Source organism: Leuciscus leuciscus (assembly GCF_965113295.1).
Source record: "Leuciscus leuciscus genome assembly, chromosome: 8".
Taxonomy (NCBI): domain Eukaryota; kingdom Metazoa; phylum Chordata; class Actinopteri; order Cypriniformes; family Leuciscidae; genus Leuciscus; species Leuciscus leuciscus.
The window spans coordinates 15,883,683-16,003,396 of record NC_138732.1 but is presented as its reverse complement, the minus strand read 5'-3'; the positions used below and the strand labels follow the sequence as shown (position 1 = coordinate 16,003,396).

The window sequence follows — 119,714 nt, the reverse complement described above, 5'->3', positions numbered from 1 at the left end:
TTTTAGCATCTCCACACTGGCTCCCGGTAAAATTCAGGGTTTGTTTTAAACTGCATTATTTGGCATTATTTGGTCTTGCATCCCAATATATTAGTGACCTTTTTACACCCTTACTTTCCAACCAGAGCGCTCAGGTCATCTGACTAACTGCTACTGAAGGTTCCTCATTGCCATTATAGATCTAAGGGTGACCGTGCCTTTTCTGTCCTTTTTCTTCCTTAAAAACATATATTTTTATGTGGCTTTTGAATAGATTATGGATTAGGTTTTGAAGCGGATAAAATATATGTTGCATTTAAATGTTTTAATTTATTGTATTATATTTTATTTATCTTTTATTGTATATAAATATTATTTTAAATATATAATTTTTTATAAATTTTTTTTGCTCTGTCTGTAAAGCACTTTGTGTCAACTTCTGTTGTTTTTAAATGTGCTATATAGAAATAAAGGCTAATTTGACTTGATCTCTTCTGATAAAAGGATGCTTTTTAACAAACACGATGGAGTTTCTTGCCACAGAAATTTGTCTATTAGTCTGTGCTACAATACTAGCACATTGTTAGTTGGTTACTAAAGTGTTGCTAGGTGGTTGCTTATTGGCCCAGCTCAAAAAAGCCTGTCTCTCTATGATATTTATATGGTCCATAAATATAGTTCAGGTCCCTTATTAAAATTTAGTCTTGGGAGTTTTGAGATCAGTAAGATTTTTTTTAAATAAGTCTCTCAGTAAAAAAAAAAAGTAATACATTTTTAAAAGTAATTTATTCCAGTGATGACAACGCTAAATTTTTAGCAGCAAATACTTCAGTCTTTAGAGTCACATGATCCTTCAGAAATCATTCTAATATGCTGATTTGCTGCTCAAGAAACATTTCTTATTATCGATATTGAAAACAGGTGTGCTGCTCAGTATTTTTGTGGAAACCGTGCGCTGATTATTTTCAGGATTCTTTGATGAATAGAAAGTTCCAAAGAACAGTGTTTATTTGAAATAAATTATCTTTTGTGACGTTATAAATGTCTTTACTGTCACTTCACTTTTGATCAATGTAATGCATCCTTGCTGAGTAAAGGTATTAAAGGATTAGTTCACTTCAGAATTAAAATTCTGTCATCATTTACTCACCCTAAACTTTTTCAAACCTGTATGAATTTCTTTCTTCTGCTGAACACAAAAGAAGATATTTTGTAAATGTCAGTAACCAGACAGTTGATGAACCCCATTGACTTCCATAGTTGAAAAAAAAAAAAAAAACTATGGAAGTCAATGAGAACAACTTGAGGGAGAATTTGTTTAAATTCTTTAAAAACAAAAGTCTTTTGAATATTTAATTCACTCATTCAAAAAATTTTTGCTCACCAGGCAAACAATTTCAGTTCACTCATGAAATAATAATGTGTATGACAAACAGTTCGGGATGAGTCACATGCTAAGGTTCTACTAAACAAACCTCTTGCCTTAGCAAGGTCCACTAATTAAAGACACCACCAGAACATATTTTTCATGGAAATGGACTGTAAAATTAGTCTCAGAATTTGCAATCATTTCAAGATGTTACCTGTATTGTTTATTCTTAAAAGTTCAGAATCAGTCCATTACAGTTTAACCCAAGCAAGTCCCCCCCCCCCCCCCCCCCCAAAAAAACACATTAATGTAAACAGTCTTGCAGATTGTATTCATCTTTGTATATTTGAGCTGTGTACGAGTCTCAGCGAGTCATCTATCACTAGAACTAAACACGTTGTTCTGTTCTGTTCTGTTTGGGGTCAAAGTCTGTGTCAGAAAACAGCTTCAAAATAGAAACATATCTCAAACTTTCTAATGTTTATTGGAGTTAATAATTATACAAAAAAATGTAAATACTCCAAAAAAATATTTAATTGCAAAAAAAACAACAATGATCTCTTTCTTCTCTGAAGAAAAAATGACAAGATTTTATATTTTAGAATGTACTTTTGTATTTTTTGCCATAAATAGTAATATATATATTTTTAAAAAGCTATTGGAAAAAACAGTAATTGCTGCCAAAAAAGTTTACAATTTCTTCTGTTTAATGTATGCTGTTTTTGCAATAAAAAAAAAAACACTTTGCTTTTGCAATACCCATATATGCACCCAGGGTCATTATTCAAATATCATAAAATAAAGAAATCTAGAAAGGAGGGGAATTACACTGCTACGCTCCACTTGTATGACACTCTCTATTTGGAGAAAAAGAACTCATCAGCCGGGCCATTAGCGCTCAAGGCTGCCAAGCCACGAGGCACTGGTTGGCTGCTGTTTTTAAGCCCCCGTTTCTCCAGATGTAAACAGAGAATCTTCCCCAAACATTGCCTTTTTAAGACTTCTCAGCAAGAGCTAGGGGGCGACCTATTCTGCCACTCGCTGAAGCTAATGAAGGGCTCCGCGAACAATGCCTCACACCGACACCGCGTTGTCACGCTTCTCCACTTCAGTCCCCCCACTCTCGTCTAAATTTAGCCTTTCCAGAGCATGGGTCTGGAGGAGACAGCCGCTCTAAACATTAGTCTCTGCAGACTCCTTTATGGATGAGGGCGAGAAGGGGATCTAACCCTGATGGACATTTCACAGACAAGATCTCACCACCCCCTTGCTCTCTCTTTAGCCATATCCAATCTGCCTCTTTGACCTCCATGGCTCGATGTGTCCAGGAGGAAAATTCATCTGGCGGAGAGCACGGCACAAGGTCAAGGCTTTGTCTTGCTTTCCTTTATAATCGCTCTTATCTCTCCTCTCAGCAGATGTCTTGTTCCATTTATGCCGAAACGTGTTGTGAATGAATGTCTGGTTTGTGAAGGTCTGCTGCTTATATACGTACATTCTCACAATTAGAAAGGGGTCAGCATATGTAAGACAACACGTTGAGTATTGCATTACAATTAAATAAATATAAAAACACACTTGAAAAAAAGAAATCAAATCTGGCCATCTGAAGACCTCCACAGAAAAACACTGTACTTGGCTAATAGATTAATCATTAACACGCAGATTCCAGTTTATCCATGTGGGGGGGGTGATTTCATTAGGAACTGTTTGTGTTGCCAGTGGTCAGTGTAATGATGATCTCCAGAGCCATATTATATTATTAGATAACAGATTTCTCTAGGACTGTTACACACACAATGTCCATCATCATGAAGATGACCATTTCACTCCCATTAATCTTTGTGTCATGAAAGCAAACATACTCAGGCTTAATTTAAATATTTTTTTCAGATGTATAGTTGTCACACAAGAAAGCTGTCACAAATATTACGTCCCATTAGGTTTTGTGTCAAAAGTTTAAATATGTGTTGTTTTGTATATTGGTTTCAAACCATCTACTTCAAAACTAGGATATTTAGGATTAAAAACAAAAAGTGAATTCTGTCCTCCAAACTAATATTACAATATCAGAATCGCTTTTTTTTTGTAATAGTTATTTGGTAAAAAGTGAAAAAAATAAATTTTATTTTTATGTAATATTACATTACATGTTTCAATTAAATGTACTGTATTTTTATAACCGTTTTTGTACTTTGGGATATGTGCTAATTCACAGAAATTCACTTTGTAAATTAAGAATCTGTAGAGTAACAGGTGTGGCAACCTCATTCTCTTGTACGTTGTGATATAATGTTTAGATTATTATTTTTTTGGCTTGACATTCTGATTCAAATCTCGTGACATGTTATGTGGTTAGACCGAATAAAACAGGCACCAACAGGGAACGTCTTCATGTGGAGACCCAGTTTTTAACCCAACTGTCAAGAAAATAAACAAACCTCTCTCTCTTTTCTTGCCCCCTCTCTACCTCTTTTCTCCTTGTGACTTGTATATGATTCCCAGCATTCTGTAAGCAAATGCTTTCCCATATGGGGAAGCGCAGTGCTTTTGAGAGGAAGTTAATTATTTGAAATAACTGTGTCTGCGCAGAGCCCGTGTGTTCCCAAGCAAGAATGGCAAGGAGCCCTCTGTTGTTAATGGTTTCCACATGGACTCTCAGTGAGGCCGGCCAAGACTCCAGCACGGGCAGAAATCTCCAAATTTAGAAGAAATATGAAAATTGTCAAACGTGCCTTCCTTAGGCTGAGACGGCGGGCCCGGCCCCCTAGCCTGAGCCCTCCCCATCCCTTCTCATCCTCACACATCGCGGGTCACAGCTCGGGTCACGGGGGCTCTTACACCAGCCAATCAGGCAGCTTGAGAGGCATTCCCTGATGTGCCGCTCTGATGGTGGACCAGCCCCTTGCCTCATATAAGGTAAAAGAAAAGTCTTTGCTCCCTAAGCCGGCCATGCTTCAAAAAGGAGCCCCGACCCAGGAACACCCTTCAGACGGTGGAGCGCATGGCGTCCATAGGAACAGAGCAGGGACCCCCTCTCTGCATCTCTACCCATCCCGACACCCAATACCCAGCACCCTCCCAACCAACCAAAGTGGCCAGGACCAGTGTAAACTATCCTTCTTCTTCAATACGCAGACTGCGGTAAGTCTATCTCAACTTATTCTAAACATCCAACTGGATTTGTGTAGGTAACTATACCTTAATTTGTTGGTTAGTCATTGCTCATGTAGGTTCTGAGATACTGAGACATACCAGGCATGTCAAGCTGTCATTGAGAGCAGTGTGACACTGAGCTGATCCAGCTGGTTAAAAACACTCCGCTGATACAGTGAGCGCGTCCCGTTCAGGTATTGAGAACGATAGGGTGCCAGGAAACAATTGCAAAATGTGGCTTTCCTGTAGGAGTGCGCTTAAGAATCAAAGCTCAATCAAAATCCTCTGATTAAGACAGGGTGGAATTACTTATGAGAACCCGGTTTTATGTTTTCAAACAGTACTGAATTGCAGACGACTGGCTTTGTGCTTGCGTGCTGCAGGTTGAGTGTGTGCTAGAGAGCGTAACAGGAGAGTTCACCTGGGGATAGTGGGGAGAAATGTGAAATGACCTCACAGAGCACAGTCCCGAAAGCCTCAGCGGGGAATGTGATCCGGCCGCTGTGTAACTGGCCTTTGAACTTGACTTTGAACTTGAATTCTGCAAAATCAAACGATAAATTGATAAATTGGGAAACTGTTATCAAACATCTCTCATTTGATATTCTATCACCATAATTTTCATGCATTGAGCAATTATTGCATACATTTTCAGAAAACCTACTTAAATTTACTGCTTTTTGAATACAATACCTGACTAAGCTATTAGACTACACTGACTTTCCACCATGTGCAATACCTCATGTCAATAAGCACATTAGGAAGTTAACTAAATAGCTCAGCAGCAGTGTCTAATAAAATTGTTAGAGCAAAAGAAATGAGGTGCAGACTTCCATCCCCCACATTCTCTCCTCCATTCTTCCCGTTCTTTGTTTCTGGAAAGACCTTTTTGCAAATATCAGATGCAGGAGGGAGCGGAGGAGGAGGAGGAGGGGAGCCAGCAGATGTGGCCAGCTGTTGGTAGGCTCAGATCAGCGTTTAACTTTTCTAGTCCAGGGATGCCACTCTGGTGACCTACTGAAAAACACACTGTCTTTCACACGCACACACACATTCCAACATATTCCAGTTGAATCTTAGCATGCCCAAATAAAGTAAAAGAAATGTTAACCCACCGCTTGAACATCACAGATAGACAAAGTTTGTATCAAGACCTTCCAAAGAACAATTATGGCACATATGCATCCTGATGTAAATGTTATACTTTTGGATGACACTGACAGACTTTGAGCAAACTCAATCAACACTTATATTTGCTACAATGTTTACAATTGTTGTGTGATTTCAAACCATTAACTCTATTAGCCATCTATTACCTAGATGACCCATTTGACCAAAAATGTTTGTGTGATGTTTCATATTGCCAAAAGTGAATTCTTTAATATTGACACATGCAGTACTTTATAGTGTATATGTTGTGTTGTTTATTAAGATATAAGTATTATATACACATAATCCAGCTTTGGCAATATGAAACAACACACAAACATATACCGTATATATATATATATATATATATATATATATATATATATATATATATATATATATACACATACCCTAGCCCTACATTGCTAAAAATAAATATATTTAGTCTGAATGAGCACCAACAATCCCTTGTTAGCTTTGAAACATTTTCTTTGTGTGCACATTTATTCACCTTATTGTTACCAGTCTCAAAATCTTGTAAAGTCTAATACGCAGATCATTATACTGTAAGTCTTATGCTGGATGATGGATGAACATATGTGTGTTGATGGACAGATTAGATAGAAGGATGGAGGGGTTATTGAGTTGGAGACAGTGAGGGAGGGAAAGGAAGTGCATTATTTATTTTCTGAGGAGTCAAAAGTCTGGCAGCCATCGGAGCAGAGTGCTTTCACATGACCCTGTGGTGGCCTTGGTGCTTTGGCCTGTCCCCCGCATCACTTGCTCCCCTCCCCAAGCCCCTTGGGACCCCAGTTCTCAGGGTCACTTTCACATGAACAGTGGGAAGGGAAATAAGGGGGGTTAGCTGCTCACCAGGGACTACCCAAAGCCTGTGTCCACCCACTCATAAAGGTCCACAAAGCCTCAGGCCCCCTAAACACTAACATGAGGGCTCACCCCAGGTTAGGCTCTCAGGTGCTGACAGAGAGCGCTGTCCTGTCTGTCTGGGCGTGTTTTTCTCCACATCAACACTCCACATTCCAATTACTTGTGTTTAAGGAATGCTTTAGGGGTTTGTCAGTTCCTTTTTGGGCTATAAAGCGCTCCTGCTGGGCCTTTGCCTTGTAAAAGGGAAATGTTAGTTTTATGATGTTTAGATGTACCTGAGAAATGTTAATGATCTCATATCTCTTGTCAAATGCATTATGTTTTCTCTTCATTTTACCCTTGTCAAATCTGTTGAAGAAATATGTGGAATATGAGAATGGCATATCTTAGCAAAAGATAGTTTGTCCTTGAAGGCATCAGGCAAAACACTGACGGAAATTTAACATGCTTGTTCGAGCAGTTTTATCGTCACAAACACAAAACAACGCATAAATCAGCCTCTCTAGCGTTCTTCTTTTTGCCAGACTAAACGGCACCACATAGAACCGGTTTTGAATCTGGCTTTAACGTATTTGTAATTTAAACAGAAAAAAGAAAGATTTTAATGGGTTAAGTAAAAAATACCTTATCATTTACGGTAAAAACATATTAGATTTAACATGTTCTACTGTAAAATAATATAACATTTTCATGATTTTTCAGTATCACATTGTATGATGTTTAGTTTATACACTGTTAAACAAATATATAAAAAACAATTGCTGCCTTAAATTTTTAAGTACAATCTACTTGGATGTTTAAGTCATTTCGACTTCAATTACATTAAACTGACTTTAAAAATTAGCTGAATCTTGTAAAAACAAAAAAGTTGCTTAACTTATTTTGATGAGTTAAATCAATTTAAAAACATATGTTGTTATAACTTATTGATCATATATTTTTTTACAGTGTATTTAATACATTATTTGAATGTTGTGTGAGCTACCCTTCAGGTGGTGAAATACTCCTTTAATTCATAATTTGAGTGGTTATCAAATGTATTTTTTTACAGTGAATTTCTGGGAACCACAGCTGCAAGTTTTCACCATCAACTTAACAGGAATTTTTTGCAGTGTATGTTTACTAAAATCCTCTTATAGACAGAATAATAGTGTCAAGCAGAAGATCACAAGAAAACGAGCCCCACAGTATTGTTCCAATTACACTAAACCTCCTCAGTAAAACGCTACAAGGTGTGCGCTAACAATGCGTCCTCACGAATTACAATTTCCCCAAAGAATCTGAGTGTAGATAACGGCTATTACGTTGAACCTCTATTGGAATAGATGAATGTTTGCATTTGTAGTTCATGCATAAGCCTGAGCTTCAGAAGGGAGATTAGCTTCTAGAGCTAGACTGAGCAGAGAGAGGTAACAGGCGGCCGAGGCGGGTGCCCTCCTCCTCCCTCCCCCTCCTTCACGTTTCCTGTCGTGATGATTTAAGGAGATGGGGAGAAATGAGAGGGAACCTTAAAAGGCAATGTTTAGGCATGCTCGCGCTCTCCATTATCAAGCCACAGTCTGTGTCTGTGTAAACACAGCATCTGCCTCTTCTGTGGAGGTGAGCGCTTTGGCACCAGTCTGGCCTGTCACTGCAATAACTCTCTCTTTCGCTCCTTCACCGTATCCCTCCCTCTCTCTCCTGATCACATACACACGTTTACACTAGATCACATGCCATTTCCACCAGCCACATGATTCACTCTGCTCTCACTGGTGGTTTCACAGTGTAGTTACCTTGACATTGTGTATCATTTCACGAGGAGAGAACAAAGTATAGTCTAACTTTGAATTTATTTTTTGTTAGATTTCATTTCAGCTTCTAATGTCAGTGCAAGTTGCTTTTAGTTAAAACAGCTCAAACACGCATTTTAGTCTTGGACTAGGCTTAAGCCTTGTCTGTAAAAACCAGGGGTTTAGTTTTCTTTTTTTAAGTTAACTATATTAAAATGTGTACACACATAAGTGAGTTTCAAAATCGACTAAAATCATAGTCTTTCCACATTCCCTGTTTGTTTTTGATTGTCTCTAAAATGGTCTGTTTCTTGAACCACAACAAAAAAACAAACAAAAAAACAGCTGGCATGCTGCAAAGCGTGAAAAGCTGGTAACAGTTAGACAATCTTCAGATCAGGACTGTAGACTTCCTCCTAAATGGCCAGACTCTGTGTGCGTGAGTGCGTACGTGTGTGTGTGTGTGTGTGTGTGTGTGTGTGTGTGTGTGTGTGTGTGTGTGTGTGTGTGTGTGTGTGTGTGTGTGTGTGTGTGTGGTCCTGTTAAAACCTATGTTATGGGGTTAAAATGTCCCCACAAAGATGGCAATCTGAAATCCTTGTCCTTGTGGGGAAATGTTTTGGTCCTCGTGAGGAAAACAGCTCATAAATCATATTAAGTGATGTTTTTTAGTTTTTTTTTTATCTTTCTGTGAGGGGTAGGTTTCATTTTAAGGGATAGAATATACAGTTTGTACAGTATTACAATCATTATGTCTATGGAGTGACCCCATAAAACATGGAAACCCAGTTTGTGTGCATGCATCCAAACCACCACCAAAATGGTCTTAACACTATTCATACAACACAACATGCCAAGAAATATGAGACATTCTTTGTATGTCATGCTTGAAATAACCATTAACATACTTTTTTTCAGATTTTGAGAAATTATCTTTGCAAAAAATAGGACATGTATAGAAATAACTATTGATTCGCATATGCAGTCTATTCTCACGCTGAGACAAATTTATCTCTTGCCTTCCAAGTAGGACAGAGCCTGGGAACTAGGGTTTAGCCAACAGGATGTGATGTTTATTATTGGGGCTCACTTATTAGGCAGTAGTTCAGTATCAGTTTCTCTGTAAGTGTAGAGCCTGGATGTGTTTGTTGAGTTTTCCTCACATGGAATAATAACTGATACATCCGGCTCGATAATATCTCACAGAAAGAATATTTACATCTTTGTCAGTCGGCATGTCAAAACTAAGGCCCAAGGCCTCTGCTATACATACTTGGGCAGATTTTTCAAAAATGTGCTGGTTGTCACTAAGTTTCCTGGTTTCTTCTTCACCTTCAGCGCTCATTTGCCTTTTACGTCAGTCTCCCGCCGACTGTGACTAGAAAAGGGAATGTATGCAGGCAGTGTGGCGGAGAGTGACGGGGGGAGGGGAGGGCACGTGGAGCAGTGACAAACTATCTAACTATCTGCTTCCACAATCACGGGCCGTAAGAGGCTGAAAGAGTGAATGTTTATCGAAAGCACAGCTACATTTTCCATTATCCCAAAATAAAATCCCTTCAGAATTCCTTATATGGGCTGAGGGAGATTCCAGAAGGGGGATACGAGACAACCTAAAGCTCTCACTTGTTGGAAAAGACTCAACAAAAAAAAGGGCTTAGGAATTTTCATGTTGTTTCTCCTCCATCACCCCCTAACCCCCCCCCCCCCCCTTTTTTTGGAAGAGCCTTCCTGCTTTGTAATTTAATACTGTACAAATTAAATTAAGTGGGATTTGTTGGGATTCTTATTCTCCTTATCAACACTGCCTGGGGCATTATGAAACCTTACAAGGAAAATTGTTCATAAAGTCTTTTCACACATAGTCAACTGAGAATGTGTGGAAAGTCACTGATATTTGTACCTCATGGCCAAGCTATTCTTCAGAGTTGTTGCACATGACACTGGAATGATGGACTTAGCAGCCTGACATGTGCTTGAATTGCTGTTTTTGAAAGCCCATCTTTATCTCTCATTACAGAGTCTACAAGGGGGAAACTCAACATGGACAATTTACACACAAGATGCTGCAAGTAAGAACATATACCCTTGAGATTTGTTTTAATGTTATTTCCACCTCAGATTAAAATAATAATGATAACGGTAATTGCAACTTTGTATCTCATGATGTGACTTTATATTTCACAGTGTGATTACATCTTGAAAAGTACATTTTATATCTTGTAAACAAATATCTAACAATTGTGACTTTATTTATTTCTAATTACATGCAACTAACCCTCAACCAAACCATAACCCTATAGTAAGCACATCTAGTTAATTAAATATTACTCAGTACATCAATATATTATTACACTGTAACAATAACACCTTCAAATAAAGTGTAACCAATTTTACTTTTAATCTTTCTATTGTGACTATCTACGAATATAATCTCGAAATCTCACAATTGCATCTTTATATCTCACATTTGTGACTTAATATCTTACAGTTTGACCTTGAAATCTTGTACATGTGAATATATCACAGTTGTTACTTTATATATCACATGGTGAATATTTCTTATATTCTTTAACTTCACCTCACAATTAACCTGGACTCTGAGGCGGACACAGACTAGAATATACTTGAAAGGAGCACTAAGTGGAAGTTTTTCCTTTATTGTTCCCAGAATTAGGTCACTGTGCTTCATTTCAGTCTATAAACAGCAACAAATTGGAGCCAGACGTGCTTGTCAACCGAGCCCTTGATTCCTTCTCCAAAGGATTGCACTGTAAACTGTGAACGGTACCTTGTGGATAGGCTGCATATCTGTCTGTTAATGCCTGCTTCCCTCATCTCTTTCCATTAACCACAGCACTGATGGAAAAGCCATTAGAGAGCTGTGTCGGAGTGAGCGAATGATCCTGCATAATCGTACCCGCTTCCTGGTTGGAGAAGTGAAAACGGTCCACAAAATATATAGAGTTGCCTGTCTGTAAGAATGAGCTCAGCTCTGGGTGATACAGTAGCATTTTGTGGTTTCCACACACCACCGTATATTCAGAAAGCTCACTGCACTGAAGCTAGGATTTTTCTGCTATGCTGCTGCCAGTGTGGTGTTATCAGATGACTGGGAAGGGTTCAGACTCTTTTACAAATATTCGAAACATGTCGTCTGCTTCGTTGAGAAGATAAAACTCACATGGGCCGGATTCTGACAGGTTTATGAGCCATTTCAGACTTCCTGCCTTTTTTCACAAAGTTGAAGTATGTGTCAAATCAGCCTGTTTAACCACCCACAAAAGCTTCTCCGGCCTACTCGGGTGGGATTTTATTAGATGAGAAAGGACGTCCCCTTGAACCCGGCTTCCATGCGGACCGGTCTGATTGAGACAGAGGAAGTGGTTGTGTATAAAGGGGCGTGGCCTTGCATTCTGCGGTACACTGAGCGCAGTGACTCAGGGGCATTACTGCAAATGGCTGCATTGATGTTGCCTTTTGAACATGAGTACAGATGTCCACTGCAGGAATAAACATCCTGTTCTGTAACCACCGATCTGTGCCGTACCGCTGGGGGCAGAGCAGCGCTGGAAGCCGAAGCAAGCGTGCTGTTGTTTATTCAGCGGATTGGAGTCCTGCAGCTCCAAGGTTTTCTTGGGCGACGGCCACTTTCAGAGGCAAGAGCTCATGCTAAATATCCCGCTGTCAGGCTGGCAAGCTTGTGTCTGAATCACTACGTAAAGGCTTTCCGTTATCCTGGGTGGCATTCCGAAGCATAGTGAGCGGATCAAGATTGGAATAGAAGTGTGAGAGAACTAGGAAGGAAAAGGAGCTGAGATGTTTATAGGGAGATCAGGGCATAGGTCAAAGCCATTTCCTGTACACACATAACACTTCCCCCACACACAGCCATCAATTTTAAAAGCAATGCGCCTAACAAATGCATCCATCATCATACAATGAGAAAAATGTTGTGTTTCACTCAGAAATTGCTGCTAAATTTCACCAACAATTCCAAAGAAACGCATTGAATTGAACGTGAAATCTGAAATAGTATTTCATTGCAAAACATACTCTAATAATGTGTTTTATTTACAACTTTGAATTATTTATTATTTTTTTTACAGAGTATGCATTTCGGGAATAGTTTTAATTTTTTTATTTAAAAGGGGATAAAACACTAAATAAACAGCATCTATCCATGTGTAATTGAGTATTCATCTTCTGCTCCTGATCTTTAGGTTTCATAGCTGCAGGTCAGACCGGCTGGCTGAGGAATTCATCAAACCTCTGGTTCTTTATATGAGAATCATGAGTCATGAGTATAAGTCATGAGTATAAGACAGAACGTAAGAGGGCACTGATCAAAGACGGTAAGATGGCAAGCACAAAAGGAGTCCTGCATGATTAATTCCCGCTATACAGTCCTCAGGCCCAAGGTGCAGTGCTGCATCTCTGGTCAACTGGGAGTCTGAGATGAAGCACTGTAGCTCGGGAGGAAGGACACAGCCTGCTAATACAATGAACATGAGATACCTTGATTTTACATGACTGATTTCTATTGAATAAAAAGCTCATTTATAATTAGTAGTTGCCTAACCATTATTGTTTAACATTACGTTGATTTGGTAGACCAGGTGTTGGTAGTTCTAAGATTAAATGTGCTTCTATTTTTGCCAGTCTTTCGTCACAATGCGTTCCATCATTTCCCCATCCCCGGGGTCCAGTTTTCCCAGGAATCCCTTGGGCAATCACAAGGGGGATTCCTGGAAATACTGTTCTTGGGGGTGGGGCTAGACAACTGAATATATCAAATGATATTTTAGCTGTACCTCTTTTATATTATCATGTATTACTATTATCACAGTTACTGTATACTATCACTAATTTAACATGTACTGCCACATCTAGTAAATATATAAATATAAACATTATTGTTCAAAAGTTTGTGGTCGTTGTGTGTGTGTGTGTGTGTGTGTGTGTGTGTGTGTGTGTGTGTGTGTGTGTGTGTGTGTGTGTGTGTGTGTGTGTGTGTGTGTGTGTGTGTGTGTGTGTGTGTGTGTGTGTGTGTGTGTGTGTGTGTGTGTGTGTGTGTGTGTGTGTGTGAGTTTATTATGCTCACCAGGGCAGTATTTATTTGACCAAAAACACAGTAAAAGCAGTAATATTGTGAAATATTATTACAATTTAAAAGAACTGTTTTATATTGGAATATATTTTCAATTTACTCCTGTGATAGAAAAGCTGAATTTTCAGCAGACATTACTCCAGTCTTTACTGTCAAATTTCTTATTATTATCAATGTTGAAAACCTATTATTGAACTTTTTCAGGATTCTTTGAATAGAAAGTTCAAAAGAACAGCATTTATTTGAAATAAAAAAAGATTTGAGATAATTTCATTATTGCAAAAAAAAATTTGTATTGACCAAAAAATAATACATTTCTTAAAAAAAATTTAAAAAAATAATACATTACTGACCGCAAACTTTTTAATGTGTATATTTCAAATGTAAGGTAAAGATAAATATATATAATGTTTTAATGCATTGCAGATTGATGGATAGTCATACATGTTCTAATGTTGACTTCCTTTACAATAGCCCTGTTTCGATAAAGCTATTGTTTATTCATCTAACTGTGTTGGATACTGAATCTTTTTATATATAGCTCTGCTTAAACAATTGTGTTTAAACTGCTTTGCAAGTCTTTATACAGTATTTACTTTAATTTAACATATGATATGAAGAAACGGCGCCACCTATTAGTTGAAATCATAGTTTGAAATGTACAGAACATAATGTCCACAAGGGGGCGCAGCTAAATTTAGTTCAAATGAAAGCCGCAGCCCGACACGTGGTGGCTCGGGTTACATGAATTTTACAGAAGTGTGACTGGAGAAATTTACTTTTTTATTCTGTGGGATAGTTTTAATAACAGTCCTATAGAAGACAATATAAGGTACCCCTCTAACTGTGTTTAAATGTGAAGAGACCATTCATTAAGAAATGTATATTTTTTTATATAGGCATATTGGTTTAATACTTCTTGCAGATTTCAGCGAGCGCTTGTATACAGATGCTCCAACACCTATGTATCTGCAGTGAGTCATTGAGGATTAAGTGGGCGGTAGATGCTCATACATTTATGTGAGATATACTGTTCACTGTTCATCAATGCTGCCACTGAAAGTGGGAGACTGTGTGGGAGGAAAAGATCCACACATTTGCCCCTCTGAAAAATTATAATTTTTATAACTAATAAATATATAAAATATATATAAAATAGTAAACAAGAAACTGTAACGTAAAATATACTGTCATTCAAAACAACTTTCACTCCTATGGGTCCTATCAAGATCTCCACAGAGACATCAGTTGCATAAATGTCGATGGTTTGCTTACGAGGGGGAGGGAAAGGCCCGAGGATGATGATCTGTGTTGGGTTGCACCGTCACGTTCAGCTCAGCAGCCGCCTGGTGGAATCCAGCTCTGTTGATTCTGAGCCCCTGAATCCACAGTGGCAGAGTCGCTGACACAAATACAGCTTCAGGAGACTGAGACAAGACGGTAAATAAGTGACAGCATAACCACAGCTTCCAGGCGGAATCAAACTTTTGTCACACAATTGTCTTCGTGACGTCCGTGTGTGTGTTTTAAAATATTATACATGATCACAGCACAGTATGGTTTTCTTGTTCATGTTTGTTATTTGTCTTTTTTGTTGAATATGTTTTGTTACAAAAGAACAACTGTATAAAAAAATAAAATAAACTTTTAAACATGCTGCTCGGGTCTCTTAAAGGCATAGTTAGTTACCCCAAAAATGAAAATAGAGTGGTCAGTGGTGCAGCAGATATGACATCACTTTGTAGGCCAAAACGCGGCTATTTTAGCCCTTCCGGTTCCAACGTCCCGAAGTTAATGAGTTTTTTTTATGGGATTTTGGTTAAATGGCTGAAATAGGGTCTGTGGTAAACACACGCTCAAGACACTTTCACATTTTATTCTACGACATAAAATACATCGGTTTTACGCCACTCGTGATTTTTTTAAGCTGTTACGTGTCTTGAAAAAGGCAGTTGCTAACAATTGGCTAAATGGGATAACTGTCGGGGACATTAAACGTCATCACGGCTAAAAGGTAAGCTCAGTCTGCTTTTATAAACTATTCTAACTCAAATGTTCTGGGAAATTGTTTTTAGATTGTTGGAAGCTTAGTGATGGTGACGTTGAAGTCTTGGGACAATGGTGTAGTTCGTTTAAAGTCTAACTTTAGCTTTTTACTTATGGCGACTGCATTTAGGCTTCAAAATTCATAAAAGTTGGGTTCATCTGTGAAAATTATCTGGACTAAACGTGTAAGTGTCATAAACTTGTGTTGATCACAGAGCTTGTTTTTTGCGATAATCCAAAAGCCTATGGAAAGTCCTATTTGGTTTTTGTCAAGAGAACCAGCGTGATGCTAACTGCCGATTGGCCTACAAAGTGACGTCCTTCCTGCACCACTCTATTCTGTCATCATTTACTCACCCTCAAGTTGTTCCAAACCTGTATGAATTTCTCGGTTATGTTTCATTCTATGGAAGTCAATAGTGCCCCACAATTGTTTTGTTACTGACGTTCTTCAAAATATCTTCCATTGTGTTCAGCAGAAGAAAGAAAGTCATACAGGTTTGGAACAACTTGATGGTGAGTAAACGATGACAGAATTAAAATTTTTGGTTGAACTATCCCTATAATGGAGCATAATCATGATAAGTTTGAGAAGGAAAGTAATCAGTTCTTATTTTTCAGACTAGTCACTACCTGTTTGTGCTGTGGTTAAAGGAAATGTTAAACGGTAAGCGTTACTTGCAAGATTTGTCATGCCTTTGTTTGCAGATTGCAGTTTAGCAATAAAAAGTCTGTGAGTCATGACTTTCTGCTCAAACAACATGAACAGTATGAAAGGCTATAGTACACTATAATAATAAAATGCTGTTTCAGGAATGATTATTGTGATCAGCAAGTATAGAGTAAACCGGATGTTTAGGACAGGATCTAGACTTCAGAATTTAATCAAACGTTTAATCAAATTAATGAGTTTGATTACTTCTAAATGGCCTGTTGTTGTATAAAACATAATTGTGATTAAATAAAGTTGGCTGAAAATGCTAGTACAAACTCTGACCTACTACATGTTACACAAAGCTCTCTGTTCTGGCTCATACATGCACATATGACGCAGAGGAACAGCTCTACAGGGTGGAGACTTGTATGGATGTTAATGACACACACACTTAACTGATTCATCTGATCAAGGCGCACCTGGCATGCCAAGGTGTGTTCTTCCTCTTCCCTCCATTTTTCTCATTCAAATGCCAACATTCCCAAGGCCAAACGTCTTTAGCCATCTGTTAAACCAGGACCACACACTGCCACTACATTTGGAGTGAGAATTCCCGTGATCTACCACACTGTCCACCGTGTGTTTGGTAAGACGAGCAGTATTGAGTGTTTCGTGTGTGTATCTAGTAACACATTACGGGAAAACCACCATTAGGTTAAGCAGCAATGCATTTAGCAGCCAATGGCCCAGCGAACAAATATTTGATCAAACGTTTTTCAAACATTTTATTTTGGTTGTAGAAACTTGAAAAAACATGTCCTGTTTTCTTAATGTCAGTGGAACACTGGTTTCATAATGTTCCTGCAATGTTCTTTCACCTTTATTTTAACAAACCAACATTCCTTCACCTTTATTTTAACAAACCAACATTCCTTCACCTCTTTTTTAACAAATCAACATTCCAAGAACATTCAAATGTAAATTTTCCATGTTGGTAATAGACGAACAATATGCTAAACTTTAAATAGCTACCTCTCTTTTGCTCGATTTTATTAACTACTCAACCTTCTAGGAATGTTGATTTGTATCATTCCAAGAACGTAAACATTTCCAGTTTCCATAAGGTTAATAGAACTCTAAAATATTTTTATTTTTTTATTAAATGGCAAGTCAGTCTTTTATAATCATAAAATACTCAAAAAGTACATGTACATTTTTTGTTTACATGTACGTCTGCTTGGAACGCTAGCCGAACGCGCCGGCGCCAGCATGGAAGTTTAAACTCCCGCAAAACTAATGCGCAACCAGGGCTGTCATGTGTAACGCCGGTTTCACACAGCTCGCGCAGAGCGTTAGCAGCGCGTTTTTTTTCCGGCGCCCATGTTAACAGATTAGAGCGTTAACAGATTAGAGCATTCACACCGTACACAGGGGCGGCTGAATTAAAGTGACAATGCATTGATCGTGGCCAAAATACACAGCAGTTTTACCCAAAAAGCGTATTGATGATATTGTGTTTTAAACATTCAATCAAATGACCTTCAGCAATAAAAAATAAAAATAAACTTTTTGCCCGACCTACAAAAACAAGTTTAAACAATTTATACTGCCAGTTTAGCTTAAGTTACAGATTAATTTAATTATGTTTGTATATTTGTATATAGGCTATTGGTCGTGAGATAGCGTTGTTTCAGCCATTTAACCGCTGACTTCGGGAGGATGGAACCGGAAGTGCTAAAATGCTAACTGGCTTCAGCATTTTGGCCTACAAAGTGATGTCATACCTGCCCCACTCTATTCGTTCCATGGGTTGTCTGACAGACGAGATGGCACAAGGTAACACTGTTTTTGATGTAACTTTTCAAATATGTAGGCTATAAGATTTAAATTTTAATTGGATCAGCTGATAGGCCTACCAGTTTTCTTTCTACTGATCTTGCTGCTCCTGTCACATCCTAAAACGTTTACTAAATGCTTTGTATTTAATGATTGTAAAAGACTTACTTGCCATTGAATAAAAAATTCTGTAGCCTATATGAACTGTTCTTATTCTGTATATAACAGATTTTAAAGTGCATTTTCGTTATTTATTTTGAAAAACCTTCAACAGGTTGACTAACCCATTTGCTGGGTAATTTTTTACAAAGTGCTGGGTCAATATATAAAACCCAACAAGCTGGGTTAAAATAACCCAGCGTTCAATGTAAAATGTTTCCATTATCCTAATGAAACATTATTTAAAGTTTAGTATAGTTCCTGACATTTTTTCAACAGAATTTTCATGAACAAATCTACATTCTATGAACGTCATCTAGCCTATAACATTCTAAAGACAATTAAATAAAGTTCTAAACTCCATTAGCCATAATTTCCTAATGTAGGTTAGTTGGTTCATTTTTTTCTCAACAGGTCATACATCTCACCCACTTAAGACATTCGACTATCAACACCAGTGCTCTACAAGCTGTTGTTTAACTGGTTTCATACCATTTAGTTATTTTTACATCTCAGTCATACTCACGCTAGTCACTTTGTGGATAATCTGGCACTCAAATAGTCTTTAGTTATATGAAAACGACACTGATTAACGATTTATAATCATTCAAAATGAACTAAAAATTTACAAACTTGATAGTTAAGGCCCTTAAGCAAACCTATAGACTATATGGGCCTTTCATTCTATGAATGAGGAGTGGCTAATCCTTTAGCATGAATAATTCACACGAACTCAGACGATCACTCAGCATTGTGCTCTGATGGAATTAATGCAACTGCTATTGCGAAACGTCAAAGCAAATGCCAGTTTAAGATAGGGTGTGTCGGAAATGTGTGAACCGGTGAATGACACCACATGCTGGGGGCATTTCCAGAGCTGGGTGTGTCGGAATGTGTAAAGGTGCCTTGTACTTTTCAGTTTCATGAGAAGCTAATTAGACATTTGGACACCTTATTCCTTACCTTACTTCATTATAAAATTAGCATTTTGTCTGCCAAAACTGCAGTTTCTTGTTTAATTTGTGTGCGAGGAATTAACTAAATAACTGTATAGCCTGAAGTAGCTAAAAGAAGGACATTACACTGTTTGCTTTGGTATTCTGAATTCTTTCTTTTGCCACAGCACGTCTTTTTACTAATTATAGGCCATACTGTGAAAGTCCTGCAATGCAATCCCCTCAGTTGGATAGATGTTACAAGACGTTGATATATCAAATGAATTGGCTTTCGTTCACTCATCACAGTAAGCATACAATTACTGAACCCAGCCCACCAGCTGACGCTCAAACAACAGAAAGAAATGTGATCTTTTCCTGTGTGTCACAAAGGATCATCGAAACCAATGCAGTGTCTTATTAATTCCACAAGGAGGCGCTTGTGTTTGACTAGGGAGGAACCTGTGTCATGTGGTTGCCTGAAGCATTTATGGGATAAGCACATTAAAAAAAGTATTCTGAACTGTCGCAGTTGGGTGTTTGTATGAGCCCAAATTATACATTGTGTTTAAAATGTATTGAAACGTTATCCTGTAATTTGTCTCTCATGAACGTGTGTAAACAACGAGAGAATTTTTTTTATTATTAAATCAGCAATCCAGGATAAATAAAATTAATGTTTTATTGATTTAGTTTGTGTAATTAATGGAAGAGATCAGACATTAAAGTAATCATCCTCGATCCGGGTTGTTTATTATTAGGGTGTGATCTTCTCTGTATATGGACTGACCACTCCCGATTTATCCAGTAGTTCACAGAGATAATCTGCTGCTTGGATGAGATTAAGTCTGATGCAGTTCATCTATGTTCAGACATTATATTTAAATTTCTTCTTCGAATCTTGTATCTCAAACAGATGAATGAGCTGATCCGAATGTAGCAGGGAATTTTGTGTTGTCCTAAGGCTAAATACAGAATATGGCTACAAGCATTGAGGCAGCAATAAAATTGTTAATAAAGAGAAATGACTTGAAATAAACCAATACAATGATTTTCTTGGCCAAACTAAATTATAATGGCTATTTTAATAGCTGTTCTGTACCCCATTGCAATGTCATATATTTGATTTTCACACTTCGTGAAATAAAAATCGTGAAATTATGTGTCGTGTAATATCTGTTTAGTGCAATAAAAGTGTTACATTTTCAGTATTCATTGTTAAACATTTTATCATTGGCAAAATGTATGGATGGACAAATCTAAATATTAATAAAAAAAAATTTGCGACAGAGGAATTATAGCATGGAGATTAAGTGGTAGCGTGTAGTATGGATTACATTACACAGCTCCAGCAGTACGGTTTGCGGTCACGTGACTCTGTCAGGACTCCACCTCCATAAACGGACCAGAGGCCCTGGGCAGAGCCTTTAGTGGGCAACGTCACTCATACTTTATGATTGATGGGAAGGCCATCTTTAAATAATACACTAAAGGATATACAAAGAAAGTGTTATTTGCAGTAGAAAAGTTAATACTTTATCATATAAGGTAATAACATTAAAGTAAAAAATAAAAACACATGCTTTTTGTTTAACAGGTTTGTTCGAAGGGCCTTCCTCCTCCCCCTCCCCCTGTGAGCAGCAGCTGTTTGGTGCATGTGTTGATCTGAACCCCCGTCCCTTCCCCCCCTCTTTTTCCTCAAGTGCCCCATTCGAGTCTAGACTTATTCTCAGCACATTTTAAACCACTTTACAGAATTTAATAACAGGCAAGTTAAGACTACAGTTTGATTTGAAACACCTAGAGATGACTAAGAAACAAGTCAGGTAATGCTGCTGCCCTGCTGAGATTTAACACAAATAAACACCTTCTCTATAATTAGTACCACATTAAAGAATAACCCAGTGCTGAATATTAAAAATGCTGGCATGTGATTCAGAAAAAAAAATAAAAATAAAAAAAATAACCGAAGCGGTTGTTTCTGTTTTGTTGAGAAGCACATTAACCAATTTCCACACCTGCCATTTGAAGCCATTTTAATATTTACAGATATAAATCCTGGATATTTAAAACACCACGGGCACCTGGAACTACCCGTCACCCCCAACAAGAACTGCTTTCCTGGAATACAGCAACACCTTGAGACCATTTCCATAAAGGTGTCTGTTTCAATACTTGAGACAAAATCATTCAACGCTTTACATTTTTTTTGAGAACAAAGCATTGTGACCTCTTCATTTTTAAACAATTTCATTTTAATTTGCACTTTCAGAAAAAAAAAGAAAAAAAAAAGTTTGATGCCTGTTTGTGTGGTACTTCAACAATAATTGTGCAGACTTAGAGACAGATACCTGAACAAATGGAATGGGATGGGGAAAATCTATCAGTAATCCGAGTTATGTGCATTCTAGTAAAAGTACAGAGACTGGGACAGCAGTTCTGAGAAGTCATTTTAATTTATTCTGACATGCTAAAAGGGAATAAATTACACTTTTATAGAATGTCCAGCAGTAAAGTTCTTAAAGCTGGTTCTGAGGGACAGTTTGGAGGTAAGGAAAACAACAAAAAGAAAAAGCCAAGTTACTGGTGTGCATTTGTCGTGGCTAAAGGCTGAGGAAAACGAAATGAAAAATCAAACTGCTCTTGCCTCACAAGACCCAAAATTATATAGAAAAGAAACCCTCCAACATTTTCTTTGCAATAAAAAAGAAAAGAAAATAAGCAAAAGACAGCTACCAAACAGCAGCGAAAAATTGTTGCAGAGAAAGTCCCAGAGATATTTTACAAGAGGATTTGCTTCACCACGGGAAGCAGCAAAAAAAAAAAAAAAAAAATTCCCCAAAATGATCAATTCAATACAGGGAAAGACAACTATAAAACTGAAAAAGCATGTTTTTTCTGATAAAAAAAAAAAAAAAAAGATATATGCATATAAAAATGGTAATGGGAAGGGTGGAGTGAGCACATTTTTCTCTCAAAAACAGAACATTGAGCCTACCATAGCAATTAATTGTACGAATGGTCACTTTCTCAATCAACATTAACATTTTCCAAAGAGAAAAAAAATAAACCCAGATCATCAATGCATACAATTTTCATCTAAGCAATTAACATACAGGTTTAGTTCAGAGTGATGCCTAATTTGTAATGAATATGATTCTGTGGAGTTTATCCTTTTATTTTTTTAGACTTCAGAATACCAAGTACAATATAGTTAATGCAGTGCTCTAAAGAGAAACCTAGTAGTCACTAGAATGTTTTTTAATCTTCATATTAGAAGCTCTCTAGCACATATCAGCAGGCAGAATCGTAATTACCTTTTTAGAAAAGAAACACAAAACCCAATGTTTGCCTTTTTAATTATTTGGATACATTTGAAACAAAAACAAAAAAACAGATTTAATCTCAGATGTTTCACTTTGCTTAAAAAAAAAAAAAAAAATTGAAGGACGAAAATGTCTCGGTGTCTCCATTCTGACAGAAGTGTCTGGGTTCGTGCCACACTCTGGTGACAAGAGGACGACGAGAAAGGAAAGGGGGCCAAAACAGCTCTGATGGGCAACCAAGAATTCAGGAAGGACCCCCAAACAGCTTTCCTGAAGGAGAAAACTCGGGAAAATATTGGCATGTGCACAATGATATCCCCATTTTCTACAGTTTTCCATTTCAAAGAAGGAGGGGGTGAAAAGTCTTAAGGGACAGGACAATAGAAAAGGCTACAGCTTCCAACTCCAAGCCTGCTCTGTGTGGATATAGTATATACATACCAATATATAGATATATGCGGAGCATCTTATCTATATATACCGATTACATATATAGTATATGGAACAAAAGTTCTTTAACAGGAAAAAGGTTGCCCACAGTGCCTGGCAGGTTCAGGTGAATTTGATCCTAGATGCCGGGGTGTGATTGGAAGGCAAATCCTGCTACGACCGCTCTGCTCCGCTTCATTACATTGTCTTAATGCTTAGAAACCTGCAAGACAGGGAGACAGATAGATATAGAGGAGAGGGTTAAGAGTTAGCAGATCAGAGCTCAATGGGGTTGAGCTATTGTAATCAATGCGGCCAAACCAGTCAAAGCATTATTCAGTCCTGGAAGAGAGAAAGTGCAAAGTCATCAGTCCCTCTCTGCAGTGAAGTCGAGACTTGCTGCAGAGCATCTCAGAAAAACACAGGGGCTCAAAGGGGATAAACTCTTTCACTACAACAGTCCAGGACTTAATATTTACTCACTGTTAAGTCTGAAGGACTGCGTAAGAGTAGTCAGGTAGGGGTGTAACGATTCAAATTACTCACAGTTCAGTTTGTATCATAGTTTAGGGTCACGGTTTTGATACGGTTCAGAATGCAAAATACAAATAAAATAAACAGTGCTTTCTAGGTAGGTCTAACAATTGAATAAAGCAATCAAATGTAAAATAACATTGCATATTTCACAACATAAATGAAAGAATAATCCTTAGTTATAAAAGCCATTCAAGTCCAGAGCAGTGAGTGATTTCCTTGTCTTTTGTTGTTTGATTAACATTAAAAATAGACAGCAGGAATATTAGGCTGCTGTCACTTTTACAATATACTTATACTGTACACGTGTTGTCTCTCGACCATTCACTTAAGACATAAATGACTATGCTTGCTAGGATACTCAAGACGGGCATGTTGACAATTTTTGTTCATTCAAGCGCAAGACTTTAAAAATAACTTATTGCGGACCAGTTCTCATTTTGCACCTTTTGCTCTTGAATGTTTACATTGGCAAGGTTTTAAAACACACGCGAAGGAGTTTGCTTTAAACACAGATTGCAACGAGTGCTGTTCAGGTCTTACCAGCGCTCATGCACTATCAACACCAGGGAGATGACGACGTGAATGACTTGTCATATTAGGACATACGGCACTCGCATTGAACAGTTTACAAAGAGTGACTGTCTTGTCCACACTTTTTTGATCAGCACTGTTGTAACATATTGGGAAGCCAGAATGTGTATCCATCTACAGAAACATTAGCGGAACACTTTGTTTTACGCGTTTTCAACAAACCATATTATATATATGTCGTCAAATATGATATTAACCACGGTGCAAGTGCGTGGGTGGAGAACAGTGCGGTCCGATTTTTTTTTTTTTACGAGAACCATTACACCCCTAGTGCTGAGTGTAATTTTGGGGCAGTTAGGACTTTCACTAATGATACGGCTGTTACACATTCATATGCTACTACAGCAGACTGACAACTCAACCATGTCAGCTGCTCCACCGATCAGCCACCCCCACAGTTAAATAAAACCAGCTCGGAGCAAAGCAGCTGTCCTTTCAAGAATCCTTCATGTCAAGAGCTAAATGTAAGGAGGAGGGCATGACAATATTCCTAAAAAACATGCTAGAGGCCTTAAGCAGTACAAAAAGAGAGATAACATTTAAAGGGATAGTCCATCAAAAATAATTTAATTTATGTGCTTCCAAACCTGTAGGAATTTCTTCTGCAAAACAAAATTATTTTGAAAAATGTTGGGAACAAAAAACATTGAAGCAGGGTTGGCCATCACTTTTATATTAGCTATTTGGATTCTTATCGATTCCAAAAAATGAAGATGGCAAACATTTTTATTCTGCATTTTTGCAAAACATACTGTTGCAGCTGAATAACTAATGAAATGAAAATAATGAAATGTTTATAACGCATAAATAATGTGCATGTGATTGAAAAGACTGTTTGTGAAGCTGTATCATGCTATAGCATACTGTACATTTACATGGCAGCTGCTCTCTCTGGATCAGTGGCAGCGCGAACACCGATTTGAATGTTGCATCGTACTTTGAAAGGTTAACTCAAGTTCCTTAAGTCTTTGGTTTAAACAAGTCTCATATTGCAAGCATCAGCAGAGCGCGAGTAGCACGTGTTTTGTCACTACACATATCAATGAATGAGACCGTTCACATCGAAAGTGTGATGGCTGACCCTCTCATTCATTACCATGGGCAGCGACACAATATGCGCTGTTCACGCTCTGCTGACGCTTGCGATGTGAAACAGGCATAATAGACATAGCGGAATCGCTGTCATTTCGGAATAAGACTAATGTTTTTTTGAATCGAGATTGCAATATTTTAACGTTTAATCGTGCAGCTCTGATATCTATATGAGTGTAATATTTAGCTATGTCTTTTAATATATCGTAATTTACAGATATTTAGAAAAATGTCCCACTTTGTGTTTAACAGAAGAAAGTAAGTCATACAGGTTTTGAACTACAAGAGCGAGTAAATAATTTTCAATTTAGGGTGAACTATCCCTTTAAGTTAATGTTCATTTAACTGCCTGAGAAAATAATTTGAAAGTGTGATTGCTCACCTCACAGTGATAACCTCACAAGGAGTTTCAAATCTTGTACATACACAACACCAAACAAAAAACAGACCTTTGACGTATACTGAAATGTTTCCAGCGCAGCACTCTCAAATGTGGTCTGCTTCTAAAAATCAATGTGCTTTCTCCTCAGGCAAACAGAGCACAAAATCAAACAGGATAATACAGACAGAGTAAAATCTAAATGGTAATTTTAACACTACAGCTGCAACAGTATAAATATATATATTATATTTATCTCCTTCGGATGAGACGTAAAACCGAGGTCCTGACTCTCTGTGGTCATTAAAAAAAATCCCATGGCATTTCTCGTAAAGAGTAGGGGTGTAACCCCGGTGTCCTGGCCACATTCCACCCATTGGCCCTTACCAATCATGGCCTCCTAATAATCCCCTTACATTGAATTGGCTCTATCACTCTCTCTCCACCTATAGCTGGTGTGTGGTGAGCGCACTGGCGCCGTTGTACTGTGGCTGCCGTCGCATCATCCAAGTGGATGCTGCACACTGGAGGTGGTTGAGGAGAGATCCCCTGATATGATTGTAAAGCGCTTTGGGTGTACAGTAGTACATATGAAAGCGCTATATAAAAAATAAAAAATTAAAATTATATATTATATATATATATATATATATATATATATATATATATATGACAACTAATAAGATTCAAAAGCAGTCATCACCCATTTAGGTCAATGCTTGTCATTTATAACTAATCCACAATGGAAAAATGATCCAAACCAGTTGCCAAGTAACCTGAATGTTAGGTTTGAGCTGCTACAACTTGCCGAGTATGGTTACATTTAGCTACCACAGCCTTAACATTTCTATGGACACTAATGGAACATTTGAGGAGTGGAAAAAAGGGGAAGACAGAAAAGAAAATTAAATGCTTGACAAGTTTGCATTCATCAACAGCGAGGAAGTACGCTGACAGAGCACTCTCAGGACAAATCGCACAATAACATCAGCGCAAGGTCCGAGTCTCCATTGTTGCAGAACTAACAAAGTTGCAGCGGTAACCAAGAAACCAACAATCCCCTGCAAATAAAGTTCTTTCAAGCACAAACACTCATGAGCACCACCACTTAAATTCTTGGCTGTGGCTATTCAGTGAATGGATCTAAAGGGACAGTATACTCTAAGCACTCTTCTGAGCCTCTAAGAAGTATAAATCTTTGAATGGATGGAGTTGCCGCAACCCAAATGTCACAGTCATACTTCTAAGCAGTGTACATTGTGCATCCTGGCTTTTGAAAGGGGGTTCCAATCAAACTAAAACAGCGTGCACAAAGGATTAGGCCAATGCCACCTCATCAGCAAATGCTATTCTTAGACCAGCCATTTTTAACAGCAGTTGTTCTCCGTCTTAATTCAGGATGAACCTCGAGTGTAAAACAGTCTTCCTGCTTTTCACTGTGCATTCATGAACAAAGAACACCACGTGAAACGTTCTAAAAGCCATGTATAACGTCAGAGGAAATAGATCACAAAGCTCAACTGGGAAAAGCTGCCTGCATGGGTTGACGGCACACAGTTGCTATATTAAACCCACCATCCTCTGTGGCCGTTTAGGCCTAAAAAAAACAACAAAAAACAAATTTACATCCCATACACTGTTATATAGACGATTACAAGATCAGGCTTTAAATATCACAACTGCCAGATAGAACATTTCTGATGTATTTTGGAACATATTCCCACAACCTACAGCATATTTGCAAGGTTACATGATAAACCTAGCGGACATCACAAAGTAGTTTAATCAGGTCTGCAGATGTGAAATTTAGTAGGGATGCAAGATATATCCGCCACCATATTGGCATCGACCGATGTATGTTCATCGTTATTGGCCCGATAAGAAAATTTGGCGCATATATTAAAGTCTAATTATGCTTTTTCACTTTAACTTTAGTTAAGAGTGTAATGTTGCTGTTTGAGAATAAAAAGTCCACTCCAAAGGGAGATATTTTATTTAACAATACACTTTCCAATAGCTACAATGAACGGCTCATTTGGACTACAACGTGATTTTTCCAGGCTTTATGAAGTCATAATGTTCCTCATTTAAATAATCATAATAAACATAAATGTTTCAGAACGTTGTTAGAGCACATCCAGAACAGAAGTTACACATTCTGGCTAGCACGTAATTTAGCTTAAGTTCACTCGTGCATTTACATTTTTTTTGTGCAGATAAAAGTTGTAATATGTTTGTGTTGTATAAAATGTGATTAATCTCATATAGGATGTAATCAATTTCGTTAATTAACCCGCTAACAAAGCTTAATAGTTTACAAGCATTGGTTTAGCTCTTCAGCTACAGCACACGCAGGTCAATCTGAATGCATTATTAATAGTAACTAGCAGTTTTATTTCTCATATTTTCATCAACAATATGGTTTAACATTTCATTATTGTCTGTGCAGAGGCTATTCCAATTTATTTATCCATGGCACATGCATTGAGTTTTTGTAGGCAAGTAATGTTGTCCAATGACTTGTTTGCATTATTTAGCCATTATTTTATTTTTTGTAAGGCAATAGATTTTGTTTTATTAAGAAATTTAGCCATATGAGTGTCAAAGTAATTAAAAAATGTACACTGTTATACACTAGGCTACTGTTACTGTATTACATTGAATTACATTGAAGTGCTTGTGCCATTTTAAGCGCCTAAGGAAACTCCTAGGTAGAATGATGTAGATGTTTAAAACCACTGAGATGTACCATTAAGAAACACCCTAACGCACGATGCAGCCCAGACCGAATACCGCTGTAGTCCGACTTTAACAGGGCACTAAAGGACACCGCAGTGGAAGAGGAGTGAAAGCAGCTTTTCCACTTAACTGTGCCCTTCTAAGTGTCAAGCCTACTCTGCATTAGATGCACAACAGATTTAGACTACATTAAAGCCTACACCATCTGACCAGGAGTACTTATTAATGTAGTGCAAAACATACTCTATATGCTCATTAACATCCCTCATCAACAGTTCTGCCTTAGGAAACATAAAATTATGGATGGCCTCCAGGTCTATATGCCTAGAAAAGGCTATGCATTTTGCTGGAAAGTAGATCCACAACTAGAAATCACAAAAACATCATTGTCGATTCATCATAAGAACATTTAACAGCACACCATTACAGTTCCCTTAACACCAAACATATAGAATAGTACAGTAAGAGTCGATGAAGAGATGTGGAAATGACATGGTCTTGGTTAGTCTGTGGTTAGAAATCACTCCCACATATACATGTTTGTACTGAAGAGACCATTATAAATCAAGACTAACAAGTGTTAGATCCAGGAACAATGATTGGGAGAAATGTGTCAAATAGAGCATCCCATTTGGAAAGGGGTTAATTCAAGGGATGGTTATCTGACATTCACAGAAAAGATTATGAAGCCAACCCTTCGTCCCAGAGAAGAATAGACATTTTTTGGTACAAAGTTAGTAGTCAAATTTCCCAAGGACGTCTTTGCTTTTGCAAAACATACCAATTGAATTTTTTTTTCCTCTCGAGTGGGGTGCATCCTTGAACTAACACCGTTTCTTGGCATTTCGTGTTTCATGAATCTTTTGGGGAGCGAATGTTCCAAATCCACTTTTTCTTTTCTTTTCTTTTTTACACAAATATAAGCAATTGGTGTCTCTGTTTTTGCACTGAAAACGTCGCTTGGCTGTTTGCTACTAACCTTTCATGTTACTCTTGGGTTTGTCAGTTTGCTTGCCTGTGGGGGTTTGTGCCTGTTGCCCCTGTCCCCCTGAGGAGGCCGCTTGCTGTGCTGCTTTCTGCTTCAGCATGGTCCAGTCAAATGTGTAGTCATACTGGTGGTTCAGAGTCCTGGAAGAAATTAAGCAGGAGTGAGTACACCCATTCAAACCATTCACTTAACTTCCGATGTTGCAAAAAAAATGCTGAAAACAAGTTGTGACTAGGATGCGTCTTGGTGTTTCTGGCCCAGTTGGGAATGTTGAAGTAATGCAGGAAATTGTCAAGCACCTGAAAAGAATGCGGAAAAGCTGACGCAGGTACATGTAGTCAGGCGCCTCTTCAAACCGCAACCCACGACAGTAGTTCAGGTACATGGCAAATTCTGCTGGGAACCCCTGGAGAAAGAGCCAACTCATGTTACAATAGCACAAAATTACAAAACTAGCCAAAGACCATAAATGTCATGTCAATCTAACCTGCTCCTTTATAAGATAGGGAAATTAACAAAAATGAAAAAGTGACTTTTTATATCCTAGTATTATGATAAATAGCTGGAACTGTTAACAGGATACGAGCTGTCTGAGTTTACAATCATGTAGAACAGAACAGAAAAGCCTGGGGAGTAATGATCAGAGCTTCAAATAAACAACTAGATGTTTGATTTGAAAATGTAATCCAAACATAAATTGAAAACATTTATTTATATTCCCCCCCAAAAAAAGAAGAAAAAAAAGAAAAAAAAAACTATCCATCATCTAAAAAGCTATCCAAAATGGTATCATACTCGTTAACAGTATTCAATGTTCTGGATGTAACTAATTTGTATATTTATGGATTTCAGAATTAAATCACCACCTTGCAACTGAGCAGATGTTTGTAGCACGTATCCAGCAAGAACAGTATGAGAGTAAACCTTTGAAAAGCCTTGCTGTGTGGATGTAGAATTTCACATACCTTACACAACACCTCAACAGGGGTCGACATCTTTTTCTCACTAATCTTCTCATACTTCTGTTTCTTTGTGGCAGCCTGTGGGCAAAAAATTAAACCATTGCACACTATGATCCAGTATCAACTGTTCATCAGTGTGCAATCCCAGTGCTGGAGGCCATAAATAACCCAGCTGTAAGATTTACAGCACTTTTTTAGGCACCACCTGTTGGCCTGTTTCATACTGTCTAGCAAAAATTAGTTCAATGCTTTTCCCTGCACAGTAAAAACGAAAGATGAAACAGCAATATTCTGTCACATTAAGGACAATTCACCTGCTCCAATTACATATAGACAGCATTTCTAAAGGTTCATATTTAACATGACCTATATTCAAACCATAAACAGCAGAAAGGTTACTGACATGCTTTTCAAAAATAAATCCATATAAAAGACAAGCTGTGTGCATTTGGTCCTGCTTACCTTCAGTCCCTGCCATGGCAGGCTGGTTCTGTTGAAGTACATCAGCACGTATCCTAGAGACTCCATGTCATCTCGACGACTGTTAAGCCGAAATAAGATTAAGTCAAGCCAAAGGGCTTTTAAGCATGTCTGAGTGCAGATCATTTAAAAAATAAACTTAATGTTTAAAATGCAAAATTAGTGCATAGAATATAAGCAGGGGGTGATTGAGTAAAGCACCCCCTAAATTAACTTGCTGACCACTGACATGCCACTCCTCCAGTAAAGGGCAAGCAAGCAAAGCCTATCAATCAAAATGTCACGATTATGAATTAAAGGTGCTGTGACTTTTTGTAAAAGACTTCAGAGTTGAGGGCTTAGTAAGCTTTTTTCAAAGAAATTAACACTTATTCAGCAAGTATGCAAATATAAATGCTGTTCTTTTGAATGTTATATTCATTAAAAAAAGTAACTACGTATCAGAACGGTGTTCAACATTAAAAATAAATGTTTCTTGAGCACAAAATCATCACATTAGAATGATTTCTGAAAGATCATGTGAGAGTGAAGACTGGAGCAATGACTGCTGAAAGTTCAGCTTTGCCATCAAAAGAATAAAATTACACTTAATGCGTTAAAATAGAAAATTCAATAAAATTGTACGAATATTTTCAATATTACAGTTTATTGTATTTGATTAATGCAGCCTTGGTGTGTACAAGGTTCAAAAGTTTTGAAGATTTCAAATTTGTCAAATTTAATAGATTTTATCCATTACTAATATTATCAGAATAATTTGACAGAAATAACAAATTTAAGCACATTGAGCAAAATTAATAAATTGACAATTATAAATGGAGATGCACCGATTGCAATTTTCTTGGTCATTCAGATTTGTAAGTGTGACCTGCAGATACAGATTTTTACAGAATCCGATTTTCTTTCTACGAACTATAGCTGACAACATATGCAAACAAATATCTTCTTTTCTTCAATGCAAAATTTTATTTTCATTAAAAAATATATATATAAAGTAATAAAATAAATAAATAGCAAACAACAGCACAAATAAATGCAATAGAATAAAGAGATATGAAAAACACAGATTTAAGTTTTTCAGGTGGGTCCAACAGTAGGTTGGTGTTCAGATAAGAAATACTACAGAAATTATAGTAATTAGTAATCAAAATGTAAAACACTGGATAGTCTTCATTGTAAAAATTAAATAGAGATTAATGCTTACAATTAAAGTTACAATAGTTATTCAGGCAAGAGCAGAGAGTTATTTTCTTGTATTAACATGATAGACAGCAGCAGGAATTATAGGCTGCTGTTACTTTAAGAGTTTACGCACGGATCTAATATACTGTTACACAACATGCATTATCTTTCTCAACTACTTGAATCCCACAACTGACTGCGTTTAACTGAATACTCGCCAAGACGGGCATTTTGATAATTTGTGTATTTGACCGTTTAAGCGCAGTAAGCCATTAATTGTGGTACTTTAAGCTGCCTCTCAAACAGCTTGAGAGTCGCTACAAGTTAATGCGTGGCACTTTTATAGATCAGGGGAGCGTGCTTTTGGTTTGAGCATGAAACCTGCGGGAATTAGTACAATTATGCGCAATACAAGCACTATTTAACAGGGCGAATGAGACAAGTGAGTGAGAGGAGTCACTTCAAGTGTGTGTCATTTCTCCCGTTGGAAAGAAGAGCGAGAATGCTCAGCTGACGTTATTGCCTTTGCCGATGGCAACAAAACAGACTGGGTCGGAATCGGAAAGACGTGAGACTGACCGGTCGTTCACCGATCCAGGACAAGAATGCGGAAAATCGGCTGATTCCGGTCTCTGGACGGTCGACCGGTGCATCTCTACATATAAAGGATGTTTAGGCAAGATTGCTCACCTCTGCTCGATGCCCAAGTGTGCGTTGATACTGGCATAGCGAGCTGTGCCTGTGAGATTTTTGTCTTCTCTGTAGGGTATGTGCTGTCGTGTCCTGTTGTCTCGGTATTTTTTGGCCAGACCAAAGTCGATGAGGAACAACTAAATAAATAAAGTAAAAAGAAGCACAAACACTGACATTTAATTTTTAGAACTGACTGTAAACAAGAAAAATCACTTGGTTCCGTAAAATCTTAAATTTTCTTCCAACTTCCTTCAGTGTGCTCTCTGCCCTATTACCTGGAGCTCAGAACAAAAACATGACATCCACCGGCTGTAGTCAATGAAGCAATGGGGTCAGAGTCTACAACGCAAATTAAGCTGACTGGGAAAGGAAACACACCCTTTATCCAAGCAGCGATGTAAGAGTCAGCTCTAAGAGCCTGTCATTGACTAAAAAAAAATCAAATAAATCATTCTCATTAGTGGAAAGCCAGTCAGATCCAGTGTCCAACACACACCTACAGGCCGCAGTCCCTGCAAGAGTGCCTCACCCAACTGGTTTTTCACTGAGGTAGCAGCCATATTGTAATGCATCCACTCAGCCGTGCCACTGTTTGCTTGGCTCAACTAGGGATTTGAAAAGTATTTCCTCGTCAAGGCAATTAGTTACGCCAACCATGCAATTCCACTTAGACCTTTCTATTAGGTCAAGTCAGAAGAAAAGAGGTACACACAACCAAGGCTTACTATAGATCAAAACAATTTTTTTTTTTTTATGTGTAAAAACAATACCCTGAAAACAAGTGTAGCAAAGACACCTAAAAGAGTACCCCCAGCAATGGAAAACAAATTTGACTTAATGTATCAGCAACCCATGATGCTAAACAATAAAGAGGAAGCATTAAATAAGTGTTTTTGGCAAAAATGATTTAAACATTTTCAAATTATGTAAGATTCCGTCTCCTCTGAAATAGTCCAAAGTACAAGTACTTAACTATCACTGTGAAAACCCACGCAAACATTTAATATTTTGCTATTTTAACTGCCTGTCAGTGCTCTGTAGAGGACTACAAATAGCTGTTATGCCCAAAGACAATCTATGACTTCAGGCGCTGAGAACTTTTATTCTATTTTATTTATCTGAATTCAACATTTAAATAAGCATCAGCACATAACTCAGGACATGAACACATGCAACAATTTAAGCAACAGTTTAAAAAGCAAGTGTTTAAAAGGTCAACCCTGTCAATTCCAGGACAGTTTTCATGTGGCTTGTTGTGCAAATGGTTGCAAGCTAGGCAACATTCTGACAGCATAGTCCAATGTTAGATGGCTGGATCAGGAAACAAAAGCACTGCTAATAAACTGAAAGATGTGTTCTCCAACAAGAACAAGCACCCAATGCAGTGAAACTAGGCCAATCAAATTATTCTGTCAAAAAGACTTTGATTACAAATCACAATAAGAGCACTGGGCATTGTCTACCTCCAACTAATTTAAAAGGAAAAAAGTAAATTCTCCTAGACCAAATACATCATTAGCACTGATAAAGTAAGGGAATAGGATAAAGTAAAGGAATATTATGATATGATAGAATTTTATAACTGACTAGGAATGAGAACAATCATCCTATTTTCGCTCGAAGTGACAAGTCCTTCACCTGCCTGTACAGAGATCTGGATTAGGAGTTTAATCTCTAGTTCTGTTTAGCATGTGTGTCTGGTTTAATGCCAACAAACGTTAATGGTTATTGTTGAAAATCAAAATTAAATGGGATAAAGAACTCCAAAAGGAAAAAAATAAATAAAATCAAAACAATTTTGGGCGATTAGGTGGTTGTGGTTTCAGACCTGGTTTAATCCTGAGAAAGATGGATCCTGAGAAGAACTAACAGCCAAGCTTCTTTTCCTCTTCCCCACTGGAGATTCTAAACACTGAACAGACAATAGAGGGTGCAGTGCATCAAACAGTATTGCTGACAACCGCACACGGCCAGCGCAGACAGGCAACACCAAGGCTCAGAAAAAGAACGCGAGGAGGAGCAGAGGGAGGGGAAGAGAAAGCCTAAGGCAATCTTCAACCACCAGCAAGCTTCCTAGCTCAAACTCAGGAGGCTCTGCTAATGGCAGACGTCTTCCCATAAGCACAGGCTCAGATAATACTGATAGTTGTTTTTATTTCAGACCATATAATGCAGGGCCGGCTTGCCTCATCGGTTCTTGAGCCAGAGAGGCAAACTTGTACATGGCACCTCTGGCCACCCAACCCAGTGTTCTTCATGTCATCTATACCAATTGTCCCCAAGCCTGATTCTCTTTTTTGACTTTGCCAAGGCTTTATCCATAAACATTCGGCAGCATTTAACGCTAGCTGTGCCATACAGTACTTAACAGCTAAGCCCACCTTAACATGAGGCGAACAAGATAAATGGCACAACTAGGGTTAAGAAGGGCAAACTCTAAAGGCCATTCACTACAATGGGCACTTGTTTTAAAATTAGGCATGAGAAGCTTTGAGAACAAATGCAACCAAAACCGCCCCACGCCTTTAAACTCCTGTGAATGATAAATATTGCATTTTGTGTTTAACAGATCATTGGACCACCTACAGTAAGGAAGAGGCTAGAATACTTTGGCATGTGGAGAGGCCAAATCAGGTAGGGATCATTAAATAATGCATGCAGTTTAAGAGGTGAATGACTTAACCTGCATGTTACTGCAAAAAAATAAAATAATGTTTTAGTATAGTTACAAAAGACAAGATGGGACAGCTTCGGTGGAAGTGACATTGAAGAGTTCAATAGAGCAGCCCAAGGTAAAGCAACAAAACAAGCCATTAGTTTACAATGGTGCCAAGCTGAGTACGGTTATCCACAATGTGACAGGAGAGTGGGGGAGTGTGCGAGGAGACTATTTCAAACTTTCTGCAAAGCATAGTGCTTTTAAACGCGGGAATATTTGGATCTGAACCTTCTAAGTAAATCTAGGAAATTATCACTGCATGAAACATTAACAAATCTCTTGAACACTTCCATTTTTAGACTGTTGAACTGTCGTCACATGTTGACCTGCACCATTCTTGGTCAAGACATGTCCAAATGCTTTACCTTTTCCCCAAGTTAACTGTTATTCTTGAAAAAAAAGTTTTACTAGAGGCTGGATCAAGAGTGGTATTGATCATATGAGGGATGTAAGCAGAGAGCAGTGGATAATGCTAGCTGATAGGCCTTTTGATTCCTCACCAAAGAACAGTGGGGTTTGCAAAGCAATAGCTAAATCAGATCTTCACGTCGGCTGAGTACACTGCACTTCTTAACTATGATTGTTTTCCAGGGTGGATGTCGACAGCTACACATCCAAAAGCAGAGCGTGTGCATCCAGTTTTAGTGAAAAAGGTGACGATTTCATGTGTATGTATAAAAATAAAAGCTTGAGGCTGGCATTCACACAGACACACAATGGTAAACATTTATTCCAGACAGCACTGCCAAAAATGGTAATACAGGCTTCACTGAAGTACCAAAATGTACCAGAATTTGTAGTGGAAACTGATCTGAACTGTTAGACGACCATCAGAGCTGGAAGGTCATTGTTTTATTTAGCAGATGATGCTTTAACTTTGCCAAATGTTGCCTGTCTGCAAGGGCTCAAAAATTACGAGTTATCTGAAACAAAATACAAATCAGGCAACTTCTGTACATTTGAATAGAGAAAAATAAAACTGTGCAAAGCACTTCAAAGGCTCTAAGTCGGAGGGAGAAAAATAACACAACCACAACAAGTCACATATCATGCACAAGTTCCATTTGAGGAGTGAAAGACACAATCCATGTCCACAGATGTCCACAGCCCAACCGTCAGGTGATTCTCAAACCATCAATAAGTTAAGCTGTAAACATTGTGTCTAAGGACTCACTGCGGTTTTATTAATCTGATCCTAAGAATTTCCCACTAAATATTCTTTGTACAACCCAGCCATCCCGAATCAGCAGAGCGACATCAAACGTAACTATCACAGGCTCTCAAGCCAGTGTTCGTCCATGAGAAAGTCTCAATGTAACAGGAAACCTTAGTGATCTGCAGTTTTATTTGCAGTCAATCCTCCATGTCACTTTTAAATCAGACTGTCTTTCTCTAAATAAGGAAATGTTGAAAGTTTACCTTATTACAGTGACGGCCAATACCCATTAAAAAGTTGTCTGGCTTGATATCTCTGTGGATGAAATTTTTCGTGTGCACATATTCGATTCTGCTGATCATCTGTGAAAGCAAAACAACCAGGTTAAGATCATGCCATAGGACCATTCAATGTTTGTTATTATGACCCCTTATTTACACTGCACACGTCTGCGGCACATTACGGCTCCGACACGGCCACTGGAGCTGAGCGGCTACTCTAATAAATGCTTGTTAATACCAGCCGTGCCACTGCACGTCCCAGAAGTCTATGTTGGACGACACCGCATCCAATCCGCACAGGCACTGTATGTGAAATATAGATACAAGATAATTGAGGACGTACTTTAAACGACTAAAACACAGCAACAAATCTTTTATCTTAAATCTTTACTTTTATGTGTATTAAATTTGTCTGGAGGCCACAGCTCAACAAAGTAGGGTATAGCAATAAACAATAACACCAGACAAAACCACCATTTCGCCAACTAACCCATGGTACACCACCAAAAATCAAGAAAAACAACGTTGGACAGGCAAATCTCGTCATCTCGCGAATCCACTTCGCTTTTGAAATGCTCCTGGTGTGAGTTGGCACTGCGTGGAGGACGGAACAAAACCTTGTCGGATTCGTAATGCGCCGCAGATGTGTGCAGTATAAATGAGAGGTATGCCAGGTAGCCAGTTAACCAATCATTACCTGATCTGCAAGCATTAGGACAGTTTTCATTGTGAATCTGCGGGAACAGAAGTTAAAGAGATCCTCCAGACTTGGCCCCAGCAGGTCCATCACTAGGACATTATAGTCCTTTTCTTGGCCATACCACCTGAAAAACAGCATCACATATCAATAAACACCAGCAGATGACACTCAAGACTGCATTACAATCATTACAAAAGCAATAAAATTATGAAAAGCTGTGCGTCTCTCAAAAAGAGCTGATCCTTCAAGTCCATTCAGTGATGCATGAAACTTTGCTCAAGTTTACAAGATGAGATTTAAGCACAAGAAAATTACAATTAAATTAGGGCTGGGGGAATTAACACGTTAATCTTTGCGATTAATTTGAGATGTTTAACACATTAAAAAAAATAACCAATAGCAGCACTTTTTTTTGCCTCGTTTTAATGACTTCCTGTTGCGGCTGCTATTGTGAGTGTGCCGAACCAAGTCACCCTGTCATGATGGAGAAGGACAAGAATGGAGTTTTAGGTGGAATGTTTACATTTAAAAAGTTGCCTGATGGCACGTTTGCCAAAACAAAGATGGTGTGTACAATTAGCAAAGCTGAATTCAAATACCATGAAGCAATTCATCTTTAATATACCATTTAAAAGCAAAGCACCAAGGTGCAAGCAACATAACTAGCGAGGCTACAGGAGCGCCTTGCCAATCCACGTTACTGCAGTATATATTTATAATGTTGCACGCATTTTATTTGATGGGAACAACTACTCTGTTTCTGAGGAGAGTCTGTTCACAGTTCACAAGATGTCATTAAAATATTATTTAAAATATACTTCCTTTGTGTTGTTTAATTTAATGATTCTACGTTTAAATATTGATGATTACAAGCTTGGGAGAAAATGCGATTAATCACAGCAAATTTAGTGATTAATTAGTTAATTTCTTTTAATCGATACCAGGCCCTAAATTAAATTAAAACAGTTAAAATTGAACATAGCTGACAAAGTTATATTCAGACAATAAAGCATGAATCTTATCAGTTAAGGAAGTGCCAGAGTTATATGGCACACCCTGTGGACAATGGCATCTAATATATCCAGCTTGGTGACATGACTGTGTAGCTTCCACAGTAACAACTATATAACACGTTACACTAGTCCTTAACCAACCACTTTAGACACTTCTAACATGGATGGGCCCCTCATGGAAAAAAAAGTAGAGTATTAGGGCAATGCTTAAATAGTTCATGGCAAAAGCCTGCACAGAATCAACCAAGTGCCTCTTAAAAATATTAGTGAAGCTTCAACAACATGGACTCTGATACACAGCTCAGCAGGTGGAGGTTCAAAAGAGTCGCACATTCAGTGAACACATTGCTACAGCAGTCGCCAAGCAACCATCATGCAAGAGGGTCTCCTAAACAAAGAGGTATTGTGGAGATAAGGTGCAGCAGTAGACTAGTGTCCATTTGGCCGACTATGCCAGCAAACCAACATCTACCATATCATAAAGAATACAAAATGTACTTTGGACCACAAACTACTAGTTTATAATCCTTGCGATGCTTGTATGTAGGGGCCTGCTTACACCTGGTCACTTCATGCGTTTTTACTGATTTGTTAAAACGGTTCCACTTAGCCACATAAATGTGTCTCCTCAAAACGAATATAAATATGATCTTCAAATCCTGCACTATATGCAAATTTAACGGTGTTCACGTCAACGAAAGCAACAGATATGAGCTGTATTTTATTTATCGTCAGCTAATTTCAAGATCAAAGACTGCAATATGGAAGAAAGCAGCATCAGCACTGGTAAGATCACTTAAGCCCCTTTCACACAGAGATTCCGGAAAATACACGGATAAAGTGACCCGGGATTTGACCCGGGTTCGTTTGATTTTGGTCATTCACACTGCCAGTGATTTTCCGGAATCAGAGCGTGCGTTCACACACAACCCGTAAAAATGCCGTAAAGACACGTGACATCGATGTGACTTGTAATCTCAGCAGCGTCTTAAGTTTGCTTATGAGCTGCGATCTCTCTCTCGAGAAACCACGCCTGTGCATTTGTTTCTCTGATTCGATCATAAACTTGCGCATTACGTACCGTTTCACAGCTGGAGAACGAGCCCGGCTTCAGCGTCATCACTACGACACGGCATTATTACGGCTTTTGTTCACACAGCGCGCGTTCCGGGACTGAACACGGCAATGTTACTAGGTCCCGACCCGGCATCGATCCCGGCATAAATCCCGGGTCGAGTTTGCGTTCACACAGAAGGCGCTCTGGCAATTTGCCGGCAATTTGCCGGGTTCAAAGCGCTGTGTGAAAGGGGCTTTAGTCTCACTACTTTTAATGAATATGATTGTTTTTTGAGCATCTGCGACTTACTTTCAGTTTCATTAGCGGCAGTTTGCACATTGCTTGATGCATTGGCTACTCATCTACGGCGATGCATGCTGCAGTAGCGCTGTCATATCTGGCTATAGCATGTCAAAGTCTATATCACGCTCACACGTTTATTTAACATTTCGGGAGGAGTAAAACTTACATATGTGGTTTCAACAACCAGATGCATTTACACTTGTCCAGATTCGTCTCAGATGCATCTCCTGAAGTGGCTTGAGTGATCGGATTTAAATACGTCTCGAACGCATTTCGGAGGGCGCTTACACCTGGTCCTTTCACGATCAGATAGTTATTCAATCATAGAAAACGCATGAAGTGACCAGGTGTAAACAGGCCCTAGGATGCAATTGCATCCATGCTAACCGCTCATAAAATCAGTGAACACAGTTTTGCTAATATTCAGTTTAAGGCATTTTTTAGGATAATTTACAAATGTGTATGTATTTTTCTTAGCGACACCTAGAATACAAAAGCAAAAACAGAAATAGTGAAGATTAGGAAAGTCGTCCCATAAGTTCAAAAGAAAAATACTGTAATGTATACTACAAGCATAACTTTCTTTGTTTTAAACCTCATGTTTAACAAGTATACTGTTATTCACAGTGGTTACAGAAGTTCATAGCAACAGTAATCTCTTGCTTGCGGAAACTACAGCCCTCTCTGTGGGACACTCATTTCCTCTTTTCAAAGCAAAACTAAGGGGGAAACTTAAAACATTGTAGTTCGCCTGAACATTTTAAATTTAAACAAGGCAGTTTATTAATCGCACAGAGGTGTTGGTGTAAAAGTATATGTTCAAATAAAGTGCAGAGACACTTTCTTGTGATCGAGCTTGCATAAAAGACTTTGAAGAGCACACAAAGCTCTTTTCTTTCATTAGCAAAGGCAGTGTGTGGTTTTAGGAGAGTGGGGGAGGGGGATCTTGCATGACAGGTTTTCCCAGCTCTAGTAACCAGTGACTGAAACCAGTACTTTTACACATTCTTTCTGCTGGAAACTTTAATCCGTTCATTAAAAACCAGTATAAGCCAAAATAGCACAAAAATAAAGATGAGAAACCTACAACCAGCATCTTCCCCATTCAATCCAGTAATTATAAACAACCTAAATTACACGTAGACTGAAAGCAATAGAGAAAACAGAGGGGAAGTTTAATATGGTATGCTTTTTAGTTATAACTAATGGCTGCCTCTATGGTCTTGTCCTTAAAGTGTTAGGTAAATCCATCTAACCATTACAGGGGTTACCTAACTCTTAACTGCACAGGGTTAAATAACAAGCTAAGGTCTAAGAGTTCCGATTTCTAATCAGCCAAGCTGCTGTCAGCATGAGATGCCATAGAAATGGACACCTAAATGCAATCTGTAATGGCAGTTCATTGATGGCAAAGGCAGGGCATTCACATTAATACTACTATTACCTAGGGAAACCTTCTGCCGGCTGGATTAGTTTACTAAATGATATATTACGGTCTACAGTGAAATGAGAAACTAATGCCCAACAAAAACCATGGATGGTGAAGCATTTATGACAACTTAAGAAAAGAAACCGAAGTTAACAGCAAACAAGTTGGTATGAAATATTGCAAGAAATTAAAGTGCCATTACATTTACTGTTGTTCAGTGAATTTTCATAGACAAAATTGTCAAATTAAAGGGTTAGTTCGCCCAAAAATGAAAATTGTCATAATTTCCTCACCCTCATGTTGTTCCAAACCCATAAGACTTTCATTCATCTCCAGAACACAAATGAAGATATTTTAATAAATCTGAGCCAGTTCTGTCCCTCCATTGACAGCTTTGCAACAACTACTTTGACGCTTCAAAAAGTTCATAAAGAGATCGTAAAACAAATCCATTTGAAAAGAGTGGTTAAGTCAATTTTCTGAAGAGACACAATTACTTTATGATGAACAGATTGAATTTAGGTTTTTATTCATGTCCAAAGATGAAAGAAATTCAAAAAGAAATTGTGCACATATCCAAAAAAACTTTTGGCAGGTGCTCGATCAAATGAAGCATCAAACTCAAAATGAGTTTCACACAAAGGGTCTTCTTTAGGCCTAACGAAGACACTTTGGGTCGAAACGTTGTTCATTTAATAAATCCTTGGGAGCAGAAGTGGCAGTGTGCCGAATTTTTTTTTGACAAAGATGAAGGAAAGTCATGCTGGTTTGGAACGACATTAGGCTGAGCAAATGACAATTTATATTTTTGGGTGACCTTTAAAGCAATTAGGAAATAAATGCAAGGTCAAAACATTTCCCCACTCAGATTTGGCCATGCAAATCATTGTGGAAAACACTCATGATATAAATATTAACCATAATAATGATATATTTTAATAGAAATATATTTATAGAAATAGGACAATTTTATTGAAATATTCAATAAATCAATATTGTGATAAAGGTCACACGTTGTCACGTTTGTGCCTCCAGGTAATAACAGCTTTTTCATCGACTAGGCTATGCCTGCAATAAAGTTAAATTTTAATGTATAAATACCACAGTAATTCAGCTTGAGAGAGCCAAGAGGGGAAGGTTCAGAAGATTAAAGCCCTATTTGGACGGGATTAACTTTACAAGGGTAGATGGAGTAATGTAATTTTACCATAGGACGTCTGTAATAATAATGGCCAATTCGCACGGGACAAGATATCTCAGTAAAACTAGCAGAAGTGGGAAGGGTAACTCGATTTGCACACCATCATCACCCTCCTGTCGTCATGTGCGTATTACGTTGCTTCCTGATACCACTTGCGCAAACATATAACCTATATTTATATATATATATAAAACAATTATGTCCGGTCGAACGATGTATTAACTTCAGATTGGATTATGTTGGTAATAGGCACTTACCTAACGCTAAAAGATGTTTCGTGCTTTCGATCGTTTTGATCTGAATGGTAGCCCATGTGGGAAACACTTGAGTTTTGCCACTGACTTGACGTCCCACCGCCTAGAACGCAACTGAATACTTTTTCAAGCGCCTCCATACTTGAAAAACCGCAGAAAACTACTTTTGAAAAGGAGATGACGGAATATTTACGTTCATATTTACAGCAGGTCTATTCGCACAGGATTAGTATTACCTGAGGTCATTTTTCCAGAAGGTAAAAGTCGCTGTAATCTTTACTGACATTGTCCGTAATGATTACTTAGATGGCACATTCGGACGGGACTAAAATCACTGAGAAGCTCTGGTGATAATTACTTTACCCCACCTCTCCATGTTAAACTAATCCTGTCCAAATAGGGCTTAAGACATATCTGTCAGGGTGCCAGGGTAATTAACATGAAAATAACTGACACATTGCTTTTATTTTAAATGTTGAACTTGTAGCCTATCTTCCATGAAAATGCCATGTAACATAGGCCTATATCTCAACATCTACCTCAGGTTTGGTAACCTTCTTACAGCAAACTACCATGTTACTTTAAGACAAAAATTATTTACGTTTTTATGCCAAGTTATAAGATCGGAGTAGATTTATGAAAGATTAGGCCCACTCAGCCTCTCAAATGTCCCAAGATAAGGGTTAAAAATAGTTAATATATGACAATACCAAGAGATTATAAAAGCCCAACATAATTGCACAAGGAAACAGCTAAGTAAAATCATTACACAAACTCAACCACCAAGAAACTTTAACCTGTAGGGAAATTCTGCACTCAGAATGTGAAACGTGTGACGTCATTTACCTTCAACGATAACATCCAAATCAGAAAACGTGTCAGAAGAATACGTGACAACCTCTACCCATTTTGTGTGAAACCAAAACAGTCACTATGTTTATTCAAATATACATCTATCATCAGTTATTGAACGCCTCCCATCAAAGATGAGCTCTTTTATACAATTATAAATGTGTTCTAAAACTAATACCAGCGCTCGTTTGGCTCAGTCACCTTGAGAAGAGAGTAGCAGTCGCACTAGGCCCTGAAACTTGTTTTCCCTCATCCGCCATTTTCTGATCGAGAGGGAGGACATGTTGAACAAACACAACAAAAGAGCAGCGGCCATTTCCCACTCGCTCATTACTCAGCAACGCACAAACACACACTTCGCGATCAAATCTCATTCATTACACTATAATATTATACATTATACAGAACACAATGTTTATAAAGGCACATTTCACCACAGTTTTCATAGAAACGCTAGTGCTAATGACCGGGCTAGTTAGCATGTCGACACTATCGTAAAGAAAAAACGATAAAGAAAAAGTATATATACAGAATTAGATGATCAAATAAGGAAAGTGTTATGCGTAGAGGTAGATATGATACGTAGATGGACGTGTAAGTTACTTTGTTCTCGACCCGTTACTTTCGATATCATGCTAGTCTTTAAACCAGATAAAACTAACGTAGTCCAGCTAAGTTAACGTTACCCCATCTTATTAAAACTGATAATAATTTCACGTATAAGACATCTGTGCTCACCTGATGTGTGGGATCCCGACTCCTCCCTGGAGAATTTTGTACAACTTGCTTTCATATAGGAGTTGAGGGTGTCTGGCTTTCTGTGATTCCAATTTCACAGCTACCTCCTGAAAATATTCAAAATTAAGTTATATTATTTATCTGCTAATAGTTATATTTATCTACATATAGATGATTTACAGAGCACTAGAATTTGGTTCAGTATTTGAGAGCACATGATATTTTATTACTTGTTCTGGGAAACCGCAATGAAACATCGTTGATTGACTTCCCACAAACAGTAAAGCCTTTTAGTCATTTGAATATTGTAATCTTTCAATACTATATTTTTCGGTGGTCATATGAAGTACGTCCAGGTAATCAGATGTGATGAGCTGGACATATAACGTTATATATAAACCCCTCAATCTTCTTATCCCAGTCATTCAGCACATGAATTAAACATCCATTTCATCTTTACCTCGCCATTTGTGATGTTGATTGCCAAATAAATGTCACCGAAGGATCCGGATCCGATTTTACGAACGAGCTTGTATTTTCCACCGACTATAAACTCGGCTTTAGAGCCACTGCTGCTGGCCATGTCCTAAAATCCGAGAGTTACTCTGAAACTGTGTGAACGGGTGAGGTTTTCAGTCTTCTTCAATCCAGTAGAAACAATGCTAGCTCGCCTAAAACGGGTCTCACTAGCTGTGTCCTTAACTCACAACGCCGAAAAGAAGATGATAACGGACATTGGTTTCAATAGGAGTTTTGTTGCCTCGACATTTAAATAAAAAACAAAGCTATTTCCCCTGAGGTTGAGGATGTTTTTTCTCTTGAGCAATTCCCCGAATAGCTGACTAGCAGCTTAGCCTGAAAGGACACGGAGGAGTCGATGTCCTCGACGCTCTCTTCGAATCACCTCGCTGTGAGAGGCGATTTTTCTTCTTAAAGAAGCGCTTTCCCGCTTATTCGAACGTACATCAAGGCAACCGATGTTTTAATGTTGAAGAAATTATGTGAGTCGCTGCTTTCTCTTCAAAGCGCAACCCACTCAATTCGCCATCTTGTCCGTCTCGGGATGAACAGATTCTGCTGATCTGAGGAGAGGAGCGAGACCGCGCTAAAGCGCGCCGCCGCGGGCAGGGGAGGGGTTCACGCGTGATGTCAGCGAGGCTGCGGGAATGCGCGGTGAGAAACACGAGGGCGCGCAGGAGAATTTGAGGATGTTTATTGTAAAGTCAGTGCCCTGCTTATGTTCTTTTAAATTAAGGGAGCTGCTTTTTATATATATATAATCAAGAATTATGACACATAAATTATTACAACTTTTGGTTTGATAATATGCATTATAATATAATATTACATTTTTAAATATTAATATATTTATGTATATTTAAGCATCTTATTAGAGGCTTTTATATTTGTGTCGTTGGCACCAAGAAAATAGTTCACACATGTTCAATATATATTACACGTCTCGCGATGACTGTGCACTAACGCGCGTTGATGACCTGCGCTTCATAGTTCACTGATGCCACCTAGTGAGATTGAATGAGATATGCCAAAAAGGCATAGTTCATCACAAAAGTAAATGTAGTCGTCATGTGCTCACCGCTTCACCCTCATGATTTTTCAACTCTGTATGACTTTCTTTCTTCCGGAACACAAAAATAGATTTTAAGGCAGAGCGACTCAGTCACCATTCGGTTTTTTGTTATGAAAAAAAGAGATGACATTAAAATAATGGTTACTTTTACTAACCATTCAAGTCTTAAAAGTTTGGAACAACATGAGAGAGTGAGTATGATTTTGGATGAACTACGCCTTTAAAGGTTTCTCTCAATGAAGTTACTGCACACGTCCCTCTTAATTATAGTTTTAGTTCTGTCTGACTTCTCATCAAACTGATGAATTATTAGCTAATCTCCTGATTGAAGGTTTCAAGACAAGTTGGACAACATAAGATTTACTTATCATAACTCACTATAAAAAGCACTTTCATTAAACAAAAGCTTCTCTAAATTGATAGGAGGCCATCATCATCAACAACAACAACAACAACAAAAAAGCATATATGAGTTATGACTGGATTTGTGAATCCCATGCAGATTTTGAAAACAGGACAGTACAATGAAAACAGACATATTAAAATGTAAAATAACTGTTTTCTTTTAATATATTTTAAAATGTATTCATGGCAAAGATGAATTTTCAGCATCATTACTCCAATCCAGTCTACAGTGTCACATGATCCTTCAGAAATCATTCTAATAGGCTGATTTGCAAGAAAAATATTCAGGAAATGTTTGTTTTTCAAATCTGCATGAGCTTCATATATGTAGTCATGCTTTATTTTGTCGATGGCCTTATACATTTTGGAATGCTGTTCTTTTGAACCTTCTGTTCATCGAAGAAATGTGTATCAAAATACATGCATCACAGTTTCCACGAAAACAATTAACAAGCCATCATTTTCTGCAACAAACATTTTAAGATTTAATGAAGTTAGACATGTTTGTTACATGATACCTTTATTTAGACCTCTGATTATCCAGCTCTGCTCCTCTCATGGACAAGAGGGATTTTATGCTTATAAGTATGGCTCTCTTTTGCTATTTCTGTTTTAATATAATTGAACAGTTTGTTTAGGAGGCAAGGCTTCTCTAATAATATTACAAAACCACAAAAAATGACCTTAGTCCCAAATGCCCTTAGTCATTGTTTGTGGACCCATTACATGAATGTCACCAGTCAGGTTCTTTCTGGGTAGGCATGCAACAATGGGAGGGAGGGAGGAGTGTTTGCTAATTTCGAAAGCTATAACTACAGAGCCCCGGATACAAAGATACACCTGCTGAGTTTCCCACTCTAAACTTGCTCTACAACATTGACCATGAAGTTGGCTATCCTGATCTGCGTTTCTGTTCTCATTTGCCTCTCTGGTAAGTATCAAAATTGCCATTTGTTAAGGTACATAAAAACACTTAACTGCGAATACTGAATGTTGTAGTAATTATCTTTAAAAACCAAATCCATACTCAGGCTAATGTTGTTGTTTAATATACATCATTGTACACTGACGTGTCATAATAAGTATGTTTGAGATACCCACAATGTTTTGGTTAACATGCGGATAATGACTTTTACATTGCTGTTTGCTTTCCTGAAAATCCAGATATGATATGGTTACAGTTTACAAGATTACATTTTGTTCTTTAAAGCCATTAGTCTTGATTATTCGCTGACCCAGACAGATCCATTTTGTGATATTTTGGAATAGGTCCATCCATGTTGTAGAGATCCATGGTTTCTGTCACAAGACTGATGAGAACTGAGATACTGCTGACTGGAGGGGGTGGGGGGGACAACACCCCCCTCTGTTGCAGAACAACAGAAACAGAAACATTTCAGAAACAGCAACATTTGGACAGACACAACATAATTGGTAGCTGGTATAAAATAATATAAGTTGAGATAATTTAGATTCTCTGATTCTCTGACCTGAATCTAATCTGAAGTATTGCTGGAATATATTTCCATTTAATACATGCAGAGACGCACTCAAAAACACAGAAGGATGTTGAAATAATTGAAATGTTGATTCTTGTTTGTTGAAATGATAAAGATCAGAACAGATGGAAAAAAGGGATGACCACATACGTAAAGTATCTAGAAGCTATTCAAGCAAAATGGTTGAAAAGAAAGAGCAAAACTTGCTTAGCAACTTTTTTTTTATTCTAAGCCTTGTACGGAATTTCAACAGGGAAACATGAGTGCCTTTCCTTTTTCATTTCTCATAATCATAATATATCTTTTAATATTGTTTTTACAGCGGCAGAATCACAACCAAGAGAGGTAAGTTATGGTAAAAGTGACATTTTAAAGTTACCAGAGTAAATATATATATTGAAAGAAGTCTCTTATGGCTCACCAAGGCTGCATTTATTTGATCAAAAATACAGTAAAAAGTGTTGTTATTATTATTATTATGAAATATTATTACATTTTAAAATAACAGTTTTCTAAAATCTTATTGACACCAAACTTTTGAACAGCAGTGTATAATCAAGTACAGTGGTGGTAAAGTGTTATGATATGTGGTTTGAATTTCTCTAATATCTCCATAATAGGAAAGCGATATTCCTAATTTTGGATGTACTCGTGAGTACATGCCAGTGTGTGGAGACGACGGTATCACATACTCCAATGAGTGCATGCTACGCTGGGAGAGCAAGTACGTCAGCTGAACATTTATGCAATGTAATTTCAACATGTTGATAAGGCTGAGACAGCAGATGTGAGAAATCTCAAGCTAGGCCCAGATATCAGCTTTGAATCACTTACAAGCCTGCCAAGGTTTAGTAAACAGACATTTTTTGATTTTGAGGACAAACTATCTATGACAAAAAAAGCAAGAGACCTGTCTTCTTTCAAAACAGTAAACATTCTTGACAGCAATTCTATCAGTATTTGTGCCTCTTCTAACACATATCTTGTCTGTTTAGGTTACGTAACCAGGTCGTCAATGTAAAGCACGAAGGAAAATGTGAAACCTCCTGATTTCACTGCTGTTACAGCTGGCATCCAAAATGGCTTTCCATTCAGATACTACAGCAACAACCAGCATGATTTTCTGTCAAATATTAATCATTTTAATATAAGGTCATATGCTATAATTTGGAACATTATCAGACATTGATTTGTTAACATGTAATGGCATACAATAAAACAGTGAAGCATTCAAGAGCTCTATTTTATTACAATATGATTAAAAAGTAGTTTCGAATAAACCACATTCAAACTCTGAATTTCTTTCTTTCTTCTCGTGATAGCACATTTATTTATTTTTGTGCCAGCTAACAGGGTCAATGGCATGATGTAAAAAAAAATTGGACCAATTCATTTATAAAAAAATTGAAAATTCAATTCATACAATGAATTGATTGAGTACATATTTTCTTCGATAAACATGTTTTTATTTTCTGAAATTAATAAAAAATAAGTAAAAAATAATAGGGTGACACAACTGTCCTTAGATTGTATTAGAATTATAATGATGAAAAAAGCTCAATTAAAAGAAAAAAAAACCTGATATATAAACCTGATAAATACAGTGTGTGTGTGTGTGTGTGTGTGTGTCAAAATGGATTTTACTTTGGTTACACCATTTTTTTTTATTGTATCAAAGTATCACAGAGTATACTAAAAATGTATTTTCCTTGTGCATATTTGTGAACACTTATTTTAAACTACTTGACCCATCTAATTTAGCAAACATTATGCATGGTGCATCAACTGAACTACTTGCCAGACAGCCAGACAAATCCAACATTCAATCATTTTATTAGTTCTTTATTAGTTCTAAGACGACAGCAGTCCCATTTTACACCCGTTGCATTTTAACCACCATAGAGTCCACAAGTGCTAGGATCTCCCCAAAGTAACCATCCTGCTCCCCTACGTCCTGCTCTGTGAGCACCAGTTCTTGGTATTGTTTTTGCAGTTCACTAAGAGAGGCTGTCAATGAGGGATTCTGTTTATACTGAGTGTGACATTGAGCCATCATGGCAAGCAGAGTGCGCAGAGCCTTCTCTCTCCAGTCATGCTCAGGTGACGCTAAAAGCTCAGGCACCAGCCCGCACCACCCCTGCTCCACCAACACAGGCAGGAGGGAGACTTCAGCATATTGACGCAAACGTTCCTGGTGAGAGGAATCTGGGATACGGTCCATTCCCACCTGTGATATCAGCTCCTACAAAACAAAGTATAAGTCAATTCTAAGAATAAGCTCGATACATATGGAAATTGCATTCTCAGTTCGCAATGCAAACCATTTCTAAATAACTACCATTCAAAAGTTTAGGGCTGGTAATAGTTGTTAAAGTTTTTGTATCTTGCTCACCAAGGCTGCATTTATTTGATCAAAAATACAGTAAAAATAGTACTATTGTGAAATATTATTACGATTTTAAATAACTTCTTTTAAAATGTAATTTATTGCTGTGATGGCAAAGCTGATTTTTCAGTCTTCAGTGTCCCATGATCCTTCAGAAATCATCCTAACATGCTGATTTGGTGCTGGAGACACATTTCTTATTATTATCAAATTTGAAAACAGTTGACAGCTGCTTAATATTTTTTTATCAGGATTTTTTTGATGAATAGAAAGTTCAAAAGAAATAGAAATATTCTGAAACGTTATAAATGTCTTCACTGTCACTATTAATCAATTTAATGTGTCTTTGCTGAATAGAAGTATTCATTTCTATCAAAAAAAAAAATGTACTGACCCCAAATTTTGCATAGTACTAGTGTAGAAAAGTTTAAATTTGTAAACATGAACCTTCTCAATGATCATATCGTAGAGAACCGTGATAATTCTCACACGGAGCGCCTCGGCCCCTGGTGTTTGAAACAGTTCGCTAAGCATCTGCACACCACCAAGCTTCAGAAAATGACTTTGAGCAAATGGGAAGTGACGCAGTAGAGAGGCCACAGCAAATAACACCTGTATTAAATCAGAATGTCAAAAGTAAGTGATGAATTCATACTCAATTAACTATGATGAAGACAATTGAATTTACTACTCTTATTAACAGCATAATACCCATGCTTTCTTGTTGGTTTTACCTTTTTCTTAACGGCCATTGGTCGCTGAGTGGCAAGCAATGTCAGCAGTTTCTGTAATGCACCACCTTCTACTGCCTCAACCTGCACTGATGGATTACTAGAAAAAGGTAAATGATGATGGATTGCATCAGTGTAAAGGTGGGGTCACATTACATAACATTATGTGGGTAAAAAAAGTTCCACTTGTCTACTGTAAAATGTGTAGCACAGCTCACACAGAAGTCACTTTCAAACCAAGCAGCTTTCTGTTGATCAACGTGACCAACTTGAACCTGCTGCGAAATCTGTGTGGGGAAATCTTTCACCCTTGTGCAAAATTGCATGCGTGGATTCCTATTAAAATGACTGGATTTCGACCGCAAAAGTTCACTGAACAACGTTAAATGTGAGTGCACATTAAATCATGTGTAGGCAGCAATTTTGCTCGAGTGAATGCCAATTACCTTGAAACAGCAGATCCGAGCACAAACGCAGCACTCTCCTGGAGTCTAATGTCTGTGCCGTTTAAAGCATTTATAACCAATTGCATTCCTCCCATGGACACCAAATTCTGGGCATTATCTACCTATATGAAAAAACAATGAGATTCAAAGACTTTGAAAAACTTTGGACAAAAACTGTCATAATTGTAATTAAAGCATTACCTGGTGCACAAGGTATTCAAGGTCAAGAAGAGCTGTGACTTTTTCATCAGTTGTGCTGTTAGTATTATTGAATTGGTTTAAAAGTTTCCTCATAACTTGAACATCTGTCTCTACAAGCATGTCGAGTGCCTCCATGTCTTTTTTCAGCTCTTCGATGGGGCGAAATTGGGCCCTCACCTCATCTTCCGCCTATATTCAAAAATCTTGATTAAAAAAATTAAATAAGCAACGAAGAAAAATGGTTAGAGAACAACTGAAATTAACATACTTGTTTTCTGTCTACAGGATCATCCATTCCTTTTTTAAACTTTTTCAGAGCCTCTTTCAACTCCTCAGCTGTGTATGAAGGGCCTTGCATGTTCATCATGCCTTGCCTGCACCACAGAGGGAAAAAAAACATTACTATATGATACAGTATTTATTGTAGAATACTTTTTCCTTCAATTACTATACCCATTTCCATCACTCCTGTATTTGAGACCTTCCTCCTCTCCCATTTTGACCTCTCTGTGGCCAGTCTGAAGATTCAGTCTGACATGAGAGCCTGCTGGTACTGCATGACCTAAATTGAATAACAGGTAAATATGGAATTGATCTGTTAATCATCTATTTATTTACAGACACAACTGTCAGCATGGGAATATAGCCACCTGGTTTGAGAGTTTGCCACTTGTCTGTAGGTCTAAACACCTCCAGATCTTCAGGATCCTCATTCTCTAACTGTGTTTCTTCTCCCTTGCTATGATCACCTGAACCTTCTTTGATAGACAGGGCTGTTGGGGACTGCAGAGCAAAACAATTATACTGTTGTTAAAGTATTAGAATAAAATAAATACTAAGATATGAAACAGCAGTTCTCACCTTCACATTGTGGGCAGATATGAGATGAAGACAGAAAAGCCAAAGAGTGATTGCCACTCCAAGTTTGATACTCCACTTGTTTTGCATTTTAAGTCTGGTCATTATCTTGGACGAAGAAAACGCAATATGTGTGCAGTTAAAACATAAAAATAACCTGATAAACAATCATACGTCATCCATTGCCAGGAGACCAGCCGAACCTAAAATCCATTCCCAAACTATTACTAAATTAACTCATTCTGGATTTGCCCATTCTACCGTAAAACATATAAATATATTTTAATTAATCTGTTAACGTGCTGAGTTTAGCGGTTGTATCGTCTAGCAAGAAACAAGTAGAAACCATGTGCATTTCCGCAGTCCATCTGAAAGATACACGTGAACCAATCAGATAAAAGCAAGTGTGGGTTTCGGAAAACGTCATTCTTTCTGGTCGCGGTGATTGGCTACAAGAAGAGACATATTTTCATGACGTTTTAGAATGTGATTTAAACTTTTCGTTGCAAGATATATTTCTTTCTTTTTTTTTTTTTCTAGGAGTGACTTCGTCCATGATCATGCTATTGATCTTGTTCATTTCTTTGTGTTGCATTGTAAAAACAAAAAATTCACACAAAAACAAAATTCTCAATACTTTGTCTAGATTTGTCTTCATTGCTGATATCTCCCTTATTGTAAAAATCACATAAACTCATTGATAATAAGAACAAGTTTCTTAAGAATTATGATCATATTTTTCTTACTGGTTAAGGTGTCATTGTTATTTCTGATTTTTTTTCTTTCCTTTTCATTTGATGTTAATGTATTCAATGCACTGCAGTTTCTTTTCTTGCACTAATAAAATAAAAATAAATAGATAGACAGATAGAGTTTAAAATATTTTAATTATTTTATTTTAAAATAAGACACAAGGCTAGAAATGTAAACTACATGTTACTTACATATATTTATTAAACATAATAAAAATATATATTAAAAAAAACTTTTTTTCCAAGACCACAAATTAAGCAAAAAATTAAGCAATAAGGATAAACTAATGATATACCATTTTGCACAAAGTACAACTGCAGAACTTATGATCAGAGAAAGTCAAATAGCAAGTAACTGTACTCGTTATACAATAACACAATGGCTTATTACTGTTCAGCAAAGAGAAATGTCTCTAAGTCTCAAAGAGAAAAACAAAAACTGATGACCTTCACCATAATTGTAAACATCTAATCTAAATGTTTACAAACCATTATAGAACAGAAATAATGGTACACAGGAAGTTCATTACAGCATATACAGTAAGAAAGATAATGCATTAAGACTGCATTAATTCTTTTTTTTTATTCAAACTGTCTCAAATAGTTAATATTACAGAGGTATTAATAAATATGAAAAAAAACTATAACATGTGCCACAAATCATGTGCATAGAACATGACAAGTCACAAACCAATCAATTAATGATGCACATTACAAACCTGCCAAAATACTTTTTTTTTTTTTTTTTACTATGACAAATAATTCCCATTTTGCATTAGCCAAACTACTGTTGAGCACATTCGTTTGCCATGGTTTTCTCTGAGTTAACATGAGTGGGTTGTTGGTACTTTTTCTTCTTCCTTTCAGTTCTCCAGTTCTCCTCCTCTTCACTGCTATGATGGGTTTGGTCCTCTTTTTTGCTATTGGAGTCACTTACAGGAGACCTACAGGCAAATTATTCAGTTTGTGGTGGTTCATGGTACAAATCTTAAGTGCTAAAATTCAATGTCATAGAAAAACATTTTTAAGTTAACATTTTTACTATTTACTACTGCCACAGGAGTAATTCTTTAAAACTACACATTTTAATCTCAGTAGCTGCGTTTCCATCCAAATGTCAAGCGAATCATTTCAAAGTTCGCAAAAAAAAAAAAAAAACAGGAAATAAAACACTACCAGCAGAAACAGTCGATTAGTCACGGGGGTTTAATGTTTGCTATGTCTGAATTTATTCGGCAAGTGTGTTTCCATCTCCTATTATTCACATTAACTCTTTTTCGCACAAGTCAAAAACCACCTCAAGTGAGCGTAAAAACATTTTTGCGAATTAAGGCGAGACACTACAGGTGAATAGGGTAAAATTTGTAACTAGCAGATATCACCATGAAACTTTCTCAGTTAAAAAAATACTACAAGTTTTCTGTAATTTAATGTTTAAATATGCAAATTAGGCAATATCTAATTAAATATGCACTAATTTGCATATATTTAAATCTGAGTATTGGATAAAGCCAGGTTAAAAAAAAAATTTTTCATTGTGTTCACATATTAGATGGGGGAAAAAATTACAGAGGGATTTATGGATGTCTACTTTTTTTATCCTGTAAATCAGAATATACTGTCAATAGCCGTAAAATTATTTTCGCCATTTTTTGGGGATTTTTTTTTTAAGGCTCCAAGTCAAGCTAGGAATAATATATTTACAAATCCCCCTGTAAATGTCTTCATAATATAACTAGGTACAAGACTGGAAAGTTTGGTGTATATAGGTGCTACTGAAGTGGAGATTTCGGACTTGGAGTATGAGAGAAAAGTCATTTTGAGAAAACAGGCTTTACAGATTTATCATCAGCCAATGAGATTGCGCATTCAGCCCTTTTACTTTCACGATTGGTTGCTGATAAAAAGGAAATTACCATATTTGTAACCGACAGCATTGTACAGGAGAGAGAAAGCTTTCCAGCGGTGTATATGATGACAGTGTGCAGACAGCGATCGTGGAGCAGCGGGATGATTAAGAACGGCAACTTTTGTTGAATTTATGAGAAATCTACAGACGCAAACAGACAAAGTGTAGTAAAATAAAGACCTAAATGTGTATTTCGGACTTTTTTTCACCACAAGTCTGAAAGAAGACATGTTATTGAAGACAAATATCCAAAAATCTCCAAATTGACCATAAAAAAAAACTATGTTTTTGCCTGCCGTGTCTCGCCTTAAGGGATTTAAAAATAAAAATAAAAAGTGTTTATCACTTGTTTGGCGTTTCTGATGCGATACTTCAAAATGCACATAAAAACAGGGTGATAGAAACGTAGCTACTGTTAAAAAAGGTCTGAAAGTTGAAGAGCAAAAAAAGGTTGTATTGTAAGGTTGTAAAACTCTTGTATTACTCTACATTTCCCATTGATTTATCAGTCCTTAACAGTTAATCGTAAAGTCTAGTCATTAAACAAGATCTCATGGGATTAAATGTTAAAATAAGTTCCTTTGCGCAACAGGATTCCTGAGAGGCAGTGGTAGAGCAGGAAGTGATCGAGGCAGGAATGTTCTCATAAGACCCAGGAAGAGGAAGATGACAAAGACTGTAAAGTTGACACAGCGCAGCAGAAGGGAGAAGGGCTGGCATGCAGAGGTTGGCACTGACCTGGGCGCATCAGGAATGCAGACTGGGGGATCCTCACAGATTCGGACAGATTTGCTCTCACGGGGCATGACAGGGTTGGGTTCACTGGGTTGTGCAGACTGCAACGGGATCACAACTGTTTTCTCAATGGGATGACTCAGGGTTTTTTCCTCTGTATTTTCACTCAAGCCCTTGCTCAGCTCAATATCCATGGTTGCAGTATCCTCGCTGCTAGGTGCTGACTTTTCCTCTGGAACCGCTACAGGAAACTTCTCCCGGCGCCGTTTCTGTACTTGGGCTTTGTTCACCTCTGAACACATAACAATGTTACATTTATGACCAATATATAACAGCAGCACAAAGATGAATTATTACAGCAGTTATCAACTAAAATGCCCAATCACTTTTTCAGGCAAAGTATTTTTCCCATATGGATTTTTACAAAGTCTTCATTAAAGAATTAACGAAGAAAATTACAGACCTGTATTCCAGTTCAAAACGTTTATAAAGAGATTGGGGGGAAAAATCCATATGAATCGAGTGGTTTAAGCACTGAATGGCCAGGCATAGGAACAGTTTCTTCTCTCAGGCAATCCACCTCATAAACAGTTATGCCCCCACATAGCAATAAACGTGCAATATACAACAGTATTTATACATTTATTTATTTAACACACCAAAGTTCTTAATCTTATTTACATTTCCTTGCATTTGTACATACATCAATACCTACATAATGTCTATTTTTGTATATTGTGTATTTTTTGTTAAATATTTTTTGTATATTTTTATTTCCTATTTACTTAAGTATCCTGTCATTGTCATTCTGTTCGTACTGTGGAAGCAAACAAATTCCTCGTATGTGCAAACATACCTGGTAATAAAGCTTTCTGATTCTGATTCTTAATCCAAGTCTTCTGAAGAGACATGATCATTTTATGTGATGGACAGAATAAATTTCGGCTTTTATTCACATATAAACTTTGATTTTATATATATATATATATGAAGAGTTCAGATGCAAAAGCCTCTAAATGCCATCTGAAATTTTCTTCTAGAATCATAATTTTTATCAAGCTCGTATATTTAAGTTCAGTAATTTCACTTAAATGACAATTAATAGGTATTTTTCATTGCCATTGAAGTGAAATTACTGAACTTAAATATACGAGCTTGATAAAAATGATCATTCTAGAAGAAAATTTCAGATGGCATTTAGAGGCTTTTGCATCTGAACTCTTCATATATATATATATATATAAACGCACAAGAATTTAAGCCGTTTTTGTGGGAGCAGGGAGACTGACTATCGTGCCATTCGTAGTGCTTCATGGGAGTGCAAGAGTTAATTTCCATGTTCTCTGATTGGTGGAGATTTCTTTGTAGACACATGGGTATTGCAGTTTTTTTACCATGAATTCCACTTTTTAAACACAATTATTTAAAAAACAAGTTGAAATACTGCAGGCTGATAACATACTGTATTAGGGATGAGTCACGATTTCTGAATATTTGATTAGTTGATTTAAATATAAAATATTGAATAGGTGGTGCGATTATTATTAAAAAAATCCCCATGTTTTCGGTGCTGATGCAGTGGTGATGCTTTCATATTACCAGAGGGCGGTACTGCCAATAACAAACCTAAAAGCTGTCAGTGAACTCTCAGACAACAGAAGAGGAACACACCAGAGCATGTGAGTGGAGTAGTAATATTTCCTCCAGAGGGGAGAGCGCCTTTCTGAAGATTCCGCTCGCTCAACCCAGAATGCCCTTTGTGACATGCTGGTTCGAAAATATGTAAAAGAAGTAGGGCTGTTCAGTTGTAGTTGAGTTGTTCATTTAAGCCTTTAGTCGACTAATCGCATATTTATATTAATTCAATTACTTATATATATTTACTGGAGAGAATACTAAACCATAATGAGCGTTTACGTAATATAGCCTATTCCGCACTCAAACACATAAAGCTTGCCACAAAGAACTCGTGAGCTTAGAATTATAAGGTTCTATCTCCACTTTTGGTCGAAATTGAGTTTTTGACATAATCTGATCCATTAGGTGTTTATTAATGCCTGTGTGGTGTTATTTTTGTAAACAAATATTTTGTTAGTAGTTATTGATAAAATAAAAAGGTTCCATCTCTCCATTGCCAGCTGGGATGTAAAAACTTTGATGCTCAATATCTCAGAACTACCCTAAACGGAGATAGAACCTTATAATTCTAAGCTCACGAACTGGCAAAAGTAATGATTATGAATGTGTCAAATATAGCAAGGAGACATTTTAAATTGTTTATTAATAAACTAATGTTTTCTGTGTCAGTGTCGGCTGCAAAGATGAAGTAGTATACAATGCTGACTCGCCATCTTCGAGAAATGCACATTTCAAACGGATTACATAAGCAGAGAGTAGTCTGTTTCTTTTCTTTTTGAATTGTTTTGTTTAAAAGTAAACATTTTAAGCTTTCTATAGATATATTTCTCAGGTCTGTGAGGCAAGTAGCCTATACGCTGAGTTTAAGATACAATTTATACAAAATTAAATTCATTTTAAAGAAAAGGCTTTCTACAAAACTTAATGAAGTGGTCAAAATCATATCTGACTCCACTCCATATGTCTCCCGATATATTGAGCATTTTATGATCCTATCTTATTCATGCTGTTCACTTTTCATATAATCAACATAGATGAATTAAAAAAATAACATTATATTATTTAAACATAAATATGAAACTAAATACGTTTTCTTTAATGGCTACAAAAAGTACAGTAGCCTACAGTACAGAGAAATTTCATGTCGGAGTGGGATTTGAGCGAACACCGTTTTACCGGTGAGCGTGAGCTGATCATGAGTGGAGCGCGCTGGCATAGAGCGGAATATTCCGACCATCAAATATTATTTTTGCTTGAAATACCCATCCCAATACTGCATGTCATCCATTAACAACCACGTAGCTCACAGTAGGTCAGTCTTTAAAGCATTTAATGTTATTGTTAAAAATCAATTCCCCTATGGGTATAAAAAAATGAAAGGGATTTTTACTTTCGGAACCCGACTGTTGCACTAAACTGGTTCATGTAGAAAACTAGGGCTCAGAGATGAAAAAAAATTACCATTAGGTGTGTATTTCATTTTTAGTTCTTCAAGCTTGACTTGGAGCCTCATATTGTCACTGTGTCTTTGTTTCAGCGCTTGCTCTGTCCCATAGAGTTTCCTCTCCAACTCCAACACTCTCTGACTTTCAGAGAGAGCTTTCATTCTTGCCATGGATAACTCATCTTTTAGTTTCTCTGCATCCTTCCTATACACATAAATGTCATAATTGCATTTTAAAAAGTACTAAAGTATCAACACCACCAGTACAATTAAAGGGTTAGTTCACCCAAAAATGAAAATTCGGTCAGTAATCACTCACCCTCATGTTGTTCCAACCCCGTAAGACCTTCGTTCATCTTCGGAACACAAATTAAGATATTTTTGATTAAATCTGAGAGCTGGCTCACTCCTCCATAGGCTTCTAAGACACTATAACTTGCTTGCCCAGAAAATGCATTTAAGAGATCGTTAATATAGTCCAAGTGACTACAGTGGCTCAATCTTAAGTTTATAAAGCGACGAGAATACTTTGTGCAAAAAAAAAAAAATAATAATAACGACTTTATTCCACCATTCATTTCCTTCTCTCTGGGCCTCGAGTTTTTTCACATAGTGTAACTGCGTAGCGCTTCTGTGTTGCACGTCACACGCATCACACACATGACCAGCGTCGGCCAATAGTGAGCCTACGTGTGACGTACAACACAGACGCGCTGCGCTAAAACACTACGTGAACTAACTCGAGGCCCAGAGAGAAGGAAATGAATAGTGGAATAAAGTCGTTTTTTTTTTTTTTTTTTTTCACAAAAAGTATTCTCGTCGCTTTATAAACTTAAGATTGAGCCACTGTAGTCACTTGGACTATATTAACGATGTCTTTAATGCATTTTCTGGGCCAGCAAGTTATAGTGTCTAAGAAGCCTATGGAGGAGTGAGCCAGCTCTCAGATTTAATCAAAAATATCTTAATTTGTGTTCCGAAGATGAACGAAGGTCTAACGGGATTGGAACAACATGAAGGCGAGTAATTACTGACAGAATTTTCATTTTTGGGTGAACTAACCCTTTAATTAATGAGAGAACACTTACTTTGAATTTGAAAGTTGCATTTTTAATAGGTCTGTATAATACGTCTCATCCATAAGCTCGCCTTCTTTAGACGGGGCAGGTGGATGTTGGTCTGTTGCAGTCGTCTGTTGGTGACAGAGTTGTTAGAGACATTTCTCAAACTGTAATGTTTCATTTCAAAGCTGGATGTAATATGCTAAGCTTACCTTCTCTTTCTCTAGTTCTCTTACTTTCATCATCAGGCTTTCTATCTCATTGTTCTTGTCAGATAACATAAACTGCAATCGTTCAAGCTGGGCTGGATCGGCCCTGTTGCTCTGGAGTTGCATAAGAGTAGCTATCTGCATCTAAAACAGCAGACACAAGGAAAACATTAATGAGGAAAACTATAAATACAATGTAAAGTATTCATCAAAAAACACTATTTACCTTCATGCGTTGCATGTGTTGTTTGAAGAGAGCATGCTGCTTTTGTAGAGACTCGTGCTGTCTTTTCGTACTGTTCAGCTGCCGCTCCATCTCTGCTCTCTTGTCCTCTACCTGTGCAAATCCAAATATTTTGTCACAGTACAAAAATGTTTTAAGTGAAACTATCATAACTATTTCATTATTATGAAGCAATGCCCCATTTGAACTGTTTATACTAAATGTATTAGGTTTACTACCTTATTTTTAAATGGTACTGCATTGATATAAAATGTTATTCAGTTTCTCTCTAAATTAAGCCTTAGACATAATTAAGGTTATGAAGAAAGTAGTATATGTAATTCTCAATACTGTACCTCAGAAAACAAGGAATTGCCCTTGCTGTTTGGATCTTGCGCCTGCTGCAACACCTGTTCCAGCTGGATCTGAAGGTCTTGGTTGGCTACACGAGCTTTCTACATCAAGTAGAAGATTTTTTTGTGTTGAATATTTTTCCCCTCAATCAGTGCAGAAAATGTGCATCAGAATTCCATGTGGATATACTTATCACTATAAGAAATATTTTTCTAGAGCATTATCTGCAGTACTAGAACTTTACCAATATACTGTACTGTTTAAATGTTTGTGGAAATGGATAATATTATGTAGCAATGGTGCATTAAATGAAAAAAAAATTGTCAGTTAAGACTTGAACATTGTTACAAAAGATTTCAAATAAATGCTGTTCTTTTGAATGTCATCAAAGAATCCTGAAAAAAAATTATATCAGTTTTAACAAAAATATCAAGCAGCACAACTTTTTTCAACTGTGCAAAAAAAAAAAAAAATCTGGCTCATCAAATCAGCATTTTAGAATAATTTCTGAAGGATCATGCGACACTGAAGACTGGAGTAATGGCTACTGAAAATTCAGCTTTGCCATGACAGGAATACATTTAATTTTAAAGTATATTTAAATAGTAAAAATCAATTTTAAATAGTAATAATATTTTGCAATATTACTGTTTTTATTGTATTTTGGATCAAATAAATGCTGCTTTGGTGAGCCATAATATACTTTTTTTTTTTTTGCAAACTTTTGAAAGGTAGTGTAAATACATATTTTATAAACATGTTTACTTGAAAATGTTAATTGACATGCCTCCAAAGCATTATAGCAGGACACCGCCTCTTTCTCTCTCTCTTCCTTCTCTTCTGTGAATCTCTCCAGTTGCCTCTGGAGGGTAGTGTTAGCCAAATGTAGCTGTTCTTCTTTGTATCGTCCCTCCTGAAGCTCCTGCTCCAAAGACGCCTGCAAGACAAGATCACACTTCAACACCAAAGGCACACTGACATTGCTTATTTCTAGGAAACATTCTATGAATATTCCTCCATTAAAAATAAAGATTGGAAAGTACTCTACCATTGCTGATTCCATATCCATCTTCTGCACTTGCAGCTCAAGTATCTCTGAGGACATTGTTTCATGTGCACGTTCTGTAAGGACACGTAGTTCTTCGGTTTTGCTGCTTAGTGCTTCAGACTGTTGATCCAGCTTGTGTCTCATCTGCTTCTCAGCAAGTTGAGCCTCCTCTAAATCTGTCTTCATTTTCTCCACCTACAAAGGCATTTTATCAGCACCACAGATGAGATACTCACTTGTCAAAAATCATTTAAACATGAATATTGGGGAAAACCTACCACTTTTGAACAGGTAAAGCATATAAGCTGACCTTATTCTTTAAGTCACTGAGCTCAAGAGCATGGTTCCTCTCCAGCAGAGTTTGTTGCTGCTCCATTTGATGTTTCTGTTGGTTTCTGACCAGATCAAATTCTGATCGCAGACTCTCCAACATGCGGGCCTTTAACTCAACCTCCCTTTGCAAAGAGTATTTCTCTTGTTCCAGGGCCTGCAATTACAGAATACTGTAAAAATGTAATTTGATCACATTTAGGAAATCATTTACTGATCAACTAGACTGTCAATCATCATATTGAGAAAATCAAATGGTCAATCAATATTGAGTTAGTACCTCAATGACACTGGACATCTCAATTTGCTGTTCCTCCAATTTGTTGTGCAGATCCATTTTTTCATACAAAAGTTGAAGTCCATACTGTCCAGCCTTCTGAAGAGCCTCTTCTCTTTCCTGCAACTTCTGCTGCAACACTTTCATCTCACCCTCTAGATCTGACATCTGAAATTAGTGTATCATGTGATCATCAATGTAGAAGATTGCGTAGAGATTTATATTTTACACACACACACACACACACACACACACACAGTCACACACACACGTTGGGTTGCCATGTTTTATTGGGACTTTCTATAGACATACAGATTTTATATTGTACAAACTCTATATTCGATCCCCTAAACCTACCCATCACAGAAAACTTTCAAATACATCACTTAGAATGATTTATATGCTGTTTTCCTCACGGAACCCCAAAAAAATTCCCCACAAAGTCAAGGATTTCGACATTTTTTCCCCATAACGTAGGTTAATGCGTCAGTAACCATTCACAACATTGACTTTAAGGCTGTCATTCTCCAAGTCATAAAGGTCTGGAAAAAACATGAGGGTGAGTAAATGACAGAGGCAGACTCTGATTTTTTTGGTCAACTAACGTATAGCTTACGTTAACTGCATTAGTTCGTTACGTCGGGATGATATGCAAACGCCCATCAAAAACATCGCGTTGTATTCAAAAGAAGTCTATTTTCTTTGTGCCACATATAATTGACAGCTACAGAACAACATAGATGTCTAAATTTGTTTACCTTTATATTTAAAGGGTAGTTGGTGATGCCAATATTATATCTGAAGAATGAACTGCCCCAGCTGCTTTCCTGCTCGGGAACTTTCAAACGGCAAGTCTGTTTGAATTCTGCAGCAGTCGTCAATCACATATCGCGAGAAAACGCGAGGTTTCCAATCCTGAACAAAGTGTCGTCTCTCTAGTGTCACTCAGTGGTCAATGGGCATACTGGGCTGCGTTCCAGTCCACTTTTAGACACGCACTTGCGAACTTCCCTAAGCACTTCCCCTCGGTGGAATCCCTGCCGCCATTTTGAAGTGCGTTCCACTTCGTGAAGTGGAGAGGGAAGTTTATATGGACAGACCCACGTTCCCTCGATTTTGACCGAGGGAGCGAGTCTACTTCATTATGTACACTTCAGGCTCCTATATGTCCCACAATGCAGTACGATTGTGACGTCAATCACAAATCTCGTCTAATCACCACCACAATAAACAACTCTATGATATATTAATTATATATTTTTTTTATTTAAAACAACCCAAATACACCTATATCATTAAATAATTACAAAGCTAAGGATGAGTTTGGATTGGACACAAATTTCATTAAATTGCACAAAGAGTCTTTAGTATGCCCTATTACCAGAGATGGGGGACTCGAGTCATATGACTTGACTCGAGTCAGACTTAAGTCGCAAATTTTAGGACTTGAGACTTGCTTGACAAATATTAATAAAAGACTTGACTTGACTTTGACTTGATATTCATGACTTGAGACTTGACTCGGACTTGAGGTAAATGACTCGAAATAACTTGTCTTTTTAAAAATAAATATCTGTATTTGAACGCACCGCAACAATCACGTGACGCAGCAGGAACGCGCGCTGTGTGAACAAAAGCCGTAATAATGCAGTGTCGTAGTGATGACGCTGAAGCGCGGGATCGTTCGCCAGCTGTGAAACGGTACGTAATGCGCAAGTTTATGATCGAATCAGAGAGAGAAAAAAAATGCACAAGAGAGAGAGAGAGAGAGAGAGAGAGAGAGAGAGAGAGAGAGAGAGAGAGAGAGAGAGAGAGAGAGAGAGAGAGAGAGAGAGAGAGATCGCAGCTCATAAGCAAACTTAAGACGCTGCTAAGACATTACATGTCTTTAGGGGTTGTGTGTGAACGCAATCTCTGATTCCGGAAAATCACTGGCAGTGTGAATGAACCTAAATCAAACGAACCCGGGTCAAATCTTGGGTCACTTTATCCGTTATCCGTGTATTTTCCGGAATCTCTGTGTGAAAGGGGCTTTGGTCACACTGACAAAGGCTCATTAGCCACAACGCATAGTTGTGCAAGTACTTGTCACCTGATTTAAAAATATTAAAGCCATGATGAAATAAAGGCTTTCTATATATTTTTAATAATATTAGAGTGCCTTGGATTAATGATTTTTTTTTTATGATCTGAATAATCCATTACATACAAAAGCACAGAGAAAAAATATTTTCTTGAAAATGAAAATCGGGTTAAAATATGTTAAAATATGCCATATTCCAGTTTTTCTTACCTGCATGCATCCCTTTGTACTGTCTAGTTATATGCTACCAATATAGTCTGCTATCCCAGGGTTGACTTGAATGTTAAAAGAAATATAAAATAAATGTAACTGTAATTTAATAATAATTAATAATGCATTGGTACAGTCTACCGTTCTCTGGGATTTGTTTTCATGATAATCGAATGTAAAGAGTTTTATCTCTAAAAACTGTTTAGCTTATAACGCTAGTATATAGGGCATAGAGTAAGTAAAAAGAAATCGCTAGTTAATACCACTAAAAGATTGTAAAAAAGACACCTACACACAAAGAAAAAAAAAACATACAGACTTTCGAACTGAACCATGCATACACAAATACACAAAACAAAAATTCAAACTTGCAAGCACAACCATGCACACATGCAAACAAACAATACACTCTTCACTCATACACACGCACACACATTCACTCACAAATATTAATGAATCAATCACACTCAATCAAATCACCTCTCTCTCTCTCTCTCTCTCTCTCTCTCTCTCTCTCTCTCTCTCTCTCTCTCTCTCACACACTCACACACACACACACACACTCACACTCACACACACACACACACACACACACACACACACACACACACACACACACACACACACACACACACACACACACACACACACACACACACACACAACCATGGACATGCAAACAATACACTTTTCACACATACACATGCACACACATTCATTCAAAATATTAATAAATCACTCACTCACACAGATTAATAATGTACAATAGTCAATCCACCTGATTGACAGGTGTAAGTTTTGTGTCAATTCAATTATTACTGTTTTTTTTCTTGTTATTCTTTTGTTAAAAAGGAAAGATCTAACTTGTTGGGATGTGTTCATGTTCCATAAAGGGGATGCCTGTTTGAAGAATGCCATTTGGTGGCATAGGAACCATTATACTTAAATTGTGAATTGTTTAATACATTTTAATGGTCTTTTGCAATGTTTGAGGCATATTTATTTTTCATGCTTTAATGTTGGCCTAATTTCAGTTACATTTACATTTTAGGCTATGTAGTTTTTTTATTTTTATTTTTTTATTGTAGTAACCACTCAGCTGTATGTGGAAATGCATATTTAAAAAAAATGTTGCAAATAAAACCATAGTCCACAGCTTATGTAGTTTTAACTTATTTTAATATATAAATTCAGTGAAATCATCAAACGTTTGTATGACTTGCCAGTGACTTGTGACCCAAGCTACGACTTGACTTGACTTGCTTGACATAAAGCAGTGACTTGACTTGACTTGACTTGCTTTTCACAAAATTGACTCGGACTTGCTTGAGACTTGAAGGTAAAGACTTGAGACTTACTTGTGACTTGCACATGTGTGACTTACTCCCACCTCTGCCTATTACACATAATTAATCTATCAATTAAATACTCTGTTGTTCCACCAGATTGGAAGATGGCCACAATTACACCAATTTTTAAATAAGGGAGCAGATTAGACATCAATAATTATAGACCAATCAGTATTTTGCCTGTTATATCTAAAATTATTGAAAAATGGATAGTAAAACAATTAGTAAAGCATTTAAATGTATGTGGCTCTCCTCTGCATCCCATGTAATTTGGCTTTCGTGCCCATCATTCAACTGAAACAGCTGTTAATGTATTTATTGAAAAGGTCAAACATTCGTTAGACACTCATTCTGTTGTTGGTGCTGTTTTCCTGGATTTGAAAAGGGCATTTGATACCGTCAATCATGCTCATTTGTGTAGATTGACAAACTTCAATTTTTCCAAACAAGCCATCAGCTGGATGAACTCCTACTTAACCAACAGAAAGCACTGTCTCTGTCAACAATATTAAATCTCCTCACCTTGAATGTTCAGTAAGAGTCCCTCAAGGCTCTGTACTTGCACCAATTTTATTCTCCTTATACATTAACGACTTGCCTACAGTATGCCAAAACATCAATATTTTAATGTATGCAGACGATGCAGTAATTTTTACACATGCCAAAACTGTTCAAGACGCCTCTCAGTCGCTTACATCTGCACTGACTCGTGCACAGGAGTGGCTCACAAAATCATGCCTACTATTTTTAAAACAAGAAGAAATACAGATTGTAAATGAATTTAAATACCTTGGCATTGTATTAGATCCCACACTGTCCTTTAAAAATCATGTCAAATGTCTTTCAAAAACTGTTAAATTTAATCTTGCTAACTTCAGATATATCAGACCATCACTTTCATGTAAAGCAGCCAGAATGTTTCTTCATTCTATGATCCTCTCTCATATTGAATACTGTTTTACAAACTGGTCACACACTCACAAATGCTACAACGCTTAAACCAATGGAGTCACTTTTCAAACGAGCTTTTTAAAAATTTGATAGAAAACCGCTTTCATATCAGCATTGCTTTATATATTAGCCTACAGAAATATAATTTACTAAGTTTTGAAAATTTTCTAAAGCTCAAATATGCCTGTGCTATATATACGACCCTGCATGGACTTGCCCCACCCCCACTAAGTGAATACATTACATTGAAAAAACCGGGAGAGGGAAGAGCTGTAACCAGGGCTTCCACCAGAGGTGATTGTATGGTGCCTTACAGGCGTACAACATTTGGACAATATGTATTGTCAATTAAGGGGTCAGAGATCTGGAACAAGTTACCGGTTGTTGTTAGAGAATGTCCGACCTACGTTTTAAGAACCAACTTAAACAATGGCTCAAGACACATCAAAATTGTTCCCACTAATGATATTTATTGTAATTTAGGTATATAGATATGATCACTGTGGTAGTGTTTAAGTATTTGTATGTATACCAAACCAGATTCAGCACTTTACTGTATTTATTACTATTTTAGCATAATTACAATGCACTTAAAGTACATAGAATATCACTTTATTGTATATGTGTATATGTAGGCCTATGTCTGAAAACTGGTGTCTCTTATAATATGTTTTTGAATATTGTGGTATCCTTTAAATTGTGTAGTATCATATTTACTTTCAATGTTTAGCCTTGTTACTTGATATTGTGATGATGACCTGACGGGGGACTGCAGATGTAAAATAGCCTTGGGGCTAATTCTGGCATATTTACATTGCTGAAAAGCTAAGATGTCCATTAATATGCATTGTCCCTTTAAACATTTTTTATATATATATACATTTGGATGCTGAATTAAACAAATTATTAAAGGGAAAAAAATGTAAATAATAAATCCACTCCATAGCTGATCCCAAGTGATCAAGAGCTTAGGTGGACGTTCCAATTCAGCCCATTGCAGTTTCCGCCAGTAGTGGGCACTCGTGCAACGTAAGCAATGACGTACATCCGAGTGAACGAGACGGAGGGAAGTTAGCGTTTGATTTAGATCAGAGGTCCCCAAACTTTTTACTACAAAGGGCCAAAAATCGAACTTTATTTTTTAATGTACTGTAACCCGAATGCAAATGTTGCATTATATCCAACTATATTATATATATTTACAAATATATATAATAATAAAAAAATATATTCTCAACATTTCAATGCAAAAAATTAAAACAAACAATTAATAAAAACACCAAAACATGCTTCAACTGCATGGATTTTCCTCTATTTTTGGCCTCCTCTTGAGATTTTTTACCTTGGAAATGTAACTTAGTAAGTAGGCTATGTGAGTTCGGTGTCAATAGTGTAGGCCTATGTGAGTTTAACTGATTGCAGTGAGCATATGGAAAATCCACAGAAAATTAAGAATAAAGAGTATAATAGAGCTTCAATAAAGAGTATAAAACACAAAACTGTTATGCTGGTTTTTAAATAATGAATGGATAAGAAACTACAAAACAGGCACACTTATTTAAATATGTGAGGTCAGTAAGATTTTTTTATGAAAATCTTTTGAACTTTATATTTTGAAAGAAGCCTCTTACCAAGCCTGTATTTATTTGATCAAAAATACAGTAAAACTGTTATAATTTCAAATAACTATTCTCTTTGATATTAAAATATATATAATTGTAATCATTTGAAGGCAAAGCTTTTTTAGCACCAGTCTTCATTGTCACTTGATCCTTCAGAAATCATTCTAATATGCTGATTTGGTTCTCAAGTAAAATGTATTATTATTATCAATTTTGAAAGCAGTTTTGCTTAATATAGGCCTAGCATATAAGTTAGGTAATCAAGCTAACTAACCATGGCAAAAAATATATCACATTCAAAAAGAGTAGGAAGATTGTTTTTCTACTGAAGTGTGAGGGTGGAAGGAGTTACACAATCAACATTCATGGGGATCCTGCATGGGGAGCTTGTCAACAGTTTCAGATTTCTTGCCTTTCAGGTTCTGAGATGGCAGACAACAAGGCCATTTTTACACCCTGCAATATACATCTTGGATCTTGGGTGACTTGAACACATTATCCAAGACGAATGTAAATGATTAAATTAATTTGTACCGATTTGTGTATTCATCTGTGTTTTAATTTATATCAGGTGTAAACGGGACACATGAGTCACATCCTCAACCATCGTCATCTACTTCTTGTGTTATTGGACATAGGCATAAGAAATTAAACACATTTATTAATTTCTACCTATATGCAATAGTGTCCTTACAGTATCACTGTTTGAGGGACAATATCCTAGCCCAATACTGAAAAGATGTCTGCCCCGCCCCCAACAGTCATTAACTTATTGCACCCCTAAAGCCGGGGACAATAAATAAATCAACAAATGAAACTCTAAACCCAATCACATCACAAATAAGGTCTTACGGTCTATTCAAAATATGCAGCCAAAACTGCTTGTAACTGTATCTCACACTTAGACGATGGATGAGTTTTGCATATTAAAAGGTGAGAACGTGCATAGACATTATCTCCACCCATGAGCATTAAGTGTCACCAAATATCTGTAAAGTGCTGGCTCCAGACACTTCATCTGTTATGCAGATCACGACCATCAGTTCCTATTGCTCATGCTGAGAGGTCACCCGGCCATCTGTCCCCTGTGGAGGAAATTCACCAATAAAAATTAAGTCAGACCACTCAATGGTAAAAATGTAATAAAATGTATTTGTCTGAAACCGCGATCCAGGGTAGGCTCTCTTACAACTGAAACATATCTCAGAGAGCAACAAAATGAGCAAAGCAAAACTGGTCATTTTTCTGGTTTATCTTCATACATATTGGTCGTCCTCAACATCCCATAATATACCCACCTGATATACATACATATTTTTTAATTGGAAGCATTTTATCTGACTCCTAGACTCTCTCCATGACCTTGACTGCAGAAAGAGGCATTATTCACAAGTTGCTTCTCACAGCATTTGTAGATTAACTTAAAACGAGAGAGAGAGAGAGAGAGAGAAAATAAAAATGGCAATATATCTCAGTGTGTGACAGAAAAAGGGGGTCAGTGCTCAATTATCTGAGGCCTTGTATTTGAGTGTCTCAGATAACGTACATCTCCATTCACCAGTCAAAATCTAACCCTTTATACTGCATAACTTCTGCTGAGGAGCACTGAAAATTTCAGTTCGTCCCCTTTCATTCTTAGACAGTTAACAGTCATTTTTTATATATATATACTTTGTCCTCCTTCCCTAATCCTTCTGTTAGAAACAAATACATAAAATAAAAATACTGGTTTACACACACACATAGCCTATATGTATAAAAAATATATATATATAAAAAATAGCCTATATTTCATGATTAAAATAACTCATGTAAGATTTACTAAATCAATCATGTATAAGTAGTGATATTGATTGAATGCACATAGGAAAATTATATTTATCTTACACTTCTCAATAAAACATTTAAAAGAAGAAAATTCGGTTTTGCAAGCAAGTTTTCCAGTTATGTCACCACACTTTATCATCAGCCTCATTGCCTAGAAATTCAATTATCTTTTGTGTGTGTGTGTGTGTGTGTGTGTGTGTGTGTGTGTGTGTGTGTGTGTGTGTGTGTGTGTGTGTGTGTGTGTGTGTGTGTGTGTGTGTGTGTGTGTGTGTGTGTGTGTGTGCGTGCGTGTGTGTGTGTGTGTGTGTGTGCGACCGCATACAGTACTTAGTGTGCATGCCTATAGCAGCTTTAAGCTAAAGTAGGCTACATAAGAAAATATGAATAATGTTAAGAAATACTTTGAATTTGGGTTTGTTTAGCTATTTAATGTGACCATTCAATAAAACAATCCATAAATCATTGTCTTACAAATAAAGTTGCAATCATTGACTAATTATTCATATGATATGGGTCATAGTCCATAGTAGACATTAACCAGTCTCTGGGCAAAAATGCTACTAAATGCAACTTAAAAAAATGCCCTAACGGTCAAATGTGAATTCATAGTGATTCTCTCTCTTTTACCTGCTACGTGTTTCACAGTTTTAATCATTTTATTGCATCTGATTTGTTAGTGCCTTGGCTGTCAGATAGGGCCTTTCTTTATTTGCTTTCTCAGAGGTGAATATTGTTGAATGTGGAGCTAACAGAGCTGTTCAGTTTGTAGTTCTAAGAGAATTAGCTTTTCTAGACATGTGTACCATCAAAAAAATCGTATTGGTTTTTAAAATGTCAAATTTGGAATAAAAAAAAAAAAGGCATTATTTAAAGAGGCTTTCACATGCTGTTCTTCGACTTCTACATAAATTACATACTTTTAGCATTTCGCATACTTTAAAGTAAGTGTGCAAAAAAAAAATAAAAAAAATCTAAGTTTAAAAAAAAACCGGATAGACTAGTTTATTTTGTATTATTTTAACTTGTATATGGTTAGAAGAAAATGCTATTTAAAATTCACCATTCCACAAAGCCCGCCTTTTTTTTTCCAGCGAAGAGGCGTGTCTTGCTGCAGGAGAGAACATTGCGTCATGACGACAGTCGTTTAAAAAAAAAAGGCCCTTTCCTTTCTGAACAGTTGAGTCGACACGGCGGTCTAACGGTGAGATATGTCAGGAATGGAGCAGCTTTGCAAACTTTTCGTTGGCGGTCTGAACGTCCAAACAACAAATGATGGCCTCCGCGCTCATTTTGAACAGTACGGGGCACTTACGGACTGCGTGGTGGTCCAAAACGATCAACTTCAGCGGTCCCGTTGTTTCGGCTTCGTAACTTACTCCTCAGGAGAGGAGGCCGATGCAGCAATGGCCGCTAGGCCACATGTTGTAGACGGTAAAAACGTGGAGCTGAAGAGAGCCGTGGCTCGGGAAGACGCAGGGAAGCCCGAAGCTCTAGCTAAAGTCAAGAAAATATTCGTCGGGGGCCTGAAAGAGAACATCGAAGAGAACGACCTCACTGATTATTTCTCGCAGTTCGGCATGATCGAGAAAGCCGAAGTCATCACTGACAAAGACACCGGCAAGAAGCGCGGGTTCGGCTTTGTTCACTTCGAAGATAACGACTCGGCCGACAAAGCCGTCGTGCTCAAGTTCCACATGATCAACGGAAACAAAGTGGAGGTTAAGAAGGCGCTCACGAAACAAGAGATCCAGGCCGCCGGTGGAGCCCGGGGCGGCAGGGGGAGAGGAGGAGGAAGAGGAATGGGGCGGAATCAAAATGGCTTCGGTGGCGGGAGAGGAGGATACGGCAGCTACGGTGGTGGCTATGGCGGAGGCTACGGCAGCAGTGATGGCGGCTACGGCGGTGGCTATGGAAGCGGAGCCTACGGAGGAGGTTACGGGGCTGGATATGGAGGAGGCTACAGCGACCAGATGGGAGGCTATGGCGGTGGTAACGGCTACAGTGACTTTGGCAGCGGATACGGCCAACAGTCCTCCGGCTACGGGCCCATGAAGAGTGGAAGCACGTACGCCGGAAGGAGCGGAGCCCCGTACCCCCGTGGCGGCGGCGGCGGTCCGGGTTACGGCAGGGGTGGCTACGCTGGCTACTAAAGCAGGTTGGGAAAAGACTCGGAAAGCTGTCCCCCTAGGTTCTCTCGGTTTCCACATTGGGCTCATTCACCTGGCGGACACTGTGAAAGCATACCTTAAAGACCTCAGTTCTTAACAGGTAGGAAGAAGATCTCTTCCCAGAAACCTGACTTGCTCGACCAGCTTTAGTTGTAGGACATGTCCTATCATATATCTATATATCATTTATTTCCCACGTTTTAGGACATGCAGCAAGTTGGCCCTGGTTTTCTTATTTTCATATTTTTTTTTAACAAATGCGATTTGTTCGTAACCCATTCGTTTTTAAATTCTTTTTTTTTCTCTCTTTTTTTTTTCAACACTGGCGATATGTTGTCAATGCATTCTCAGTAGACCTGTTTTCTATATAAATTGTTGCTTAGCAGTGTCATGGGGGATTAACGCATGCAGTTTTGAGTTTGTGTTCGTCTTTGTAAAACCCACCACGAGTTTTTCCAATCTAGTTTATCATGATGGGATAGAGTAGACTACGTTATTTCTTTTATTTTGTAAACTAAATCAGAAACGCACTCATGAAGTTCAGTTCAACGCTGTATGAGCATAATTACTTCAAACATTCTCTTGTGTATTGTATATTATGTCTTCAGATCAATCCAGTATTGTTAAACATTGATATGCAAATGTATGTTACTTTTTAAATAAAAGTTTCACAGCTTAATTATCCTTTTCAGACGGCGTTTTGGCTGATAGACTTTAATGGGTTTCCACCACACCTGAGATAATCATTAAAGCATATATGCATTACTTCTTGACAAAATTAACTTAAGACTGCCCCACATTCAGTGATATACAAGTGTATATATATAGTGTTTATGGTTTATTTACTCTTGATTCCCACATATAGGTGTTCTTTCAGTTATTCCAGTACTTCAAAATAGCTGTATAGCAGTTTGTTTGCACAGGGAACCTGTTCAGTACCTGGGTTCGATTGTGATAGGACTGAAATATCTCATTAGGATATCATCCTGCGATCTAGGTATGTAATCAACCTGTCTTCACTACGTGTTGGTCAAGTATTTAAATTTTTCATAAATGGACTATTTATTCCATAAGTTGTTTTAATTAGTCTCCATCCATAAGTCAAGTGGACTTTACAAGAACTGGTGCGATGGAATTTGGGTCTGTGTAACACCGCGGCTTATTAGGGCCTTGACTTTTTTTCTTTCTCTCTTAACTTTCTAAATCTTTGTTTTGTTACATGTCTAATGTGTTCTCTTTTCTTCCTCCCCAGGCGACCTTGGATGCTGGACTCTGCCCACATCAACTGTGGCCATGGAGTTTGGTTATCTGCATGATCCACTGAGTTTTATTTTAATAATGAAGGACTGGTGAAACCGGGGATCTTTTTTAAAATCTTTTATAAGTATTTGTGTGTACTTTTTAATAAAAAAACTTTGAAATGATCACATGTTCTTTTTTGTGTGTATTATGATGTGGTTTGGAATGAGTTTAATTCTAATGGGTGAATCTGTAGGGATGGAGAAGATTGAGGATTAATTAGAGATGGATTTGTGCATCTGTGCACATACAAACAGATGGTCCAATAGAGTAGCAAAGAGAAGTTAAAGCATCTTTTAAATTAGGGATGTGTAAAATATGCAAACGGCTCTTTATACTGCAATGCAATTAGTGTTGAGTGCCTGTGCATTGTGATGTTGATTGATGCATGCACTCTGTGCAGTTTAGAATTATTCACACATGGTATTCACACAAGAAGGTCATTTTTGTATGGACTTTTTGCACTGCGAGTACAAGTGTTTTCTGTCACTTGCAAATACATGGTGAAACGGCAATAATACTCAAATCTTAGTACTTTAATTACTAATTTGATAATGTTTGTCAGTCAAACACTCACAAATGCAGTTTACAAGCAATAGCAGTACCCAGTCATGTGTTGGTATCTGATGTGCTTGGTTAATAATCAGATAGCGATTTTAGTTCATTTAAAGTTATCTAACATATATTTCCTGAATGAGACTTGTGATTATTTTACTACTCCCTAGATTAAAATAACTGAAACTCGCTTGTTAAATGTTACTGGCACAGTAGTTTTGCTCATCAAGATGAGTATGAACTGTCATCATAAGGTACCCTGGCCACAAGCCTGAAAAATTATTCCAATTTTTAAAAACAGGCTGAACTAAGATGGGATTTAAAAAAGTTATATAAGGATTTAAAAGTTAATAGTTTGTATGTATAAGCATATATATATATATATATATATATATATATATATATATATATATAGAAAGGGGGATTTAATAGTTATATTGTATACTTGGTTTTGCCTGATTTCATAGTAAATGGAAATTCATAATTTTCTACTCATTTGTGATGACTATATGAATTCAAATTCATTAAAAGATTTTTATTTTTTTATTTAAATCATATAGTCATCACAAATGAGTAGAAAAGGCCATATAAATACATAAATATATACATAATTACATTCCTTGAAATGGTCTATACTTTATAGAAATATATGTGGCCTGAAAGTCACACTTTTGAAATTATTTTATATTTCCAGGACCATGTGAATCCTGGATTCAGAATAGAACTACAATTTTGTTTACACGTATCAACTTAATCTTTCCAAATTCAATAAGGTTTCTAAACTCAAAAACTAATGTATTCACAAATTGGCATTGATCCTTTTTAATTTCAGTCCACAATGCAACATGTTAATTGATAGGACGGGGTTGGTTTAAGTGATTTACTTTGTAGCCAATCAGAAACAACTACGCATGTGTTGACGCGCACAAAAGGAAACGCCTCTACAACGCATTTCAAAAGCATTGACTTCTTTCTTCCGCTGCATGTGATCTCCGTCAGTAGTACGTCCATTGTAAGAAAATGACTAACCAGCTTTGTAAACTATTTGTTGGCGGTCTGAACGTCCAAACAACCGACGAAGGCTTGCGGGCACATTTTGAACAATATGGACAGCTGACCGACTGCGTGGTGGTGATGAACCAGCCACTACAGCGCTCCCGGTGCTTCGGCTTCGTAACGTACTCGAGCGTTGAGGAAGCAGATGCCGCCATGGCTGCTAGGCCTCATGTCGTGGACGGCAACAACGTGGATCTGAAGCGCGCGGTGGCCCGGGAAGACGCTGGTAGACCAGAAGCGTTAGCCAAGGTCAAGAAAATATTTGTCGGGGGATTGAAAGACGACATCGAGGATGAACACCTCCAAGATTATTTCTCCCAGTTCGGTGCCATCGAGAAAGCTCAGGTCATCACCGACAAAGACACTGGGAAAAAGCGAGGCTTCGGCTTTGTTTACTTCGAAGACAACGATTCTGCCGATAAAGCCGTCGTGATGAAGTTCCACAGTATCATCGGACACAAGGTGGAGGTGAAGAAGGCGCTCACCAAGCAGGAGATGCAAGCTACCGGCGGTCGCGGCGGAAGGGGAGGCCGAGGAATGGGCCGGGGAAGCGGCTATGGCGGCGGAAGAGGTGGTTACTATGGCGACTATGGCTATCAGAATGGCGGTTACGGTACCGACACCAGCTACGAAAGCCAAAGTGCTTACGGAGGAGGCTACAGTGACCAGATGAGCAGCGGATACGGCAACGGGAATGGCTACAGTGACTTCGGCGAGGGTTATGGACAGCAGGCTTCTGGTTACGGTGCCATGAAAGCAGGCTACTTTTCCGGCAGGAGCAGTGGGCCGTACCCACGCGGAGGTGGAGGAGGAGGTGGTGGTGGATATGGAAGAGGTGGCTATGGTGGATATTAGAAGCACTAATGTGACTCTAAGCTGTACGTCTTTTTTTTTTTTTACGTAAACTGTGTGGACACTGGACTTTCAAAACAATTTGTTTGGTATTGGGTTTAAATTAGAGAATTACTCTGTGCCATTACCAGTACCAACAGACACGCGTTGTTTTCCTTTGTTTAGATTTAGCCTAAGTGGTCCTGTTTACCCAAGTCAAGCCTGTACAACACCACGCGGGCTTCTGTATGATCTGTTCTAGGTTTATTGCCTGTCCATCGGTAAAGATGAAACTCAGGGGTAATGAAATTTAAGCAGCTCACTTTCATTTACATGACCTCTTTCCTTTTGGTTTTTAAGTGTAATTTAAGTTGTTTTAATGCCATTACACCGTTCCTCTTGTACAACTTTTTTTTAAGTATATTTAATTTGATCCAACAATGGCCATATACGCCTTTTAACCATTAAAAAAACTTTTTCATAAACTTTGTTTGGTCTTGTCTCCCATTCTTGATGCCAACCACTGTTTCAGATGTGACTTTTTTTTTTTGTCTTTATTAGCTGCTGGGCAAACATTCCTTCAAATATTTTTGGCTACCATCTCTTAAAACTAATTAATTTAACTAGATATCTAGTCTAAACACATTGGATTCAAAGCATTTTTCAAACATGTGATTTGAACCTAAGTAAGTACTCGTTGAAAAGTTTGGGGCCCGCAAAATTTTATATAATTTTATTCAGTCAGTGACCTAAATAGACAATTCATTTATAACAAAGTAAAATTCTTTATTTCAGATTCTCAACGAATCTTGAGAAAAGTGTTTTACAGTTTGCACACCAATATTAAGCATCACAACTTTTTCAACATTGACAAATTAAGCACCAAGTCAGCATTTTAAAATTTCTTTAGGATCATGTGACATTGAATATGTAATGGATGCTGTAAATTCAGGGTTTCTACCACCTGAATAAAAGTTAAGTAAATTAGAACATTTATTTTATATTGTAGTAATTAACAATACTACGGTTTTAATGTGTCCATTGATTTTGGAACTGACATTTGGGTGGTGGACATCCTTTTTTTTTTTTTTTTTTATAATACCACTACTCTTAAAATAGTCATGTCAGATTAATACATCTGAATCACCATCTCATTAAAAGCTGGTATTTAGAGATCAAGGTTGACTGACAACCAAACATATTGATATACAGCATCAATCACTTAATTTATTCCCCCCTTAGATAAGGCATGGGGAACTGGCGGCTGTATGTCTTTAAAAATAAATAAAAAGATAGCATTTTTATTATGGTAATACAATTTGGAATAAATATTTTTTGAATAAGCTGTTTTAAATGGTTGTAAACTCTGAGGTTGATAATGAGAACCCCAAAAATAGGACATCTGTACATTTGTTTGTTGCAAATTTACAGACAATGCAATTGAGATGGTTTACATTTTCTTGTTGGGATAGGCTAATATTGCTTGTCAGCTGACACGAAAGTTCCCCATTTGTATTAGCATAATTGCACAAGTTTTATAATTAATAAAATCTTGAAAAACAAATTACATGAATTATACATTGATTTCCCTTAATAAAAAGTAAATTGAGTAAGACGGTGTAAAAGGTGTGGATTAGTGACCGGGCCCCTTGGTATGAAGGAGAAAAAATGTTGGCCCTCGTTACTATCGAAGTTGCCCATCCCTGCCTGAAGGAAGCTACTGAGGATGAATGTATAATTTTTGAGATACAATGCGATATGACAATATTCATAATCAAGGAAGCGGCTGAGTAAATGCCAAGTAGGGAAGAACAGAATTTCTGCAGTAATTATAAGATACTACTAACACTAAAAGTTTGTCAACACAGTAAGTGGTCAAATCTCAATCATATATCTTAGAATATGTATGAATCAAAAGAGTTGTTCACTTCAAGCTTTTGAAGAATTGATAATCTCAGTATATGTTTTTATGAAAAGTGACAGGTTTATTAATAAGTATATTGACAATGTCAATACATATAAGAAATGCTCTATTAACCACACAAAGATGCAAATTCATATTTTAAATGTATTCAAGGTCTATGCTCAAGTGTGAGCAAACTGTGCATATCCAATTTTATTTTACAAATATTGAGAAAGCACTACCCACTACAATTGAAAGCAACTCTGAATTAAACTTTCTAAAAATGTAAGATCAAAGCAACAGTGTTTTACTGTAAACAGATTTAATTAGACTTTTAGCTATTATAAATCATCAAGCCTTCATCTGACCTTGTTCCAATCAAACAATAATACCTGTGAAAATGGGGTACAACAATGTAAAGTTCAAGACACAGCCAGATGAATGTTGCTGTATTGTGTCTTAATCACTAGTGACTAATGATCCCAGTGATACAACAAACCAAGTATACGCCTCTTGTTACAAAATGCTAGATATGTAGATGTTAGGAGAATATTCCCAATTTTTTTTGTTTTTTTTATTGTTTGGATTGGAACATAATCTTGTGAAGTGGCACGTTGGGATATGAACACTTGATTAGCGTAATGTTACTAGCTCCTCTGAGGACGTCGGGTGGATGGCAATGGTTCTGTCAAAGTCTGCTTTAGTAGCCCCCATGTTAACAGCCACAGCAAAACCCTGAAGCATCTCATCACAGCCAAAACCCTGCATATGGAGACCAACCACCTAAAAAAGAAAAGAGGCTCAGAAGTGACTTAATGAAAATGACTTATTGTAACAGCAAAATACTGTTCAAATACAACTAAATAATTATCCTTCGTGATATTTCATACTCATTTATGATCGATGGACTGATCACACCCTCACCTTTTCGTCTTTGCCAGCACACACCAACTTCATGATGCACTTACTCTTTCGAGTGGTGATGGCGTAATACATGGGGGTGAAAGAAGTGGTATAAACCTTCACATTGTCCTTTCCCCAGGTCTTGACTGCTTCATCTACAAAACATGACATTATTAAATAATCCATTAAATAATATTAGCAGATACAGCTTCTGATTCAAATACTGTATTAATAAAGTACCCCTATTATGCTATTTTAAAGGTTCCTAATGTTGTTTTGGAGGTCTCCTATAATAGATTTACATGTATCAAAGGTAAAAAAAAAAAACACACTATGTTTTTCTCATAATATACATTGCACATCACCTAATTTCTCAAGAAGTCTGAAAACGGTTTGTTCGAAGATTTAGTCTCTCTAAACCCCACCTTTCCGAGAGCCTACTCTGCTCTGATTGGTCAGATGGCCGAGTCTGCTGGATTGGTCTACCGCTCACACCGCATGTTGGAAACGAAACGTCCATTACCATATCTGTATTTCACGTCTGGAGGCTTTCTCAGCGCTTGTTTGATATTCAAGTGATATGAACAGTAACGATGATTTGGAAAACATTCGTGGAAAACAGCGTCTTCTCGACATGTCGACCACAAGAAACCAAACTCTTTCAGGCCTCAGCAACAACTACAGTGTTTGAAGGCGGGTCAAAGTAGATGTTGTTCGAGGGTAGCCAATGAAAAACCATAGGCTGGCATTATGCAAATTTGTTACATAGGTATGTAACAGACAATAACTTTATTTTTCATTCACCTTTATCTTTAAAAATTTGCAGACTTTTACATTCACAATCAGCTATATTTCAAACTGCACGAAAGGTAATATTCCAAAAAGCATAATGGGGCACTTTAAATGATGAAATGAACAAACTAAGATTAATAAAAGCTTTAGAATTATTTTTCATTGTTAAATGTTAACTAATTAAAGTTTTTGTAAAGTGTTATCAATAAAATATAAATATTAGATGAAAAACGTAAACTTTAAAAAAAATTATGGAAAATGAGAAATGTCCCCTTGGTAATATAACTGAAATAAAATAAGTTAAAGTTTTTAAGTAATAACATTACTAAAACTGAAATAAGAATCAATTAAAGCTATATTCATATAAAAAACTAATACGAATGACAAAAGTACAATAAAATTACTAAGAAATGAAAACTGAATATATACAAACAAAAGATATACAAAATAGTAAGTTTTATAATAGTATATAAATAATACTAAAACAACACTAGCTACAAGCAAAGTCTGATGAAAATATCAAGATACTATGAGAAAGCATTATTTGTACATCAGATCACCTTCAGTTAGTCCTACTGTGCCGATAGGTGGGTGGCTGAACACAACAGTAGGGATATTATTATAATCGATTTTGGAGTCTGCTTTGCCCTCAAATAGTCGGTGAGCAAGCTTTCTGCCAGCAGCAATAGCAACTATCCACACAAAAAAGAGAAACAACAACAGCTTATTAGTATATACTGAATATACATTCCCATCAAACAGATGCTAAAGAATTACAGTTGGGGGGCCCTGCAATGTAACCCCCAACATACAAAACCACAAAACACCCAGAAGATGTTAATGCATGTAGGAGGAAATTCTGTGAGAAGATGTGATCCTGAAACCGTACCAGGTGTAAGAAGAGCTTTCCCACAAACATCCCCAACTGCATAGATGCCTGGACGAGTGGTGTTCTGGAACTCATCCACCACGATATGTCCCCTTTCATCAAGCTTCACACCCTGAATAACAATACACCCTCTGTTATTCATACTTTATCAAGTTATGCAGTGCGAAGATAAAGCCTACAATACCATCTTCTAGAGTGGCTACTGCGGTTTAAAGAAATCCGACATAATCTCTGACATGTTTCATTGATCCTTCAGATTGTAAAAAGTAAGAATGGTGTGTACACTACATGGCAATGCATTCCAGAGGGTTTAAAAGGAGAAATGTACAGCTTGTAATATTGTTATGCATTAGTAACTTAATTCCTGTGAGCAGAACTTTAATCACACTAGTTTCATGTTAGTTTCTCCATTTCATACCAACTTCAAGATTTGTGGCTATACTTTCAAAATAATATGTATTCTAAAAGTTTACCCCAGTGCGATACCATTCCCAATAGGCTTCCATAGTAATAATATCAACCAAACTGAAATAAATTTTTACTATTTGACTGAGGTTGAGGCCAGCGGTTTTGGGTTCCCTGCCAATAGCCCAGAGCAGACAGTCCACCTCATGGATGGTGTCCAACTTCTCCTGTGCATCCTTGACCTCAGGGTCTTTTGTCACAAGCGTAACAGTGAGGCCCATGTCAGTCTTCTGCACTGACTTCACCTGTAAACAATGTCAGAATATTTTGATAAATTGACATACTATATATTGTTTGGGGGAAAATCATAACTAAAAATCTGCCAAACAAACTGATACATCAGTCTGGAAAGCCAGCTACATATTACCTTACCTAATACTACTCAGTACTAGTTACCTGAGTATTTTTCCGTAAGTCAATACCATGATTTTGCAATTCTTTTGTGCAATTTGAGCTTATCAAGGCATCGAAGTTCCTCAGCACCTTGAAACAAAAGAACACAGTCATTGCTTACTTTGGAATATACATGACAGTAGCATTTATCCAGGTGACAATAAATAGGGCTCTTACCCCTCCTTGTCGGATGATGATGGACGTTTTGGACCCCAGAGTGGAAAGGATACCAGCCATCTCCACAGCAATATATCCTGCCCCAACTATGACACTACGTCTAGGTGGATACAGTGATCGGTTATTTTATGATAAGCTAAGAAAACACAATAATATAAGCAGAAATTGGCAATCAATCACTTACTTAGGGCAAGATTCAAGTTCAAAGAATCCATCACTGGTAATGCCTAAACTGGCTCCTGCAATAACATTGAAATTTACAAAATGCAGATGTTGTCAAAAAAGTGACAAAAATAAGTTAAATCACTTTAAAGGATAGTTCACCCAAAAATAAAACTTTCTTCATCAACTTACTCACCCTCACCAAGTTTTTCAAAACCTATATAAATTTCTTTCGTTTGCTGAATACAAAAGAGAAGATATTTTGAAGAATGTTGGTAATCAAACAGTTGACATTAACCATTACCTTCCATAGTAGGAAAGCAATAATATGGAAGTCAACTGTCTGGTTACCAACTTTCTTTTAAATATCTTCAAGAAAGAATTAATTAAATATTAAAAATAAATTACAATTTTGGGCTGAACTATCCCTATGAACTATTAATGGCAAGTGCAAATAAGGATGGCATTGAGAAGTAAAGCAGAAGGAAGTATATTTTTCATAATGAACAAACATAAGCCCACCTGGCACATCATCCTCACTGACAGTGGATGGGTGACCGCCAGTGGAGATTAAGATATGGGTGCCTGTGTATTTCTTTCCATTGACTTCAACAGTAGGTTCAGGGTCATCTGTGAACCTTGCATAGCCATGAATGGACTCAATTTTGGCCTATGAACAACCACAAACAACACCTCAGTCACATCAATACCAATTCTAAACGTTTAAAGAGGCAATTTCATGCATTTTCATAACGCTATTTATTTATTTTCCTCGAGGTCTGCTTAGTACAGCATTTGAATTAAAACAAATAAAAATTTCACCCTGTCTCTGAAGCTCAAACGGGACTATTTTGCTGTAATGCCTTTAAGATTTCTATGTAAAGCTTTCATAGTACAAGTGCTATAAAGAACAAGATTCCACAAATCATTCACATTCAATTTGCTGACTGAAAAGTAACATAACACAGCCTACCTTGTCAAGGTTGCTCAGGTAAATCTGATTCAGGCGACTAACGTAAGCATCCCTTTTGCGTTTAATGAGTCTGAAAGTACACACACCCAAAGAAGTGACATTTATTAATTTATCTTTCATATCACTAGAAATCCTGATAGCTGAACTCTATACAGCATAACTCACCTCTACTCAAACAAATTACTCCACCTCATGCTTTTGTCTGACAAGATCACCAAAAGCTGTACTCACATTACCACAAAAGGGAAGCAAAACAAATACTGAAAGCTGTAACGAATCAGAGCAAGCAGGAACTTGACTATCTTCAACTATCGCAATAGTAAAAAATCCTTTTTGTGACAAGAATTACTTCTTACAAAAAGAATATCCTCTACGGCAAGCCATCATTACATGTATCCTTTAAAACTAGTGTATTTACTGATGTTACTAGAACTTTTGTTTAATTACTCTTCACAAATATAACTAATTACAAGTAAAACTAGATTAAGTACCACCAACAATTTAAATACATACTAGTCAGAAGATATCTGAACTACAGATTCCCATAGAATTGAATGGCAAATTTTGTTTCCAGAAACAATATTACATACTTGTTACTTTTGGGAATGTGACTACAAAAGAACAATTACTATTATGTAATGAACAGGGTTCAAAATTAACATACTGTATGTCAACCATTCAAATGAACCAACCATGGCAGGTAACACAGATCAACTCACCAGCCAATTTGGCGGGTTAAGACTCATAAATGATGTCCTCCCAACTAGGAGTCACCAACATTAGCAAAACAATGCATAAAGAGGGTCGCACACTGGAATGCCTGCCATATCAAATTGTAAATGCATTGTTTTCTATGAGTGCATGCACACTGGCGGCACCACTTAATATCTGTCAGCGACACCCAACTATAACTGTGGAGGATGTTCAAAATCCTGCCACACCACTCACTTTTACTCTGCTTTTACTTTCCCTGCCAAAATGTTCACTGGCCTCGCAAATAAGTAAATAAATAAAAAGTTTTGTTGTTTTTTTGACCCATGTAAAATTGTTTTCTAATAAATAAGCCACCAAAATATTTTTCATTTTCACAATTCTCAATTGATTCCAATTTTGATACCACAGCAAAAACAGCCAAACTATTAGGGCCATAGTTCAAGCATTATTGAAGACAAGTGAATCTTCAGTTTTACAAACAACAGCTAAAAAAAAAAAACAAAAAAAAAACATAACAAAGATACAAATTAATTTAGTTTGATTAACATTAAAGACCCAGATGACAGCAGGAATATTAGGCTGCTGTCACTTTGAGAACAAATACACGGATCCAATATACTGTTACAAATGTATTTTGTTTCTCATCTGTTTACATTCAGGTAAGATAGATAGATAGTTTGTTTTATTTAATGCCATGTCAGCATCTAATAATAATAATAATAATAATAATTCGTTACATTTATATAGCGCTTTTTCTGAGACCTCAAAGCGCTTTACATAGAAGGGGGGAATCTCCTCAAATATCTAAGGATATTTTCATCGCAAAAATTTAATTACAAAAATACAAATATCATATAAATACAATAAAACCACGCAAACAAACACAACAAGTCATATTATTAAAATAATAATAATTAACATATGATAAAAAATCCAAAACCTTTTCAGACATAATCTTACTAAATAAGTCCTTAAGGGTAATAACTGTACCCAGGACAGTCCAATAAAATATGTTTAACAGAGAGGGGAATCTTACAAAACATGCATAAAGTTGGGTCTTCACCTTTAAGCAAAAAAAGCACGAGTAAAACTTGTATGACCTATACGACATCTGGTGAATACCACTTGATCAGATCTAGTTTTAAGAGTGATTCAAAATTTGTTTGAAAATTCCAGATGAATTTCATGTAGCCTGTTCCACTCCTCCGGCCACTTATCTAATATACCTATTGATAATAGGTCTGATATCTGAGGGAGGAATGTATTTACTTACAGCGGCAAATGTCATTTCACAAGGTATACAGTAGTTTACAAAAAAATACTAAAAATTATTAAATACAGAAATTACATTTGAACACAAAAATAAATGCTAGTTTTTTTAATATATATATTTTAAAAGAATGGCTTGCTGTAACCCTAACCCTAACCCTATACTCAACATCCTATCCACAAAAACCAAACAACCCAAAAGAAAACCCAAAGAAAGTATCTAACTTACTGCCAGCTGAAATGTGCTTTTGCTCCCTCAAATCCATAGTCTTCATGATCATGGATATACTCTGCATGAGTGGATGTATTCCACATAACCTGGAAGCATGCAAAATTACACAATTATTTATGAACATTAGCCTATTTATGAACAGTTCTGCTTGCATCAGGCAATCAATTAAGAGTAATGATAAAAGTAAAAAATATATAGGCTACCTTTTTAGGAACACAACCAACATTCACCTGCAGCGGAAGAGAAGTTTAATTGGCAAAGTCAATAATATCAGCAGACAAAAAAAATGCATAGGTGCTGGACTAAACCATTACACAATAAAGAGCTGGATCTGGATTCTTCCCAAACACCTCTCTGTTCATGTGACGAATCCAGCGACCAATTGCTGTAAATAACTCGTCTAAAGAACACATCTATATGACTCTAAGGAAAAATGTGGTGTTGCAGGAGCAGGATGGTCTTTACTCACGCAGGTACCTCCGAGTTTGTGACTTTCGATCACGGCTGCGGTGGCACCGAGTTCAGCCGCCCGCCGCGCACTGGCCAGCCCTCCGGACCCTCCGCCAATCACCAGAAAATCATAGCGCGTTACGGATTCAGAGGCCATGCTGCGACTGATGAGTCTACGAGAAGATGACAGCGATCGTCCAAGAGTAAGAAAAGACGCTCGCAGTCGAGCAAACGAGCTTAATATCTCCATAAGCAGGAAGCCAACCCCCCGGCCAATGCAGTAGTTGAACTAATGGGAGGGACGTAAAAGCCAATGCTTAGTCATTGTGAATTGACACAATAGTGTGTAAATCCCAGAAGCAAGTCTGGACAATAGTCATAGTTACCCATGCTTATTACTGTCCTTCACGGTCAATCCCGTGTGCTCAACTTACTTTGAACTCACTTTTAAATACGACATATAACAGTCTGGTTTATTTGAAAAGGGGAAATATTTCGTACAATGAAAAGAATTCAGCCCACTAAACAAACTCACCGACGAAATGCAGCCGTTACATATGTAGCGGAAACCCTTTTGCAGTACATTCTAAACATTCTATTTAACAAAGTGTCGTTTCTTAGATGTGTTGAGTAATAAACTCTTTAGGTGTATCTTTGCTGACCATCTTCGTATGGTTTTAACGGAATGCGTCGATGTAAACTGTGAAGTCGGAATGACGCCGTCGCTGAGCTAAACTGAGCATGCGCGTTTCAACACGCAGCGCCAGTGTACAGAAGCACATGACAACAACGGCGTTATATTATTACATTGTAAGGAATGATAATGAATATTGTTTGCGGTGTATGCGGTCATATCGATCAAAAGTTTGGGGTCATTGTACTTTTATTCAGCAAGGACGCATTAAATGTTAAGGTGACAATACTGAACTACACAACACGTTAAAATTGTTCTTTTGAGCTTTCTATTCATTAAACAATCCTTAAAAAATTGTTTCGAAATGTTTCTTGAGCAGCAAATCAGCATATTATAATGATTTTTGAAGGATCATGTGACACTGGAAACTTGAGTAGGCTAATGATGCTGAAAATTCAGCTTTGCATCACCCGGCCTTATATTTTAAAATATATTGAAATAGAAAAGTTACTTCACAATATTACTTTTGTGTATATACTTTACTTATTTTTTTATCAAATAAATGTAGTCTTGGTGAGCAGGACTTTTCAAAAACATTTAAAAGAATTTCCCAGCCCCAAACTTTTGAATGGTAGCAAAGGGACTTTGACAGTAGTGTACAGCACATTGAGTAAATATTTCTGCATTGACGATTCACATTGAAAAAGTATTGTCCACCCGCTATTTTAATGAAATTTGTTAAACTTCAGAAATATTTACATGGCAGACAACAGATAAACTAATCATAATAGAAAAAGAAAATTTAATTTTCATCATTAGTATAAATAAATAAAAAATCATTAGTATACCAAAACAAAAAGTAAAAATAGAAAAATAAATCTCTATAAACTGCATTAAAACTTGCTAATTTGTGCCTTCGCATTAAAAAAAAAGTGCCTTGGTATCCAGTAGAAAAAAAAAAAAAAAAAAAAAAAAACTTGGCAGTAGACTCCCCTGCCATTCAAATATTTCTGATGACTGTTACAAATGAGAGGATAATCTCAAGTGATGCATCACATCAGGGTACTTTATTAATAAACAAGCTACTAAATTGAATCATGTTGATTAAGTGTACAGTTATTGCAACAAGTCAGAAATCCATTTTTCCCATAAATATTTTCTTTATTGATGAATTTTTCAGAAACAAGAAGTTACACAAGGACACATCTTCAGCAGAGCGATTTCACTGGTCCTTCTCATAGTCTGCGGGGTTCTTTCTTTTGCCCTGTTCATGTACATGATTGCCCCATGTGTAGGTCAGGTACATCAGAATCATGGCTGTAAATAGAGATGCAGGTTTGAAGAGAAGTTTAGTCACACACAGTGTTTGCTTTAATCTATTGCTAGAATAGTATAGCCTGTACCTTGCAAAAGTCTTAGGCACGTTAGTATTTTCACCCAGAAAAATGGTTAAGCCAGTTATTTATATATTTTGCTGTAGTGTGTCATTAGGAAATATCAGTTTACATTTCCAAACATTCCTTTTGCAATTAATTGTAACAATCCAGAGAGATTTTTGTATGCATGATGAGTATGACAACAGTCGGTGCTCCACACGCAGATCTGATCACCATCAAATCCATCTGGGATTACATGAAGAAACAGAAAAAACTGAGACAGACTTAATCCAGAAGAATCGTGGCAATGTCTCCAAGACGCTTGAAGAAACTTGCCTGCAGAGCTACCTGAAAAAGTGTACCTGTGCAGGTGTACCGAGGACAAAAGCTGTTTTAAACCCAAGTGGTGGTCACACCAAATATTGACTTGATTTAGTTCATAGAAGTTAATTGATAAATAAAATCTAGTTATGGCATTATTTTTGAAAGCATCCTCACTTTACAATATTTTTACACAAGGGTCTAAAACTTTTCACAGTAATGTATCTTTGCAGGAAGGTTTCTTCAAGCGTCTTGGAGACATTGCCAAAGTTTTTCAGGATTTAGTCTATCTCAGTTTTTTTTGTTTCTTCGTGTAATCCCAGACAGACTCGATGTTGCTGAGATCCGGGGCCGCATTCACAAAAAAAGAAACTCTTAAATTGAATGGGCATGTCAGTCCTAATTTTAAAACTCCTACATTTTTGCCCTAAGAGTATTTTACAAAGCATTTTAGCGCTAAAACTAGCTCCTAAATCTGTGAAACGTTACGAGTAGTCAAAAGAACTCCTAAGTCACTAAGACCAAATCACAAACAATCCTAATGGCTGTACCTGGCAATCTGCCCAAAGACACTGTACACCACTGAGGCAATAGCAATAGAGCCTTGGGTGCTGAACCTTTTCTTCATAAATGCAATACATATTTTGATTTATAGATTTTAATCTACGATAAAACACCAAAAATAAAACCTACATAAATAAATGAAGTCCGATTACCTGTGGCAGTTGTTTTCACGATTTCACACTTACAAATGATCGAATAGAGTAAATAAGTAAAATAAGCGTATCTGGCGTGCTGTCTGAGGGGACGCTCCGAGCTCGGAATTTAGCCCAAACCCAGAGTGCTCTTAGTAAACGAGGTCAACCCCGCAGTTTCTCTTAGCTGAAGACTTCTCTTTATTCCTTAGTAAAAGTTGGTCTCAGCAACTTTGTGAATAGGTTTTAAGAGAAAAATCTTAACTAAGAACTTTTACTGCCATTTAGGAGAACTCTTAGTGGTAAGATAAAATGTTGTGTGAATACGGACCCAGATCTCTGTGTGAATCATACCAGCTGTTGTCAGACTCATTGTGCATACAAAAATCTCACTGGATTATTACAATTAATGGCAAAAAGAATGTTTGGAAATGTAAACTGATATTTCCAACAGACACACTTCAGCAAAAGATATAAATAAGTGGCTTGAAACCATTTTTTGGGGGTGAAAATACACATTTTTAACGCCTGTGTATTGCTTAATTTTGGCCCGAAATGACTTACGTGGTGCAACCTTGAATACAGATGATTTGAATCGTCTCCACACATTTGGGATTCCCTTGGAAAAGTAGTTTGGGAAAGCCCTCTGCTCAAAGGGGGAAATACTGTAGGTGATCACATGCCTCATCTTGGCCAAATCTCCGAAGTGACGACCCATTGTGCCAAGAAAGCTGATCTAAGGGAAATTAAATCAAGGTTCAATTTAGTACATTTAAAATAAAATAAGCATGTCAATAATTGACTCAATTTGCATACATTTTAACTGTTGTATATAAAATAAAATAGTAATAAATTGCATTTTAAAATATATTACAAAAGAAAACATTTAATTTAAATTAACTGATGGGATGATGTTTTATGTACTTTAATATTTTATGCATGCATTTTAAATATAATATTGCGAATTCAATTAATTAATTATACAACAAGTTAACAAGTTTATAAGCATCTCTTGTAATAACGGGTATATTCTTTGATGTAACCTTATCTCTATATAAAATTCACTATGGAGGGGGTGAAATTGGATATTGTACGAAAAGACGTTCTTTGAATCAGGATAATTCACTCATAAGAGTAACGGATTGATATATTCAATATTACACTGATAAACAAGACTCAAGCGTAACTTGTAAATCATGTGGCAAAGCTGACAGATAAGAATTAATATAGTAACTTAAATTCATATAAATTATATGGTTACTTTATGTGCAGAGAAAACTCACTGAACATTTTAGTCACATTTATAAGCGTTAACGTTACGTGGCTAGGCTAGCAGCTTTCTGTAAGACCTTGCTTGACATTCAACTCAATCGCACTGTCTCTGTTTTACACACACATGAATACACCCAAACATACATTACATCGCTTAATTAAGATAATGTCGTTATCTTTTAACTCACTATAGTCAAAATACAAGGCAAGAAAATATTTTTCGGCTCACCAACCTTACTGCTCCTAACACCCTTGTCCTGCTGTGGATTCTACAACTTCCGCCTGCAGCCGCAAGTCATATCCGCTTCCTCTTCATTTCACGCTTTCTTATTGGTGCTCTGCTGTACTGGTTCCTGGCTATCGAGACACGTGAAGGTCAGCGTACTGGGACATTGTATACAGTGGTCGGATATCACCATTAAGTTATTTTGTGTAGCGTTTCCAATTCTTCTCCCCAATGGATAATCAAGGAGTCACGGCAGACCCTCAACTGCAGCAGTTTATCGAGATCGAGTCTCAAAAGCAGAGGTTTCAGCAGCTAGTTCATCAGATGACAGAAGTGTGCTGGGTGAGTGTGTTTCTGTCCTACTGGGCTGCGTAATGCATCCTCTTTATGAGGCTGTACTGTACATATACAGAGAGACTGACTTGCACAGTATATCCTGTCCTAGCATGCATGATCTGTGGATTTGGAAGATGTTTCATTATGTAGTTCAAGCAATTAATTTAAGGTGCTGCCCTCTTTAGTCGCGGAGCTTGTGACCCTTTGGGGTTCTTCTCGGTACGATTCCCATCCCAGCTCAGCAAATCTGAATTCATTTGAACAAATATTCAATAAATACAATACAATAAAACTGTAAAGACAAATGATTATTATTTAAAGTAGCCGTTTTTTAAATTGATTTAAATATGTAATTTATTCATGTGATGTCAAAGCTGAATTTTCAGCATCGTTTCTCCAGTCTTTAGTGTCACATGATATACAGTATAATAGGGGTGTAACGATACCCTAATTTCACGATTCGATACCACGATACTGAACTCACGATACGATATTATTGCGATACTCCAAGACATATAATAAAAGGTTAAGAAAAAATTTACTGTTGATTAAATGCTAAATTTGATATTACATTGTGGGTGTAAATGAATAGGCTTGGACAATGGTGACATCAGAATAAATATATTCATGATTCTGAACCTGAAAATTCAGAATTATTTTAGATGAATATGCTTGCACTCTGTCACTGGCTAGATATATTTAAAATCATGTAGGCCACTTTTTACTGGTAACATAAGACTTATAACATAAGTATTATCAGGACCCACTAATATTACCCCATTATTATACATTATACATGTATTATACATGTAGTTTAATGTAGTACTGACTCTGAAAACGTAAACATTTTCTCACAGGGTAATTTTTATTTTGGGTGAACTATCCACGATACATATTGTTGCATTTTTGTATTGTGATATATTGTGACAAAATATATTGTTACACTCCTAATATATATATATATATATATATATATATATATATATATATATATATATATATATATATATATATAATTCTTAGATGAATAGATAATTCAAAAGAACAGCATTTATTTGAAATATAAATATTCTGTAACAACATAAAGGTCTTTGCTGTCTTACTGCATCATTGCTGAATATATATTTACTTAATATTTATTTGTATATTAATTGCTAATTAAGAGCTGTATATCTTGTTCATGCAATATACATACATACACACACAAATTCAGTAAAGTCATCAGTTGTGGGTTTTTTTTAGAGCTCATAGTGTGTTTGTCTTTGCAGGAGAAGTGCATGGATAAGCCTGGTCCAAAGCTCGACTCCAGGACAGAGGTGTGTTTTGTAAACTGCGTGGAACGATTCATCGATACAAGTCAATTCATCCTCAACAGACTAGAGCAAACTCAGAGGAGTAGAGGAACATTCTCAGAGACCATGACAGACTAGTAGAACTTCAGCCACTTATTGAGGATTTGTCATGCCAACAAAAACTGTGAGGCAACCGCTATATACAGGATTCAGTTAATTTCTCAAAGACAAAAGTGCCTCTTTTTGCTCTATTATTTTGAAGGCTGTGTATTCGAAATCAAATGGATGCATGTACAGTCCCATAGAAAGCCCTATTTATTACCATCGATATAATTGACATTTCCCAGTTCTAAGATTTTGGTATGAAAACGAGTACATATTGTGGATCCCATTGTACAGATTTGATCTGGAGTTGAGGAGGAGGCTCTGCATTTCACTTTCGTCAAAGTACATTTCCAAGTATACAATGCATCGTCTTACTGGGATTGTTTCAAGATCTGTGGCTTATACAGTGTCTGTTGAAATGTGAACTTGAAATAAAAAGACAACATACTCACTGCAGTTTATTAATATGATGTGAAAAAATGTCACAGGGGAAAGCAGAGTTCAAGTTAGAAAATGCTCAAGCTCCTTAAATAAATACTAATGAGACTTCTTAGAGGTTTCGGTGTGCTATTTATTAAAATAGCTTAGCAGGCACTATGTACATAGAATATATATAGAAAACAATGCACCACCTCTTAAGTTCAGTTGCTGCTTAAGAAAACATTTTTCAAATATACAGATATGTTCCCGAACACCAGTATAGGACGTTTACACTACGTTCAAAAGTTTGGAGTCAGTACATTTTCATAAAAAGAGTAAAAAGAAATGATTACTTTAATCAGCAAGGATGCATTAAATTGATCAAATGTGACAGTAAAGACATTTATAATCTTACAGAAAATGTATTATAAATGCTTTTAAACTTTTGAACTTTGCCATCACCGGAATAAAATCAATTTTAAAATATATTAAAACAGAAAACAGTACTTTTAAATTGTAAGAATATTTCACAATATTACTGTTTGCTGTATTTTTGATCATATAAATGCAGCCTTGGTGAGCATAAAAGACTATATTTCAGAACAATCAAAAATATTTTACCGACCCCAAACTTTTGAATGATAGTTCATAAGAAGTCAAGCACATTGTATTAAATAATATTGTGTATTTATGGAACAGATGAGGCATTGAATATTAAAGGTTGTATCAGTGATTTCAGGCCCAAATTTTTTTGTATCACATTCATCTAATCTTTCTTAACGATCCGCTAGCTGCCCGCCCCATAAGCATGCCGTCAAAAAAACGCGTCTCTGTAGGCCGCCTAGGCTCTGAGATCTGCACACAAAAACAAGTGGTTTCACCACTTATTAGGTTAGGTGGCCTACAGAGACGCGTTTTTTGACGGCATGCTTATGGGGCGGGCAGCTAGCGGATCGTTAAGAAAGATTAGATGAATGTGATCATTTTTTGGGGGGCCTGAAATCACTGATACAACATTTAAGCTGATAAATTTAAAGTGCTTGATATGAATGTAATCATATGCATATCCTAAACAATGCTGGTTTGGTCATAGAATAAATAATGTAACATTTAACAAGATTGTACAGCAGATTTTTAAACATTATGCTGCTACTTCAGGATTTTGTATTTAAAACAAGTGACTGGGCACATCATCGTTACTCTGAAAATATCAACAATGTGAAACTAAAAAGAAATATTATAGATGGAAAATATGTAAGAAGTATCTTGTATACTAAAACACACGCACACACAAAATGCAAATTAAAGTACTCTCACAGTATTAATGGTTTGCAAAGTATGCTTGTAGTAAATCAGTATTTTTGCTAATAATATTCTAGATAAACAATGTACCATTGCTCCTCTTGTCTAAACTCTCTGGAAAAAAGCCATTTGCACTTCTTTCCTTAGTCAGATTGCTTTCAGCCACAGCAATCGTCACGTCGGTTGGCAAAGCCACGTACGGTTGGCTCCACGTGTTGCCTTGAGGTCCACGGTGCAGATATAAAGGTAGAGAATCCAAGTTAAAGTTAATGTCCTTGAACGCATGGAGAAGAAAAATGCCAATGATGATGGTAAGAAAGCCACTAACAGTCCCAGCAGCCCCATCGGTGGACATTCGAAGCCACTCCTTAAACAAGATGGCCGAACAAGCCATGACGGATACAGTAAAGAAGACATAATAAATAGGTGTAACTATAGAGGTGTTGAAAATGTCGAGGGCTTTATTAAGGTAGCTTATCTGGATACTGATGCAGATCACAAGACATATGAGCAGAGCCCAAAACAGTGGCTCTTTCAGAACAGCTGTACCAGCGAACAGCTCTTTGATCCCAATGCCAAGGCCTTTCACACAGGACACAGATAATGAACCAATCACCGAGCAGATGAGGATGTACACCAGCACATTTTTCTGACCATAGCGAGGTGCGACAAATAAGATCAGGGCCAGGCTACTCACGACAATGCAGACAGCAAAAGCGATGAATCCTGTGATACATGCAAGAAAGACGACCGTTATAACAGAGCTCACAGGGGGCCATGGTGTACTTGTAAATTAGGGTATCTTTGGTATCCACAGTGTATTTGTAAATTAACCTGGATCTTTGAGTTTCTCTGCCATTGCTGTCAAAGAAGCAACCTCTTCCTCTTGTGGAGCATGGAGCACCATTACTGTGGAACCGAAGATGCAAAGCAAACAGCCAATTTTCCCATGGATATTCAGCCGCTCACTCAGGAAGTATGATGAGAGCACAGCACTGATAAAAAAAAAAAGAAGGTTGTACATTCAGTAAAAACATATTTTAGACGAAGAATTAATGTTCTGTTGAGACTGTACACACCTGTACAACCCAAGTGTGGGGCCAATATGATTTTTTTAAAGAAATTAATTTAAAAATAAATGTATTCAGCAAGGATGCATTAAATTAATCTAATAGTACTAATAAAGACTTTTATATCATTACAAAACAAATGCTATTTCAAATAAATACTGTTGTTTTGAACTTTCTATTCATCGAAGAATCCTGAAAAAATTTATCATTCGACAAAAATATTAATCAGAAAAATAAATAAATTATAATAAGCAATATTTCCTGGGCACCAATTCAACATATTAGAATGAATTCTAAAGGATAATGTGATACCGTAGACTGCTGAAAATCTTACTGACCCCAAACTTTTGAACAGTAGTGTATTTCTGACTGCAATTAAAGTTATAATTTTTGAAAGGTGGTGTACACTACTAGGTACATTTACCTGACCAAAACGCTCAATGCTCCCAGGGGTGTTACTAACGTAGCAGGTGCAAATGCGTAAGCTGCAAAATTTGCTGCCTCACCTATTCCCACTAAAAATAAAATACATGACAAGACAAAAGATTGTTATTAGGGTGTTCATAATGACATATTAATGTGTACTGTGTAGAAAGCAATCTCATTACAAAGATCTATAAATCCACATACACTGATAATATTTACATGCACATCTGATCAAGGTCCATATTCTGGTTATAATTCAGTTTTACTTATGACAAATAAATACATAAAATGATAATGCCATACTTAATATAAGCCCTGCCCACCACAACCATTCTTTCAGGTATGCATATCCACCTTGACCTAAATAGTGGAGAGAAGAAATCTGATTAGACAGCACAATAAAAGGAAATAATAATAATGTCAAAAGCATAAAAAAAAAATGATGCAATTCAAATACTGTATAATGAAGTATTGCGCAATGGTACTCGGTAAATTTCAATCACCTACCTGCTCTAGTAGAGCCCCTTTTTGCCAGACGTAAAAGCCCTTTCTTTTTCAATATAAAACTGCCACCGATGAAGACAGTGGAACTTACAGCAAGAGCCAAACCAATGTAGAAGTCAGTGCGGTTTGCAGCATCCATCTGAACGCAGTTATAATAGAAGAACTAGATATTACAATTGGCTATTAGATATTTTAGTTACATCGGCGGGTCTGGCTAAAAAAAACCTAGTGAGCTGCCTACCTAGATAGCATTTTTGGGCATAGTAAAAGCACAGCTTTCTGTCTAGGTAGGCAACACACTAGTTAAAACAGCCACAGAATATAATAGGAAGCAAATCATGTGACTCATGTGACTCCTGCTTTTCACATCGCCAGTACTTCAAAGCAATATACAACATGAGATTTCATTGTAGACTATTTGTTTATCTGCTCTAAACATTTATAACGAAAGTAAATGCATGATCACAGCATTTTCAAAGAGAGAAAGCAACTTTTTAGAATGATGTAGATAGATTTTGGTTACCGCACTAAGCTATGTATTTTACACTAGGCGGCATTGTTGTTTCATGTTACGGTTCATATTAAGATTTAAGACTATATTTAAAAGACTATTGAAATATAAATAATTTTAAATTGACTAACCTTGCATTCGTATCGTCCATCGGTGGCAGTTACGTCTCGTGTGCATAAACTTCCTGGTGAAGTGAATGTAACCCTGGTTGCCAGATATTGTTATTAACTTCCCTATTGACAGTCTCCTGCCCTGTCTGTCTGGACATTTTGGGGAATTTATCTTTTCTTTAAACGAAACCCTTCTGTGACAGATGATACTCTCTATGGTTTATACATATTTAAACTGAATTTGGTGAAACTATTATTATATCAAATGTCTGCTTCTGAAACTCCTCAAGTGTGTAAACATTAATATAAAGTGTTTCATTTTTATCCTTTTCCACAGTTTAAAATCAGCAGTTTGTATTTTACAGTTGATAAAATAAAAATAAATACATTGGTAACACTTTACAATAAGGACAACTTTACACTTTACAATTACAATTTGTTAACATTATGTACTACCTAACATGAACTAACAATGAACGAATACATTTGTTACAGTATTTCTTAATATTTGTTCATGTTAGTTAATACAAATACAGTCATTCATTGTTTGTTCATGTTAGTTCACATTAACTAATGTTAACAGATACAACTTTTGATTTGAATAATGTATTAGTTATACTGAAATTAACTGATTAGTAAATGCTGTAGAAGTATTGTTCATTCTTAGTTCAGGTTAACTAATGTAGTAAACTAATGTTAACTAATGAAACCTTGTTGTAAAGTGTTACTGTGGAAATTAATGTTGGAGGCTAGTTTGGACCAGGCGGGGAGAGATAAGACCATTTTATACTTCTTTAATGTAGAAAACTTTTCATTAAAATGATGTTTGAATGTAAAAGAATCTTCACTCTTAAATAAGTGTTTACTGACATTAATGGTGACAAATGCATGTAATTTGAATAGGAATAAAAGAGTATGACTAAAACCAGTGGAGCCAGAGGAATACTGCAAACTGCTCTCATTTTATTCAGTACACAGATAGATGAAAAAGAGACAAAGTTTAGTCCATAATTAAATATCCATCAGATTTCAACCACTGGAGATAACGTGATTTGAATAAAAAAAATATTTACACTACAAGCCTGGAAGATTTCTAGAGATTGTTTTACTAAAGTTTAGCTACTTCTATATTTTTGTATATCAATACACAGCCACAGTCATTATGTACAATACAGTCCTACATTTTTATTGTTGTTTCTGCTGGTTATTATAAATAATTGCAATAATATTAAAGATAGCTTTTGATTTATATATGAAACCGAGGGAAGGTTTATAGACTAAATACAACATAGCTTGTAAGACTGCAATGTTAAATGAGAAATCACATTCCAATCTCCTTTTTTTTCTAGCAATGTTTTAAACTCAAACTAAATTATCAAAGACATGTGTAATACAGCATTCACATTATTGGGTTCTTAGTTGAAAGAAATTAATTGAGGAGGTTATTCAAGACAAGTTACATAATGATTCTTTCAATTGCATATGGTTGACTGTATCGTTAATGTTCAAGGGTTCACAGTATAGTAATGTCGATTACATGTTGAAAAGCAAATCCTTGATGGTCATGACAAGATCTACGAACGTGGGGCGCTCATCTGGTCTCTACAAAAAAGAGAGGGCATAAACTTTAACTATTTGACTTTTGTCATGTTTAAATTTGCATTAATAGATAACAGTTTTAATTCACAAAATGTTTTAACTATTAGTATAAAGCTGTGTACCTCATGCCAGCAGCTGTTCATAATGGCAAAAATTTTGTCATTGGCCATTTGTGGGCGATAAAGCCGGTGACCAGCAGAAATCTTCTCTACTATCTCTGTGTTGTTCCACCGATCATAAGGCATTCTGCCCATAGTGTATACCTCCCACATCAAAACACCTGTCAGACAAATAACAAAAGAGAAAATGAAACAGTTGGTTTGACAGAAGGAAAAGTTATGCTTGAAATGCAGTGGTAAGTGACGCACCAAATGCCCAAATATCTGACTTGCTGCTGAACTTGCAGTAAAGGAGGACTTCAGGAGGCGACCAGCGCACTGGGAACTTTGAACCAGCAGAGCTGGTGTATTCATCATCCAGAACATACCTGTATGGACAGCAATGATTTCTATGCAGAGAGAAAGTATGGCGAATTTTGCTTAAATAGTGTTGTCCGCCATGCATTCAATTACCTTGACAATCCAAAATCAGTCACTTTAATGGTTCCATTTGAGTCTACTAAACAGTTCCGAGCAGCCTATGAGAAAAAAAAAAAAAAAACATTTTGGAAATATAAATGGTAAAATATCTCTTCCAGTTGAGGAATATTTTTGTGTTACACAAACCAGGTCTCTGTGGATGTACTGATTGGCCTCTAAGTAGGCCATGCCCTCGCTGACATCTTTACACATCTCAAGGAGAAGAATACTGGAGGGATGCTGCAGGCTCTCTCGTAAGTAATTCAGCAGACATCCATTGGCAAGATATTCTGTGACTATATAGATGGGTCGTTGTTTTGTGGAGACGCCATAGAGCTGGACCAGGTTTTCGTGACAGAGTTTCCTAGTGTTATACAGCAGAAAATGATTAAAGAGAAATAAACATCAATGAAAAACAGGACATAAACACTGATAATGAATAATCAAGTGTATTAACAACTTTAATAACAATCACAGATGGAGAAACAGTACTGTTTAAAATTAAAGTTTTTGAAAGAATCTCTTACACTCACCAAGGCTGAATTTATTTAATCAAAAATACAGTCGAAATAGTAATATTGTGGAATAATATTACAATTTAATACTGTGTTCTATTTAAATATATTTTAAAATTGTAATATTTTAAAACATTTATTCCTGTGTCACATGATCCTTCAGAAATCATTCTAACATTGCTCAAGAAACATTTCTTATTATAATCAATGTTGAAAACAGCTGCTTAATATTTTTGTGGAATTTTTTTCCAGGATACTTTAATGAATAGAAAGTTCAAAAGAACATCCTTTATGTGAAATCCTTGCTGAATAATAATAATAAATAAACAAAATAAAAAAACATATTGATCCCAAACTTTTGAACGTTAGTTTCTACTTACATCATGACCTTGGCCTCCTCTATGAAGTCATCCTCCGACATTGAGCCCTCTTTGACCATTTTAATGGCCACGTCATGACGGCCTTGCCATTTCCCATACTTGACCACTCCAAACTGACCATTGCCAAGTTCTCTGATAAATGTAAGTTGACGGGGGTCAATTTCCCAACTTCCTGGAATGAAAAGTAGAGGACAATTTTAGCACGTTGTTTTAATCAACACCGTTAAGAACTCTCAGAACCATACAGCCAAATATTTACACAAATATGTTTACATTTATTTACTCAGCAGATGCATTTATCCAAAGCACTATATTCAAGGTATGCGTTTTATCAGTTCATGGGAATCAAACTTATGACCTTGGCCTTATTAGTGCCATGCTCTAACAAATATAAACTCACCATAACCCAGACCAGCAGTGCAGGGAGCGTTCTGAGCCCGATTTGACACAATGTATTTTAGTCTGCTCACTAGTCCTAAAACAGACATATTTGCTTTGATTAAATACATTTAGAGCCATCATTTGTCATTGTGTATTCACATGTGAGTAGATTTACCTGCTGCGTTGTGCTGGTGGTAATTAATAAGTTCTGGGATATTGCAAAAGTTGTGTTTCTCCGCTAGATAGAACTGGCCTTCTGCAGTGACGCATATGTTGTAGTGTCTGCAACTGCCAACAGTCTCCCTGGAGAGAGACCAGAAATGAAGTTCAATCACTTGGGATTCAAGTCAAACCTTAAATCTGTCTCACAAAGAATTTGAGAGAGCAACAGTGCAGTCCCGTGACAATTTATACAGTGTGAAACTTGAACTGTGAAAGGACTTATCCTAGTTTTGCATGGAGATATTTACATCTCTCTTCCGTAGGGTCAGTGTTCCACTTTCATTTTGATAAGTTAACCGTGAAACAAATGTGTAGCTTGATCAAACTCACCCACCAGCCTTGGAGAACACAGAGACAGTGTATTTTCCAGTGTATTTGCCCGAGTCTCTCACCAAGAAACCGCCATCTTTATTCTGTTTAAAAAAAAAAATAATTTATGAAAGATTACATTTCAGAACACATTCTGTACATTAAACAAATATAGGCTATATGCTGAATTCAAGTCGGTGTGCCAATGTTTATAATCATTTCAATGTAAAAACAAAACAAGTGATACATTTTATATGAATTCAACCTACAATATATGAAGAGTTCAGATGCAAAAGCCTCTAAGTGCCATCTGAAATTTTCTTCCAGAATGATCATTTTTATCAAAATCGTATATTTAAGTTAAATAATTTCACTTAAATGGCAATGCAAATTACCTATTAATTGTCATTTAAGTGAAATTACTTAACATAAATATACAAGCTTTATAAAAATGATCATTCTAGAAGAAAATTTCAGATGGCACTTAGAGGCTTTTGCATCTGAACTCTTCATATATATATATATATATATTCTGATGATAAATCAATTATGGTTTTGATTGCCACCACTGCTCTATACTTACTTCTGTTTTCAGTAAATTCTCTGCCTGGCTGCGGTTGATGTTCTTACAGTACCAACTACAAGATATATAGGAAATAATCTGTTAAAATGTGGTTGAACTGTGTTTATAAGATTCTAAATTGTTCACCTTTTCTAACTAGTGTAGAAGGCTGTAGTTGTCCATTTTGTTGAATGTATACTTACTCATATTTCTCCAATCCATTCAAGGCCTGAGCGATGTAGTTACTTGGGATGTAGCCTTCATGTCTGTAAACAGTGTAGGAGATCAGTAATGCTTTTCGTATCTAAGAGAACACAGTCCTGATTGCACAGCTAGTTCCACCTGACTACATATCGCCCACAGCCTGTAAAAGTTTCCCCAGATATGCAAATAATTCGACAGCAGTTCATGTGTTTATCAAATGCATTCTCCATTAGCACATATAGAGAATCTTGATGTCTACAACAGATAGATCATGCATTACAACCCAGTGAAAAATAAATATACTAAAATGTATTTGAAATACATTTATTTTATACTAAGTATACTACAAATACATTTACATATTTATGTACTTTATTTAAATGTCCTTTTGGTATGCTAAATTGATATACTTAAAGTCTACTAAATTGGAACTTATTTTCGACTTAATGCACTTTGGTTATCCAGAAATAGTGCTAAAGATATACTTATACATACTATTCCAAGTATACTCTGGTACACTTTAAATATTTTATTGTATTATTATTATGAAATATTGAAATATTTTGTTTAATGACTGATATTTTACAGAGATCATACTATCCTTACTAATAGTGGTATTAAACATTTTAGGCTTAATATTAAGAAATGTGCATTGTGCAATAAAAAGTACTCCAAATAAAGTTTCATTAATTAATCATATTTATATCAGCAAGTCTCAAGCAATATATGAGTAAATATGTTAATGGGTTTGCAGTATACTTAGTATGAAATAAATGTATTTTAAATACATTTTGGTATAGGGATTTTTCACTTGGGTAGTCATATACTAATTCATTTTGCAGTCTCTTACCCATATTTATCTCTGGCTTTAAACCAATTGGGATCGTTGATTTCTAAGAGTGTGTACTCCTCATCTTTTCTCAGCTCTAGGTCATGGGGAGTCACTGGTGCATACTCATATTCAGCTATAACAGTCATGCCCACACTGAAGCCTGGGGGGACCATGGGTGGTTGGGGGGGCAGAGGCCTGGGTGGCATTTCCTAAAGCAGGACAGTAACACAGATCATTTCTAAAGGATAAATCTGATTGTGCATATATTATCACTGACTGGATAGACTGGTAACTGACCTCCTCAGGTGTTGGTGGAAGAGGCTTTCTGGAATCACGATTCTTGGAACCTCTTTTGAAAACCCCTTAGAAGAAGGGAAAGAAATATTGACATGCATTGAATAAATATAAATGCAGTTTAATTAGCATATTACATATTGAATTGATGATGCAATGATGCCTTGTTGAATATGGTTGGAAATCGCAAATAATCTTTATTGTGTCATTATGCTATGTTGTTCAGTTAAACTCTCTGAGTAGCCTACTTTTAGGAAATAAATATTTGGAAGAAAGACCATTCCATTGTCAAATGATGAGATAATTTAGAGGTGGCATAAATGCAAAACAATAAGGGATAGTTCACCCAGAAAATGAATATTCTGTCATCACTTACTCTCATGTCATTCCAAACCTGTATGACTTTCTTTCTTCTGTGTAGCAATGTTTTTCATTTTTGTCCATACAACAGAATTACTGTAATTATGAGATGACAACATGTGACGTTTTACGCTGAGCTGAGCTCAAAAGCATCGTGAGCAGAGACCATTGGTGGCAATGGTTATACGATCTTGGCCTACGATGCTTTTGAGAAACGCAGCCCAGACTGGTTGTGCTATGTTTTTTATTCATTAAGAATAACTGGCTTGTAAGAGTCATTCATTGGGGGTCGGATTACAATGGTCATGCTGAGCAGTTTTGCGCTGTAGATTCAGTAGTTGCCGATGTATTTCGGGGAAACACTGTGAGAAGATTGCTGTACGAAATTTCTTCAGATTCGGCAGAAAAATCAACCTGTGAGAACTGTTACCGGACCCGAACGTTCTGAACTTTATTGTTGAAGTGCGGCAGCAGTGTTCTAATTTATTTTCACACTCTAGTTTTACAGACCTCCATTTTTGGTCTCCAGCACCCTGCAGCCCATGGCCTGCTTCACCTCCTGCTGGCAACACTTCCACATGCCATCTTCCCAGAAGCACGGGTGGTACTTCTGCATCAGGTCCTTGTTGAACCGCACCACTTTAAGACAGGTACATTGGAAACCATTTACATTGAATAAACAGAGTTTTGCATAGGACTTGCATGTTGTGTTATGGGAAACATTCATACTTTTCTCTTTATCTTTTCTATAATGTAGTCCACATAAAGGTGGCTCACTAATTTGAATGGACTTTGTGATAATGACTTAAAATAAATAGGCTACTGACCATTTTTTAGTTCATGTATCCAGTGCGTGCGAATTTGATCTGACTTTGCAAATATATAAAGGGGACCTTCGTCATAGATTATCTGTGAGAGAAAAGAAAAATACATCACAATACAAAGTTATATAGGCTATGACTTTGGCCTATAGATGAACTGTTGTATTTCAACATAATCTATTATTGCCAAATATTTCCTTTTTCTTTTGTAGCTTAAAGGGATAGTTCACCCAAAAATGAAAATTCTGTTATCATTTACTCACCCTCAAGTTGTTCCAAACCTGTAAGAATTTCTTTCTTCAACAAAGGAAGATATTTTGACGAATGTCGGTAATCAAACAGTTGATGGGCCCCGTTGGTTAATGGTGCCCCACAACTGTTTGGTTACAAACATTCTTCAAAATATATTTTCTTGTGTTCAGCAGAAGAAAGGAAATGTATAAAGGCTTTGAACAACTTAAAGGGATAGTTCACTTTAAAATGAAAATTCTGTCATCACCCTCATGTTGTTTCAAACCTTTATGAATTTCTTTCTTCTGCTGAACAGAAAGGAAGATATTTAGAATAATGTCAGTAACCAGGAAGTTTCTGGGTCCCATTGACTTCCATAGTAGGAAAAAATATATACTATGGAAGTCAATGGGACCCAGAAACTGTCTGGTTACTGACATTCTTCTAAATATCTTCCTTTCTGTTCAGCAGAAGAAAGAAATTCATACAGGTTTGAAACAACATGAGGGTGAGTATATGATGACAGAATTTTCATTTTAAAGTGAACTATCCCTTTAAGGGGGAGTAAATGATCATTTTAAGCGTTAATCTGAAAACTGAAAACCACAAAATGTTGTTGTCTGACATTCATTTCCTGGTGCTCTTTCTGTTTGTCGGTGGTCTAAAGATGGAAAATTCAACTTTTTGTGCTTAGTTGCTGAAGCTAGCTAGCCTATACATACAGTGTTTTTGTCTGCCTAGCAGTTTTACAGTCAGCACCTGTTGAGTTCTGTTGTTCCTCTGATTTCAGACTTTGAAGAGGAAAGGTTTCACTTCTGCTCCATTACTCTTAGCCTCTTATCATGGTTGAAATCCTGAGCAGTGTCAGCTATCAGCTCAGTACTGTTTCAATGTTGTTAGCGCATATATTTACTAGACAGCTAAAGCTGAAACTTATAGTACAGATACAGCGACACTTATTTCAAATTGAAAAGGAAGACATGATTATATTCAATATATTAATGAGGGAAGTGGAAGTAACATGATTGCAGTAAATACACATAGAATGCACATTAAAATGTTTATAAATTTTCACATGACCAATGTAGAGTTCCCATTGAAGTTGGTGAACAAGAATGTGTAGTCTTGAATGGTTTTAAATGTCTTAGTATTTGTAGAGACCCACCTGAAATGGGAAGTGTCGGTCAGGAGGAGCGGTGTCTTCTGGTAAAACAACCTCCACACATTTGATCTTTTCAATGTCCACATAACCCTTCAGGCTTTTCCGCTTCTAAACAGTCAGTAGGATTATTATATATAAAAAAATATATATATAAAAAAAGTACATATATTAAAGTCACAATGTAACAGAAGTAGCGTCAGATCGTTTCTTCCATATTGTGACGTACATCCAAGTGAAATGGATTATTGAAAATAAGGTCAATAAGATGCATTTTGAAAATAGATAGAGTGAATTTCCAATTCATGTCAAAATAAAGAGTTATTTTCCTAACATCTACTGTTATGGTAAGAAAATGTCAAATACATGCATACCCCTTTTTCGACGTCATAGTCGTAGTAGGATATTTTGTCCTGAGTGAGTACAAACAGCCTTTCTTTGAAGTTTAAAGGTGAGGTCTTCTTCTTCTGCTGGGACCGTTTTATAAAAATATCCTCCAGAATGCTGTCTGGCATGCTCATTTTTTTTATCTGTGTGTATTTAGGGGGAAAAAACAAACTGTCATGTTGAATATATTTCATGTATTCATCTTTGATTTCATATAGTTCACTTTTTGAGTGATGAGTAACAATTGGTGTTGGTACATATGTATTTACAATAGTGCTGTCAAATCGATTAATCGCATCTAACATAAAAGGATGTATATAGCTATATGTTTGTGTGTGTGTGTGTGTGTGTGTGTATATGTATGTATATATATACACACACACACACATATATTTAAAAACTTTTATGTTAGATGCGATTATTCACGATTAATCGATTTCACAGCACTGGTATTTAGCATTTAAATATGTAAATATTTATTTGGTTTTGTTCATTTATTTGATGTCCCCTGCAGTCAAACCACTCTGCTTCCACATGTTAGTATCCAACTGTTAGTATCTAATGATAGCACTTCTGCTACATCCAGTTTTCCAACAGATCTGTACAATGATTTTGCTTGTCTGAAGCTAAAGGTGGATTTATTAGGCGGGCCGTGTCTGATTAGAAATGGTTTGCATGTGTCCTCCTGTCAGTGTCAATGACATCCTTTGTTGCCAATATTTCCTCCTGTAGATCATGAATGCTTCTTCCTGCTCTGATCTAAGCTGTGAACCTACAACCACACACATCAAGTACTTTTCTACAAACCAAAACTGAACATTCACATCCATCCCTCCTAAAGGCCTGCGTCGTAGTTTAATGCAATAGCGAGAGGTCTTGGGAACAATATTCTTATTCAGTATTGAAGTTTGAAATATTTATGTAGGCAGTACAAAACAAATACATCGCACTACTTTTTGACATTCATCCACAACATCATAAGGGCCCCATTGAATCCAGTAAATGGATGAGAAAGAATGCATTGAGGAAAAAAAAAGCATTTGTTAATCATTGAATGACCTTTTTGATGAACTTTTTAACTGAATACAGCTTTTAGGTTTGTACTACAATCACTAACCTAATGTAACTTCACACATTTACATGAGTCAATAAAGATTAGCCACTACAAGGTTGACTGTTTTTTGCTTAAAACCTTTTTAATATCCTAATATCTTTCTTGTATTCTGATTAAAAGTGCCATAAATAACACGATTTACTCCAGAGAAGCATTTGGTAAAGTTACCTGTATCTCAGTGTCCTTTAAAACATCTCTGTTAGTTCTGTTCATCACTTTCAGTGCCTCTGCAATAAGCTTCTCTCACATAGCTGTTAAATGCTGAGTTGTCTGTGCTCTGTGGTAAAGAAACTAAACTGCCTTTTTTTAACACCATGCAAGCATTTCCTGGTTTCTTCTTCTGCCACCACCGCCGTCTTTTGACACCTTAAAAAGCTTGTCACAAAAAGTTTTTGTTCAAATCTTTTTATAGTATGTGACAAATACGAACATCACCGGCACTTTATATTTGAGTCGATACTATATCTTAATAATTTACTATTAAAATGGCACAAGTATCTGCTGCTGTATTAAACACACTCTACACCTGGGTGATAATGGTGTGGGTTTGGTGTTGGTTTAGTATGTCAGGACTACAGTGCACAAGTATTGGTTATAGCAGCATTGTTTACCATGAAAGCTTGACAACTTTTTCAAAGGGCAGTGACTTATAAGACTTCATACAGGGAAGTTGCATCAATGTTGATCTGTGATACAGAGGAAGGGGAAACAGTTCGTATCGGCATCAGTAAGCCGTACGAGTCAGATAATTACTGTTAAGCTTGTCTCTGTTTCACATCAGGGTTTTTTTCCAGGCAGATGTTGCACAAGTGTAACCATTTGTTGATTGAACCTATACTGCTTAAAAATGTCCTATAATACTGTCAGGGCAGGTGCATCTTAATTTTAAGCCAAATCATACATGTTTATGATGCATTGCTATTTGAAAATGTAGCATACACACATGAATGTACTCCCTATGGTTAGCAGTTTAAATACTTGCTTTTCATTGAAAGTGATGTTGAGCAACAGGAACCTTCTAGAGTGTCCTGCGACTGTAAGGTTCCTGAATGATAAGTATGCAAGTATAGCTTATGTTTGGAGGGAGGGAACTGCATGGGCAAAAGATAGACTGCCACATTATACCACAATTTATCTACACCTCTGTGGTTCCAATGGTTCATATTTTGCTTATTCACTTGGCTCATTTAAACTCAAATGCAACATTTAGTTATTTTAAGCAATGTTATGCTTATTGTTTTCAATTTATTTGTATAGCGCTTTATATTGTTACACTCAGAAAAAAAGGTGCAAAAGCTGTCACTGTGGTGGTAACTTTTCAAAAAGTACAACTTTGTACCTAAATGGTACATAACCCTTTTGAAGGGTACTGTCCCATTGACAGCTTTTGTACCTTTTTTTCTGAGAGTGTGAAGCAGCTTTTTTCTGAGAGTGTGAAGCAGCATGAGACATAATTCAATTCAAATAGTGTGATTATTCAGCTGAAGTCAGTTCAGTGTTGATTCAGTTCAGTTCAATAACGGTAAAATGATTAATTGAGTTCAATTCAACTATAAGCAGCTCTACATAAGACAGTAGTGTCGTTATTCACTGTGAGTCAGTTCAGTGTTAATTCAATTCAGTTCAATAACTGAAATGAATTTTGAAATGAAATTTGTCAATATATGAAACAAAGTTGATTCAGCTATAAAGCAGCTCTGAAGAAAATGGTGAAGAAAGTGGTGTCATCATCCAATTTTCTATATGTCCTAATCATTTTATTAACAACCTGTATTCATTACTTCAATGAGCTCATTGTTTCTGCCTTAAAAGTAATACATTGTCTAAGTTAATACAATGTTAGCTAACTGTGTGATTTGTATATGTACATTTCTGAAATCCATTACTCGGACAGTCACTTCTGATAACAGTTCACTCTAAATTGTAATGTAGACATAGATTTTCTGTAAAGCCGCTTTAAAATTATGTTTTGTGAAAAGCGTCATACAAATAAATCTAAATCCATCTCATTGCAGTTCAAGTTTTTTCTTATCCTACTATATAGCCTACTAAATGTCCCAAATGATGATGAATGACATTAGAATATGACAGTAAATGTTATTCGATGGAATTTGAATTTGCATCCGTGTACATCACTGAGATCCACCAAAATGGACTATTTTCATTATGTGATGTACAAATGCAAAGCATAGATGTTAGATATTGTCTGACTGCATTGCCCACAAAGGTGTGTAGGAGAATGGACATTTGTTTAAATGTTAGTTATGAATATTACAATGTTAAAAAAAAAACAGGACTATGTCCACTACAAACAATAAAGAGGATTCCCTTAAATAATTATAATAATAATTGATAAATATGAGTTTTAATGACCAATTAGTCCCCCCATATCTTCCATGTTTGGCTACTTTCTTGCTAAAACACTGGAACATTCTGGCTGAAAGAGGTGACGCGCATGTCTCCAATATAAAAACACTAGCCTGATCTTGTTCTGTTCGTATTTGGTCACTTATTTTGGATTTCACTTTGAATAAAAGCATCTTCTACATGAAGAAATATAAATGCATAAAAGCTGCACCCTATAAATAACCCTCATTAATAATATTTAAACCACTGTGGTATATGCTGTGGTATATAACAATTTAATGTGTGATTAGTTTCACTATCAATTCATTTTATATTACTGCATATCATCTTCTATTGTAAGGTAAATGCACTATTGATTCGCCCTTGTGCAAGATTTGTAAGCAGGATCCATTTAATTAAGTATATAGGAATGTTGCATGAACCCCTATATAATATTATGTGGAATTTTAAATATTGATGACTTATTTGAGATTTATTTATTATTTATGTACTGTACTGATAACTGTAATATTCTTGTTAAGTTATTATTATTATTATTTTTACTCGTGCAACATTATTTTTGTAGATGTATTTTTTTAGAAATGTACTCATAATATTATTATTATGGTAACACTTTAGAATAAGGTTTCATTTCTTAACATTAGTTAACTACATTAATTAACAAGAATGAACAAAACTTCTACAGATTTTATCTTAGTTAATGTTAATTTCAACATTTACTGATACATTATTAAAATAAAAAGTTGTATTTGTTAACATTAGACAATGCACTGTGAACTAACATGAACAAACAATGAGTAGTTGTATTTTTAACTAATGTCAACAAAGATGAATAAATACTGTAATAAAATATATTGCTCATTGTTAGTTCATGTTGGTTAATACATTAACTAATGTTAACAAATGAGACCATATTGTAAAGTGTTACCATTATTATTGTTAAGTTATGTTGGTTTCCTTACATAGATCAGTAAAGTTAAACAATAATTATTATTTAAGGTGCAAACAGCATTGCACAGAAAAGAAAGAGGAGCTAAAATAGATTAGTTAAGCCAATTTAAGGCACCATCATGGAGTGTCCCTCCATTACATTGTATTTAAACTTAGGGTTAGATTAAGCCAGGATTAGGACTTAGTTAAATTAGGATATTTAAGTAGCTTTTATAAACATGCATTAGATAAAACATTACTGGTTATACAGCATTACTACATGGCATATTTTAAGACATGCCAGTGCAAATTACTTTCAGTTAAAGCAGCTCAAACGTGCATTTTACTCTGGGACTAGACTTAAGCCTTGTCTGTGAAACCGGGCATTCATTTGTTTGCTATGGTTAGTCTCTTTCTATCTTTTCAAGCAACAACATTACTCAACGTCTGACCAGTCACAATTAATGGCAAATTACACAATCTTACTCTTTGACAGAGGAACAGTTTTCGGCTAATAAAGAAACCTAAGATACCTTACCTAAGTTGTGTTTTATCCACTGTGATCTGGCACCAGGATGAAACCAGTCAGACTGAGTGCAGGTTATTAAACTGGACTGTGAATGTGATCAACACTGGACAAAACTCCACCCAACCACAGGACTCCTGTTACTCAGTTCCCCTTTTGCTTCCTGCTCATTTTCATACTGTCGCTCATGCAGGGCTGCTGTTAACACTTTCACGCAGTCTGTTGATACACAAGTACGCTGTATCTAACCACAGTTGAAAAGTCCAGGGGTCAGAAAGTAAGAAGTCCTGCCCTATGTTTATTCCACCCATGAACTCAGCCAGTTGATTTCACTAATTAGTTCTTTCTCCTGGCTGAAAAAATGTGCTAATTAGCAAATCCAGGTGATTGGAACAAAATACTGAGGAGGTCTTTTACTTTCTGAACCTGGACTTTACACCTCTGGATCTACCTGACCTGTTCACAACTCTGATGATCAGTTGGAGAAGGCTGAATCCGATTGATATAAAGCCTGCTATGGACTCTTTCGAAGAATAAGACAATTACAGATGGTTTCTAAATTGTTGTAGCACCAAATATTCACAAAAAAAGTGCATGAAATTTGGATGGTTTGAATGTTTTAATTGTTGTTACCAATAAAATAAGTTAATGTACATAATGGCTTGATTTTAGTGGACACCTTAGTTTTGGACTCACTTGTCAACCATGCATGTACAAAATCCATAATTCCAAAAAACCTTTAGGTGATTTTTGGTCATATGCCACAAAACCAATTAATGCAAGTGTGGTGGACAGGAATGAACCCTATGACCCACTTTTTCTTTTTCTTTCTATGATCCACTTGGCAAACAAGTCATGTGCCTCCAAAACACATGGTGGCGCTATTACATAATGTATTCATGAACTATAGCAAATGAAATTTGTTATATTTATGACTTGGTTAAAGTTATTTATCTTTGTTATTAAAACACAAACTCATTAGTTATTGGAAAGGCATTGAGCTTTTTTAAATAAATTGAAAATTTTGGTGTTTTAACCAATTTTTTTGTTTAAATAAATGTTGTTGTGTAAGATAGTGTGTGCATTTATCAAGAATCAATTTAGATTTTCAACAAAGTCTGAACATAATTGTGTTTATGATTAAATTAGCCTTAGAGAGTGAAAAGTATCAAAAGTAAAGTAAAATACATTTCGTTCCAACAATGCTTTAAATTAAATTTCCACCACAGAATGTTTTCAAACACATCATGTATGATAATTTGACATTTGTTGGTACAGAAAATCTTGTGTTTTATTCCAGTCTGACCAGTGTTTGTAAGAACATGAGATTTAGATTGAGGAGATGGATATATAAACTGAAGTACAGCTTCAGAAACCTACTGATTAATATATTAAGTGTAATGTGCTTATCAGATTATAGTAATGCAAAAGTACCACTGAAATTTACACAGATGCTTTATTTGATTCACAGCAATTGCATACATTTCAGAACAAGCCCTAAGCTGCCAAATGATTTGTAAAATCCCTGAGGTTCTTTATACATGTTAAATTGACGGTGCAACCCTAAAACACATTTGATGAAGAACAGATCATGGGTGAACGAGACGATATGTTTCTGTAGTAAAGTTAATTTCTAGTGAACCGAAAACATTGATACTGGGTAATACAGGTGTGTAAAGTATAAACTCTGCGGGTGTTAGAGTTAAAGTGTGTTGTGTTTGTTTTAAAGTACAGCAAATGATATATAACTATAATTTTTTTTTTTTTATTCCTTAGTGTGCACTTAAAAAAAAAAAAAAAAAGTAAAACATGGATTCTATAGCTGTATTCAAAAGGAAGAAAATCTTAATTAAAAATATCAGGAAGTGTAACTCGATCACATTAGTGCAATAGTAAATTTTCTCTGTTTCAAAACCACTTTGCTTTGCAAATCATGTCTTCATGTATAGCTTTTGATAGGCTTGACAGTGAGAAGTGTCGTGCCTGTAGGATTGACTTGGACCATCACATTTGACAAGAGATTCTGAACACCCATTTCCTGGTACATGGGCAGGATCTGCGTTACGTTGCACTTTGGATTGCAGAGCTGCCAACTAGGCAGCGTCGCCACAGAAATGGGAAATCGGCGTGGACCACCAATCTCCTGTCTATTCATCACTGCCACGGCCAGCCTGTTGCCAGACAAGGGCCGTTCCCACACCTCAAAACGATCAGCCTGTGGACAGGGAATAAATGCATTCCAGCTGAGCTCACAGACAGATACCTTTGAAACAAATGGTAGGTTAAGACTGTAATTTGGTACTAAAGTGGGCTAAGATGCTTTACCTTTAATGTACGATAGCCCTGCTTGCCCAGAGGGTCCTGGTTAATGGCAATGATGTATTTGTTCTGCAGTAGTTCTTTGGCTTTGGGACAGATGTTTCGCAGGTCGTTGGACATCAGAAGCGGGGCAGCCATGATAGCCCACAAGGCCATCTGAGTCTGCTGCTGATCGTGGCTCAGGCCGAAGTTCCCTATGATCAGCTTAAGGCATCATCATAACCAGAAATATTATATGATTTAAAGTTGTTTGCACTGAGCTTATTTTAAATTACCAATGTAAACTTGTGATTGTGATATAACAGTAAAATGATCAGATGTTATGCTTCACACCATGTCAGGGTCATTCCATCCACCTGGTCCTGCCACTGGGACCAGGATCTTCTGATGATCAGCCGTCCAGTCCAGGATGCCCGTCACACTTGTCCACTGGTCATACACATCTCCATAGTTACGCCAGTGATTACAGGTCTTGCGAATTGCTTCATAGTCAGGCTGAAATATAAGATACAGAAAACCCTTTTCTACAAAGCAATATTTAAGAAAATTTCTACTTTATGAAGCATTATTTGAATCCACTTACAAAAATGCTAGTTTATTCTATTTAAAAGGATAGTCCAACCAAAATCTAAACATATTTCATTATTTACTCACCCTTATGTCGTTCCAAACCTGTATGACTTTATATCTTCTTCGGAACAAAAAATAAGATATTTTGAAGAATGTTGGTAACGGTGTGTTTCGGTTCCATTTTATGGATAAAAAAAATACAATGCAGGTCAATGGGATCTTAAACTTTTTGGTTATCAACATTACTCAAAAGAACTTATGAATCAGTTGCACAGAAGAAAGAAAATCATACAAATCTTGAATGACATGATTTTCATATTTGGGTGGACTATCCCATTATGGTAGCAATGTTGTGAAAGTAAAAAGTTACTTCACCTTAAATATTAAAATATCTACATGTGTCTCACCTGTTGGTGTTGCCACTCATATAATGGCCATTCACAGGAGTATACAATACTTCTGCCTGTCTGGTTTAAAGCTCTCGACATGTTCATATAACCTAAGAAACATCCAAACGGTGTAATACAACAAAGAATTTCTTACCAAAACTCAGAATATTTTTTGTAAATCCACTTACCTTCTCCCAGCTGATGCCAGTCAGGCATGAAACATCCGTCAAATTTTAACAGATCCACACCCCAATCTGCAAAGGTTTTAGCATCGATATCATAGTATCCTAAACTCCCAGGGTAGCCTGCACATGTGTTTTTGCCAACATCTGCATATACTCCCAGCTTCAGACCTTTGGCATGGACCTGAGAACACAATAAAGCTTCTTAAATATACAATCACCTTACAATTTATATTACATTAAGACAGAATTGAGTTTTACTGTGATAGAAGCAAGACAACAGTAGGGGGCGATATATAACTGACAATAAGATTTGGAGCAGCCAAGTTATGGCATATTGCTTAATGACAACTAAATCTAAATATAGTTATTGCTCTATGGAGAGTTAAGTGTATGCTAATTCACCTTTGAGATGGCATTTATGTGGACATGAAGGCATTAAAGGGATACAATTAATAATCATGTACATAATCATGTAAATCATAAAATTGCCATATATGTAACCATGTTTGCTTTTTTTCTGCCACAAACACCAAAAATGTATTATAAAATTATATTAAAATAATTAATTGATTATTTTTAATATTTTTATTTTTTATATTCCCCCCTTTTCAACATAAGCAGATATTAACCAGAGTCTTCAAGCCATCTTGCCACCGATATGATGATTTGTGTGGACAATATATTAAATATTTTACTTTCCACTGAAAATCATAAGGAGTTTACATGACATAAGGACTAAGTAGATGAAAAAAAATTCTGTCAATTCTAGGCAATGCCACATGTGAGCCAGATGCAGCCTCTTCTAGCCTTTTATGATGCCAACAAATACCCACATAATCAGCCAACTTTTTGATCCCACTGGGAAACCTCTTTGGGTCGGCCTGTAGACGCCCCTGAGCGTCCCTCTCGTGTGAGGGCCAGCAATCATCAATGCACACAAACTCATATCCAGCCTCCTTCCATCCCTCCTTCACCATCACATCTGCCATCTCCATGAACAGCTCCTCTCTGCCAGGAAACACAAGGGCAGTAGGAAGAGGGTATCATGGTTGAACATCTGCTCACTGTACGGGACAGATTGTCTGCGCGTGCAAGTGTGAAACAGCATCTGTTCTAAACAGCACTCTATGAGACCCATAAATGCCCTTTGCCCTCTTGAGTGCAGAATGAGGAGATGTATGAAAAAATTATCTTACATCACATGCTTTAGCTGTCTTGACACTCATGTGACATCAGTATTCAGGTATCTAGTTTTCTTCCTCCTCCTCATTCTCTTAGTCTCCATGTAATTCTCCAATAATACCATTTTATGCATAAAAATATCAGTTTTGCATAAATTGATTTTGGGGGATTTCACTTAATCTACTATTCGACTCCATCTACTATATTACATAACTATTTTAAAAGATTCTTGATTCCTGAGCACCACATGAGCATTTAAAATAAACTAGTGAAGGCAAAAAGGTAATTAAAACTTTATTTAATTTTTTATTGTAGGTGACCAGTCACCAGACCTGTCTCAATGCATTTTCTAACACATTCACATAATTTTTGTTTATAACAACTATGAACATTGTGTCTACTACCGATTTACCTAGTGATTCTCCTTTTTTGTCCTTTTTTAAAAACTTTTCTCATATACAATTTACTGCAGCAGAATCGTGATACAGTGAAACAATTCCATAGTATAGTCTGACATATACTATGGTACTGAATGATTACCATATTCATGTACAGACCATATATAAAATACATACTAAATAACACACTTTTCAGTAGGCCTATGCACATTTGCAGTCACGCTCACCTAATGCAGTTCTGAGGATCCGCAACACAGTCGATGTTACACATAAATCTCTCCCAATGCAACCAGCCCATGGTCGGAGTTAACGCCAGGCCATTATCCAGCGCCAAAGCAGGGACTAATAAAGACACAAGCCCGACAAAGACTATATTTGAGACACGCATGTTGGTTTGCGCTGATGAATGACTGAATCTAAAGGCAACAAGTTGTTACACTTCCGTGTTCACGGCGTATCAGTCAGGTCATGTGCAAACATGACGTCACACGCACGTTCCCACCAAAACAAATCACAAACGTAGGCTATGTATGATTTCATTTCTTGGCGCTTTATTGTATTGTGATAGTGTTTTGTCTTTTACAAACAATGAGAAATTTAAATACGCACAATTATCTGACTACTGAGGAGTTAAACGCATTAAGTTTTGACTTCTGTAATCTGTTGCACGTGTCTCAAACGCTGAAGTAAGATTTCATATATGTATTTTCTACAAGTTACAGTATAGATACATACTACTTGTCCTTAAACTGTGTAAAATACTGTCAAGTACAATTTGTGTTGTGTAGGGGTGAGTTGTGATGCTAATAGAAAACATTTTCATTATGATTTTATTATGGGAATCATAATTTGTTAAACCATTTATTAACCACCCAAATGTATAGCCTATGTGTGGGTTCAGAAGAGGTAGACTGATCAGTGTTACATGTCAGTCACGATATTTCTATTTTTTTTTAATATTATGAATCAAATTAAACAAGAGAACCTGCGATTCAGTTGGTTCCATTATAGGCTACTGTCATTAAACATCTATCAACTTGATCACAAATAAAAAAAAAGATAGACAGCATGTTACAATTCACCCTATGTTACAACACTCCGGTTTTTTACATTAGACTATTTGTTGCATTTATGTAGGAGGGCTGCACCAAAAATCGTGTTTTGTCTTAGTAGGTATAACATTTGAACTTACTTTGCAAAGGTAAAAAAAAGTATGTTTCTAAATAGTATGAATGTAGGCCTAATCCGGACGTACTACATCAGCCATGTTGTCCTTATCATGTGACCAACCAGCGTCAGTTGCATCGCTTCACCTCCATTCATAAATCCTCTTCCGTGGCTTAATGGGATAGTTAAGTGTCCATCGAAAGCGCACTTCAGAATCTCGCCAGAAGTAGTATCATCAGTGGACTTTTCGCCTACTGTTTTTCGAATACTATGTATTTGAACATACTACTCTGTTGGTGTTCTGTTTTTCGCATACTATGGGAAGTATTTGATTTCAGAAACAGCGTAGTAGGTGTTAGGTGGAAGTATAGATTGGAATGCTATTCAATCTCAGATTCATTCAGTCCTACCATCTTTTTTAGTCCGTACACCTCTGGGTTCATACCTCCTTACCTCCTGTGCTTTCGTTGTGTGCACTGAAAAAGGTGGCAGTTATAAAAGACAAAATTGACTCATTACAACAGCAATAGCAGTAGGAGTGTTTGGTGAACACTCCAGATCTTTGCTAATTTATCATTTTACTTGGATTGAGATGCACTTTATTTTCAAAGATAAATATTTACTATAGTGTTGTAGGAAAAGAAAGATCTTGGCAGCGATTCTTTGCATGATTAATCACAGTCCATAATCTGCCATTGCTTTAATATGAAATTCTGCATTTCCTTGCTGTTCATGCCTAAAAAATTTACTATTTGTGGGGGGAAAGTCTATCCTTTTCCCAAATGTCAAGGGTTTGGGTAACCCTAATATCAACCTAAATATTTTACCAAGGGTAGCCATGATAAACACCATTTATCACTCACAGTAATTTCTATCAAAGCCAAAGCAATGGTGCAAATGCCTCCAAATGTCATAGTTAAATTTGTCTTGGGCTTCTTGATGGATGGACTAGTCAGTAGGTCTGGCAACAGAACTGGTTTCAGTAGTGTGGCAGGATCCTGGTTTGTAGCAGTGACAAGATTCTTCAATGTTTGATGTTTGCTCCATTGCATGGAAGGAACTGCCTGTCTCCACCTCAGCTGTGTATTTTTTTCAAAGGATGGATTGTGGAGGCTCACATTTCTCCTTGGGGCCCAAATGCCTATCCATCACATTTCATTTTGCCACTGTGCCATTTAATTGAACAGGTTGTCACCTCTGGCTTATGTATTGACATGTTATGAAATAACGGATAAAAATGGAAAGGAGTCAGGGGGAACAAGAGGGATTGGTGGGAGGCTTTGCAGTGTGATTTATCAGGATCTTTTGATAAAACAGCCTATCATAGCTTTACTGGATGAAATAGATAAGCATTGGTATTTCAGATGTTTGTGTTAGTGTGCATCTCATTTATTTTGTTCATTATATTTGAGTGTTTAAAGTACTGGAAAGTGCCTAATTACCTTTTCACTTCCTGTTCTTTGTGAATTCGTAATATGTCACTGCCTGCTAAGCCATTAATCTTGGAACTGGTTGTACCCAACTGATATTGGAAGATGGTTGGAACACCATCCCCCCTTTTCAGTGCTCTTTTTTATGAAGATGCCTGTCAAATGAGCAACCTCAGAAATTATGGTCTTAATTATAATCTTATTGTTGGGTTCCTTTGAAAATGGTTTCCAATAATGGTTTGTTTTTATTACTCTCCAACATTATTAACAATGATCTCATTGTAACTCCTTCACTGAAGAGTTACAGGGCTGAGGTAAGAAAGCTCTAGTATATTTTGAGAAAATCAATTTTAATATTGTGATCAATACACGATCTCGCTTGCAGTCCTCCAAAGCATTACAGAGTGAACAGAAATGACCTTCTTGAATGGTATGATTATTGTACTATAATAGTGTGGCCTTTTACAATCTACTTTTTGTAAAGACTGAATGATCTTTTGCTCTTGTAGTAATTAGATAGAACTGCTTATTTCTGCGGTGTTGCCAGGTAAATAGGACTCTGTGAAATGACTCGCAAAACTGGTGGCGTGATCCTAAAGAAATATAGGAATTTACCTCCCTTCTAATTCTTGCCAAGAGGAAAATCCAAAGAGCTTTTCAATCTAATGGGTGTTGCAAAAGCTATAGGGTTATACTGTAGCAAATGCATTTAAGGATAATTTTAAAACAGCAAAATAATTGTTGTGACATGTTTTGTAGTTTGGCTTCAATGATAGTGTTTCTTGGTGGAGCAGTTTCTTTATGCTGTGATTTGTGTTGGATGCTTCAGTAATGGCAGGTGTTTCATGTTTATTCATAAATATGTACATTGTGCACAATTTTTATTCTGTTTTCATTTTATTTTTTGTGTTTAAAACACTTATGGAAATATCTAAGGCCTCCTTCACACTGACAGTGTGTTTAACCCGGCAATTATTGGTATTTGCTACATCGCATTTCAGTTCATTTGCATAAAGTTGAGCACTTATAATGTAACTTTGCTCTAAAGGGATTTTTCACCTCAAATTGAAAATACTGTCGTCATTCCATATCAGTCCATACGTGGGAATATCTTCAAAATATCTTGTTTTATGTTCCACAGAAGAAGAAAAAAGTCAACCTGGAATGACATGAAGGAGAATAAATGATGATAGTTTTTATTATTAATTTATGAATTGGGGGTAATTCCATAATAATTCCATAACAATAATAATTAAACAATAATTTAATAAGTTTACTTATTATTTTGTATCTTTTTGAATGAAGGTAATTCTTTATTTAATAATATTTGTCTGTCTGATCTGTTTGTTTTTCTTAGTTAATGAAATTATAGCTTTTTTTTTAGGATAGACCTTTTTAATGAAATTTTAAATTAGATGAAATACTCCATACTAAATGGAGTTTATTGGTTTGATAGACAATGGACAATGCAAAACTCTTGAGAAGGTTTAATTTCCTCTCATTTTCATAAAGATTCACATGGCACAGTTGACATGATGGATCAAATTTCCAAATCCAGACTTCAGAATTTTGGTGTTTTTCTCCAGTGCACTCCATTGCGGATTGTCCATTATACTAAATGAAGCCAACACAATCCATTTCCTTTTTGTTACACATGAGTAGCACACTTATCACCATGGGATCCACTTTCTGTGAGCTAAATTGGATTAAAATTAGTTTGTGTCCTCTTTGAACAAATCAATTTTGGGCATGTGCATGAAGCAGGACTTTATGGCGTAATTATTTTAAGTGCAAATTCATAAAACCTGTATGTTTCTGTCTCTGAATGACGTTACTCTGGGACCAACTTCTAATTATTGTTTTATAGAAACCATGATGGTTGTATGCCTTGTAGGTTTAGGAGAGAGCCGTGGTGTAACCCTAAAGTGCTGACGTGGGACCACCAAATTCTTGTTTTTCATGTTTATTTCACTTCCGCCAATAATTATGAACAGCAATATTGTGCAGAGTTGTCAGGGGAATTGCCTACTCCTGGAAGCAAATGTCAACACAGCTTTCAGCTTTAAGAGATTCTGCTTCATTATGTGTTATGCCTCATACAGTTTTCCTCACCTCAGCTGTTTACTGTCAAGAGGCGGGAAACGATCTAATTAAGTTGCGCCGATAGTTACGAGATTT

At 36.6% G+C, this 119,714-nt stretch overlaps 13 protein-coding genes across 22 annotated transcripts; 5 read left to right on the top strand and 8 right to left on the bottom strand.

Annotated features, from left to right (window-relative positions):
* The first annotated feature begins 4,222 nt into the window (after positions 1-4,222).
* LOC309505228 (uncharacterized protein) lies at positions 4,223-22,088 on the top strand. 4 transcript variants are annotated; one of them, XR_014208364.1, is made up of 4 exons: positions 4,283-4,492; positions 10,334-10,385; positions 12,537-20,010; positions 20,044-22,088. XR_014208364.1 is itself a non-coding variant. In XM_082178596.1 (3 exons), the coding sequence occupies exons 1-3, from the start codon at positions 4,238-4,240 to the stop codon at positions 12,599-12,601; spliced, it is 372 nt and encodes a 123-aa protein (XP_082034722.1). In that variant the 5' UTR covers positions 4,223-4,237; the 3' UTR covers positions 12,602-22,088. The 4 variants fall into 4 exon arrangements, 1 of the variants encoding a protein (XP_082034722.1); XR_014208365.1 differs by having other exon boundaries at positions 4,286-4,492; positions 12,537-17,960; positions 18,534-22,088; XR_014208366.1 differs by having other exon boundaries at positions 4,286-4,492; positions 12,537-17,960; positions 18,044-22,088.
* A 308-nt stretch (positions 22,089-22,396) lies between these two features.
* csnk1a1 (casein kinase 1, alpha 1) lies at positions 22,397-45,251 on the bottom strand (the record flags this gene model as incomplete). 4 transcript variants are annotated; one of them, XM_082178578.1, is made up of 11 exons in its annotated part: positions 44,616-45,224; positions 44,156-44,262; positions 37,306-37,432; positions 36,591-36,689; positions 34,281-34,364; positions 32,450-32,589; positions 30,560-30,638; positions 30,101-30,175; positions 29,435-29,541; positions 29,127-29,275; positions 22,397-23,032 (listed from the first exon to the last, which is right to left on the bottom strand). In XM_082178578.1, exons 1-11 carry the CDS (start codon positions 44,736-44,738, stop codon positions 23,025-23,027), a joined length of 1,098 nt encoding a protein of 365 aa, XP_082034704.1. In that variant the 5' UTR covers positions 44,739-45,224. The 4 variants fall into 4 exon arrangements, with proteins under 4 accessions (XP_082034704.1, XP_082034706.1, XP_082034707.1 ...); XM_082178580.1 differs by having other exon boundaries at positions 29,163-29,275; XM_082178581.1 differs by lacking the exon at positions 34,281-34,364 and having other exon boundaries at positions 44,616-45,222.
* A 1,695-nt stretch (positions 45,252-46,946) lies between these two features.
* LOC309505229 (turripeptide Ici9.1) lies at positions 46,947-48,948 on the top strand. Its single transcript, XM_082178597.1, has 4 exons — positions 46,947-47,082; positions 47,973-47,995; positions 48,271-48,374; positions 48,646-48,948. The coding sequence occupies exons 1-4, from the start codon at positions 47,034-47,036 to the stop codon at positions 48,698-48,700; spliced, it is 231 nt and encodes a 76-aa protein (XP_082034723.1). The 5' UTR covers positions 46,947-47,033; the 3' UTR covers positions 48,701-48,948.
* A 106-nt stretch (positions 48,949-49,054) lies between these two features.
* sil1 (SIL1 nucleotide exchange factor) lies at positions 49,055-52,668 on the bottom strand. Its single transcript, XM_082178560.1, has 9 exons — positions 52,276-52,668; positions 52,065-52,197; positions 51,868-51,976; positions 51,683-51,788; positions 51,415-51,603; positions 51,214-51,335; positions 50,771-50,867; positions 50,484-50,648; positions 49,055-49,892 (listed from the first exon to the last, which is right to left on the bottom strand). Exons 1-9 carry the CDS (start codon positions 52,375-52,377, stop codon positions 49,524-49,526), a joined length of 1,392 nt encoding a protein of 463 aa, XP_082034686.1. The 5' UTR covers positions 52,378-52,668; the 3' UTR covers positions 49,055-49,523.
* A 474-nt stretch (positions 52,669-53,142) lies between these two features.
* On the bottom strand, positions 53,143-63,374 carry spdl1 (spindle apparatus coiled-coil protein 1). The gene is made up of 12 exons (XM_082178556.1): positions 63,011-63,374; positions 62,256-62,420; positions 61,956-62,132; positions 61,646-61,840; positions 61,381-61,534; positions 60,600-60,694; positions 60,247-60,357; positions 60,024-60,164; positions 59,839-59,942; positions 58,768-58,955; positions 55,672-55,960; positions 53,143-53,968 (listed from the first exon to the last, which is right to left on the bottom strand). Exons 2-12 carry the CDS (start codon positions 62,418-62,420, stop codon positions 53,809-53,811), a joined length of 1,779 nt encoding a protein of 592 aa, XP_082034682.1. The 5' UTR covers positions 63,011-63,374; the 3' UTR covers positions 53,143-53,808.
* An 8,063-nt stretch (positions 63,375-71,437) lies between these two features.
* Positions 71,438-74,271, top strand: hnrnpa0b (heterogeneous nuclear ribonucleoprotein A0b). The gene is made up of 2 exons (XM_082177387.1): positions 71,438-72,562; positions 73,715-74,271. Exon 1 carries the CDS (start codon positions 71,503-71,505, stop codon positions 72,442-72,444), a length of 942 nt encoding a protein of 313 aa, XP_082033513.1. The 5' UTR covers positions 71,438-71,502; the 3' UTR covers positions 72,445-72,562; positions 73,715-74,271.
* A 999-nt stretch (positions 74,272-75,270) lies between these two features.
* Positions 75,271-76,688, top strand: hnrnpa0l (heterogeneous nuclear ribonucleoprotein A0, like). The gene has a single exon (XM_082177368.1). The coding sequence runs from the start codon at positions 75,337-75,339 to the stop codon at positions 76,225-76,227; it is 891 nt and encodes a 296-aa protein (XP_082033494.1). The 5' UTR covers positions 75,271-75,336; the 3' UTR covers positions 76,228-76,688.
* Positions 76,689-78,165: 1,477 nt separating this feature from the next.
* On the bottom strand, positions 78,166-86,251 carry gsr (glutathione reductase). Of its 2 annotated transcripts, none has more exons than XM_082177364.1 (14): positions 86,061-86,251; positions 85,545-85,814; positions 85,279-85,305; positions 85,073-85,161; positions 82,861-82,930; positions 82,410-82,557; positions 81,910-81,964; positions 81,726-81,825; positions 81,552-81,638; positions 81,233-81,400; positions 80,691-80,802; positions 80,362-80,493; positions 79,031-79,164; positions 78,166-78,889 (listed from the first exon to the last, which is right to left on the bottom strand). In XM_082177364.1, the coding sequence occupies exons 2-14, from the start codon at positions 85,773-85,775 to the stop codon at positions 78,740-78,742; spliced, it is 1,503 nt and encodes a 500-aa protein (XP_082033490.1). In that variant the 5' UTR covers positions 85,776-85,814; positions 86,061-86,251; the 3' UTR covers positions 78,166-78,739. The 2 variants fall into 2 exon arrangements, with proteins under 2 accessions (XP_082033490.1, XP_082033491.1); XM_082177365.1 differs by having other exon boundaries at positions 85,545-85,698.
* Positions 86,252-87,204: 953 nt separating this feature from the next.
* Positions 87,205-90,190, bottom strand: uqcrq (ubiquinol-cytochrome c reductase, complex III subunit VII). 2 transcript variants are annotated; one of them, XM_082177371.1, is made up of 3 exons: positions 90,053-90,190; positions 89,116-89,287; positions 87,205-87,476 (listed from the first exon to the last, which is right to left on the bottom strand). In XM_082177371.1, exons 2-3 carry the CDS (start codon positions 89,267-89,269, stop codon positions 87,382-87,384), a joined length of 249 nt encoding a protein of 82 aa, XP_082033497.1. In that variant the 5' UTR covers positions 89,270-89,287; positions 90,053-90,190; the 3' UTR covers positions 87,205-87,381. The 2 variants fall into 2 exon arrangements, with proteins under 2 accessions (XP_082033497.1, XP_082033496.1); XM_082177370.1 differs by having other exon boundaries at positions 90,057-90,179.
* Positions 90,191-90,252: 62 nt separating this feature from the next.
* On the top strand, positions 90,253-92,233 carry timm8a (translocase of inner mitochondrial membrane 8 homolog A (yeast)). The gene is made up of 2 exons (XM_082177369.1): positions 90,253-90,391; positions 91,654-92,233. Exons 1-2 carry the CDS (start codon positions 90,281-90,283, stop codon positions 91,813-91,815), a joined length of 273 nt encoding a protein of 90 aa, XP_082033495.1. The 5' UTR covers positions 90,253-90,280; the 3' UTR covers positions 91,816-92,233.
* Positions 92,228-96,278, bottom strand: LOC309504321 (magnesium transporter NIPA2). Its single transcript, XM_082177366.1, has 6 exons — positions 96,147-96,278; positions 95,508-95,643; positions 95,304-95,360; positions 94,999-95,089; positions 94,339-94,499; positions 92,228-94,230 (listed from the first exon to the last, which is right to left on the bottom strand). Exons 2-6 carry the CDS (start codon positions 95,641-95,643, stop codon positions 93,578-93,580), a joined length of 1,098 nt encoding a protein of 365 aa, XP_082033492.1. The 5' UTR covers positions 96,147-96,278; the 3' UTR covers positions 92,228-93,577.
* Positions 96,279-97,068: 790 nt separating this feature from the next.
* btk (Bruton agammaglobulinemia tyrosine kinase) lies at positions 97,069-110,057 on the bottom strand. 2 transcript variants are annotated; one of them, XM_082177363.1, is made up of 18 exons: positions 109,909-110,057; positions 104,947-105,102; positions 104,579-104,683; positions 103,189-103,270; positions 102,872-103,000; positions 102,005-102,069; positions 101,726-101,916; positions 100,875-100,937; positions 100,693-100,747; positions 100,131-100,213; positions 99,754-99,881; positions 99,598-99,672; positions 99,198-99,369; positions 98,450-98,666; positions 98,297-98,361; positions 98,093-98,211; positions 97,847-98,004; positions 97,069-97,727 (listed from the first exon to the last, which is right to left on the bottom strand). In XM_082177363.1, exons 2-18 carry the CDS (start codon positions 105,091-105,093, stop codon positions 97,659-97,661), a joined length of 1,923 nt encoding a protein of 640 aa, XP_082033489.1. In that variant the 5' UTR covers positions 105,094-105,102; positions 109,909-110,057; the 3' UTR covers positions 97,069-97,658. The 2 variants fall into 2 exon arrangements, with proteins under 2 accessions (XP_082033489.1, XP_082033488.1); XM_082177362.1 differs by lacking the exon at positions 109,909-110,057 and adding an exon at positions 106,242-107,377.
* A 1,276-nt stretch (positions 110,058-111,333) lies between these two features.
* gla (galactosidase, alpha) lies at positions 111,334-115,398 on the bottom strand. Its single transcript, XM_082177347.1, has 7 exons — positions 115,167-115,398; positions 114,193-114,367; positions 113,363-113,540; positions 113,193-113,284; positions 112,549-112,710; positions 112,222-112,419; positions 111,334-112,111 (listed from the first exon to the last, which is right to left on the bottom strand). The coding sequence occupies exons 1-7, from the start codon at positions 115,325-115,327 to the stop codon at positions 111,836-111,838; spliced, it is 1,242 nt and encodes a 413-aa protein (XP_082033473.1). The 5' UTR covers positions 115,328-115,398; the 3' UTR covers positions 111,334-111,835.
* Between the last annotated feature and the right edge of the window lie 4,316 nt (positions 115,399-119,714).

What these genes read in the sequence shown, in the direction of transcription:
- LOC309505228 (XM_082178596.1), top strand. Translation starts at nt 4,238, where the DNA reads ATGGTGGACCAGCCCCTTGCCTCATATAAGGTAAAAGAAAAGTCTTTG. An exon ending in TCTTCAATACGCAGACTGCG is followed by an intron (nt 4,493 to 10,333) that starts GTAAGTCTATCT and finishes CTCTCATTACAG; the next exon opens with AGTCTACAAGGGGGAAACTC. An exon ending in TTACACACAAGATGCTGCAA is followed by an intron (nt 10,386 to 12,536) that starts GTAAGAACATAT and finishes CCTGATCTTTAG; the next exon opens with GTTTCATAGCTGCAGGTCAG.
- hnrnpa0b (XM_082177387.1), top strand. Translation starts at nt 71,503, where the DNA reads ATGTCAGGAATGGAGCAGCTTTGCAAACTTTTCGTTGGCGGTCTGAAC.
- hnrnpa0l (XM_082177368.1), top strand. Translation starts at nt 75,337, where the DNA reads ATGACTAACCAGCTTTGTAAACTATTTGTTGGCGGTCTGAACGTCCAA.
- gla (XM_082177347.1), bottom strand. Translation starts at nt 115,327, where the DNA reads ATGCGTGTCTCAAATATAGTCTTTGTCGGGCTTGTGTCTTTATTAGTC. An exon ending in CTGGCATCAGCTGGGAGAAG is followed by an intron (nt 113,285 to 113,362) that starts GTAAGTGGATTT and finishes GATGTTTCTTAG; the next exon opens with GTTATATGAACATGTCGAGA. An exon ending in AGGGCTATCGTACATTAAAG is followed by an intron (nt 112,112 to 112,221) that starts GTAAAGCATCTT and finishes CCCTGTCCACAG; the next exon opens with GCTGATCGTTTTGAGGTGTG.
- btk (XM_082177362.1), bottom strand. Translation starts at nt 106,286, where the DNA reads ATGAACAGAACTAACAGAGATGTTTTAAAGGACACTGAGATACAG. An exon ending in AGAATTTACTGAAAACAGAA is followed by an intron (nt 100,214 to 100,692) that starts GTAAGTATAGAG and finishes TTTTTTAAACAG; the next exon opens with AATAAAGATGGCGGTTTCTT. An exon ending in CACTGCTGGTCTGGGTTATG is followed by an intron (nt 99,370 to 99,597) that starts GTGAGTTTATAT and finishes TTTTCATTCCAG; the next exon opens with GAAGTTGGGAAATTGACCCC.
- LOC309504321 (XM_082177366.1), bottom strand. Translation starts at nt 95,643, where the DNA reads ATGGATGCTGCAAACCGCACTGACTTCTACATTGGTTTGGCTCTTGCT. An exon ending in AAGGGGCTCTACTAGAGCAG is followed by an intron (nt 95,361 to 95,507) that starts GTAGGTGATTGA and finishes TCCACTATTTAG; the next exon opens with GTCAAGGTGGATATGCATAC. An exon ending in GTGGGCAGGGCTTATATTAA is followed by an intron (nt 95,090 to 95,303) that starts GTATGGCATTAT and finishes TTTTATTTTTAG; the next exon opens with TGGGAATAGGTGAGGCAGCA.
- gsr (XM_082177364.1), bottom strand. Translation starts at nt 85,775, where the DNA reads ATGGAGATATTAAGCTCGTTTGCTCGACTGCGAGCGTCTTTTCTTACT. An exon ending in AAAGCACATTTCAGCTGGCA is followed by an intron (nt 82,931 to 85,072) that starts GTAAGTTAGATA and finishes GTGTACTTTCAG; the next exon opens with ACTCATTAAACGCAAAAGGG. An exon ending in TCATCATCCGACAAGGAGGG is followed by an intron (nt 81,639 to 81,725) that starts GTAAGAGCCCTA and finishes TTTTGTTTCAAG; the next exon opens with GTGCTGAGGAACTTCGATGC.
- uqcrq (XM_082177371.1), bottom strand. Translation starts at nt 89,269, where the DNA reads ATGGGTCGTCACTTCGGAGATTTGGCCAAGATGAGGCATGTGATCACC. An exon ending in TGTATTCAAGGTTGCACCAC is followed by an intron (nt 87,477 to 89,115) that starts GTAAGTCATTTC and finishes CTCTATTTACAG; the next exon opens with CCATGATTCTGATGTACCTG.
- spdl1 (XM_082178556.1), bottom strand. Translation starts at nt 62,420, where the DNA reads ATGTCAGATCTAGAGGGTGAGATGAAAGTGTTGCAGCAGAAGTTGCAG. An exon ending in TCAGTGACTTAAAGAATAAG is followed by an intron (nt 61,841 to 61,955) that starts GTCAGCTTATAT and finishes ATGCCTTTGTAG; the next exon opens with GTGGAGAAAATGAAGACAGA. An exon ending in ATGCAACTTTCAAATTCAAA is followed by an intron (nt 58,956 to 59,838) that starts GTAAGTGTTCTC and finishes TTATGTGTATAG; the next exon opens with GAAGGATGCAGAGAAACTAA.
- LOC309505229 (XM_082178597.1), top strand. Translation starts at nt 47,034, where the DNA reads ATGAAGTTGGCTATCCTGATCTGCGTTTCTGTTCTCATTTGCCTCTCT. An exon ending in TGTTCTCATTTGCCTCTCTG is followed by an intron (nt 47,083 to 47,972) that starts GTAAGTATCAAA and finishes TTGTTTTTACAG; the next exon opens with CGGCAGAATCACAACCAAGA. An exon ending in CAGAATCACAACCAAGAGAG is followed by an intron (nt 47,996 to 48,270) that starts GTAAGTTATGGT and finishes TCTCCATAATAG; the next exon opens with GAAAGCGATATTCCTAATTT.
- timm8a (XM_082177369.1), top strand. Translation starts at nt 90,281, where the DNA reads ATGGATAATCAAGGAGTCACGGCAGACCCTCAACTGCAGCAGTTTATC. An exon ending in AGATGACAGAAGTGTGCTGG is followed by an intron (nt 90,392 to 91,653) that starts GTGAGTGTGTTT and finishes TTGTCTTTGCAG; the next exon opens with GAGAAGTGCATGGATAAGCC.
- sil1 (XM_082178560.1), bottom strand. Translation starts at nt 52,377, where the DNA reads ATGACCAGACTTAAAATGCAAAACAAGTGGAGTATCAAACTTGGAGTG. An exon ending in TATCTGCCCACAATGTGAAG is followed by an intron (nt 52,198 to 52,275) that starts GTGAGAACTGCT and finishes TTTGCTCTGCAG; the next exon opens with TCCCCAACAGCCCTGTCTAT. An exon ending in TTGAATACCTTGTGCACCAG is followed by an intron (nt 51,336 to 51,414) that starts GTAATGCTTTAA and finishes TTTTTCATATAG; the next exon opens with GTAGATAATGCCCAGAATTT.